Source organism: Mercenaria mercenaria, chromosome 19, assembly GCF_021730395.1.
Source record: "Mercenaria mercenaria strain notata chromosome 19, MADL_Memer_1, whole genome shotgun sequence".
Classification (NCBI taxonomy): domain Eukaryota; kingdom Metazoa; phylum Mollusca; class Bivalvia; order Venerida; family Veneridae; genus Mercenaria; species Mercenaria mercenaria.
Window position 1 is genome coordinate 11,051,547 of NC_069379.1, and position 134,377 is coordinate 11,185,923.

The window sequence follows — 134,377 nt, forward strand, 5'->3', positions numbered from 1 at the left end:
CTCTATGAAAAATAATTGTTTCTCTAAGAAAGAATCTGTATGTGTTTCCTCTTATTATTATTGTTGTTGTGCGTATCATTATTATTATTATTTAAATGTTTACTGTATTATTAATATGTTTTATTATAAATTTGTATTGAACTCCTAGCTGCCTAAAATGAAGAGACGAAAGCTTTAGACGAGCAAGAAAGTTAAATACAAGAGAATAATCTGAAATAACTTGACCACCTGTGCCAGCAGTCTAACTGTAAAATCGAAAGTCAGGTTAGACTGCTGATGTAGTCAGCTATTTTCTACATGTATATTTTTAAAAAGCGCTAAGTAATATATCGTCAATATGTTTCCACTCATGAATGTGCTCATGAATATAATTGTTATAATTGATAGTTTGAAATACAGTTTATCTTAATTGATCAGTTATCAATATAGTGAATTTCAGATAATTACGCAGTTATTTACAACTCGATGATGATAGTTTGACACACGCATGTCTTTCATTGCTGTTCTTACCCAGAATATGTTTTTTTTCCAAACCATATTTCATGAGTATATATAAATTAGGCTACCACCATCAACCTTACCGAAACGAAAAGTAAGACTGACAGAGAAAAGCGGAATACAAAGAAAACAATTCAGTCATTATAGATAAATTCACTGTATGAGTTAAACGAACTTCAACCGTTGGCTATCAACCTTACCGAAACGAACTGTAAGATTGATCACGGTTTCTAGTGTTATGTATATTTATGAATAAACATTCCTAAACAAACATTTCCATTCTACAAATATGAAACATTATATTAAGCTTTATATAAATGACAAAATGATAACGTAAAAGTATAAGGAAATGTGAAATCAGTCACTACTTATATATACGCATAGATAATTAAGTGTTATTTGTACCATGAACTCATTTTTTAAAGCAAAAGCATAGTAGGTTAATTAATCAAGATTTGTAATGTGACTTACATTATTACATTCAATTAATTGTTCCAAATTATAGTCATACATGATCAACAATTCGGTAAAATTTGCCGCCTTATCGGTAAAATTATCCCCCTTGAAATCACCTGGCTGGGTGATATCGATTTTTATCTGGTTGATATTTTCCAATAGAAACAAAGAAGGAAAAAAGTTTGAACAAATATTGTTTTTAATAGAATGAACACAAAATAGTTATTATCCTATTGAAGTGTTCGTCATTCTTTTCTCTTTACAAAGATATAAAAATTATATATCTAAAAAGAAGAATTAATGCTTCCCTTGGCGATTAAAAAACACCACTATCAGTCTCAGTTTACGGCATATAGTTACTGAATAAAATAAGCAAAAACCTGTGATACGTATCTTATTCTTTCCCCTGTAGCCACTTTATTCATAATTTGAAAATATTTATTATCCTATTGAAGTATTCTATAGACAATAAATTTTGTATATATGTTTTTATTTTGAAATTATTTTAATGTCTTCGGACGTTTAAAAGTTGGTGATTTTTGTACAATTTCTTTATTGCTCGTGTCCGTGGTATTTCCGAACGCGCGGAAACTCACGAACTCGACCGAAGTTAAGCAGTCTATGATACAGAGAGCTGATGGTTACAAAAGAGTATTATTATTGATAGGCGTTATATTTATTACATAGTCTGTAGTTACTGACATGTATCCTTGAAGAACGAAGGACATATTGTATTGTTATGTTGGTAATTCTTATTGCATGCATCAATATAAAAGCAAAAAGAAAGACAGGTAGATAGAGAGAAGAAAGGAATGTCATAACAATTTCATGAGTGAAATTTACACAATTAGGAGAGAAGCTAGAGTATATAAACGGTCTATATTTTACTGCTCGCTAAAAATTCATAAGACAATATGCACTTTGCAACTATATATATTTCTTTCTAAAAATGATATAGCCACTGTCTCGTATTTTAAAGATTCGCATAATTATATTTATACCCCTTAGTTTACGTTTTCGTTTCGTTTTTAAAGCACTTTTTGATAGTTGTTTATTACCAATTAACAGCTTTTTGCAAGTTTATTGCGTGTCAACACCTTTTTTATTAGGGGATTAGGGGTGATCCGGTCTTATTATTACACAGATAATAATCTTCTCGCTGACTGCGTCTATATTGAGAACATTTTGAAAATTGTAACATGTTTAATGAACGCCACCTAAATACACTATAAATATACATTTTTTTTTCATTTTCTAATCAACAACAAGTGATGAAAAATATATAGGATAATGTGACAGTGATTTAGTATTTACTTGTATTTGATTTACAAGTATTTTTTTTCCTGAATACAGGTTAATTGTTCGATACTAATGTATTGAAACATAGAGCACATATTAAAGGTTCGCCTTACAGTGAAAATATTATAAGTTTTCCGACAACATTGTGAAAAATTGCCGTTTATTGATATATTAATTTATTGTCTCTACTGAAAATTATTATGTATTCTTTGTGCTCCATATCATATAATGCTTTCACTTACTGTAAGTATTGCATTTATAAGCTTTATGCAATAAATCGAAATTGAATAGAATTAAATGTACGCACAGATAATCTCAAGCAGATATAGCACGCGCTAATTTTTAAGAAATGAAAAATATGTAATTCCTAGTTCATATAGTAATAATATACATGAATAACCTTTCTAATACATTAGTGACACATTATCTTAAATCTTTCTTAAAAGACTTTAAAAATCTGACATTTATTAAATCAGTCAGTCAGTAACCTGAGAAACTTTTGGAAGTCATAATTCGCACATACTTTAGTACGTAATGACTGGCTCGGGGGCAAATAGGTCCCACTTCCTATTAAACAGACCCTGGTGTAATAAATCGATACATTTTACATTGTAAAGTGTATTTGTTAGTTTGTTTTTCTGTTTGTTTTTTTTAACTAGTGTATGACAATCTGTTTTTCAAATGTTCATTACATAGCAAAATTAGAAATTAGTTTTGGCAAATTAAATATGATTAAATACAAATAATTTATTAATTAGTTAAATTTTCATTTCAATTAAAATTCCATTGAATGTAACAAAAAAAAAAAAAAACGTATTTCACATCTGTTTATTATAATTGAAAATGATTGATCATATTTTGATATATTCAAAATAAAAGAATAACGCAACGTAGTGTCTTCTATTTTTCCGTTCTGTAATTTACATTATAAATGAAAAACAGAACTAAACCAAATTGTTACTTCGTATTAACCTTTTAAATATAAATATGACTGTGTTCTTTGTTGTTGCTGTTTTACCGGTACTTCCAACGTTTTGACAGTAGATCACTAAAATCCTAGTTATTTATGATCGGCACCTCCCGTGATATGATAAGCGGAGATAGCCGAACCATAACGGTTTGCAACACTCGCTAAAAATATCTGATAGTGATCGATATTTAGCTAGACGATCTAAGGGAGGCAACAGTGTCACGCGTTGATCTCCATAAACAAGGAAAGATAATAGAATCGATTTTTACTCAATTCTTCAGTATGCTTATCTAATATCTCTTTACAATGAGCATTCAAGCATCTTCTAAAACATTACAGTTTAATTATACTAAAATGTCTCCAATACTTTTTATCTATGTACTTCTTTCTAATATCTTTATGCATTCAATCATCTTCTACAACATTACATGATGAACTTTTTCTATCATTTATTGGGGTGCTTACTGGTTTTAGCCCGCAAGCTTAGCTCAATAGGGATAGCGCAGATCTACGGTTCGCGGGGTCGTGAGTTCGATCCCCGGGCGCGGCATATGTTCTCCGTGACGATTTGATAAAAGACGTTGTGTCAGAAATCATTCGTCCTCCACCTCTTATTCATTCATGAGGGGATGTTGGCTCTTACTTGCGGGGAACAGGTTTGTACTGGTACAGAATCCAGGAACACTGGTTAGGTTAACTGTCAGCCATTACATAACAGCAATATTGTTGAAAAACGGCGTTAAACCCAACTTTATTTGCTTTGTCCATCGGCAAGATTCCATTAGAAACTTAATCTTGACAAAGCAATATTTGACATTTAAATAGTCTTGAACCTCAAATATACATATATTTCTATAAAACAGTGAATCTTCTAATCGACTATGCCAATTTTGACTTAAATTACCTATAAGTCTTTGTTTTAGAACAAAGAGAAAGGTATTTACATCAACATTATTTTGTTGTAACCATCCTTCATGAAAACCTAGTGAACATAGTAACACTTCCCAAATAAGTAAACTGATTGACAATTTCTATCTCGCTATTACTATGATAAAAAAAATTTCAGAAAAATCAAGCTCGACGAATGCTGTATTGTCACACATAGGTTCGGCTGTTGGTGGGATGATGTTCACTGCCAGTTTGGTTGGAGTTGTGCTGTTTCTGCAAAGGTATGATGATTTGTTATCTTCAGAAAGGCTATTGCACGTGATAAGATGCGAAATTGTTGTAATGTTTGTTTCTTTGGGATCATGAAGAACGAAGAACCATTTTTTTTGTAACAGAATTTCACATCAGGCGGCGGCTGGGGAGGGGGCTCGAGGGGTGAATCATATTTCACAACTCATGAACAGTCTTAATCAAACCCAGTCTGATATTATTTTTCTTATTCGCGTTATACTCTTCCTAAGGATCTTCTCACTTCCTTTGTCATTTTATATTAATTCTTAATTTTAAGAAACAACATTTGTTTTAAATACCATACATTGTAATTTAAATGCTTATCTGTAACGTGTCAGTAAAATAAAAATTGCGATAGCTGGACCATGTCTCCTACCAAAATACATTTTGATAAGAAGAGTCATATTTTGATTAACTGTCTCTTTACATCCAATGTAACTTGCATATTTTTTGATATTTTGATAATTTTGATACTCCCCTTTTTTGCCTGAATTTATACTCCCCTTTTTTGCATGACTTTCTACTCCCCTTTTTGCATGAATTTATACTCCCCTTTTTGCATGAATTGATGCTCCCCATTTTTGCATGAATTGATACTCCCCTTTTTTGCATAAATTGATACTCCCCTTTTTTGCATGAATTGATACACCCCTTTTTTGCATGAATTTATACTCCCCTTTTTTTGCATGAATTTATACTCCCCTTTTTTGCATGAATTTATACTCCCCTTTTTTGCATGAATTTATACTCCCCTTTTTTGCATGAATTTTACTCCCCTTTTATGCATGAATTGATACTCCCCTTTTTTTGCATGAATTTATACTCCCCTTTTTTGCATAAATTTCACCAGTTGTTTTGAAGGTTGTTTTCATTTTACATATTTTATAACATTCTTGCTTCACTAAAAGATACGTCTATTTTCAAATTTATGTCTTCGCAGATGGAAACAAAAGAAAAGTCAACGACCCCAGAAACTGGATGCAGCCGATGCAGTTTCCCAGAGGGCAAACCAATCAATAACACTTTCAGGTAATTTTGTTATTTCTATTTTTATTGTTATCATTATAAAAAGTTATAAACTGAACGTTCGATGTATTTCTTGTATTAACACAGTTTGGCAATAGATCTGCAGTTCGTTGTTACCTTTCAAACTAATATGTTATTTAGTTGCTTGGTTCTATAAAACAATCCATGACAATGTCGTTGTCACTTAATATCAAGATTTTTGTTTGATATAGAACGAACATTTTATGATCAGTTAACCTATATGCGTGCATGATATGGCATTGTTAAAAGATTTTACACCAAGGTCAGCAAAAGCAGCAGAAAGGGTAGAACAAATTCAAATTCCTTTAATAAGCCCCTTTATTTCTCATTACATTGTTTTGCTACAAAGCTAAAAAGTGTAATATTTAAACTCTTTTAAGTAAGCGTCTTCTCCATGGAAGCGTTTTATATGACACGTAAGTTGTCTTGTATGTTGGTACTCCCCGATTCTCTCATTTTTTCGACCCTGCCCAACATCCCCAGTTTACCATTATACCTTTCCCCTAATTTTTAATATTGTTTAAATATAATTTAAATGTATATTGTCGGACTCCATTTGTTGTATCTTTTCATAATAGTATCTGTTTACGGGATATGGCTAAAACTGGTTTTGTTCTGCTCAATGCTTCCTACCTTTTTTGGGTATATTGTTCTCTGACGAAAGTTCTTTTACGACAAAGGGTTGCTTAAAAATTTGATATTTCAAATTTATGTTTTATTTAAGATTTACATCACTACCAGTCATTGGATCCAAGTGGACGAGAGAACATGAAAGTTCACAGCATCTTAGATGTGACACAAAATGAATATGAGAACATAATGGAACCTTGAACTGAAATATCGAATATAGTAAGCAGAAATTGCGCACATATTGTTGATGTTTTGCATTTTGCCAACAAATATTTTGCCAACAAATGCTAAGGATAGGAAGATATATGTATTTAGGATTTAATAGATACAAATTGTAAAAACTATTTCGTGTTTAAGCATTTTTAGTTGCATCTGGAGTTTTTGAAGTGACACTAGAACATTATATATATATTCTATATGATATATTTGCTTCGCCTTTGCCAATTATATATTCTTGTGAATTTTGCTTCGCCTTTGCCAATTATGCTTCTCCCGACCAATTAACAATTAGCTTACTACATGCAGTAAACCAAGTAAGGCATTAGATAATAACCGATATTAATTTAGAGATTGCAGAAATAAATTGCACTCAGTCATTTCTTAGTTTTGTGAAGTGGTACGCAATGTTATGTACACCAAGCATATTTTACCTGCAACTTCTTTTACTATATATTTTACATCAGTTTTGTGATCATGTACGCTAAGAAAATACGCTAAGTTGTGACAATTTCAGTATATATTAGTGTATAGTTGTAATATCTTGTCATTTTGTCTGTTCAAAGCACTTTATATGCAACTACATTAGAAAACACCACGGGACATATAAACGTATAGTGAGGTTTGTCTCAGACTAGCCACTAGACTGATACTTAAAATTTGTCGCGAAATTTCATATTATTTTATTATATACCTATATAAATTCTGTGAAAAATGCAGCTTGCATTTCACAAGGAAAAACGAACAGGCTGAAAAAAAATCCCGTATTGTACCTTCCAAAATCCTGGATTTTACCTTCCATATTGTATGTTGCCGGGCTTACTTTCATTGGTATGTATCACCTGACTTAATTATATAATAGCGCACACAAAAACATCACTCATTTTATCTTAACATCAACAAAAATTTAAGATTTCGTTCGACTACAAATGATCAAATAAAAAGATGGAAATATGTAATAAAAGGGGCATTACAGCAGTAGCTAGATTTGGGATTTTGTATTCGGCTCTCGTGGATTTTGCAAGGACGGATCACACTCGGCGCATGCGCGGCTCGTGAGATCCGATCTTGCAAAGTCCACTCAAGCAGAATACAGCATCTCGGATCGTTTTTGAAAAAAATAAAATAAAGAAGTATACGTAATATAACTTTTCTCAAGTATGCATAATTTTATGAGAAAAACATAATTTTCATATTTTGCAGTATTCATACATGCAAGAACTACGTAACTGGTCAATAGCCGAAAAATTACTTACGGTAACTTATTGTTTTGACATTATATAAGATGTCTGCATATCTTTTAGGTCCTAATTTCATGTAAAATGTGTATTTGAAGATGATTGTATTGCTAGCGGCTTGTTAGCACATGTATAAATAGCTAGGATAAAATGTATAGATTTAGCTGGTCATTAAGTAAGTCAAATAGTTCATTGTCTACATTTAACTAATTATACAATTATGCCTATTAAATATAAATAATGAGCCGTGCCATGAGAAAACCAATATAGTGCGTTTACGACCAGCATGGATCCAGACCAGCCTGCGCATCCATGCAGTCTGTCTGGTCAGGATTCATGCTGTTCGCTTTCAAAACCTATTTTAATCAGAGAAGCTATTAGCGAACAGCATGGATCCTGGAATCTTGCCGATGGACAAAGCAAATAAAGTTGGGTTTAACGCCGTTTTTCAACAATATTGCTGTTATGTAATGGCTGCGCAGATGCGCAGGCTTGTTTGGATCCATGCTGGACGCAAAACCACTATGTTGGTTTTCTCATGGCGCGGCTCATATTTTTTATTTTATTTTATTTTCAATGTATATATGTTTAAATGACATTAAGGGTACGTACATCAAAAATGGCTTAGATGGAATAGATGTACAAGTGTTTAAAGTGTCCTGCTACTCTTATTTTTGCGATATTTCCATTTTTTCGAACTCATCTAATGAATTACGAGACAGTTTGGATTTATTAAATAATCATTGTAATACATGGAACATCCAAAACAAAGACTATGATTTTTTAAGAGAGGCGGTAGGGTTCCCGCAAACCTTAGTTTTTATCATAGTAATAGCGAGATAGAAACTGTCAATCAGTTTACTTATTTGGGAAGTGTTACTATGTTCACTAGGTTTTCATGAAGGATGGTTACAACAAAATAATGTTGATGTAAATACCTTTCTATTTGTTCTAAAACAAAGACTTATAGATAATTTAAGTCAAAATTTGCATAGTCGATTAGAAGATTCACTGTTTTATAGAAATATATGTATATTTGAGGTTCAAGACTATTTAAATGTCATATATTGATAAATATTCAAAGCTTTGTCAAGATTAAGTTTCAAATGGAATCTTGCCGATGGACAAAGCAAATAAAGTTGGGTTTAACGCCGTTTTTCAACAATATTGTTGTTATGTAATGGCTGACAGTTAACCTAACCAGTGTTCCTGGATTCTGTACCAGTACAAACCTGTTCCCCGCAAGTAAGAGCCAACATCCCCTCATGAATGAATAAGAGGTGGAGGACGAATGATTTCTGACACAACGTCTTTTATCAAATCGTCACGGAGAACATATGCCGCGCCCGGGGATTGAACTCACGACCCCGCGAACCGTAGATCTGCGCTATCCCTATTGAGCTAAGCTTGCGGGCTAAAACCAGTAAGCACCCCAATAAATGATAGAAAAAGTTCATCATGTAATGTTGTAGAAGATGCATGAATGTATAAAGATATTAGAATGAAGTACATAGATAAAAAGTATTGGAGACATCCTAGTATAATTAAACTGTAATGTTTTAGAAGATGCTTGAATGCTCATTGTATAGAGATATTAGATAAGTATGACTATAATTTGGAACAATTAATTGAATGTAATAATGTAAGTCACAAATCTTGATTAATTAACCTACTATTCTTTTGCTTTAAAAAAATGAGTTCATGGTAAAATAACACTTAATTATCTATGCGTATATATAAGTAGTGACTGATTTCACATTTCCTTATAATTTTACGTTATCATTTTGTCATTTATATAAAGTTTAATATAATGTTTCATATTTGTAGAATGGAAATGTTTGTTTGGGAATGTTTATTCATAAATATACATAACACTAGAAACCGTGATCAATCTTACAATTCGTTACGGTAAGGTTGATAGCCAACGGTTGAAGTTCGTTTAACTCATACAGTGAATTTATCTATAATGACTGAATTGTTTTCTTTGTATTCCGCTTTTCTCTGTCAGTCTTACTTTTCGTTTCGGTAAGGTTGATGGTAGTAGCCTAATTTATATATACTCATGAAATATGGTTTGGAAAAAAACATATTCTGGGTAAGAACAGCAATGAAAGACATGCGTGTGTCAAACTATCATCATCGAGTTGTAAACAACTGCGTAATTATCTGAATTTTACTATTTGATAACTGATCAATTAAGATAAACTATATTTCAAACTATCAATTATAACAATTATATTCATGAGCACATTCATGAGTGGAAAAATATTGACGATAAAATGCTCATTTGAGTGCGTGATTGTATGCAGTGTATTAGTTATATAAATATATTTGTCTCATGTTTCCGTATTTATTTACAAACTGAGAATGGAATAAAATAAAGTTTAAAACTAAAAAGTTGTTTGTGTTTGTTTACATAATAAATGCTTTAATAACTTTTAATTTCTTTATGAGTTTTAGACTCTTAGCTAGTCTTGGATCTTCAATTTAACACAAAGTTCAAAGAAATAGCCACATTCAATGAACGCATCCATCTCTATAGCACTTAACATGCAAAGAAGAGTTACACTATATAAGTTGGATTGAGCAGATGTATCCACAAGCACAGATATCGGACTTGGCACATGTATACATTAGTACAAATAAATATCAGATGAAGCACATGTATTCACAAACATAAGTCAATGCCAAAATAGAACCTGACATACATCTATATATATATTCTTTATTATAGTCTCATCTGTGTACAAACAATACATGCACATAAAATAATCAGAACATTAAAAACAACAGTACACAGTCATTCAAAACATTAGAATTATAAGAGACTTTGTTATATAACATTTACATATACATATAATTACGATAACGATAAAACCAAGATGTTGTTGCTAATCACTTCTAAAAAAAAAAAAAAAAAAAAAAAAATAGTAATAAAAGTATGACCTAAAATTGCAATGCAGCACAATACAACTTCCGATAAGACAGCACACTCGACTTCTCTACATAAAAAAGGAACACAGCAGGGCACCGCCTTGCAACAAACACAGCCGGACACCGCCTTGCAACAAACACAGCCGGGCACTGCCTTGCAACAGTTTGTGGCAAAACCCTGGGGCGTTTGAACTAGCATACTGGCACTCAATATTTTAACACCAACCTTTTCCAATATTACAAGATAGTGCAAATAAATTAAATCCCCGTCAGATGAATCCCGGAACAGTCATGATAGGAATATATATATATATATACTAGCGGAGAATAGAAACAGTGCATGGGTATAATATGCTATAACTTAGGAGGTATATACAAAATCGCAAAAAAAACAACAGGGTTTTATCTGACCTTTATTTAACACCAGCTCAGTTGATATGGTTATTGCATCAGCAAATGACCGAGAGGGATACACAGCTGTGTAAAGTTTCAAGCTTTAATTTATAAAATTGAACGATACATGAACAGTTTATACATGCACGGTTTCTTTTTTCCGCTAGTATATATGTTCATGTTAAAACATTTGAATTAAAACCCATGAATCCAGTACAAAGAGAGACACTTATAAGGGCACGATAACGCAGGACAGGACAGAACCAAACCCATCCCATTTAGGAAATCTAAGAGGTAATCCATCGGACAAGTAAAAGATGATCAACTGTTAAAGGGACTTAATACTTAACAAGCAATGTGCTTCTAAAAAATGGAAATCTTCCAGTATTCCGTTTGATAATTCAAAGAATAACGGTCGGAGTTGTCTTTGCCTTAGAATTATCCGAAGTTTGAAAGTAACATTTCTATAAAAATCAGCTACAATATAACTTGTCAGAAAAGTGTCTTTGGATTACGTTTAGATTTAATAATTGATTAGAACGACAGTTATAATATTTAGAAGATTTTTTGGAAATATTTTGAAGGATAAAGTCCTAAGCAAGGTTTCACGTAAATCGTTTTAGTTGTGAAATATATACTCTACAAGCCGTTGAAGGGGAACATCTCGATCAAGGTGTGGGACATATCAAAAATAAATAAATATCAAAATTAAAATTTTCTCTCTACTTAAGTCCCATTCTAATTATGAGGTATAAATGTTAAAAAGAAGCAATGGTATCCATATTGGTAAATGTTTAACTGAAGCTCTTTATTTTGAATATTAGCAACAATATGAGCCAAATACGAATAATCGACATTAGAATATATTGCCCAGACAGCGTAAAGTATTGTTAAAGGACATGGCCGCATCTGCCAGCGAGTAAGCTTAACTTAAAGCTGCTTTCAGAAACAACGACAAGTGACATGCAGTTTGACCAGATTAGTGATAGCCTGGCTTATTGATCGCGGCCGGGGAGGCCGCGATCATATTGAACAGGTGAAGTATATGCACGCTGGGGAAAATATTTCATGATGGACCTCTGAATTCTTTACTTATGGGTGAAACAGGTCTCATAAGCGTAAATACGACTAGCTTCTACTGATTATAAAACATACCGTACGATTTGTTGTGAATTAACTGTTGTTGTACTTTTAGTAGTTCAACCGCCACCCTTGTTTTAAGAGCAACATTTAAAAAACACGTTTTTTTTTTCATCCTCAAGTAATAAGTAAGTAGACTCGCCCAGTTTAATCAATAACCCACAATTGACCGACCCCTCTGGTACAGTATCTAGACGCATAATCTAACTCTATACATAGAGCGCCTACTTCACCCGATTTACATTCGGAACATTTTCACGCGTTTCGGGCTTTATCGTATGTTTAACATGGGATTTTTGAACCGTCCAAAGATGTTGGAAATGTTTGTCTCATTGTTTATTTTTTTTTAATAAAAAAGTTACTGCTTTCATTGTCTACCACTTTTTTCCACCCTTGCCTGAAAAAAACAGTAATGAGTTTGTACACTGTTCAGACAATTGTGCTCTGTTGAAATTTAACCAAACAAGTTTACCTGCATAAACAGAAAGCATGATATGTCACCATGCGCGGATCCAGAGGGGTGGGGGGGGGGGCGGGGGTCCGGACCCCCTCTGGAAAATCTTTAAAAAGGAAAGAAGACAAGAAGGAAAGAAAATGTTTTTCGAAAAAGGCAACATTAGGACTGCATGTAAAGTATATGCGGCTGCTGCTACATACGACCCCGACATAATTCATATTATTTATCTAAAAGAAACTAAAAATTTTACCTTCAAGAAAATTTGATTTTATCTTTTTCCCAAATTTAACAGGTTAGTGTATAAAACTGTCCCAGAATGCAAAAAATGAAGTGCTAAATTTCAAAATTTCCAGGGAGGAGGAGGGGGGGTGCAGGGGATCGGAACCCCTCTGAGAAAATTGGCTGTGTCCGTGCATGGTCACTATACCTGTCCAGTACTGGACATTATGGTAAACGCTTCTTTCCTGCACAAATGACAGTTTCGCAACTTCTGTCCGGTTTGTACAAATTTCTGGCCGCGATAAACCATTTGACTTGTGTTTCTAATGAACTTCGCTAATGCTTCAATGATGGTGCTTTATTTGAAGAAATATCAATGTGTTTATTTCAAAACCCTGCGCTTTAAAGAAATTGCAACGTTAGTAACATGATGAACAAATATACGCTTTCCATGAAATTTTACGGTTTAAATATTGTTTGCTATTTTCCTAACTCAGGTTTACATTTTTCGTCATAGCCTGTGTAAATGTAGATATTGGAAATAGTTCATTCTAACATGAATTACATGCCTCAATATTTGCATCAAAGTTTCAACTAAAGGCGTACGCTAGAATTCCCTGTATATGAGATGGGCGAAAATTTTCACTATAAGAGATTTTTTTCAAACTTTGGATATTGAACATTGTTGAAGGAGAATCATCTAAGAAACAAAAATATGCAATAAAATCATAGGTTTCCGGTACTAAAAAGGTTTATCTGCCTTTGAAAACGGCATTTTTGGGAAAGTTTGAACAAATATTATTGCTGGAATAAAATTCGCCCCGAATTCTAGCATACGCCTTTAAAAATAGCATCGTTAAACATCACTGTTAATCATTATTAGATAAAATTGTAAAGCAGTACTATAAGATAGCAAAATTAAGCAATTCTATTAAAGGACAACGTTAAGCAACATCTATTCGATAGCATCATGAAGCGATACTTGTAGAAAACATCTTTACATGTAAGCAATGCTATTAGATAACACATTGAAGCAAGCCTATTCGGTATTATTTTAAAGCAAGTTACTCAAAAGCATGTGCAGGTTGATCTTGGTCTGCACTGGTCGCAAAGGTAGAATAACTTGCCACCAGCAGGCTAAATGTTAAACCCAACAAAAATCTATTAGATAGCAATTCCATTAGGAATCATCCTAAATCATTACGACTTTTATTTCGCGGTCAAATATTTAATGTTTTACAGGCTTTGCAAATAAGTATACTTTTTATCATTTACTTACAATTACCTACACGTGAAATTACTTTTTTATGAGAAATGAATAGCTTTAATTTGAAGAGGTGCTCCTTTATGCGTTCTGCAGACTTTAGTAGTAACGTTGAAATAATACAAAAAACGCAGGTAATATATTTCATAAAATCGTATTTATGATTAAGCTTAGTTAAATGACATAAGTTTTGTTTAAAGACAACGAAAAGCTTGGCATTTTACTGTATTTAACAGTATCCGCAGTAGTGCTCACAATTGGCGTTCTGCGCATGCGTCTGGTCTTGGCATACTATACTGGACGCAAGTTTACACGTAGCTTCCGCTGTACTATCCACACAAGCAGCTGGAATGCAAAGAAAAAGAAAATATATGCAGGCCTATAGGAAGGCTACTCTCCATATGAGCCGTGCTATGGAAAAACCAACATAGTGGCTTTAGGACCAGCATCGATCCAAACCAGCATGCGCATCCAAGCAGTCTGGCCAGGATCCATGCTGTTCGCTAAAAAAAGTTCGGAAGTTTTGAAAATCCAGGGTTAAATCAAATTCTGCACAATTCTGTACAAAAACATTTTTAATCCGCACGAGCAGGGCTACCTAAAAATGTAAAAAAAAATTCTAAAAGTTTCCCAGAATGACTATTAACATTGTGACGCAATCTCTTTGCGCATGCATATAAATCTGGCAAAATTTGGTAAAAAATAAATAAATAAAAGTCGCGAAATAAAAAGAAATTTTTGTTCTATATAAAAAAGATCAAAACAGGTATATTTCACTCGTAAACACCAATGAATTTTGCATCTCAGGTTGACTTCTATAAAGATTTTCTTTTTATTTTACTTAAGAGGCAGTGAAACTGCTTTTTGAAATCTTACAAATGTATATACTTTGCATTGCTTAACCGGAACCACATGACTTCAGCATGCAAACACCGGAAATACAGTATCTGTCAGAGGACAGCATCGCTCGACTTTTCAACAACCTTGTTAAATGAATGAATATAAAAGTAAAAAGGGGGCATACTTTTGCCAAAATTCAAAACAGAGTTACGGAACAAGTACAGTGCTTGTCAGCTCTCAGCTCCCCACAGTGGACAGTTGTGTAAAGTCTCAATTCATACCCATCGGTGAGCTACTGTACGATGCATATCAGACAACCACAGTGTACAAGTGTGTGAAGTTTCAATCCATTCTCAGTAATGGGTACTGAGAAACTAGCTTATATACAAATAACCGAGAACCGATAGGTCGAAAAAATTAGGCGTAATTTTTGTAAAACAGCAAAAAAGAGTCCTACATTATGCGCATTGCATGTCAGATTATCATTACGAAGAAGAATGTGGATTATCTTTTTTCAATCAATTACCATATACGGGTACTGAGATACCAGATTACACACAAAAACGTAAACAAAATGCATAGTCAAGGAAAGGAGAGCAAAAAGAAAAAATAGAGTTATTGAACCTGTGCAATGTTATCGGTTTATCACAGAGAATAAGAGTTAATAGTTTTAATTCATTCATAAGTTTCTAGCTTACAAACAAAACTTTACCAAATCGGAACGCCGACGCAATTAAACTAAAACGAGTAGTGGAAGGAATATCATTCATGCAGGCACATACCTGTTGTGCCTGCCGTTGTAGGTGCAACACTAACACTTCCGGTAGCTGGCTTTTGTTGCAAGTCACATCGTGTATTACACAGGTCTCCTGAGCAGCAGTTAAAACAGGTTTTATCAGTAGGGTGAAAGTTGCTAGCCGTGAATACTGTGTCACACACCTATAATAATTTCAGTTAGTCAAATTTTAGTTTAGGTTATACTAGCTTTAAACTGAATTTTGTTCGATTATTCTTATCTGATTATCTCTCTAACTTGATTCTAGATCTAGTGGCATATGAGAATTGAGAATTGAGACCCATGCCCTCTGGGTTGAAAAGCCGGTCATCATCTAGATATTTTAGCATGCTATTACATTTCAAACATAACTTTTGTTGTACAGTCAGCCCTGCCCTAAAGACTACCCGTGAACAAATAAGACATGACAATTTATATTCTTTGTCTCCAAATTGTGTTTTTAGAGATTTCATCAATCATTGTCACAGCAATTTTTATATGCCGTGATAACGTCCTGTACCCGAGTTCAGTGTTGTTATATTGCCTTGTCCCTTTGTATCATGGGGTCCATTCAATAACTTTATGGTAGAACTCCGCTTAACCCTTACCCGGCTAAATTTATATAATGAACTTTTTCATCTTTCAGTTTGGATAGTACCATTAACCATTAACTGTTAAAAAGGTTGCTAACCAAAAGGATACTGACTTAATCGTCTCAAAGGAAGAACCAATAGAGTCCAGCATGATAAGGGATAAGCCACTAGGTCACACCGTATAACGGCGCCAGTGATGACAGATCAATGCCTGGATGACAGAGAACATATTTTGCAGACAATTAATACGTAGCTAAGTTATTTGTTTGTAATTATGATTTATTTAAAGAAAGGACATTTTCGTTCTCAGGAACCTGTTGTCTATTGACTGGAGACAACAGTAGGTACTTCTGGACTTGATTTTCCAATTACTGAAATAATGAAAATATTCAAACTTCACTCGTGGCTAAGTAACTCTTGAAATATTTTATTTTTATACCATTCAATGAAAATTAAAGCCACATCCAATGACGCCAAAAAAGGGTTAAAGTGATAAGCAGTTTTAGTAGCAATATAAATAGCATTTTACTTTCATTTATTTTTCAACTTTATTCAGTTGTTTTTTTAAAAGCGTAATTTAAAATTAATTATCTAAAATGCATAAAATCACCTGATTATCATATCAGAGAATATAAAGTTATAATACTTTAATTTTCTTACTTTATTCAATTGATCTTTAAAAGCGTAAATGATTATCCAGAATGCATAAAATCACCTGATTACCATATCAGAGAATATAAAGTTATAATACTTTAATTTTCTTACTTTATTCAACTGATATTTAAAAGCGTAATTGATTATCGAAAATGCATGAAATCACGTGATTATTACATCATGTTATATCAGGGAATATAAAGTTTCTAACACTATTCATGCAAACCAATATAACCAGCTACATAGCGGGTTATGCTTAATTCTTTTCATTTCTGCCTCTTGTAGTATCTATTCAGACTTACATGTTTTCCAAAGCAGCCAGTTTGCCTCAACAAGGTAAAGGATGGACTCTGCTTAAATGTTTCAACGCAGACCTAGATTAGAAAAATAACTTCTGAGCATCATATTACAGCTTTTTTCCATACAAAAAGGTTAATTTAAAGCTGTTTCGGGCACATGTTTTTTATTTTGCATAGCAATTCAGATCGCAAGGTTGTGAGTTCGATCCCAAGGGAACATATTTATTCCATGACGATTGGATCAAAGACATTTGGTTTGGAAATCAATGGTCCTCCATCTCTGATATATATGTGGAGAAGTTGACAGTTACTTTCGGAGAGCAGGCTAGTACTGGTTCTTAATCCGGGGACACTGGCGCTAACCCTCTACCCACCCCGCTTCCCAACCTCACTCCTATTCCTACCCTAACATACACAAAAGTTACATCAATGTCGATACATGTTGGAATATTGTACCAAAATAATTTTTCTTTTAACTGTGAGTGATACACTATCATTTGCATATCCCATCATCTGTATATGTTAATAGCGTTAGACTCTCACCCAAAATTTATTTATAAGTTAGGTAGTTTTGTTGGAGGAGTCAGGGACTGAGCTCACAATCTACTGTTTCGTAGTCAGACAGTGTTACCAATGGACCACTGCATCCGCTCTTGAGTATCGGAACATAAGGGCATCTGTTTTATATGAGGTGGTATAACCCCTCCCAATAGAATATATGTGTATATATTACTTGATTTGTTTCAGAGCCAAGCAATGAAGACTTCCTTGAAAGCATGAGAAAGTTGTGTGTTATAAATAGCGCGGTCTAAAACAAAACATACCGCTTTATTCTGAAACCCTTATTGTTATTTAGAACAGTCAAGTTAAGCCCATCCTTTTTCCTAACTATTTAGTAAATGGAATAGAAATGGTGTAAAATATTAATCAACTAATTAATTTTATTGAAAAAAAAAACACACAAAAAAACAAAGCATTTATGAAAAATGTCATGAGCTAAAAATTATGCTCACTCGTCTTGTTCCAATTTACTATAAAAGCAGAAATTTTCGCGGCGTGTAAATATCCGCCATTAGCATAATTCAAATTCAAGTATGATACCGTTTTCACAATTTCGCGAATATTAAACCTCATGGACATACTCAAAATTGTGCTTTTACAACAGGTCGCAAATTATATCGCTGGGACAGACAGTTATGTCCACCCTCTAATTTATCTTTGGAAAATATAAGATACTTAAATATTGGGAACAATTTTCGTACTGTTACAAACTTTGTGAAAAGTTTGTTCATTAACTGTTACGGCATTACATGATTAAATACTCTTCAAAAAAGTGTTTTGAACGTATATCAACGAACAAACACATATTTTACCTCGTCACGAGAGCATTCTTTTATTTTTGTGCAGTTCTCGTCCTTTAACTGGTCTTCACACTCATAACATATAGGTCCTCTATTCTGGGTGTAGTCTGAAAAGACAACAGGTTTACATCTGGTTGCTGTCACTTCCATTATCTTCCTTTGTATTTATGCGTACATGATTCAAAACGTCGTCATTTTATTAATGACAATCGGCAATTTCCGTGAGATATCGTATCCTCCGTATATAATTTCGGGATCCTTCGGCCACAACAGAAAATTATTTTTCTTAAGAACCGAAGAATGCCGAAATGGTATACGAAGTTTGCGTAAACGAACGGTAATTACCGATTGCCATTTTGGGTCCGTTCGGCAATTTCGATTACGTATTTTCCGGAAGCGATATCGGCATTTCACGGTTTGTAGGTCATGTCCTATTACATGAACACAGATAATATGTAATTGCACGTATATAGTACCACTTGTAGCTGGTAAGTTAAGGTACTAATAAACTTTGATAAATGTGGCAGTTGACCTCAATACAATCGACACTGTGTATTTTCCAATACAGGTAAATTCAATATTTGCTTTACAATAGATCTATGACGCATTATCTTTGAACACCCCTGGACTTATTGGACTCAACCGACACATTATCAAAGCTTATTAGTATTTTATGAATAAGGAGTGGCTGTAAGATTACCGCATAATAAACATAAAAAAAAAACAAAAAAAAACAAAAAAAAAACAAAAAACAAAAAACAAAGATGCCTCTCACGGAGTGAAACGACCGGGGTAACAGATCTCATCTAATCAAGTAAACTAATTTGTTAAGGATGTTACAGATTTACGTTACAAAGCTTTGAATAAATGATTCAAAATGTCATCTGTGGCCTAAGCTCAGCCTAGTGTTTACTAATTAAAAGATAATTTAAGCAAGGTACAGTAAATTTAAGTTGTCTTAATAAGTAAAATACTTGCCAAACAAGCCGGTAAATATTCAGAAAATAATAGTTCCGAGGTAGACTAGAACTAGGTCTAACAAACCACCAGTCGACTGGACATTTGTGCCAGGTATGTTTCTTACTCGAAGATCTGACGTACGTCACTTAAAATTTTAAAATACTGAGTCGGTATCTCGAGATACAGTTTAGAAATCACGAGATACTTCATCTAAATTTCGACATAGTATCTCCAAATTTCGAGTTGATAAATAAAAAACGCACCAAATACTCTACCGTGGGGAGTATATTTGCAAAAAAAACGGAAGCGGTCCCAAAGAACGCTCCGCAATCTCTGTGCAGTAACGTATTCATATTAGGTATTCTTCTGATGTAAATATAGCTCCGCGTGCCCCAGATGTCCGCAAAACCGGCGAATGCCGAACTTGCATACGGACTTTGCCGAATGCCTTTACATGTCTACTATCTATGCCAATGAAAAACTAGCATAGAAATATTGCATAGAAATATTTATTTTCAAGAATAAAAAAAAGTCACCTTTATCTTGACAAAGATTTGCCTGGCACCACAGAGAATCGCAACATCCATCACATACAGGGAGATCACCAGCTCGTCTGAAGGACGATCTTTTACCCACAATTCCACTGGAACATTGCTAAAATATGCAATAATATCTATAATCATTCACTAGGTACTATTAACAATATCGTTTTACTTATAAATTACTAATAAGTTTTAAAATACTTATTCTTTTTATAACGATTATTTCTATGATACATGATGACAGTTATGTCAGTTAACCTTTACCCTGCTAAATTTCTAAAATGGACTGGTCCATAATTCAATTTAGGCAACACTATTTTTCATTCGAAGGGGTGTTAGCTGAAAATTTACTGAGTGCAGACCATGATTAGCCTGTAAAGATCTTGGTTTCCACTGGTCTCAATGGCAGATAAAATGCAAATTTTACAAAGAGAAATTCCTGAATATTTTTTATTTGTTATTTAGTCCATATTTTGAAATGTATGATAGTTGTCAAAACTGATCTATATTTTGAATGTCATGTCAATTAAATGATCCTTTTTGATAATAGTTTATGCCTAGTTAGACCCTGGTTTATTGTTTTCAACAATTCTCCTTTATTTCGGAGCTATCTTAGGATTGAATAGAATATATAACATGGCCGGTATAAACCTTTGCAATAAATGGGTATTGTACAAAACAATTGCTAAATACCTGTAGTTGCCTGAAGATTTAATAAATACACGAGATGGTTGGTATAAACCTTTGCAATAAATGGTATTGTACTAAATAATTGATAATTGCATGAAAACAAATCGCACAAGGGCTGTTAATATACACCAATGCTGTATCTAAAAATAGGATTTTCCAGTAAATATTTGTTTTGTTTGTTTGTTTTGGGTTTAACGCCGTTTTTCAACAGTATTTCAGTCATGTAACGGCGGACAGTTAACCTAACGAGTGTTCCTGGATTCAGTACCAGTACAAATCTCTTCTCCACAAATAACTGCCAACTTCCCCATATGAATCAGAGGTGGACGACTAATGATTTCAGACACAATGTCGTTTATCAAATAGTCACGGAGAACATATGCCCCGCTCGAGGATCGAACTCACGATCCCGCGATCTGTAACCAACGCTCTTACTTACTGAGCTAAGCGGGCGGGCTAGTAAATATTTGTTGATCTTGAATCTTATCATACCAATTAAAATATCTCGTATAAGATGCATCCTTTCTTATATATATGTTAACACATGGTAAGTAAGATACGACAAATTGTGTCGTAACATTAAATTCTTGAAGTTTATACGCTGTATTGTCTGTTTATCAAAGAACAAACCATTTTATCCCTGCATCCCATCTCTCTATATATATGTCCAGAAGTTGATACAATTTGCGTAGAGTAACACACCTACAATTGCAATAGTATTCAAAGTTAAATTCTAACTCTTACCCTGCTAAATTTCTATAATGAACTTGTCCGTATTTCAATTTGAGCAGTACCATTAACTGTTAAAAGGAGTGCATACCAAAAAGATACTGACTGAATGGCGAACAATGCAGATCATGATCAGACTGCGCGGATGTGCATGCTGATCATAACCTACACTGGTCGTAAACGCACAATTAACCGTGTCCAGCATGATAAGGGCTAAGATGTCTTTAATGTGTTTGCCAGATGGACAAGGAGAAAAATTCAAGCGTTGTATGAGTGAGTGAGTTGTGTTTTACGGCGAATCGAAACAAAATGGTCAAATATCGCCGAAACAAGCGTTGTATATTCTACGATAAAGAATGATTAAAGTACAATGACCGGTGGAACAAAATTATGACGGCAATTTTACCGCGTGAAGCCCAGTTTTTATCAAAATATTTCTATGACAACGGGATGGGATTTTTAAACTTTTATTCAGCCTAACGCCCTGATTAAGTTCCCGTGCCTCTGAACATGGAGCCGTATAAAATATACCAAACGAAGAGAATCTGATGTAAAAAATACAAAAAATACAATATACCTAGTAAGACTTATTCAAACTATTCCACTTACAAAGTCAAAAGAGTAAAATAAAGATAAGAATATGCATGTTTCAATGTGAAATTCGAATTTTCACCACAGATGACCGACAGCATTTGGTTCAAATTTTAAAGAAGACAGCTTCCCGTGCATTGAAAATATAACACCAGTAGTGTTTTTTTCCCCTACCTTATGATCTGAAAACAATGCTGGGAAGGCCTGTCGACCACCCCATATTTCTCAAAGTTATCGTTTATGATAACCCAGTAGTAATACACTCAGATTATATAAAACAACTTCAATTGCAGTTTGATATAAAATTTGAACAAGACAAACCTCGTGAGACCCACATTCCTTTACTTGATCACAGTCACGTGCACTTGGTACGTCTGCGCATTCTAAACAGGTCAATCCGGAAGTGGCTGTAAACATAAATGACGTGCGGCCAAAAATCAAGGGACAAAAATCTATATTTAAGGGACTGTAATATCGAAGTCTGCAATAATCAAACGTTTGTCGGAGGTCCAAAAAGTTTTTATAATTGACTTTCATACCACTCAATAAATTGTATATTACATGTCTTTAAGAGTGTTCTTCTTGATGCTCTGTCTTCTGCAAAGGCATTGAGTGCATACGTAAAACAATCATTGTTTGTCGTTCAGATGCTCTTATGGTATAATTTTTTCGCACCTGAACTCCAAACAATGATTTTATTGTTTATTTACGACTCATCAGTGTACATACATATAATACAACATAAAACATCATAATTAAAATTAAAATATGAATCTATAAAACAGTATATGCCACTCTAAGCAGAGACAATAATTATTCTGATATCGTAGACATAATTCACTTACATTGAGCAACATAGGTAAGTGTTTTAAAATAAAAATATAAGGAAAACACCACCACTAATAAGTTATAAAGAGGAAATGTCTTAAAAACTGATAATAAAGTGAATTTATAAATGGGTGTTACTATGCTAGATAAAACAGGTATAAAACATTTTTTTCTGTATTATTCTTAATTAATCATATATTACTGATTATTAAAAATATTTTAAAAGTAATCAAGATAAGAAACAACCTAACACTGAAGATTTCTACTAAGATAAACTGGCTATATATTACAGGATTGTAAAAAGCCTTAAAATACAATGTTGGAATACACTTTTAAGAATGATTGAAGAACTGGTATTTGCCAAAAGCATGATAATTAAAGAGTAATAATGCCTAGGAAAAACCAATATGTAATAACCAGCCCATAAAAGTCATTGCAAATTAATCAATATTCTACAACAATGATTTTATTCAACAATATATATAGCTCTATTTCTTCTTTAGAAAACAACACAAAAACATACAAATAAAAGCATTAAAATGGTCTTGATTTTTGTAAATTACATCCTTCAAGTGTAATAATCTCTTCTTGGACCCCGGTTTATGCGCAGATGAGCTATAATGAGAGAAGTAGGACCTGTTTATAGGCACTGTTCCTCACTTTAACAGCTAGTTAGATCACAGGAGTCTGAAATTCTATCAATAAGACCATAAAAATCTGTCTTTACAAAGAATACCCCCTATATATATAAAATAAACACCAGGAATGAAACGTCAAAAACCCAGGGTCCCCTGAAAATACGCACGGAACACAGGGTGATCGCAATTTAACGAGCGTAGTTAAGAAATAAACACTAAAATACACCTACCACACCCGACAACATTTAAATCTGATACACTTTACAAGAGTAATCAGACATTTTCTGAGGTTTTTTGAGATTTTCAACTGTCGCCGAAGCCATTCGCTGACGTCACAACAACAACAACAATTACAGCGCCGAGATAAAGATAACATACTTTTTTTATCCTTTAAAATTTGTACATCGAGTAAATAAGTATTAGAATATTTATATGTTTACATCAGTCAATAATATCCACTAGATTTCTTTTGCAATAAAAAGATAATTTACAAAATTTGATTGGGAAAACCCGTAAAGGGAGGTTACTCTTGGGATAAGCCATTTACGATGCAGCGGAATATCTAAATTTCAGTAGGAAAATTTGATACTTGGTGTACAATGACTTTTTTATATGAATAAAGCAATATGAAAATGTTTGTTATGTAATTTGAAGGTAAGACAGTACGGGAATTGATACTTTCTAATTTTATCCCGGCGCTGTAATTGTTGTTATTGTTGTGACGTCAGCGAATGGCTTCGGCGACAGCTGAAAATCTCAGAAAACCTCAGAAAATGTCTGATTACTCTTGTAAAGTGTATCAGATTTGAATGCAGTCGAGTGTGGTTGGTGTATTTTAGTGTTATTTTTTAACTACGCTCGTTAAAGTGCGATCACCCTGTGTTCCGTGCGTATTTTCAGGGGACCCTGGGTTTTTGACGTTTCATTCCTGGTGTTTATTTTATATATATAGGGGGTATTCTTTGTAAAGATAGAATTTTATGGTCTTATTGATAGAATTTCAGACTCCTGTGGTTAGATGTAAATTGTTGAGAAAATTACTGCAATTTCGCAAAATTACCCTTTTTATTAATCAAAAATCAATAACTTTGAAATTTTTGAATTCATTCCCAATGTATCATCTGGTAAAAATAAGAATATACGATATATGCTAATACATACGCTACCTCAATTTTTTGCCGCTTAATAACTAACACTATTGAAAGAAAAACTAGCAAACTTGAAGCATATTCACTACACAAATTGCTTAGTAATACATACACATACCTTTTATATTGCAGAACAGAAACAAAACCAGGGTTACGACTGGGACCACCACTAAAGAAAAAGGAAAATATACAACTGTGAGAATTTCAGAGCATTAAAGACAAGACAATTAGACAAATAGCAATATATCGTGCTAAATAAATACATGTTTAACTGTGTTGTGAGAACGAAGCTAATGCCGGTTTGTCATCATCTTGAAAGTTCCCTAGATATCTGAGAAGTCGACTTCATTATACATATGCAACAATACTAAAATACTGTTGAAAACGGCGTTAAACATAAAACAAACAAACAAATATACACGTAGTATAGTGCATTTTAATCGCCCTTTTCTGGGTGGGGTTTAGCGACGGTCCACTGCGTTATTGTGCAGAATATGTAGTATATTCAGCATTCTGATATCTTATTCACTGGCCATCTACCTTACACTGTAACCGTTGTAGCTTGTCTTTTGATATTACCATTATCTGCAAAGCTAGAGATTAACTCTACACCGCCAAGTTGAATAAAACGCACAATACATAAAGTGTAGACCGTGACAGGTAGTCTATGTCTATGAAACAAGACTAAACAAAATGTGTCGTTTTCTTATCTGTGTCATCAGAAATAACAGGATACACTTTGACCTGATTCCTAATTAAAAAATCAGGATGTTTCCATTACTGTGAAATCATTTAAATTCGCTGGCATGAAATTTCGCGCAAATGTAAAAAAGGCCTGTTTCGCGCGGGCTTTAATTCGCGCATTTTCAATTTTAGAAATTAAAAATGAATTTAAAAAATAATAATAGCGCGGTCTTAAATTCGCGCATCGGTCTTAGCGTGAAATACGCGAAAATTCGTCCTACGCGAATAAAAATGACTTCACAGTAATTTAATGTTCTATGTATCTGTGAGGGTTATTTCAAATTTTAGTTTTCACTGCAAGTAGAATAAATTTATGTATTTCTTTAAAGCTTGACAAAGAATAGAAAAGCGTTATACATTCCGCGACAAACAATAAAAGGTAAGTATAGATTTTTACAAATGGACGAGTGAGAACATCTTGACGTCAATTATGACTCCAAATAGTCGCATGATACCCGGTTACTGCCTGGATGAATAAAATTCAGCACAAGTGTTATCACAATGATTTAATAAGCAATTTACAATGACAAGAATCAATACTTTACTGTGCTTTATCGTTTAATTTGTTTTGTTTGTTTGTTTTTTTTTTCACGTTTGACGCCGTTTTTCAACAATATTTTTCAGTTATGTAACGGCGGGCAGATAACCTTACTAGTGCTCCTGGATTCTTGACCAGTACAAACCTATTCTCCGCAAGTAACTGCCAAATTCCTCACAGGAATCAGAGGTGGATGACGACTGATTTAAGACACAATTGTCTTTTATCGAATCGTCACATAGGACATACGCCTCGTCCGGAGATCGAAATCACGACCCCGCGATCCGTAGATTTGCGCTCTGCCTATTTAGGTGCGTGGCCGGGCTTTATTGTCTTATATACAACTGTTAATCATCTAGATACTGAAATATTTAACAATTCAATTCGGGCTAATGCACTCGCATTTGAACTCTGAACCGTTATATATCAGACAATAAACAACATTTGATTATTCAATAACTCAACGAAACGTTTAATACATAAGTTATAAATAAAGTTCTAATGTTTTGTTGAGTAAGTTATTGTACATAAGTTGTACTTACTTCTTTTTAAATGTAAGAAAACCAAACGGAAGAAAAAACTGATTAAAGTTGTCAATAGAAAGAATTGTGTAAGAGACGTCTTATCTCTTCCTAATTTGAACTTCTTATCTATCGGGAGCTAAATTCACGCATAGACCAATAGAATGGCAGGATACGATGGCAGTACAAAAGTGACCTGGCTCTGATGGGTGAATTTTTATTTTGCTATCGAAACAATCGGATTTTGTGTATACATTAGTTCATGGAGTAGAAATAAGTACTGTCCTGATTAGAAGTATAGATCAAGAATGATAGTGGCGAATTTATCACAAGATAAAATGACAGTTAATATAGACAGTAAATGACAAAATGGGCAAAATATTCTCGTTTTTTTCTTTTTGTGTGTGTGTGTGTGTGTGTGTGTGTGTGTGTGTGTGTGTGTGTGTGTGTTGACATCTGCAGAAAACCGCGGGAATGTGTGTGTCCGAGACAGAAAGTCGAGATAACAAACATAGCCCAAGCGCTTCTGCTGACGTTAATATGTATACGAAACAAACGTGTATTGTCGCTATTCTTGCATATTGAAAACATAATGACCACGGCTAAATCTATCGTTTTCATATGTGATGAAGGTTTTTAAACGATTTTTTATCTCTCGTTATTAGAAACATGTCATTGCCAATAATTTTGCATATCACTTAAAAATAGGGTAAACAGGAGCACAATTTCAAGAAAAATAACTTTACATTCGAGTTATTTTTAAGTACAAACACACTTCGAGTACGGATGAATACGCACGTAGTGACAAGCTTTCAGACTTTTTATATAAATTCTTGAGTTTGGATTAAAACATGTATACCGACTGATACTTACCAAGATCAATAATATACTTACTAAAAAGAGAAGGAACAACAACAGGGTTATTAAAATAGTACCTTGATCTGTTGGGCCTGGATCCCATTAAGCGTTTGCGTCGAACGGCATCACTGAGGATCATGGTACTGCTTAAATAGCCCTATTGTTTAATAAATAAAGTTATTGATTTTTACTGAAGACAAATGGGTGAAACTTTGAACTCTCTGACGCACGGGATGTCGTAACGTCCTCATTACATCCATTCTGACGCCATATTTGACGTCAAAACTAAAACATTTTTTTTCGGTATCCGATGCGAGTTGTGTACAGTGTTTGATATTTATATAGATAAAGTAAAGCAAATACATGATTTAGCTGCACAAACAATCCTTTTGTATTAACCTCGGTGATCGTAGATTTGTTTTCCACGTCCTTGTACAAATATCGCGTTGTTTGATCTTATAGACCACGGGTCTAGACGGACAAACATGGAAATCAAACACTTACCAGTTATGACTATCTGGTACGGATATTACGTGGATATCTCCCGGATATGTAATGAAGAAGAAGAAGAAGAATAGTTTATTTCACAAATTAAGAATTTGGGCCATTATGGTTCCTCGTCCACAGATCTGTTACAACCTAATACAAGGTAAAACAACAACAACAACAACAACAAAACATATATACATAATATCATTTAATGTAATGTAAAATCTAAAGAAAACACATTTGATAGTTTATAAAGTTAATAGTTTACTTATATCTCAATCAATTAGTTTGTGTAATTAGTTAGAAAAGCGGTAAAAAATGCAATCATTGTGTGGTAAGGATGCCAGTTACGTTTCAGACATAATCGGTCATGATGAAAAGCGGAGTTTATCTTAATGACCGCAAAGTATAGCAAAAGTTCCTTCAAGGGCAGATCTATATAAATATATAACGATCATCTTAAAAAAAATGTTTGCAATGTCTGTTTTAAATATTGGTCATCAGTGTGTGCAATCCCAGGATCGAACACAGGGACAAGACTATTCTACCTTATTGACATTCCGTACCTCTCTGTTTAAGCGGTCCCGGGGGCGTTACATTTTGCACCAAGGATGACTGTAAAGATTTCTTTACAAAAAAAAAACTAAAATTTTGAAAAAGAACTGTTGTTTTCTACTGCCTAAAATGTCAAGTCCGCTATTTCCAAAGTATTTACGCTAACATTAGTTGTTACATCCACCAACAAAGCAAATCCATTACCACTATCAGTTGAGTACGACACGATGCGACAATGTCATTTCTTACCGGAAGAAGAAGAAGAGTAAATACAGCGATTAAGAAACACTGGCTATACACTGTAGTGTTACCATTCGATGCGTGAATTTGTTGCGCACAATTAGAGGATCACAAAGGGGTTTGTTTTCACATATTGACCATGCATTTGAAAGTAACGACGTATGTTAACCTTTTGTGACAAATAAGACTATTGGCATGTTTAAACAAAGTCACTTTTCAATCCTCGGTTTTAGTAATATGTAATCCACAGAGGGCGTTCAGCCAGAAAAACGCCTCAATTAGGAAAGAATAATTTTAACGTCAGGTTATTTCTAAGGTCATGGAGTTTGATTAGCCAGCCTATAATGACAACAGCTTTCAAGGTCAGTTGCTCAGCCAAGTGTGACTTACCAATTTAAAGTGTTCCTTCTCAAGAGAATGTAGTTTATGTATCTTTCTTACAAAAAGAAACCCGAATAGCCGTTTCTTTCAATCATTGAACTTACTTCTACCCATTATTTTAATTTCCAATGTACATAGTTATCATCATGCATCTGTATAATAAACCTACAGTGCATTGAGATAATACGCGCATGCGTGGTACTATTTTTGTATAACTGCACCTAAATTACATACAAATGTAAATGCGTCCTTCTAGGGTAAATATTTATGTGAAGAAATGCTACACATTTAAAAGTCTGCTCAACATGTGTATGCACTGTTACTGTCCTTATCAACCTGAAACGGCGGACCACGATCGGCTCGTGGGTGCTAAAAAGTCTTGTTTATTTCCGATATTCCAAGCACTTTAGTTGTGTTTTATGCAAGAATAGCGATAAAATAGAAACGAAGTGGAAACTCCTTAAGTTGCTCAACACAACCACACGCGCTTGTTTCGGGCTGTTGGTGCAATCACTTGGGATTCTGCAGATGTTGTGACATGAGGCATTTTTAGAATCAGTTACGAAAAACACTGTACCTAGATAAAATTTATATTTTTTTGTGTAAATTATGAATCACTCTTATCACAAACGCTACAAATGGTGGAATGAACAAAAGTTCAAATGATTATTATCATTATGATATTCGTAGTGACTTCCCCTGTTTTCAGCAATGAGACTGGGTTTTTTTGATATCCTATATACAAAAGGCTTTCAGTGTTACCAGAATAAAAACATTCCGCACCAACCTTAAAATCTTCTTTAGCAGCTGCTTGGTCATGGGTTCTGAGTCTTATCTTTTCTTGCTACGGATTTTGAACATTTCTCAGACTTTATTGTCTTATTGTCTTGAGTAGTGAACCCGTGAAGGCATTCGACAATTTCCGTACGATTACGTATCCTCCGTATGCAACTTCGGCATTCTCCGGCTGGTTGCTCGTATTGACCACATTAGCAACCGGAGAATTCCGAGAAAGCCTTACGAGAGTACGTAATTCAACGTGAATTTTCAGATGTCGTAACGCGTTCATTACTTAAAAATAGAATAAAATCTGAAATGTAGATCCCTCAGGAGCACCGAGAACAAGACAAACAGTGAAAATTGAAGATTCGGTTTGATTGAGTCTGATCATGAGCAGTAATGGAAAATACAATACACTCCCCCTAGCCTGAAAACACGGTTATTGTCCTTCGGATTGTTGGATCAATGTGATTAAAAACTATTCGGTTCCAAATATTTTTACACTTTCGATGGTGTATGCTATCTACGGCCATTTTTCCTTTTTAGCTGCACATATTTCCGCATGCATTTTATAGTTATTTGTATATAAAACACCCTTAGGTTGTATTTTAGGATCTACTTTCTGTCGAAACACGTTGACTTAATTTTCATATCTCTCTCGTGTGTTTTTTTTCTCGGCGGGGTCGCGGGGCAAAATGGCAGAAATCAACCACTGTAGATTTGGTCGTGGCAAAAGTGAAGTTTGGCACCAGAAAACTCCACGCAGCTCATGCTATATACTGAGCGTTGTAAGGAGGTGTCCTGCTGTCTTCATCTGCAATTATTTGTTTGTTACTTCTATACTACTATCACTATCATTGTAATCGTAACGTAACGTTTGCACAGACGCTGTGTACGTGTAAGTATTATTATTTATTTATATTTATATCTCTTGTATTATAGGATATGGTAGTTGTAAAAAAGTGAAGTTTAGCATCAAAAAACTATAAAAACTCTGCCTAATGATCATTGAAAAGCGGTGCCCTGCTGTTTGTGTCTTCAAGTATCAGCTATACTGCCTTTATTTTTAGCAATAGCATCAGAATTTTAATCGTAAGCCGGAGTGTATGTGTCCGATTTACATGTAATGAAGTGGCAGCTGTGTTCTTTGAATGTTGTTTTCTGTTGGGCTTTCATTCTCAAATTTGATTCAATTAATCGTAAAGTTTCAAATATTTCTCAAGTATTTCACTCAATGCCAGTTCTGTTCTTTTTCTGCACACGAAAAATGCATATGCTAATACGTTTTAATCAAAGACGACCCTCACAAAATGTAAACTTTTAAAAATCAGTTTCTGCTATGCTTAATGTTGCCTGAATTGTGCATATTATTTGTAAAGCAAAATAAGGTATGTCTTTATTATTTTAAAAGTTCTTGTTACCGAGAGAGAACTTTTTTTTATATAATCGGCATGTACAACCTCTTCAGAATGAATAAAAATAGACAGACTTAAATTTTTAAGCCAGCTGGATGGCTTACGGAAGGTCGGTGTTTCTGGCTTACGGAAGGTCGGTGGTTCTACCCAGGTGCCTGCTCGTGATTAAATAATGAACGGAGGGGCACCTGGGGTCTTCCTCCATCATTAAAAAAGCTGGAAAGTCGCAATACGACCTATCATGTGTCGGTGCGACGTTAAATCCAAAAAAAAAACGAAGTCTGACAATTTTTATTCATTCTGAAGAATTTGTTGTACATGTCGATTACATAAAATATTTCTCTCTCGGTAACAAGACCATTTAAGCTAATATCTTTGTTATATACAATATGGCGGATTTCCTGTCGATCTATTGAAACCGTAATTCACCTATGATTACACACACTCGATATGCAGTTCGGCTTTCTTCGAACGTAAAAACTGTATCTTAACATGCACTAAAATTTCCGTAAAATCTAGAGAACCGGAATCAAATTAGAGAAAACGTATTTGGCCAATTATTTCTTAAAATGCAAAATGAAATATCTGTCCTTAGAGAGGGGGATTTGTTCTTCGGGGGTAATGTTTCCAGAGGCTGTACTGTATATTGTACTTGTATTTTGTGTAACTTTTCGGTGTAATTATTTGGTGTTTACCATTTGGTGTTTCTCTTTTGTCTTATTTTTTAGTGAAGCCACTCGGGGTCATTGTTTGGTGTATCCATTTGGTGTCATTATTTGGTACGTGTTACTCTTTGGTGTTGATATTTTATAAAATCCTTTTTGCGTATCTCTTTTATGTAACTTCCTTTACACGTTTAGTGTAGCTATTTAATGTTACTTTTATTGCTCTTTTATGTAACATTTTGATAAAGCTTTTCGGTGTATCTATTTGCTATTTCTCTTTGGTGTAACTCTTTTGATAAAGTTTTTCGGTGTATCTATTTGCAGTATCTCTTTGGTGTAACTCTTTTGAAAAAGCTTTTCGGTGTATCTATTTGCAGTATCTCTTTGGTGTAACTCTTTTGAAATAGCTTTACAGTGTATCTATTTGCTGTATCTCTTTGGTGTAACTCTTTTGAAAAAGCTTTTCGGTGTATCTATTTGCTGTAACTCTTTTGATAAAGCTTTATGGTGTATCTATTTGCTGTATCTCTTTGGTGTAACTCTTTTGAAAAAGCTTTTCGGTGTATCTATTTGGTGTAACTCTTTTGATAAAGTTTTACGGTGTATCTATTTGCTGTATCTCTTTGGTGTAACATTTTGATAAAGCTTTTCGGTGTATCTATTTGCTGTATCTCTTTGGTGTAACATTTTGATCAGGCTTTTCGATGTACCTATTGCTGTATCTCTTTGTTGTAACTCTTTTGATAAAGCTTTTCGGTGTATCTATTTGCTGTATCTCTTTGGTGTAACATTTTGATAAAGCTTTTCGTATATCTATTGCTGTATCCCTTTGGTGTAACTCTTTCGAATAAGTTTTTCGGTGTATCTATTTGCTGTATCTCTTTGGTGTAACTCTTTTGAAAAAGCTTTTCGGTGTATCTATTTGCTGTATCTCTTTGGTGTAACATTTTGATAAAGCTTTTCGGTGTATCTATTTGCTGTATCTCTTTGGTGTAACATTTTGATAAAGCTTTTCGATGTATCTATTGCTGTATCCCTTTGGTGTAACTCTTTTGATAAAGCTTTATGGTGTATCTATTTGCTGTATCCCTTTGGTGTAACTCTTTTGATAAAGCTTTATGGTGTATCTATTTGCTGTATCCCTTTGGTGTAACTCTTTTGATAAAGCTTTATGGTGTATCTATTTGCTGTATCTCTCTGTTGTAACTCTTTTGATAAAGCTTTATGGTGTATCTATTTGCAGTATCTCTTTGGTGTAACTCTTTTGAAAAAGCTTTTCGGTGTATCTATTTGCTGTATCTCTTTGGTGTAACTCTTTTGGAAAAGCTTTCCGGTGTATCTATTTGCTGTAACTTTTTTGATAAAGCTTTACGGTGTATCTATTTGCTGTACCTCTTTGGTGTAACTCTTTTGAAATAGCTTTACAGTGTATCTATTTGCTGTATCTCTTTGGTGTAACTCTTTTGGAAAAGCTTTCCGGTGTATCTATTTGCTGTAACTTTTTTGATAAAGCTTTACGGTGTATCTATTTGCTGTATCTCTTTGGTGTAACTCTTTTGAAAAAGCTTTTCGGTGTATCTATTTGCTGTAACTCTTTTGATAAAGCTTTTCGGTGTATCTGTTTGCTGTATCTCTTTAGTGTAACTCTTTAGAAAGAGCTTTTCGGTGTATCTATTTGCAGTATCTCTTTGGTGTAACTCTTTTGATAAAGCTTTTCGATGTATCTATTGCTGTACCCCTTTGGTGTAACTCTTTTGATAAAGCTTTTCGGTGTATCTATTTGCAGCATCTCTTTGGTGTAACTCTTTTGAAAAAGCTTTTCGGTGTATCTATTTGCTGTAACTCTTTTGATAAAGCTTTACGGTGTATCTATTTGCTGTATTACTTTGGTGTAACTCTTTTGAAAAAGCTTTTCGGTGTATCTATTTGCTGTATCTCTTTGGTGTAACTTTTTGATAAAGCTTTTTTGTGTATCTATTTGTTGTATCTCTTTGGTGTAACATTTTGATAAAGCTTTTCGATGTATCTATTTGCTGTATCTCTTTGCTGTAACTCTTTTGATAAAGCTTTTCGGTGTATCTATTTGCAGTATCTCTTTGGTGTAACTCTTTTGATAAAGCTTTTCGGTGTATCTATTTGCTGTATCTCTTTGGTGTAACTCTTTGGTTGTTTTTCTCAGAAGTAAATCACAATATGATTCAGACTAAATCTTTAAACATGTCCATAGCTTTACAGTGTATCTATTTGCTGTATCTCTTTGGTGTAACTCTTTTGGAAAAGCTTTCCGGTGTATCTATTTGCTGTAACTTTTTTGATAAAGCTTTACGGTGTATCTATTTGCTGTACCTCTTTGTTGTAACTCTTTTGATAAAGCTTTTCGGTGTATCTATTTGCTGTATCTCTTTGGTGTAACTCTTTTGATAAAGCTTTTCGGTGTATCTATTTGCAATATCTCTTTGGTGTAACTCTTTTGATAAAGCTTTTCGGTGTATCTATTTGCAATATCTCTTTGGTGTAACTCTTTTGATAAAGCTTTTCGGTGTATCTATTTGCTGTATCTCTTTGGTGTAACTCTTTGGTTGTTTTTCTCAGAAGTAAATCACAATATGATTCAGACTAAATCTTTAAACATCTCCATTAAATAGTTCAGTCGTGAGATCACGATCTTATTCCATTTAGACCTACATTTATACACTGATTCCTGATAACAGAAGTTCATGACTTAGCCAGTCGCGTTTGTTTTCAACATGAAGGCCTTTCATGTTTTCGGTAAGTTAAATCTTCATTGCGGTTTTAAAAAAAATGAATCGAAGACGTAATAAATATGTTTGTTTATGCGTAAAGTTTGAAATTAGGTTGATCAGGTTTTCACCAGATGCACTATTTTTCCACGTACGACGTTGAAAAAAAAAAGAGTAAAGGATTGTGTACGTGCGAGGAAGTTCTTCTGTAACACTAAAACCTAGATTTTACCACGAACTTTACGTTTTTATTTGTCACTTTTGTTGTAAGGGCAAAATCATGGCCTTCGTTTTCCATTTTAAACAGAGGGCATGCAATGTTACGTTCTTTTAAGGAACAGAGTACCTAAGTTAATATGTTACAGTTGGTGATAATTGGTTAAATTAAATGCTATTTGAAAGACAGAACATGATCGGCACTAGCAAGTCATTGTTAATCTGTCGATTATATTCAGTCGGCTACTTCGCATTAACTCAGAATAATTGATTTCTTTTCTTTTAACCACATTATATTTTTCGACATTTGTTATCAAATTCTCTATAATAATTTGCACATATTTTGTTGTATTGACATTAAAATCTACTTCCCGATCATTTATTCGAAAGACAGAACAACTGTGACATCATTCATACTAATACGACCAAGTGATTACATTTCAGTGCTAATAAATCTGTTACATGCTGCAGAAGGAAAGATACCTATACCCCATGGGTGTTCTGTATTTAACATTGCATGTGAGTCCTTTGTTTTATAGTGTTTAACTGACTGTTATTAAAGATTACCAGTAGATTTTGTCTGTTTATTTTGGGTTTAACGTCGTTTTTAAACAGTATTTCAGTTATGTAACGGCGGACAGAATCAGAGGTGGAGGACGAACGATTTCAGACACAATGGTTTTTTATCAAATCGTCACGGAGACCATACGCCTCTTCACTTTAACCCATGGAACAATAGGCCGTAAATAGCAAAATCTTTGGACCGGCTATTATATCTTATGTAATAACATGCAATTTTTAATGTAAATAATCCAGTTCACCAATTTCTTGAACTAAGAAAATATGCGATCAGAACCAGTCAAGTCTGAGAAAAAAGAATATTTTTCGCGGCATATTCTTAGTCAATAAACTTCGAAATTCAAAAGTTTAGCTTTTCCGAATAAAATCACGAAATTTCGTTGAAAACATATTTTTAACCACAAAATTGAATTAATACGCCCGTGCACGTTTCTTTTTCAGTGAACGGATTTCATGGATTTCCTCTACCAACCATACATAGTCTTTATCCACTTTACACTAAGGGTTCCCCACTGATTGGAAAGCGTTTCATTATAAACAGTCCTATCCATCTGAACTACAGCGGATTATTCCCTTTAGGTGGTCTAAATATAGATATGAGCAAACTGTTCAACGTCTCTACGCAACTGGTACTAGATTCCATCAAACCGACGCTTCCGGGTAAGTTATGCACACAGTTTCATTTAATTCAAAGTAAGGAATTGTCCGGTATCCTTACAACACAACACAACACAACACAACACAATGCTAATACAATAGAATGCAATGCAATGCAATACAATAGAATACAATGCAAGGCAATGCAATGCAAAACAAGCATGGTTTTGTGAAATTTAGATATAAAGTTTTGATACATGTCTTTTCAAAAAATGTATAGATAAGAAGCAGTGTATCAAAACGATTGCTCTGTGACTGAGTAATGCATGTATTTTTTCCACAGCTGGTTCCAGTGAAGCAAATGCTACTTTGTTATTTACCATGTGTCAATACTATAAAGCTCCGTAACATACTTTGCATTAGGCAGCAAGTGACTTTGCCTTTGCACTGTTCGCGTTTCAGTCAGTAAATTTTCAGTGAACACCCCTTTCTATGATAAGTGACACTGTCCAAAAAGAATGATGGACCAGTCCATTTTAGAAACTCCACAGGATGAAGGAAGCAATATCGCATGTTTCATGCTTTGTTTTTATATTGTATTTCAGCTTCTAAAGAGATTTCACACACTTGCAGAATAGGTAAGACAGTAACAATTTTACAGAAATTTAAAAGAGAATATTGTTTTTTTCCGTTAGAATGTAGCAACGTTTGGTTAACCAACTGCCATCACTGACCGAAGCTACACGGCCGCCATAACTAAAGAAATCGAACAAAAATATGAAAAACAAGATAAAAAATGAAAAACAGGACAAAACAAAAAAATATTGCTGATATTAAAGAAAAAGGTAATTATTCTCAAACTAAGAAAGTTTGCTATCTGTAAAAATAGATTTTTAAAGTAGTTAGCGAGGTGGAATAGTATTTGATTTTAGTCACAATTATTTGAGTGGAAAATGTGTTAATCTCAGAGGCTATGGTGGTACTAGTAATATGTATAATCAACTTTTAATTTCTTTCTTTCTAGGACTGAAAACAACATCCCAAAACGAGATTGGTAGGTGTAATATAGTAGCTTTTATATGTGTATGCTAAGGTTACTGAACTCAAATGCCCCTCACCAATGTTGGGTTCGAGGGCCTCACTCGGGGCCTTGAATTCTTCATGTGAGGAAGCCCTTCAGCTGACTTTTGTAAAGTCGGTGGTTCTACCCTAGTGCTCGCCCGTGATGAAATGATGCAGGGTGGGTCACCTGGGACCTTGCTCTACGATCAAAGCTGAACAGTTTGCCATATGACCTATAGTTCTGTCGGTACGACGTAAAACCAGACAAAAGGTATGTGTGGCAGTACTGCTAAGAGGATTTTAGATTTATCTCTGCTTTCATTGACTGCTCTTATATTTCCTTCGCGACCTGGAAAAATAATCCTAGACTATCCAGCACTGTTTAGATGGAATAAGATCATCAAGCAGTATTGTCTTGCACATGTACAGATCCCCTTTGAGATAGATAACAAAGCACATGAACTTACTTCTTATTGCAGTTAGATATCAGGTTATTATTATATAATTATTATGTTTGCAATAGGGTTTCAAAACCGTGAAGAACACTGTTCTTTTTCGTGCAACCACCCCCACCTCACCCTGACACATTTAATTTTAGTGCGGGTGCACATAGATATGACTTTGTCCGAACGTCCATACACCCGTTTGAACTTGTGAATTCATATTTCAAAAAGTATTTTGACCTAGATTCATCAAAGCTCACCAGACTGTTATTCAGCATTTGAAGCTGTGCAGCTGGTGTTGGTTAGATTGAGATTTCACAAAACCAGAGTTATGGCCCTTGACATAGTCAAAAATATGGATACAATGACAGGACGAGGGGGCAGCAGCGTCCTATGGACACACATCAAGTTTCTATTGATTTAGAGAAAATGTAGGATAGCCAGCAAGGTATTCGGTGCATGTTTTCTTACTACTGATTGAATCATCCGGATATGATGTATGTTATAATAAACGTGTTAATGAATTGTTCCGAGTGATCTCTACTGGGGTATCTGATGTTTGCACGTGTTTATTTATGTATGTCACTAATGTATTCAATAGTCAGAGACGAGTAGAATCTGGGTTCTGCGTCCGGTGTAATTTAATCAATACTTGTCGACTTGACTTATCTGATTATATTTTATTATGTTGGAAGTATTAACGTTGTTTGTCTCATTCAAAACAGAAATCTTTTTGTATTTTTTTAATCGTTATAGTCTGCAGAATAATTAGAATATAATAAGTATTTCGCTCTGAAAATCAACAGCAATTTAATAAATATACGCAAGGTTCTGAAATAAAGTCCCTCTCTCCCATTATCTTACCTATTGTAGTTGCACAACCACGATTTTTATGAAAAATAAGTCCATTTTTTAACATGAAAGCAGTTTTTGCACATTAGATAAGAAGAAAGTTGAAAGGTTTCTGTAGCTAACAAAAGATAAATGACACAGAATACACAACGGTTTAAACATAATCACGGTTAAGGGAGATAATTAATATAATAAACTAACATATTTTATGGGAGCGACCATTATGATTTATGAAATATAATAATTACAATAAAGTGAAAAAGTCAAATTTTGCTAAAATGCGTTTTCACGGGCCTGACGCAATACCTAACACATATTAATTGGAATGAAATTTTATTGTACTCCATGCATAGATTACGTCCAGTTTTTGCAGATCTAATGATATTCTAGTATGTTTCAGATTTCGTCAAAGCAATGATGAAAATTTACAAAGTATGTGCTGTATGCGACAAGTTCGACACAAACACGACCACTTGTGAGACGGTCGGCTTTTGTCCAAAGAACTCTGTAAGAATCTCGTGTACTTAATTTTAAACTAATTTATTTTGGCTCGATTGTGATGAAAGCTTCAAGCTTTTTTGATCCAATCTCGAGTTCGTCTCCTGAAAGAAAAAAAAAAACAACTGAACTGGTGTCATACGAGTAAACGAGACCGTGACCCCAGTGTTGTTCGAACCCACATCCCCAGGGTTAAGCGGCCGACACCTTAACCACTAGGCCACTACAGTTCTTTACCATGTATTTGATAGTGTGGTTATACACTACGAACTAAGTTAATCTAGAACTAGTAAAAATAAAACACCAATATAAGTGTTAAGTCAGTCTATCTGACAATTGCAGCGCTTTTTTTTATATTAATTATACCAAAAACAAACTTTTTTTCAAAATCAGCTGAAGATGGTACGAAATATTCGGATGACACACAGAAAATCAATTTCATACGAGACTATCATTATAAAGTCTCGCACTCACTTATATCCAAAGTGCTGTCCCGTTAACACGTGCACAAAATATCATTCAAAGTCGAATTTCGATTATCTGGAAATTAAATGCTCGATCCCTTGGAACCCAAAAACCGAGTTTCAACTGCATTTGTCACTTGTAACCTAAAACTTGCTGTATCTGTATTTGTTTACCTTAAAGGTTTGTTACCAAGGATACACCGATGACCGGAAGTATTGGCCGAAATCAAATGTTTACAATATATTTGATGCTATGCATCCGAGGGCTGGATTCCATGGTTGCTGTCTACCGACCGATTCAAGATGCAGATATGTAAATAAATCGTTTAATATGCAAAATTTAATTGAAAACGCAGTTACAACTTCTATACGTGCCCGATTAATTAATTATCTTATTGTAATATAATATATTCAGAACATGACTAAAAGAAAATTGTTGCCATAATAGTCGATTTCTTGAGCGAAATTGGTACTATTATAATTATCAGCCATGAAAAAAAACCGCATCATCCTTGCGTGTCCATCTTGTGTACTATATAAAACCTAATGCATAATACTTTCAATACACATGCATTTCTTAACGTTTATTTGTTTGTTTGTTTTGGGTTTTACGCCGTTTTTCAACAGTATTTCAGTCATGTAACGGCGGGCAGTTAACCTAATCAGTATTCCTGGATTCTGTACCAGTTCTCCGCGAGTAACTGCCAACATCCCCACATGAATCAGAGGTGGAGGACTAATGATTTCAGACACAATGTCGTTTATTAAATAGTCACGGAGAACATACGCCCCGCCCAAGGATCGAACTCACGACAACGCGATCCGTAGACCAACGCTTTTACCTACTGAGCTAAGCGGGCGGGCTCATTTCTTAACGTAGTATCTAAAAAGATTATATTTGATCATTGTTTATATCTTCAGAAATGAAATTTGTTTTGAGTATACCTTCGATTCATATCGTAGTTCTTGTATTTTTTTTAAGTTTGTATAAATTACACAATTAATTTAACTGTTTATCCAAATGTTATTACGTGTTTGTAACTAACCGTCTCATTTTTAGCTCACCAGAGCCAAAGGCTCAGGGTGAGCTATTCTGATCACTCACCGTCCGGCGTCCGTCGTCCGTAAACTTTTACTTTAAACGACATCTCCTCCTAAACCGCTAGGCCAATTTCATCCAAACTTCACAGGAATGTTCCTTGGGTGAAGCTCTACAAAAGTAGTCAAAAAATTGAATTTCCATGCAGAACTCTGGTTGCCATGGCAACCGAAAGGAAAAAATTTAAAATTCTTCTTCTCAAAAACCAGAAGACCTAGAGCTTAGATATTTGGTGTGAAGCATTGCCTAGTGGACTTCTACCAAATTTGTTCAATTCATGACCCTGGGGTCAAAATTGACCCCGCCCCAGGGGTCACTTGATTTTACATAGGAAAATCTTTAAAAGTCTTCGTCTCAAAAACCAGAAGCCAAAGAGCTTAGATATTTGACATGTAGCATTGCCTAGTGGGCCTCTACTAAAGTTGTTCAAATCATGACCCCGGGGTCAAAATTGACCCCGCCCCATGGGGTCACTTGATTTTACATAGATTTCTATAGAAAACTTCAATTTTTTAAAAAAATATACCAGAAGGCCTAGAGCTTAGATATTTGACATGTAGCATTGCCTAGTGGACATCTACAAAATTTGTTCAAAAAATAACCCCCCGGGGTCAAAATAGACCCCGCCCCAGGGGGTCACTTGATTTTACATAGGAAAATCTTCAAAAATTTTCTTAAAATAAACCAGAATTTTTTAGGCCTAGAGCTTAGATATTTGATATGTAGCATTGCCTAATAGACCTCTACAAAATTTGTTCAAATATTGACCCTCCAGGGTCAAATTGACCCAGCCCCAGGGGTTACTTGATTGTACATATGGAAATCTTCATAAATTTGCTAAAAATAAACCAGAAGGCCTAGATCTTAGATATTTGATATGTGACATTGCCTATTAGATTTCTACAAATTTGTTCAAATCATGACCCACGGGGTAAAATTGGCCCCGCCCCAGGGGGTCACTTGATTTTACATACTAGGAAAATCTTCAAAATTTTTCTAAAAATAAACCAGAAGCCCTAGAGCTTAGATATTTCACGTGTAGCATTGTCTTTTGGACCTCTACAAAATTTATTCAAATCATGACCTCCGGGGTCAAATTGAATCCCGCCCCATGGGGTTACTTGATTGTACATAGAAAAATCTTCAAAATTTTCTAAAAATAAACCAGAAGGTCTAGAGCTTAGATATTTGACATGTAGCATTGCCTAGTAGACCTCTACAAAATGTGTTCAAATCATGATCCTCGGGGTCAAAATTGACCCCACCCCAGGGGTCACTTGATTTTGCATAGGAAAATCTTCAAAAAATGTCTGAAAATAAACCAGAAGGTCTAGATCTTAGATATTTGACGTGTAGCGTTGCCTAGTAGACTTCTACAAAATCTGTTCAAATCATGACCCCCGGGGTCAAATTGACCCCGCCCCATAGGGTTACTTGATTGTACATAGAAAAATCTTCATAAATTTGCTAAAAATAAACCAGAAGGTCTAGATCTTAGATATTTGATATGTTACATTGCCTAGTAGACTTCTACAAACTTTGTTCAAATCATGACCCCAGGGGTAAAATTGGCCCCGCCTCAGGAGTTACTTGATTGTACATCGGAAAATCTTTCAAAAAATTTCTAAAATTCATCAGTTTGACATTTGAAACATGTAGCTCATATAACTCAGGTGAGCGATCCAGGGTCATCATGACCCTCTTGTTTGACATTTGTTTTTTTTTTTTTTTTTGCTTTTCATTTGTAGCACAGATATATAGTTAAAAACAAGAATAACCACAATCTTAAGTCGGCAAACTACACAATACATACATGCTCCAGCAGCATAGCGTGTAACGGAAGTGAGTATTGTAATTTTTAAAGACACACCACGGAATAATTGTATTCTTTAAATAATTTATTTGTTCATAATGCATTATTTTTATTCATGTCTTTCAATTCACTGTATATATCAGGATGATATTTTACATTATTATGTTAGAGGACCATATGTTAGACGTTAGACTGGCTATAGCCAAATATGTTATCCTGTTTAAATAAAGTTATTATTATTATTATTATTATTATTTTCTTTTGTGTTTCCTTGATGGCAATTACACATCAGTTGAATACAGTTATACAATTTTCTGTTGTGCCATATATTAGGCTAAAACAATGCATTTAGTGTCTAAACATTTTAATGAATAAATGTAGCAGTATGCACAGTACTGTGTACTAACAGAGAGCTTTAGACCACACTTCTATAGTGTAAGTAACGTATCAATGTGTTTGAAACTGTACTTGAATAAGCCGCAGATGAAATGTGAAAACATACTACATGTAATTCAGGAAGGGCCTAACTTGTCCGCTCGTCATCATCAGAATTACTTTCACGATATTTAGGTTCTAAAGGGAGAAAGTAGTTCACTAGGTTGTGGTGTGTCTTTAAGCAACTAAAGCTGTGTCACTGAGATATTATAGTTTTTAAAAAGAATAAATACACTGTAAATCCGTTTAATATAGATTCGGGTTTTATTTTCACCTTTTTCGCGAATAATTCAGCCCACGTATTCAAAACCCACCAGCGTATTAAAATATATTAGTGAATTTTAATCTGCATCATGTCCTAAAATACAAACACTCATATAAGCACATTCTTAACACAACTCGACAAGACTGCTTACCATACCGTGAGATGGCTGTATAAAGCCTTTGCGAAAATTCTTTAGTCTTCAGTATATGCAGCGTCTTTGTTGAGAACATTTTTCAATCGTGACGGAACTTGGTACCAATTCTTTTTTTATTGTTGCATTTTTCGATGTATTGGTATACATAAATAAAGAATCTGACTGTACTCCCTTAAGATTCAAAAGTAAATGTAAAAACTCTTTAAGAATATTCATTGTGTTCAATATGGCGTATTTCACATTTGAATTGTTTAAAGATCACTTTTTATGTTGAAATTGTTAAAATCATTTTAGGACTTACTCATGTAATGTTGTTTTTTTTCTCGTAAATTTGCACTGTTTTGCAAACAAAATTTAAGAGATTTTATATGCTTTGTTATTGCCACAACCCAGTTATGTTTTATTTGTTTTGAAGATGACCGGCATGCAGTGAGCAGTTTTGTTAGTAAACTCAGTAAGTATGTCAGTACATAAATTTTGTTCCTTATTATCTAAATTGGAATTACATTAACACAATTAGAAACAATGCGGCCAGTTCTTTGGAAATTTAGTGTCATGGCGTGAGGGGTGTTGCACGTTTCATAACTCTTATGAACGCAGTGAGTTATTATTATTACGCTTGATTTAGTTTTATGCTTCGAAGGGATCTTCTTGCAGATTTTTTTCTACTTCTAACTTGTATAAATCATATGAGCCGTGCCATGACAAAACCATCATAGTTGGTGTGCGACCAGCATGGATCCAGACCAGCCTGCGCATCCGCACAGTCTGGTCAGGCTCCTTGCTGTTCGCTTTTAAAGCCTATTGAAATTGGAGAAACTTAGCGAACAGCATGGATCCTGACCAGACTGCGCGGATGCGCAGCCTGGTCTGGATCCATGCTGGTCGCAAAGCCACTATGTTGGTTTTCCCATGGCACGGCTCAATTATCAGTCTTCTGTATTAAAAGCTCAGTATATTGTTTAAACCTTAATTTTTACAAATCAACCTGAAAAATGAAATTCAGTCATAACATACAGATCATTCAAGCATTCACGGATCGTGCCACATTCTGTATGATCATCAAGTATTCAAAACGGCAACATACTCTATCATATCTGACCACAAAAATTACTCCCTAACGAAATTCAACTATTTTGTAGTATATAGTTTATTGTACATGTAATACTACTATCATTTGCGTCCTTGGTTGGCTGGTTGCTGTATGATATCTTTTATCAATTTTCATGCTTATTTTGTTTATTTCAGCTAAGGGTAAGTCACTCTGGCTGAGGTATGAGTCTTGTTTTGCCTTTTTTCTTGAATACATTCTGAGTATTATTCTTAACAATCATTTTTATATGAAGATATGTTTGAGATAAATGAATAAATAAACAAAACAAGATATCTAGTCTTTGTTTAGAAACAAATACAATTGAAACTTGAAAAATTGATCTTGCTTATCTCAAAATTCCGGCTATCTTGCAGACATATTCAAGTATCGTCATGAAAGACACGTGTACAAAATATTCTTATAAGTCGAATTAGGAAGTCGAACCGTCGATAGTCGAAAAATCTAGTTTCAACTGTATTTTATTCTTTTGTTTCATAAAATTTTGTTTTAAAGTACATGTACATTAATCAATACTTAAGGGCAGTTTTATCCTTTTTATTTTACAATGGATAAACAGCAGAATGATTCGACTAAAACAAAGAAATGCCGCGTGTAAGCCTGTTGTTGTTTTCAACTTCTTTTCTTCATTCATCAATTGATACAGAATAATTGTTTAAAAATATTACGAAACTATTCACGAACACTTACGGAAAGTAACGAAACACTACGATATTTATATAATAAGTATGTTTTGTTGGTCTTATGACTTAGACTTGATGTTATTCTAGTTGATGGACATTGGGCCCAGTGGGGTCATTGGAGCCACTGTTCACATACCTGCGGACGTTCGAGCAAGACAAGAACAAGGACGTGTTCCAATCCAAAACCCTCAGGCGGAGGAAAAAACTGTATCGGCTCATCTACCTCGATGATTCATTGCACGTACAAAGCTTGTCCAGGTTTGAATGATAAATTTTGTTATTTGCAATTTTCTGTAAAGTTTCCAATTGTCCGTATCCAGCCAATAGATGGGTTTAGTTTTAAAAAATGCGAATCCGGAATACCACTACTGTAGTATATACCGTGGCAGCTCTGATATGTGCACCAGTGTCATTTTCCAAGATTGGTAACTTCACAAATAAAAAGTAACTGTTAAAAAATGATTTATTTCTACAATGGTGATGCAATTAAACAGCGCTTATCATCTTTGTTGAAGAATAGCTCTAGATAGAAATTCGGTATGTCGTTAAGGATAATCTTTACGTATATATTTTCTTAAAGAAATTAAGAATTTTCAAGAATTTTCTGCGTTTATCCAGTAAATTCTGAACCTCTGAAACGTCAACAACGGTATTTAAATATTTATCTATTTACATACAGAGGGTTAACCGCAATACTGCAGAAATTCCTACTAGAAAAAGAAGGAAATACGGCAGTAATGCGGTCAATCCTCGATGTAACAATTTATCCTTGATCCTTGCATATTAATGCACCAGAAAAAAAGTGTTTTTTATACTTTCGGTGCATTTTTCTCTTGTATAAATTGATACTACATTTACCGGATTGAGACGTCGTGGCGTCCTTGTCATTCATCAACATGCTTTGTGAGACGGTCTCTGAGAGGAAAATGCATCATTTGAAACTTAATGGAATTGTTTAAAAGAGCTGGTAGATTGATTCCCGATTCCATTCATATGATTTCTTTTGATGTCCCAATGTCTCATAATATAAAACACAAGGATAAATATCAAACAGGGAAAGCCGCGGTCCAAAAACGCAGCCTCTCCACACAAGGAGCAAACAATTTAGAAACAAAATTAGTTTGTATAAAGACACTACGAACATATCAAACGCTAAAAATTCAACCTGCCTTTCTGTCATGTCTGATGATAGAACCAGTCGCCGTTGGATATTAGTTTAGATGTTATTTTGCAAAGATGAGACATTTTACACAAGAACGTTTATTCAAAACTAAAACAGACAGTTGCATGATTATACTTTGTCATTTACAGGTTTTAATACCTTAGGCTAGCGAATTAACATAAACAGCTGCCTAAAATTGAAATTCTTGTTGTCTAGGTTCTTGCAATTCCAGATTAAATTTTCTTTCCGAAATACTTTAATTTAATAGAAACAATGTAATAAAAAGAGAACGTTCCGTATATTTTCGCTTATAAGACACACTTGCTTATAAAGCGCACTCGAAGTACACGCATATACGATGCTCCCCTTCTCCCTGAACTGGAAATATGACTCCTATTGTTACGTCTTATAAGCAAAAATATACGGTAGAAACAAATAAGTATAATGTAAAATAAACTATCATAGCTTTTAAACTCATAGTTTTTTTTCCTTCATACCAACAGTCGATGGTCACTGGGCTTCATGGGGACCTTGGGAACATTGCTCTTCCACGTGTGGATATGGAGCAAAGAATCGCAACAGGACATGTAGCAATCCTCCACCGTCAGGTGGCGGGAAAACTTGTGCCGGAACGTCTACTGCGACAACAACGTGTAAACTTAAAACATGCCCCGGTGCGTAAAATGAATTGCCGCCATCCTTACGACAAATTTGAGAGATGAAATTATATAAACATGTTTTAAGTTTCAGCGACTGTACTTTTGATTCAGTGTTGTTCAAAGCCCAAAACAGTTTAATATGTTAAACATAGATGAACAGCATTCTAACATAGATGAACAGCATTCTAACATAGAAAAACACTACTCCACTTTTAACACTACATATTGATTTTATGCAGCAAGAGTTGTAAAGGGAAGTAATCAAAATCACTGGGTATTTTTTTTAAACTTACTACTATGTTGATCAGTATTGAAACATTTTATTTGACAAACAAATAGGAAACACGAACAGGAAATTTATATATTTTATGTTTATCGATCAAAACAAAGGCTTGATGGACCTTTATCCCTTAGCCTGCTAAATTTCTAAAATCATTCAATTTGGGCAAACCTATTTATTATTCGAAGGGTTGTTCGCTGACAATTCACTGACATGGTCAGCCGCCAGCAGGGTAAAGGTTAATGTCATGTACACATATATATGGAGTTAAATTCACACGAAACTTTTATAATGGCGGAAATATTTTGCATCGTATCACATCATTTTGAAAATCAAAAAATAGTTTAGCAAATACCAGGAGGTGGGTGATTAGTTCACTGTTGCTAGTTTTTGGTTTTCGAAAAGTTTGGTACTAAAGTTTATATCTCTACTGATAGTTGATGGGCATTGGACTTCGTGGGGTCAATGGGGACAGTGTTCGGTCACGTGTGGAGGAGGAACGAAACTTCGTCACAGAACATGTACTCATCCGGCACCCTCGGATGGAGGAAAGACATGCAGCGGATCGTCATCTTTAGCTGGAAGTTGTTCAACAACATCTTGTCCTGGTACGATTTAACTGTATTAAATCACAGATGCTTGAAGCGCAATAAAAATGTATATGCAGGTTAGATCTCTTGAAGAGACCATTTCCTGTTATAGATAGAGTTTATGAATTGAATTCTTCGTGAAGAAAAGAAACCGATAGGGAGTGACCGACCGAGGTTTCTTTTTCTCGAGGAATTCTCTTCATGGACTCTATCTGACATAGTGTGAAATCTACGTTTGACCAATTAGAATTGCAGAGTCAGTCGTGTCGGATTCTCCGCCTACCTTTGATTGACAAAAATGTGTCGGCCTCCTTTGAAATACGATGAAGGGGTGGTCATTGGTATGCGCATGCGCATTCAGTCGACGTTCTTCAGTGTGTAGAGCTTTTCTTCGAAAATTATTGCTACAGTCACATTGGTTTTAAGGAATAAGAAACCACATTTTTGAAAAATAACTCGCTCTGAATGGTCCAAAAAGTAGGATGTACACTATGGTGTAATAATTAAGTGGGTGAGATATGATTATGCATACATTTATTGTTAGAGCTTCAAGCACCCGTGGTTAAATACGAACATGCAATACCTTTTAAAGCTATTGCCTTAAAGGTCACGTTGAAGCAGAGTTTGACACTTGGTCACCAGTTTAAAAATAAAAATAAAAAAAGCATTGTTTTTTATTGATTATTTGTCTCATATTTTGGCAGACAGATGCATAGCCTTAAAATGGCTATTAGGGTTTGTAACGTCTTGTTCGATGAAACATTATGTATGTGTTATCGTAGATATAAAAGTCTATTATAAGATATTGTTTGTGGTTTTCATAGTTTTAGCTTAAGTTTAAATCAAAGGCCATTTTCTTCAGAAGTATATCGAGGCCTTGTCAACAGCTTTGTATATTTCATAAGATAACTACAGCCTTGGTGAATAAGTGACTTTATAAAAATCCATGAAAGAACTTCTTTAGAATTTCTTTTTAGCTAATGATTATACATGTATATATATTTTTTACCACGAAACATTTCCAGTCCTTTTCAACTTTTTTTTCAGTGACAAATGTAATAAAAATCTAAATTTCAAAACATGATGAAATAATTTTGTGAACCGTTTTACACATGTTAAGGTAATGTTTGGCGTATTTTGGCAGTTTTGCCTTCTAATAAATTCAGAATATTCAATTAACTTTGAACAAGCCCTAATACTTATACTTAATATATTTATTTAATTAGTTGACTGGGGTCTACAGAACTGATGAGCAATATTTTAGAAATAAATGAAGAAACAATTCCAGAATTCCAGAAAATGGAAACTGTAGAAGTCGTCAACTAGATTTCCGATATGCCTGGCTCTCTTTTTTCTTAAATATAGTTGATGGTCACTGGCACCATTGGCAGGCCTGGGGATCTTGTTCTGTCACGTGTGGTCATGGAACGAAAACACGTGTAAGAACATGTACAAGTATATTGTTTGGAGGAAAGCCGTGCACCGGAAGTAGCCACAATTCTACCACCTGTGGAAGCCCTTGCCCAAGTTAGTAACATACATTTTCTCTAAATATTTACAAAAAATATCTTTTATAAGTAGTGTAACAGTTGTACAAATATACTCTTGAGAGGTTTGATACACCCTTGAGAGGTTTGATACACCCGTGAGAGGTTTGGATACCGTTTATCACTTCTATAAACTATGTTTAAATCAAAAATGTTAATTAACTTTCTGTGCTATTCTGTTCTGTTATTTTTTTTCGAAAGTTTATGAAGTATGTTCGTAACACTATGTAACTACCTCCCCCTAAGCTATTGCTAATACTTTTATTGCCAAAAGTTAAAAGATAATTGTATTTAAACACACTCCACGACCTCTTAAAATGATTATTGAAACAGTCGTTCTGAAATATAGCGATTGAATATGCAATATGATATTAAACTGATATTAAATAAAGAAAAATACCAAATAATTTCAGTTGACGGTCATTGGGGTGGTTGGGGAGCTTGGGGAACGTGTTCTGTTACGTGCGGGAATGGAAAAGAATCGCGAGCACGCACGTGTTCAAATCCACAACCAGCCTACGGAGGAAAACAATGCGTTGGTGAAACTTCAGACGCCCGTTCTTGTGGCCAACCATGTAGAAGTAAGCGTTTTCAGTTTTTCCAGCATTGACTATCGCTGATCAGTCATGCACGAGGAAAATGCAATTTTCGGACTTTTTTCCACGACACATTCTCAAAATTTTGTTATTGTTCAATATTAAAGGGAATATTGTTTCACAGTGACTGGAGTCGAGAATAAAGACCTAACAAATACAAACTTAGAATTGATAGCCATTTATAATGTTCTTAAGAACATTCTAATATCCAAATCCAGGTCAAATCTAGTTTTAGAGTGCCCGATTCAGGTGCAGTAGGTCGTGTGTTCAATCTCTAGCCCTGGTCATCATAACGAAGACCAAAGATATAACTAGTGCTAGTAGCTTCCTTGCTTGGCTCCGAGTATTAAGAAGAGAGTTCTATCACTCATCAGGCTGGTTTCATTATAATGTGATTGGGTGGGGTATCAGGTCAATTGTTTACTGTGTTACCTTACAGTAAATCAGCACTACAATAAAATTGGACATTGTGCTAACTGATTCAAGTGTGAACATCGTCGTTTTTATCACTGAAAAATCGATGAAAAAAACAACAACACTTTTAATCCGAGGACACACCATTTACACATTTTGAATGTGTAAAATTATGTAAACATCTCCATGGTCTAAAATTTGACATCTTAAAGTTTCAACATGTATTAACTTATTGAAATAATACTACAATAAAAAAAAACAACATATATACTTGTTCAAATCACAGGTGGCAGTAACGTACCAAGGATACAGTATGGGTCCATGAGCCATGTGCACTTAAATTTTCTACAATTATAATGTTTTTTTTAGGGAAAAAAATGACAAAAAGCCATATTGAACAAAAATTTGCTCCTGTGACAATGAGCCACGAGAAAGGTAGATATGAACAGTTTGACATGTGCATTGCTTCCAGGTCCGTATTTTTTTCAAAACAATATTTCCTTATCAATGATTGGCCGCCTTTACGGCAAAAGATTAATCTTTCAGAAAAACCTTACTTCAAAACCCAGTTTCAAACCGTTTACGCATCATGAGCGAGCAACGGCATACGAAACGAAAGTGATTTCTCCACCCGAATAAATCCCACACATTTTTCGCACCGAAGCCTCCCCCCTAAAACAAATCAAGTACACCATGTCAGTTAAAAATAGCACTAGAAGCAGTCAGAATAGGCTAAATGTAAACTAACAAGACTAAAAATAAGGTTCAATTCTACTTAATTACTTACCAGTTGTTATTTATTTGAATTTGGTAAATAATCTTCGTGAGCCATCGCTGCTTCTTTGGATTTTATCGCTACGTTTGAAATACGTAAACTGTCTCCGCCAATGAAAACATTCTTTACAACCACCGTCTTGTCAACTGTAATCATGGCAGGCGAAGGTAATTTCCGAAAGCGAAAATGTTAAATAGCGAATTTGTAAGTAACAAAGTAGGAATGAACCTAGTTTTCGGTCTTGTTAGTTTGTGTTTAGTCTGTTATGAACGGTTTTAACGTTATTTTAAACTCGCACTGTGTGCTTGATCTGTTTTAGGGGGGAAACTTCGATGCGAAAAATGTATGGGATTTATTCGGGTGGAGAAATCACTATCGTTTCGTATGCCGTTGCTCGCTCGTGATGCGTAAACGGTTTGGAACTGGGTTTTGAAGTAAGATTTTTCTGAAAGATTGATCTTTTGCCGAAAAGGCGGCCAACAATTGATAAGGAAATATATTGTTTTGAAAAAAAAATACGGACCTGGAAGCAAACTGTTCTTGATCACCTTTATCATGGCTCATTGTCACAGGAGCAAATTATTTTTCAAAATGGCTTTTTGTCATTTTTTCCCTAAGAAAACATTATAATTGTAGTAAATTTAAGTGCATATGGCTCATGGACCCATACTGTATCTTAGGTACGTTACTGCCACCTGTGGTTCAAATATGAAATCTCAACATTTTTATATTCGAAAAAAATCCGAATAATAACTGAAATTTGATATAATGCTAGTTGATGGACATTGGTCACAGTGGGGTCGATGGGGTCACTGTTCAGTGACGTGCGGGACCGGAACCAAGAGTAGATCAAGGACATGTTCTCATCCGAAACCCTCAGGTGGCGGAAAAAGCTGTAGCGGCTCAGATACTTCCACAACACCTTGCACATCTACGGCTTGTCCAGGTTTGTATTATATTTGTTAGTGACAATCGTTTGTACTATTTCCGAATGTTCGTATTCAGCCGACAGAGGGATTCAAACCTTTCAGAACATATATCTGGAATACCCAAAGATATTGTACAATTACAGATTTTCGCTTCCGCATGTCAGATCTATGCCAGATACGTTTTCAGATTTATAACGTTACGTTATCTCTTCCTTCTTAAGTAATTAATAACGTCAGATAATAAAATGGAACTTTTGCAGTAAACTTTCAAAGAATTTTTTCCATTCCGCCAGTCGATGGTCATTGGGCCTCATGGGGTCATTGGGGCCATTGTTCTGTCACTTGTGGAGATGGAACAAAGGGTCGCAACAGAACGTGTACCAATCCTTCTCCGTCAGGTGGCGGGAAAACTTGTGCAGGATCGTCTGCTTCGACAACTGCGTGTAGTTCAAAAGCATGCCCTGGTGCGTATATGGCAATGACGTGAAGCTAAATGTCAAAGTTTGTTTCTAAGTTTCGATGGCTGTGTATCTTTCTTTCAATATTCTTTTTACAAAGTTCTCAATATTTAAGACATTTAACACACGTATGGGTTACTCAAAACTACATAACTACACTTATCCAGTTTTGTATATTCATCAGAGTTCAGTGAATGTACATATTCAGCAGTGTAAAACTTCAGTTATTGTTTATTAGGCTCAGACAGTTTCAGATCCAGTATTCTTACTAAACACTTTATAGAATAACTTTATAAAAGCTCACAATAAACTATCATAGTTTGTTTTCCTACTTACAGTCGATGGTCATTGGGCCTCATGGGGTCATTGGGGTCATTGTTCTGTCACTTGTGGAGATGGAACAAAGGCTCGCAACAGAACGTGTACCAATCCTTCTCCGTCAGGTGGCGGGAAAACTTGTGCAGGGTCGTCTGCCACTACAACTACGTGTAGTCCAAAAGCATGCCCAGGTGCGTAAAATTCAAAGATCACGGTTCTGTTGACAGAGGGTTGAAATAAAAAGCTTATTTTGGCATTACCTAAGCTACAATGAGTGTGTCTTTCAGTTGCAGTATCGTTTATTAAAACAAAAGAGAGAATGCATTTAATTTCAAATCTGTATAGGTTAGTTTGAATAAATTGGTATAGGTGTTCAATATGTTTAAATGAGCAATATTTCAGGGAAAAAATCAGTAGTGAATTTTATTGACATAGAAACTGTACAAATCTTTTAAATAATATTTTTGATAATGTGTCGGGCAACCGTTTAAAATTCAGTTGATGGTCACTGGAACCATTGGCAGGCATGGGGATCTTGTTCTGTCACGTGTGGGGCTGGAACGAAAACGCGTGTAAGATCATGTTCACGTGTATTGTATGGAGGAAAGCCGTGCTCCGGAAGTAGCAGCAAGTCTGCAAGCTGTGGATCCCCGTGTCCTAGTTAGTAACATACATTTTCGTTTTATATTAACCTGAAATTATTTAAGAACAGCCAAAGAAAAGGCTCGTGTGCATTTAATCACAATTGTTGAATTTTCGTAGGTTCATGAAATATGTTTGGGTACCTTACCTCAAGTTAATGTTTATATTATATTTCTAATGTCGAAAGTGCAATTATTATAAAAGAACAACAAAACAAAACTACTCGGCCTTTTAAATTGATTACAGTCGATTTGAAATGCTGCATTCTGATAAACAGACGACGTACAAACTAATTGAAATATTTAACAATTTAAGTTGATGGTCAGTGGGGTACCTGGGAGGCCTGGGGAACGTGTTCTGTTACGTGCGGGAGTGGCAAAGAAACACGAGCACGCACGTGCTCGGATCCGCAACCAGCTCGTGGAGGGAAACAATGCGTCGGTGAATCTTCGGAGTCCCGCCATTGTGGACAGCCATGTAAAGGTAAGCAATTTTAGCAATTTGGTAAGGTGTACAACTGTTCAATTCCGTAGGAAGAAAGTGCATATTTTCTTCACGCACTTTGAGATTAAGGAGTTATTTCCTTAATGTATTTATGGATCAACAGTATAGGGTATATATAGCGAATAACGTTAATATTAAAGGCTACAATTTTCAGCTTTAAATTTAATTGTTGACTTTTTATTTAGTCGATGGTCAGTGGGGAGCTTGGCAAGCATGGGGAACATGTTCCGTTACATGCGGGGACGGAAAAGAAAAACGAACACGCACCTGTTCAAATCCGCAACCTGCCTACGGAGGAAAACAATGTGCCGGCGATGCTACTCAGGCTCGCCATTGCGGCCAACCATGCAAAAGTAAGTGTTTAAATACTTTAGTTATCGCCTTCTTCTCTGTACATTATCTCATAATGCATATCGTTTAGACTCCTTTAAATTCTCAATCTATTTTGTTAAAGGCGTATGCTAGAATTCCCTGTATATGAGATGGGCGAAAATTTTCCCAATAACAGAATTTCTTTAAACTTTGGATATTGAAGGACAATCATCTAAGAAACAAAAATATGCAATAAAAATCATAGGTCACCGGTATCGAAAAAGAGTTGTCTGCCCTTGAAAACGTCATTTTTGGGGGAAATGGCGTTTTCAAGGGCAGATAACTCTTTTTCGATACCGGTGACCTATGATTTTTATTGCATTTTTTTGTTTCTTAGATGATTGTCCTTCAATATCCAAAGTTTGAAGAAATTCTGTTATTGGGAAAATTTTCGCACCAAATTCTAGCATACGTCCTTAAAAAACATCTTGTAGTACATTTTGAAATTCTTCAATCCCAATACTCTCGTATACTAGTATAGCATCATCATCATCATCATCATCATCATCATCATCATTATTATTATTATTATTATTATTATTATTATTATTATTATTATTATTATTTAAATAAACACGTAGATATTTTTGTGAGCGCATATAGGTATACAGTTGTTTCGATACGAACTCATAAACTTAGAATTTATTTTTTTTAGTTTCTTTGGTTTGTTCCTTATTATAATCAGTACGGTTACAATAATATTTTGTTTGCTAGTTTCGCATACCATACATAAATACACACACACACACACACACGCAGACTGAGAGAAAACAGAATAACTTTTATTTAGGCTTTTTAAAATAATATTTATATCTTTAGAACAAATTTTATGATTTAGTTGATGGTAACTGGAGTACTTGGAATGCATGGGGAACGTGCTCGGTTACATGCGGGGATGGTAAGGAAACACGGTCCCGCACGTGTTCAAATCCGCAGCCTGCTTACGGAGGAAAAACCTGCACCGGTGACGCATCTCAGGACCGCCACTGTGGTAAACCTTGCATAAGTAAGTGATTTTATTATGTATGCCACGCACATTTATAGACAATCACATGTGGTACTTGATTTAGAAGCTTGTCATCTTATTACCTATTTTTCTACTAAAGATCGTGAATCGGTAATAATGATCGCCAATTTCCGTGTGATTTCATGTTCCCTTCTGTCATTTCGTCATTTCCGGTTCGTGACATACGGAGAATGCCGAAATCGCATACGGAGAAAACATAATTGAATTGAAATCAACGAGTGCCACTTCGGATCCGCTACCCTAATTGAAGGTGAATTACTCATGAACATTGGATTACAAAAATATGTCTAGCGAGAATGTAACGAATGTTGAAATTTGCACAATTCAGTTAAATACACGGAAATAGCCAATTTACCAGTATTATTCATTCTATTTATTAAAAAATATTCTCGCTTCACATGGCAATGAAAGGTCCATATATATAAACTTATCACGTAAACCTGTTCATATCTTAGTTGACGGACAGTGGACGACATGGCAAGAGTGGACAAAGTGCTCAAAGAGTTGTGCGTCTGGTACAAGGTCACGTGCTCGAACATGCACAAATCCAGCACCTGCAAATGGGGGCACTGACTGCACGGGAGATAAATCTGTCACTGAGAGCTGCAACACTGATTCATGCCCACGTAATATTTCTCTATTCGATAACCTTTTGAAAATGTTAATGTGATACCAGTCATCTCTGCTGTATCCCTCCAACTTATTTCTAGTTTTTATCTCCGTTTGTTTACAAAATTAATACCCTTAAATGAAAAAGGAGAGGACAACCGTAATCCATCATAGCTTCCTGTCCAATTGCTTAACTAATGTTTTGTAATTGTTTCATGAATTTCTAAATAAAATATTTTTAAACTAAACTAAACTTAACGAAACAGAACCAGATATTAGCTACTGTTTACAAAAAATAAAAAGGAATTTAAAACCGCAACAGGGTTTGTTTGTTTGGGGTTTAACGCCGTTTTTCAACAGTTTTTCAGTCATCTAACAGCGGGCAGTTAACCTTACCAGTGTTCCTGGATTCAGTACCAGTACAAACCTGTTCTCCGCAAGTAGCTGCCAACTTCCCCACATGAATCAGAATGGAGGACGAATGATTGCAGACACAATGTTTTTTACCAAATCGTCACGGAGAACATACGTCCCGCCCGGGGATCAAACTCACGACCCAGCGATCCGTAGATCAACGATCTTTCTGTTGAGCTATGAACTATAAACAAAACTCGGGTCTTTCATTTCTTTCTGTAGAGCTACGAACTATAAACAAAACTCGGGTCTTTCATTAAACCATTAAAGAAAGATGAACACAACAATGCCTTTAACTGTTTTTAACATTGTATTTAATTTTAATGTCGATTTTATACGAGCAAATACGCTTCATTATTTCAATTTCCTCGTATTTATTGCTATTTTTAAATCTGATAAATAACTGTTAATTTTAAAGAATGGTCTCGTTGGTTCCACGACGCATGCTCAGTGAGTTGCGGAAATGGTACAACAATGAGATTGAGGCACTGTAGTTCCGGGAAAGATGCCGACTGTGGAAGCGGAAAAGCGTTTGAAAACGTTGCATGTAGTGAAAAGCCTTGTCCAGGTACGAAATAACTTATTTCAACGCTATATACATCTCCCTAATTCGTTAATATTTGTCCCTTTTAAACCTTGTATTCAAGCCTGTATACGCAAATTTGAATACTTAGTGAGTATTGAGTCTGGGTTATTTTCAGGTAGGCGTTATTAAGCGATTTCGTATTTAGTAACCTCAAAAACAGTATTAAGAATTAGCGAAACGTGAGTGTTGGTGTATTTTTTCCCCCATAAAACCTCGAGGAGATTTGTCTTTAAGAATGTAATTTTTACACAGACAGTTTGGAGATGAAAGGTTTCTGAGTCAGGTAAACGATGCACAGATACCTGATTGTGTCCAATTGGAAGCGAAAATGATTTTGTTATTCTCTCAAGGAAACTTAACAAGGACACATAAGATGTGTCCAGATATTAAGGAAGCTACTCCAAACCAGTCCTATAGTATAATCCAAAATTTATCTCCATCCGACTCATCTAATCACCTACTTAAAGTGCACATGATTTTGTTCAGTTGATGGTTCATGGGGTACATGGAACATTTGGAGCCAATGTACAGCGACTTGTGGAGAAGGCCAACACTCACGCACAAGGTTATGCAACAACCCATCTCCACAAAATGGCGGAGCTGACTGCAGCGGTTCTTCAGACGAGACTGCCGTGTGTAACACACACGAATGTCCCCGTGAGTAGCTCCTGATATTTCAATTATTAAAGTGGCATTATGCGCATCTTACTGCACATGGTGTGTTTTTGTGAATACTTTAAAAAACAAATTATTAAAATAATTTTCGGTTGCTGTGTATTTAAATGTGTCAAATTAACGATAGTGACGAATAATTACCTGAAGTTTATGCTTTAGAACTAAAGAAATCAGACTAATGAAATAATAGTTCCTTTCTTCAGTCTTCTACGCAATGATCTCCCTTACTTATAGGAAGAGATTTCTGAAGCTGAAGGGAAGCAACTCCTTTGTGCAGTTTGAGTTTTCTTAAAAAAGACTGCCCCAGTCAAAATGAGAAAAGTCGTATTTGGAAAGTAATTATTTTGTACTGGTAACAGGAAAAGTTTGCTGTAGTGGGTTAAACTATATTCCTCCGCCTTTTTTACACACATATCTATTCCAGCTGGACTTTTACTTAAAAATGCTCTTAATTCCACTTCAAATATGAATATTTGAAAATAGATATATTTTCAGTCTGTTTGCTAGACACAAGCATTAAATATACCTCCCTGTCCTGGTTAGCTCAACGTGTTTAAAACAAACCTTTTAATCGAACTATCGCGAGTTCGATATCCGCGTGTGGTTTAGTCCATGACGATTTAAAAAAAAAAGATGCGTCTTTCACCTCTCAAAGATGGCAGTTTATAGTGCGGAACAAATTAGTATTGATACAGAATCCACGAACGGTTACATAATTAGCTCGTCAAAGTAACAAATGAACACACCAAGCTTAACTGAGTTTGGAGGCATCTCACAGAAGGCAACATTGCTATTGGTCAAACTGAATAGTGTTCTCAGAAACGAGCAAGTAAATTACTTAGTTGTCCGAAAGTTCACTTATATTTCTATTATATTTCGAATAATTTTTCACTCATAAGGATTTAAATTAACAGGGAGGCATTGAACAAAAACATATTTGTTAGGTGATATACATAGACTTCGGTTTAGTCAAACTCGTATTAAATAATTATCCAAATGTGCAACTCAATTTAAATGCCATAATTTGTTGTAAAATGTATAAAACATATAACTTTGCCTTGGCTGGTAAGATAAAAATAGCAGTTTTGCTGAAAGCAAAATAGAATCGAAACCGTCTGCTAAGCGTTAAAGATATGACTTTCTACATTGTTTTAATAGCAATAAGTACACTGATAAGTACAAATCCTGTACAAATCCTGATAAGCAAACTAGTGCATTCGTACTTAAAGTAGTTGTTCATGCTAATTCTGAACGTGAATTTGCATGACTAAATGACATGCATTCAAGTGAACATCACACTATCAATTCTAAAAACAGAGTTACTTTACTTTATAACATATCGAATATCATAAATGATTTACATATAAGTTGATATTAAATGTACATGGCATAGAAAAGAAAAAACTTCTTAACTTCGTTTTTATTGTGTGACTGACTGACATAGACGACATTTTTTTCTACATATCTATTCAGAGTATACAACAGTTCATGCTTTTTGTCTACATAAATTCTGCCTTTTGAGCTTGGTTCACTTTCTTAATACAATCACCAAAAGTCTCATTAAGGTAGTTCTACACGTTTTGTACAAGAAGTCACGGCATAACGTCATTTATCCAGATAACATAGAAAAAGGCCGGTGCCGTGCATATGGAAAGTTCGTCCCACATGTACATTTATAAAAATGGCAACATTACTTTCTAAAGAAAATAAATAATGTCAACAAATATGTTGACACTTAAAATAGTCCCACTTTAAGTAATGCCTTCAATTTTACAACAAGAGTCAAGATAATTTTCTGTTCCTGAAAATGTCATTAAACTGGTGATTATCCGATATACTTTAAATATGAAAACTTGCGGGCCACCAGAGAGAGAGCGTCGATCTACGGATCGCGGGGACGTGAGTTCGATCCACGGACTAGTTGTATGTTATCCGTGACCATTTGATAAAGTGCATTGTGTCTAAAATCATTCGTCTTCCACATGTGGTTCATGTGGGGAAGTTGGCTGTTACGCACGGAGAACAGGTGTGTACTGGTACAGAATCCAGGAACACTGGTTATGGTTTGCTGCCCGCCGTTACATGGCTCAAATACGTTTTAAAAAAATGCGTGTAACCCAAAACAAAACATACGAAAAAAACTTGTGTGGTACGCTTTTTTCCAAATCAGTCACGCAACAATCAAGCATACGACCCCGTTTTTTTCTTCTTTTACCGATTTATTTAGTATCTGTTGATGTTTTAAAAATTCGGGATTAAATCAGGTTTTACTGACCAGATTGTGCATTCTACCTTAAGACACAAACCAAGCCTTGAATTTATGAATCAGTCATGTACCAAATATTAAGGACAAATATCGAAATAAGATAAGATTTAAGTACATATGGACTGGAACGGAACGTTGCGTTATATTTTTTTTAAAGTTTTTTCTGTTTGAGTAGATTCAAAATAAATCTCATAAAATGCTATTTAAACCTTTGCGTGTTCTTTTATTCTGACTCTAAGATGAGCCTAGAGAGAAAAATGCTTTGATGAACAGAAAATTTCAACGTCATTAAAAACGTACACTTTAGTGAGCATGGCTTGATCTTATCATACTTTGTACATTTGAGCCACGCGCTGAGAAAACCAACATAGTGCATTTGCGACCATCATAGATCCAGACCAGCCTGCGCATCCACGCAGTCTGATCAGGACCCATGCTGTTCGCTTTCAAAGCCTATTGCAATGAGAAAAACCATTAGCGAACAGCATGGATCCTGACCAGACTCCGCGGATGCGCAGACTGGTCTGGATCTATGCTGATCGCAAACGCACTATGTTGGTTTTCTCATGGCGCGGCTCATTTATCTGAATCACAACGAATCTTAAAATTAGCTTTAAGGTAACGTCAGGGCAGTTCCCATCAGATTGTTATACAGAAGTAAGTAACAGAAAATAGTTCCTACTAATTAAATAGTCCATGTTTTACTTTGTGTTGCCGAAACGGTTTTCAAACCGATAAAAAAAAGACAATGATTTTTCAGGTGCGTCCTTTTTATTCTATTATGTTTTCAAACAGTTGGTTAGTGAATGCATGGCCGATACTGCACCATTGCTAGCTACTTAATATGTAGAAAAAATAAAATCGAAATACATAAATTTCTAATTCCGATTTATTGTCTTTTCAGACTGGCTGCCGTTCCAAGAATTGAGCTCATGCAGTGTCACATGCGGTAAAGGTTTCATACAGTTGAAACGAACCTGCAGTACAGGGATAGAGTCTGACTGTACCGGAAGTGCATACAATGAGAAAACATGTATTTTAGACGAATGCATTTAAATGCAAATATTGTTACCGTCTCAAGAAATAAACTACGATGCATTATTACAATCTTTTCTTGTTGTCTTTAATTTTCGACGCTAAATACAATTAACCTGAATATAGTAATCAAAGTCTTAAATCGAGGGTTCAACGCAATAAGGGCGTATCTACATATGATTATTATATGTAGATACGCCCTTATTGCGTTGAACCCTCGAAATGTGATCCTAAATATCTCAAATCAGTTTCAGTATGCAAACATCTTGCGAAGTGGTTAAGTGCATGTAACCGATTTTCAGTACTAAATAGAAAACATCTACCCCTATGATACAGCTGCTTTTGCCTTGAATTACGAAAAGTAATTTTACAATAATAAAGCAGCGCGTTTTACCGTCATGTACATTATTTGAGAGGTACAGTATTCCCGAGGATATGTTTTGACCGGGAATGTACGGTTGTTTTTGCACAGAATTTTAATCCAACCAGCCCTCTCATACGTCTGCGGTCAAGGGCCAATATGTCATTCTTCAGATCTAGTACACTGTTAGTACTAAATGTACATGTAAATGGGCAAATCATGTTGAAACATAATACATAGAAACAGTGTCCGTAGAAACCTAAACAATCCTTCATGGATCACATTAACTATCGGACATATACCGATTTTGATTTTTACAAATATTTATTTCAAACATACAGAACAAAAGTACAAACGTGTAATCTAAATAGGGATTTTCTAAACAAACTTTTGCCGAAAACAAATACTCAAAGATTATGTAAACACACACCAGACCATGCTTTCAAAATGGCAGCCAAAAGCTTGACATTCACGGAGCAATACTGTGTAGTAAAAAGTTGTGTTACTGGTTATCCCACTTAGTACATTGCACAAGTTGATTCAAATATACCCAAGAAAGAGACCGGTTCGAGATCAAAGCGATAAAATTCTCCGCAATATACAGGCAAACTTGTCCGTAAAAGCCACCACCGAGAGTGTTAAAATGTGGTATTTATCTACAGGTGGCCGTTACTCTCAGTTTTAAATACATAGAATTATGATCGCAAATGAAATTCTTTGAATACAGGTTGTCATTGTTTAACGACGGTCCTTAGCATAGTATTGACTGCACCATCGGGTTGTACGTGCAAATGCTATTACAAGTGTTGACCATATTTGGACTAGAGATAGACGGACAATTACAACTGGTTTAGACCAGTTGTCAGTAGTGTAAGCGGACAATTTATTTCTTTTTGAATTGCATTTCGAGGGAAATCGAAAGTGTTCCTCCAAATTGCCCCGTCCTCGCAGGTACATAAATAAAACGTGAGCAACGCATGTCATTTTTGTTCTTTATTTAAATTTATACACATGATGAACAAAGTTTCCGAGTACAGTACAACCCAACTTTTATCATTCTTAACCATGATTTCTCATGTATAAATGCGATCTCACTAAGTCATATAAACTCGAGTAACTTGAAATAACTTGCCGAGCTGGGCTAGCCATGATCACATTAGGTCTTATCTTGCTTTCCGTGTCTGTATTTAGCAACTTGGCAGATAGGATCTTTCGAGCGGAATGGCCTTGTTCGAAGGTATATGTAAGTACAATTTCAAATATTATTAAATATTTGTAAAATAAATGTTTCTTAATCGTTTGTATTGATTGTAACATCAAGAAGAAGAACAAGAAAAAGTTTTTGCTTTTTTTTCAGTAAAATGTTGTAAGACTTCAATACTTAGAATCCGACTCTTATAAAGTATTTCTTTTCCTGTCTTAACTGATCTATACTCACTTATTTAAATGAGTTCAAATGACTGTTGATTTATCGTTTCCGTGAGAGCCTTTCGTCAATATTTTGCTTTCAATATAACAATTTTGATGTGAGAACTCCGAGGTTGGTCATAGGACCTTTGTTTGTTTTTCAAGTAACTCCAGTGGTTTCAATTTATAGTTAAAACGATTCTTATGGGGTATTTTCAGAAATTGACCAAACTGCAATTTTAATCCATGCATGCTCTTTATGTTCTTAAACGCTGTTTATTTAAGGTCTAGCCATTTTGATTCACATTGGAGGTGTGGTAGAGGCAGCACATACAGGTAAGTATATTACTTAGATCATAATAAAACATACGTGCAACTAACGCCAAAACAGTACAAGAGAAAAAAATACCATTTTTAAAAATTTGTACAAAAGTGTATGGATAAAATAACGTTTTAGATTAATACTAACGTCAGTAGATGCCAGGGGACTTGTTGAATGATGAAGCCCGAGGCGACCAGGTCAGTAACACTGGATTTGTGGCCTCTGCAAATATTGATACAAGCAAAAAACGTCATTTCGTTTTTTTTTTATAGATTTGTTTTAGACAAGTACAATTGTGTAATATATAATAGAAGGTTGAGAAATTGTTAAAACTTACTTAAGATGAACTATGTAACTGTGCAAATCGTATACATGTTAACGTATTTGCAGAAAGTCGGCTATTAAGTGACAGAATCTTGCGGAGGTATTGCGAGGTGATTTTTTCTCGAATGGTTACTTTAACAGTTCATAGGCTTATAAAGCTTCCTGTCCAATCCTTTATTGTATATTTGTAATCATGTTGTAAATATTGCAAAACAAAATATGTTTAAACCAACAGTTCATAGGCAGAAAGTTCGAAAGAATTATGTACTTGCAAGAAGAATCGTATGAATACAAATAAATTTGTTGTTAGCATTAGTGAAAAGTCCTGATATATATAAAGAGTAATAATAAATTCATCACTTTGTTTTAAATCCGTCATATTTGTTTATTGCATGCGCCTATTGAATATTCGATTTTTTTCTGAACTAAAATCAAAAGTGGATGGAAACTGGGGCGCATGGACGAATTACAGTGACTGCTCTCACACGTGCGGATTTGGTACACAGTCTAGATGGCGCTATTGTAACAACCCTAGACCCAGTCACCATGGCCATTATTGTCAGGGAGAACATCACGAGACTCGACCATGTCACATAAAACCATGTCCAAGTGAGTTATCTTTTCATTTTTTTTAAATTAAGTTTTATGTTTTTTACAAAATCTAACGAAAAAATTATGATTTTATGCCACCAGTCTTAAATTAAACATATGAAACTGTCTGAACGCAATCGTCTGGCATAAATGTAGCCTATAAGGGGCATGCTGCACTTTGTATTTCTTCATTAATTTTAGTGCATTCGAACGCCACACTTTGGGAAGTTTTGGACAGCTGGATATAGTTAATATCTCTAAAGTACTTTTTGCATTTTATGTTAAGTGGAACGCAGTAAGTTCCGCTAATCTTTGTCAATCATGACTGTAAGGATATTTGTTTGCAAGAGAACTTTCAAATTGTATAGAATAATATGGGATCTCCGTGGCCGTGTTAGTAAGATTGCTCACTTCGAAATTTCGAATCACTTACCCCTCACTATTGTAAAACGCACTCGGGGAGAAGACTTTATCCAGGTAAGGGAGCAATCCAGCTTGCTTATTGAATGGCGATGGAACAACCCATGCTTGTCAGTGCCTGAAATAATTAATAAAAGGAGCAATACACTCCGTTCCAAAAGAAAGTGTGCACTTAGTTTTCTGTTATTTTTTCTCGGTTATTTTCATGAAAACGTATAATGTTTGGTACCAAAATTTAAATCAGTTCGTAAACAAATTGGTGTGCATTTTAGATTTTGAGTTATACCTGAGAGTTAGTGTATGAAAAAAAATGAAACAAAAACGTCGGGGAATTTTTTGAAATATTTAAACTTAAAAAAGTGCAAACTTTCTTTTGGAACTGAGTATATTTCATTCAATATCTGTTTCAGTCAATGGTGTTTGGGGGCATTGGACAGCCTATCAGGCGTGTTCAGTAACATGCGGAACTGGTACGAAATCTAGATATAGGTAAGTCGCAAAAGCTTCGAACATCTAATTTGTTGCTATTTAGAACAATTTTGTAATTGACCAATCGGTAGGTGGTATTCTAAGACAAATTCAGTACTATTGTTTAAACTTTAGGCGAGAATGAAAACGTGATAGGTAATTTACAATTAGTGCATGGATTTGTTTCATTGTGTTATATTTTGAATAAATGCACTTTTTCATAGTATTATTGTTACATAACATTAGGACCAGGCAAAATATATACTGTACTGTGTCTCTGACTTCTATACCACTACCGACGTATTTTCAAACCCGAGTAAAGTTGTAAACCACAGATCGGAGACTAAGAACAGGGAATCATAGGACCTCAGACTTACTATCTTTAGGTATTGGACAGTTAATGTCACTCGGATATTTCCGTGAGATTACGTATTCTCGCTAGTCAATTCGGTATTTTCCGTACGATATATAACTCAACGCGCACGTAACTTCCATAAAGCCTGGAAAATGACGAATTCGCGTCCGAAAAAAAAAACCGTTTATACGTTAATTGCCCATTATCATCACGGTTCAATTATCGGAAATCTTATTGTCACATTCGTTTTGCTTAGGGAGCAAACTTGTGACATCTCGATTGCTTTTGTATTGTAAATATTGAGCTATCCCAGACAGTGTTACGCGCACCTATTGATGAAGTACTTCACGTACTCCAGCGCCTCGACCAGTCGGCCTTGTGGAATGAAAACAAAGCCTCGAGGTTAGAGTTGCTAACTAATTAAAAGTGTTTTTGGAATTTAAATTTTGTAAAATGTAAATTTTCAGGTATTGTAATTCGCCACATCCGGCTTACGGTGGTCTCGATTGTAAAGGTGACAGCTTTCAAACGCTATCATGTTCCACGAACTCGTGTCCAGGTCAAGTTGGCGTTGGTAAGTAATTACTGAGTAAAAACCTGTACACGCTCACTTACATCTTGATTAATATGCATGAAAGTGTCCATAAGGCTTTTAGAAACCAGTGGAACTGGTTATCAAACTATTTATTAACCGCCCCGATAGCCTAGAGGTAGAGCGTCCGTTTCGAGTGCAGGAGGTCGTGGGTTCAATCCCTGGCCGCGTCATACCAAAGACGTGAAAAATGGTAGTTTATTTGTTTGTTTTGGGCTTAACACTGTTTTTCAACAGTATTTGGTTACACGGCGAGCAGTTAACCTAACCAGTGTTTCTGGATTCTGCACCATACAGTACAAACCCGTTCTCCGCAAGTTACTGCCAACTTCCCAACATGCATCAGGATAGGAGGATTAATGATTTCAAAGTCAATTTCTTTTATCAAATTGTCACGAAGAACATACGCCTCGCCCGAGGATCGAACTCGCGACCCCGCGATCCGTAGATCAGCGCTCTTCCTATTGAGCAAAGCGGACGGGCAATAGTCTTTTTTTTTTTTTGAAAAGCAACCCACTATCTAAATAAATTCTCAAACTATGAAGGCAAACATATACCCTTACATTTTATATCATGTTTTAGTTAACGGTGGTTGGGGAGAATGGTCAGCACTGTCTACATGCACTCATTCTTGTGGCGGAGGAACACAAACAAGCTACAGGTATTTCCTTCTCTGTTTTTGTAAAACAATATTTTTAAGTGTGATGTAATGTGACACTATTTCTTAATGATACGATGACAATAAAAACGGTCAATGGCAAAAATGCATCAAAATATAACACTGAACTATTTCTTCAATAATTTTGCGTAGGTATTTTTGTGACAGTATGAATTCAAGATGAGTCATATGACAGTTTAGATGAGATAAAATAATGTAAATCAACCCACTTTAAAACGTGAAGTATGAATTTTGTTAAAAATTGATCTGTATTCAGACCCTATGTTTTCTTCCTATAAGATAACACTCGGGGCTATTCAAACTTTGTATAATTATGCCCCTTCCCTTCTTAAAACATAAGTCATCTGAGCTAAGAGGAATGTTGCTGAAATAGTAAAAGCGTGAAAGCAGAAATTTAGAAAAATATTGCGAAAGATTTATTAAAGAGATTATGCAGTCGGTAGTCATAAGTATAGAATACTCACTTGGTATTTCACTATCGAGCATGATCAAATGTAGATGACTATAAACGCATCAAACTTTAGCTAAGTATACCAAATTTTACACAAAATCACACTCCGTTTTAGATTTCGGACGTGTAGCTTCCGGTTAAATTGTACATATTAGAAACAGACCGTGATCGAGTGACGTAAGTTCCATTTATACTTTAATTCCTTCTTCACTGTTACCATGGTTACCACATCGGTCATTTGTTGCCGTGAATGTATTAATAGCTTGATCTGGTTTAAGTTTAATTATGATGCAGAGATACAGAAATCAAAAGAGAAAAAGAACAATAGTTACAATATATATGAAAATGTTTTACATTTAGGTGGTGTGATAAACCGAGGCCATCTGGCGGCGGCCATGACTGTCCCGGAAGTGACGTTACGACACAAATATGCAATACGCAGCAATGTCCTTGCCATGGATCTTCATGTCCAGGTATAAGTCAACATTGATATTTGTTCTAAAGAATACGGCTTATTTCATTAATTTACATGGAGTACAAGATACTCTAGTTACCTCCCGTCACGTGATGTCATGATGTTGTTTTTTTTTACAATTTACAGTGGATGGTGACTGGGGACAATGGACCGGGTACCAGGCGTGTTCTAGGACATGTGGAACTGGGACCCAGACACGATATCGATACTGTAACTCTCCACATCCGGCTCACGGTGGTAAAGACTGTGTGGGGAACTCTTATGACACACAGAACTGTTATTTGATGGCCTGTCCCGGATCTACAGGTACCAAATTCATTATGTATATGTTTATGAGCTTATTTATGGTTGACACCGGTAACCATTCGGGCGACGTCTACTGAAGACTGTTAGTAATTTTTTATTTAGAGGGTTGTCAAAAAAAAAACACTTCAGTGCCTGAAGCCTGACTTTTTTGGCGTGCCAGATATTATATAGCTTCCAGTATTAGTTATTTTAGCTGAAGGAGTAGGGGATCAAACTATAACCCCTGTTTTCTCAGTCAGACAGTGTTACTAGTTGACAGCAGTTAAAGTTGACCAGTCTAAAACCTCAGACATATCATTAATTGTTTCGGAGTGCAAATTTGAATTTGACCAATAAAAAAGCTCCATTATGAAACTTAGAAATTCCTGAATCTTCAGTTTTATGTTTTTGGATATTGCTTTCATGCATCTTTATGGACAAAAATAAAATAAAACTTCACAACACATTTGCCGCCATTTTGGATTATTCCGACCGCTATCAACCTCTGTTTTCTTGTTAACCAGACGCGTTTCCAACGACTTTAACTAAGCTGGCAAAAGCCATTTGGCAAACAATCAAATACCTTCAATGGTTCCTCTATGATCCTTATAGTATATCTCTCGATTGAACTGGTATTTTACTAAAGATAAGTAACGTTGAACTATAAATGACAAAATTATACAGGAACTTTGTTGTTGTGCATCTTTGAAACGTCATAACTCCATTCTGTTTATGGGCGTTAATTTTCGGAGCTTTGTTCAAACACGCGACTATAAGTAAGAGAGCTACAAGAAATTCGTTTTGTTTTTTATTGTGTAATTTGTAAAATATCTAATAATATGATTACCAGTTGGTTATAGATGCTGTTCGAAACATACGTCTGTCTAACAACTGTATAGGCGGTTACTCATCAGAGCCTCGTTACCGCCAAAACGGTTACCTTCGAACCGGATATTATATTTGCATCTCCAACCACTAGTAGATTATAATATTTTAGCATCTAAGATATCCACACATCATATTTTTTAGAAAGTTGCAACATAATATTAAAACCTTCCGTCAGAGATCAGTGTGCCACAATGTGTGCGGGGCGAAGTTTACAAACGCACCTCGTGTATATGATTCTATTGTTGCAAGTTGTTTCACAACCCATTTGCTGTTGTTACTCTTTACGAAATAAAATATTTATCAACAAATCTTAAAAGGCTAATATATATATTTTATCATCTTCCAAGTTGTGAATGGAGGATGGAGTCTATGGAGTACATATGGGACTTGTTCTAAATCATGTGGAACTGGTTCCCAATCAAGGTACCGTGTTTGCGACAACCCGAAACCAAGTCAAGACGGAAGTCCATGTGTAGGTGTATCCCAGCAAACAATCGCATGCCACACGGAAGCGTGTTCTTGCTCGGGAGCCAGCTGCCCAGGTAAATGCTAAGTTACTGGCAATATGTGAGTTCCATTTGAACTATTATTCTGGAAAATTATGTATGCTCTTGTTCACAAGTTGTAATCAATTGACGTTCATTAATCTTAACTCTAGTTTAACATTGCAAATAGATATTAGCTTAGCTTTTAATGTAATTGACTGTTAATAACACTCGGCAATGTCCGTATGATTACGTTTTGTTTCCGGAAGGCAATTCGGCGTTCTTCGGACGTAAGCGTAGCTCAAAGCGCTCATTGCCTTCCATAAAATCTAGAGACTGCCGGAATTGTATAGGGTGAACACAAAATCACTACCTTAAGTCTTGGAATTTAATCTAAAGGATGTTGTATACCTTGTCATCAAGTTTAATTGTAGCAATTCGTTGTACATTGTGTTCATAAATATTCAAGCTGTTTGTTTCTGTCCCTTCAAGTAAATTTTTTGTCCAGGTTTAAAGAAAATGACCTTCAAAGGGATTTTTATATTTCACAGGAAAAAAATATGGATATTTAGAGCTTTTAGGTGGTTTCGGTTTTCTTATAAGTAAAACCACTGGCACAAGATCAGAAAGAAAATGCCTCCGTACGTGTTATACCCTACCCCTAGGTATTCTATAAGAACCATGGTCGTGAACGGGAAAATATACTAACCCATTTCAATCGCGTATTTCATACCTAAAACACGCAGTTCAGTAAATGTGTACTATTGATATTAAACAAGCGGTAATTTATCTTCCGTTGTGTACCGGTCACATTTCTTCAATACTTCTTATCTTAGAAAAACAACGTGTAGTTTACAGTTTTTTCAAAGGTACACAAAAAACTTGCTTGAACTTCCCTGGTGAAGTTCCGCTCTAGATTACAGACACACTCTGATTGGCTGATGTGGAAATGAATGTCAGTCGTCATTTTACTACACGTGAACGCTAAAATGTTTATATGCAGCATAAATGTGCAAAATGAATTAAATAAACAGAATAGATGTATACCAATGTATGATCTCAAATTCAAAATCATATACAAGATGAATTTCATTCATCATTTCGAGTCTTATCGTAAAACTGTGAATATATTGCATTCTGTTTTTGTTTGTTTACATTTCGTTTAACATGTGCACACTGCTGTGACCTCTAGACCGGATGTTCATTAGGGGAGTTCACGCAAGTTTTTTCTGTAAAGTTGACTTATGCATAAAATATATGGAGCATCTCTGCAATATGGAGTATTGAGACAATGTGACTAGTGCACGATGGAAGATAAATTATCGCTTGTTAGTCCCCTACTGGTTGAAAACCAGTTTCGGGGACTATAGGAATGCACTTTTCCGTCATTCCGTCTGTCCGTCCGTCCGTCTGTCCGTCCGTCCGTCCGTCCGCAATGTCGTGTCCGGTCCATAACTCTGTCATCCATGAAGGGATTTTAATATTACTTGGCACACATGTTCCCCATGATGAGACGACGTGTCATGCGCAAAACCCGGACCCCTAGCTCAAAGGTCAAGGTCACAATTGGAGGTCAAAGGTCAACAGGGTTTTTTTCCTGTCCGGTCCACAACTCTCCCATCCTTGAAGGGATTTTAGTATTACTTGGCACAAATGTTCCCCATGATGAGATGATGTGTCATGCGCAAATCCCGGACCCCTAGCTCAAAGGTCAAGGTCACAATTGGAGGTCAAAGGTCAACAGGGCTTTTTTCCTGTCCGGTCCATAACTCTCCCATCCATGAAGAGATTTTAATATTACTTGGCACAAATGTTCCCCATGAGGAGACGACGTGTCATGCGCAAAACCTGGACCCCTAGCTTAAAGGTCAAGGTCACAATTGGAGGTCAAAGGTGAACAAGGCTTTTTTCCTGTCCGGTCCATAACTCTCCCATCTATGAAGGGATTTTAATATTACTTGGCAGAAATGTACCTCATAATAAGACGATGTGTCATGCACAATTTTCAGACCCCTAGCTCAAAGGTCAAGGTCACACTAAACAGTCAAATGTTAACATAGCATGAACAGGGTCTGTTTCGTGTCCGGTCCATAACTCTGACATTCATTAAGGGATTTTAATATCACTTAGCACAAGTGTTCCCCATGATGAGACGACGTGTCATGCGCAAATCCCGGACCCCTAGCTCAAAGGTCAAGGTCACAATTGGGGGTCAAAGGTCAACAGAGTTTTTTTCCTGTCCCGTCCATAACTGTGCCATCCATGAAGGGATTTTAATATTACTTGGCACAAATGTTTCCCATGATGAGACGACGTGTCATGCGCAACACCCAGTACCCTAGCTTAAAGGTCAAGGTCACACTTTGAGATCAAAGGTCAAGAGGATTTTTTTCCTGTCCGGTCTATAACTTTGTCATGCAAAGCAGGATTTAGATATCAGTTGGCACAAATATTCCCTGGATGAGACAACATGTCATGCGCAAGAACCAGGTCCCTAGGTCTAAGGTCAAGGTCATATTTAGAGGTCAAAGGTCAAATTCAAGAATGACTTTGTACGGAACATTTCTTCTTCATGCATGGAGGGATTTTGATGTAACTTGGAACAAATGTTCACCACCATGAGGCACCCTTGTTTTTAGAATTACGTCCCTTTGTTTTTACTATAAATAGATTTTATTGTAACTTTTTTATTACTGGCGGTAGAGAAAAATCGAGACCACTTTTCTGTGGTACAGCATGCATGTTACATCCAACTTTTAGGTGTATTTTGACCTATCTCTACCTGGTAAAGGGTTTCTTGTGGACTTATATTATATAGATTTTTTTTTTTTTTTTTTTAAAGATTAATTTCCCTTTGTTGTTACTATAAATAACTTACATGATAACATTTTTATAATCAGCCAAAAAAATTCAATATGAAAACAACTGTGGGTTTTTATATATGCACATTTTAATCCAAGTGTGTTGTTATAACATATTGTATATGTAGTACAATATTGTTTATACATCATTGACAGATATCAGTTCATTATGTTATACTGCAGTAGAGAAAATTAGGTGCCTTCCAGTAGGGGACTTTGTATTGCATGGCAATACTTCATTCACTTGTTTAATATCAATAGTACACATTTACTGAACTGCGTGTTTTAGGTATGAAATACGCGATTGAAATGGGTTAGTATATTTTCCCGTTCACGACCATGGTTCTTATAGAATACCTAGGGGTAGGGTATAATACGTACGGAGGCATTTTCTTTCTGATCTGGTGCTAGTGAGTAAAACTCTTTATGGTTGATAATTTTATTAGCATTTTACAAGAAGTTCGAGGAATGATGGTTAACATTTTGTAAATCTTGTTTCTGTTATTATTGAAGTAAATGGTGGATGGGGACACTGGTTGCCGTTTTCATCTTGTTCCCACACGTGCGGAACTGGTACAAAATCAAGATGGCGCTACTGCAACAACCCGAGACCAAGTCATGGTGGGCAGCCGTGCCATGGCACCCAGACAGATACACAATCTTGTCATCTTGCCGATTGTGTTGGTCCATCTCCAGGTATCTTCGCTATACATACGACTTATATAAAACAGTTTTTTTTGTCTAGGAACCAACAGTCTATAAAACAAACGAATGAACTATAGTTAAAAATACAAACATGTTTTACTACATTATATAGATATCAAATCAGACTGAAGAATCTTGGGATTCTTGACAAAGATCGCGACGATTTTATGAATTTGCGATCAAGTTCCCGTCTATCCAATAAATCGCTTTTAAAACTATCAACGTTGCTTACTTATTTTCAGTTATCAAAGTTGCTAGTGGTCCCTTCAAAAAGACACGAGTTTATAAATTACATACGTTTTAATTGTTTTGAACATCCTCTTATTCTCTTGTTCCGTTCCGCTATGTATTCCCTGTGCCATCGTCTGTATTTTTATTGAACGTTTTTCGCCCAGTAACAATTATCTATAGCCTGTTTACTTCCGGTTTATGTATTCTTATAATGGTTTTTATGCCCCCGAAGGGAGGCATATTAGTTTTCAACTGTCCGTCCGTTCGTTCTTAAGTTAGTTCGTCACAACGGTAACTTTTTGCATGAAGGCACTTAACTCGCAAACCACTGCACCCAGGACCTTCAAACTTCACATGCTGATAGTAGTTATTGAGTACACGACCCCTACTGACTTTGGGGTCACCAGGTCAAAGGTCAAGGTCACCAGATCAGAGGTCAGGGTGCTACGGGGGCATTTGTTACCATTAGTGACAGCTCTTGTTTTTTTGCATTTACTTAAAATACATTTTATTGTGTATCTACTCCAATTAAGAATGTTTCTTATCCCATCTATGATTTTAGTTGATGGAGGCTGGACCTCTTGGACCTCCTGGGACAAGTGCACACAGACCTGCGGCTCAGCAACGCACTCCAGGCACCGTAGCTGCACGAACCCGCCACCTGCCCATGGTGGAGACAGCTGTTCTGGTGCTTCAACACAAACGCAAAGCTGTCACCTCCAGGATTGTCCTGCAAGTAAGTTTTTGGACAGTTTGTAAAAAATTGGTAAGTGTAAAATGGAGCTTTTCGAAAACCTTTTTCCGATTGTCTGTCTTTATCGTGTGTTTCAAACATAGTTAAGTTTTAAGTGAATTGATTATTTCAAGGTCCATTAATAACATTTATAAAGAAGATTAAATTCATGGTAACACATTCAACGCTTATAAAAATCATTATTACAAAACTCCATTTATAAATCGCAATGCTGGTCAATAGTCAAAACTATTGACTCAATGTCCGAATGACAGAGGGCAGTTGTTTTGACTATTACATGTAGCTGACAAGCCATCAAATAAGTATATGATGTGAAAATGTCATAAGACTAAGTCATTCCTTAAAATTCTAGATGCATGCGGAACATCACTTGTATCTAGCACGTCCACTAAGATTGTTGGGGGAAAACAAGCACAACATGGTCAGTTTCCGTGGCAGGTAAGAATTACTTCCTTCTGCTTCTACTGTTGAGCAATGTTATAATGAGTGTAGTGTTTGGATATGTTATGAACAAAACGATATTTCTATGGCAATTATTTTTATTGATATGTTTCTGTGCAGATAGAGTATTTGTTTTCAATATGCTATTCACGTTTACGCCGGGTATCTCTGAATATTTCGTTTTGTTGTATTTCTTTCATTCAAGCAGGAATGCAGTGTTTTATTCCATACCTCATAACTTCATTTCAACGCCATATAACATGTACAGTATTAGTGCGTCGTAAAACCCAAATCTAGCGTTGCAAATCCTTTTTTTTTCTGTTATACATCATTATAGACCATTAGTTTTGAATTATAATCCAGTTGCAATGACAAATATCAAAATAAATTCATCAGTGCACGTCATCTTATAAAAAGGACAACAGGAAAGGAAAAAAAAGTCAGCAAAATTAAATGTTTAAACTGTAATTGTCATACCATACAGATATCCCTACGTTACTATGGTGAACATATATGTGGCGGGACATTGATCAGTGACCAGTGGGTTCTAACCGCAGCACACTGCTTTGAAGAGTACGTATGAACCCATTTGCTTTGCCTTTTATAACTAATATATCTACACTAAATTGGATAACATTCGCCATTTGTGTCCGCGATTACCTACCACTAGTTCGATTCACGAAATATAGACGTGACTCTAAGATAGTATTATATCCAATATATTTTATCATTATCTTTCATGAATCCAGGTCCATTGTTTGTGCTCAGTTTTCGGACTTTGGGCAACAGTTTTGACTATTGACCGAAAGTCCAATCAAAAATGGTATACTGTTACATAACTCATTGTAGAAATCGCCGGTCAATAGTTTGTGCAATGTTTCTAGACCTCTGGCGATAGTTTCGACTATTTACCCACAATCCCAGGCCCATTTCACGAAAGTTCATAAGTTTAATCTTAATTGAGCCGCGCCATGAGAAAACCAACAAAGTGGCTTTGCGACCAGCATGGATCCAGACCAGCCTGCGCATCCGCACAGTCTGGTCAGGATCCATGCTGTTCGCTTTCAAAGCCTATTACAATTAGAGAAACCGTTAGTGAACAGCATGGATCCTCACCAGACTGTGCGGATGCGCAGGCTGGTCTGGATATATGCTGGTCACAAAGCCACTATGTTGGTTTTCTCACGGCACGGCTCATTTATTTTCTAAGTATGAAATTTCAAAACACATTTGTTTCATGATATAACTTGTATCCTTTTAACAAAGTGTAATTAATTCATTATAGGACAATTCTATCTTATTTTTGTTTGGCTCAGAATAGCAGAATAATTAAGGTGAATCTCATTGAAAGATGCATGTTTCTTTGTTCTAATTTTGTCCTAAGTAGGCCGTTTATTATTACATGAGTCATTATATAAAACGTTGGTACATACTCCTCATAAAATAAACAAACGTGTTTGTAAGCATGATCGGTTCCAAACTGAAGGGGATCCATGCTCCAAAATAATGACAAAATACAATACAAATCGCATATCCGTAGCCCTGACCAACCTATAAACCGGGCCAGTCTATTTTATAAGTACAACAACAATGTTGACCCATTTAAACGAGGAGACTGTAATTTTTGCTATGTTTTTGGACCTCGGGCAATAGTTTTGACTATTGACTGGCAAGCCATTGAATGAGAGTAAATCATTACATGAGTAATTATATAAATCGCCGGTCGATAGCGTTTTCAGACATCGCTTGATTCCTTATATGTGTCGCTGTTACATGCTTATTTGGCTAAAATGTCAAAACACTAACTAAAGAGGTTAATGGCAACCAAACTGACATAGACAGAGTTGAAATATTTTTGTGAAGTTCCAACAGAAGAGTAGTTAAGAGTTATTGTGAGTGTTATTTTAATTTGTTGACTACCTTAAAACAAAGATAAGCCCAATTTTCTTGTGTTTATTCGATGTTAAATCTCTTATTTTACTGTTAAAACAAATTTTAGTGGAGCAGTGATCTGGTGATTTAAGGTGTCGGCGGCTCAACCCGTGGCTCTTGGGTTCAAAACCCACGACCACGCCTTTTCATATAACACAAGTACTGATTTTTCCAGAAAGCAGACCATGTTTCAGATGAGCTTGAAGTTTTCTTGACAGGCGAGCTAAAATAAATTTAGTGTTAACTAAACTAAATTTTAACAAATTGAGATTTCAGTATGTGTATTGTGTATTCCAAAAAATTCATTTATCTGTTAAATATTTACAATTAGCCTTGGAACAACAGCAAGCCAGTGGTCAGTGGGCGTTGGTCTGCAAGATCAGAACCACGTGTACGGAAGTAATGTTGTGCACGTAAGTCACGTGTATGTCAATGAGCAGCACAATTCGAAACTTGAAAAGAACGACATCGCCCTGTTAAAATTGAGCAAGAAGTTAGACATAACCGGAAAGTACGTGCATTAGAATATTACCAATTGTTAATCCGAAAAAAAAGATCATCTATTATTTCACATGTTTACAAACGAGTACAGGTTTTCCTAGTTCTAGAGCAGTACACGCCCAATATGCCAGGTGCGTATATTGTTAGATATCTAAAGTTAAATATATCCGATATTTGCGCCAATAGTATATAAAGAAGAAAATATATATATTTTGATAAAACAGATCTACATTTTGTACAATGAAAACTGCGTGGTAGTGAAAAATGCGACACAAAAAAGTTGCATATATTTTTATAGATAAAGTTTAAGCGAAATTAGCGAATTATTGATTGCATTTAGTAGGGCTTTATAAACATATAACTGAAATGAAGCTTATCACTTGCCACATACTAATATGAATATTTTAGGCATGTTGCCTTGTTTATTTTGTATTTTAGACATGTTCACATTTTCTTTTTGCATTTTAGACGGTTTTCCCCTTTTTCTGTATATATTTTAGGCATGTTCGCCTTATCTGTTTATATTTTAGGCATTTTCACCTTTGCTTTTTATATATTAGATATGTTCGACCTGCTTGTTTACCTCAGTCTCAGGATGCGTTCGATTCGGACACTTGTGTGGCTTCAGGATGGGGAGCAACATACTATGGTGAGCAAATAATGATTTTATGTACTTATTGTTAAACGTTTTGACAGTTTGAAAGAAAAAAAGAATGTTTTGCCATAATGATTACGCATTGATGACGACACTGGAACTCATTTAGATTTTTTCCTGTTCCTTTAAGTAGACTATTGCATGAACGATTTGTTATAGATAATCTTACAGAAAGCTGAACAAATCAGGGTTATATCACAGAATTCCATCTCATCATTGATAACTTGTCCTGGTATACCTACCAGGTTGGGTTTAAAAAGAAGCTGGACGTGAGAGGGCAGATGTCTAGTGCTATGAACCACAGTTCAACAACGCAAGCCAATGCAAGAAACAATCTAATGTCTGAATTGATGTATAAGAAGACGACGAAGAAGAAGTAAATGTGTTTATTAAAGAGACTGTGATATATACAGTATAGCAAAACATATAAATAACAAAACTATAATCATCCGGTCCCATGGACCTATAAGTCACTATCAAAATACAATAGTAATAATACAGTAATAATATAATAGTAAATAACATATACACAAAATTACACGGACAAAATGTAGACAAAAAGGACGTAACAAACAGATGAAGGAATACAATGGGGCACCGCCTTGGAATACTTGATGGCAAAAATATCACCAGAGGGTTTGAAGTGCATTATTGTGATCAAATCCTCGCTCTCTATCACCATAATGTGCCAAAATGTCAGGAAGGTGTCGATAAAAATAATACCCTAAATATAAATTCTTAACAAGTGTAACACAAAATTTCTCTTTTAAATAATTATAAAAACGCATGTTGCCTTTGTATAGGACTGCTGAAAAGAGTTATAAAACTTGACGAAATAAACCAGATCTGATAATAGCCATTTTACTTTGAGAACAACACGACAGTAATGATGTCTACCGCTTATTTAATTATATACAGCCGCAGCTTTCTGAAGAGCTGAGCACCATACATGCAATGGATCTTAAAATAGCCTTTTTCAAAACGTGTTTTGAAACGTTTAACTATTTCATAAATTGTAATTTGAAAATAATATTGCTGTGAGTGATAAGGTATCGACTACTTAAATAGTTATACGATACAAAGGTTGTTTAAAAGGTCTGATAAGGAGTGTTATCTAATACATCAACGCCAGACATGAGATTCTCTCATAGAAAAGACAAAAATCAAAGATAGGTAGCAACTCACATAGAGTGCAGTTCCGGACATTGTATATAAATGTATCAATTTTGCGTATTTATGCGCCAAAAACATATAACGAGCATTGGAGACAAAGCACTGAGCAGACGTTACAAAAACACAGTCGGTCACATCATTGGGATGGTCGGTGATGAAAGTTTAAAACGGTTAAATATCCCTAAATTAATTCCTCATTATACTAAAAGCGTTATGAAATATATCATTATATTGAATGTATATAGATGAAGATGGTAACGCGCCTGGAACCAGATACCTGATGTATGTCAACCTGGACACAATAACTAACTACCGATGCAAGACCCTGATGGGATGGAACAGTGTCTACGACACAAATCTGTGTGCCGGGGCAGTACGAGGGGGAGGAAAGGACACATGCCAGGTAATTGTGAATATACTCTTATATACAAGGAAATTTTCATTAACACAGTTTTATGCCCTGGCATTGCTCTCTTAATTTAATGTTCATTGATAGATACTTCTGATATCAAACGAAAACTTGTTAACGCAGTAACTTTAATTTCAATAGCGACATGTTTTAAATGTCGATCTTATTGCACATTTTGTTACTGAATATAGCATGTTTTCTAAAGTCACTGTCATCACACACATGAAGGGGTGTTTGTGTCACAGTATAGAACTTGAACATTTAAACGGGGAGAAGGTATGTAGGCGTCGGGTTACTCATTCAGTCGAGCATCCATCTAATCGGGGAGAAGGTGTGTAGACGGTCGGGTAGCTCAGTCAGTCGAGCATCGAAACGGAATTCTGTGGCCTCGAGTTCGAGCCCGGTCTGGCTGCCACAGGGTGAGAATAATTTGCCATCAGACTGGGACTCGAACCCGGGACCTCGGAATACTGTTCCGATTCTCTACCGAATGAGCTACCCGACCGCCTACACACTCGCTCTCCATTTAGATATTCAGGTTCTATACCGTGACATTTGTCTTCTTAGGACCTAATGTTTAAAACAGACCAGTGCCAGAGCTACGACTGATTATTTGTTAATAAATGAAACAGTGTTATTGGTAGTACGGATTATCTTTCCCTGTATTGGCATTTTCATCACATATGAGCCGCGCCGTGGGAAAACCAACATAGTGGCTTTGCGACCGCGCAGTCTGGTCAGGATCCATGCTGTTCGCTTTCAAAGCCTATTTCAATTAGAGAAACCGTGAGTGAACAGCGCGGTTGTCCATGCTGGTCGCAAACCTACTATGTTGATTTTCTCATGGCGCGGCTCATATCATTTACATAAATCAACGGTTTATCTGTTATACCCCAGTCACACATACGGCGCGGATAGCTACCCGCGCCGTATGTGTGACTGGGATATTAACCAGTTAAGCGGTTAATCGCTCGAATGTCCAATTATCGATTAGTAAATTCTGTAACCGATTTATCATGTTTTTCCGTAGGAAAGAAAACAAAACATAATGACCTTTTTTTGCAATTTTCTGAATAACCGGTCATAATTTCAAATCATAATTGTGACAAAAACGAAGCAACCATTCTACTTATTAGTAATAGTTATCAATCATAACGGACATCGGACATTATGCTATGAATTTTGCCCAAATTTCAGTGCCATTTCATGGCTTCAATAGCTGATAATTTTATATAATGGCTTCAAATACGCGTAAATGAGTTATATACCTATCAAACTGTCACAAAAATAATTCTATTTCATATTCGTTGTCTTGAAATTTGAGCAGTTTGTGACTGAGGGTCATATTTTTTGAAAAATGTAAAGTGTGTATCTTTAGTGAAATAAGCATTTAAGGTATGTCTATTATAAAGTGTTTTAAAACAGAAAATAAATTTTTACTATGCAAATTATCAGTTTTATTAACATATTTAGAAATAAATGAAAAGCAAAAAACAAAAGTGGAACAAAATTCTTGGCCACACATCTGTACTTCAGTTTTTTCCACCTGAGTGCTCATGATAACTGATGCATTGATCATAGCCTATTGTTTGTTTTCTATACATCTATTGCTATACTGTATATTGACCGGGCATTATAGGCAGGGTTATATATTGCATACATGAAGTGTTTTACATACATTGGCGTAGCTGACCTTTTAAGTTATAGCGGAGGGGTGTAGGAGACTGCCTGGGTCACTGTGGATTCAGGTGTGCCTGGGTTTTAAGCATTTTATGACACATTTGGACATATTCTAGATGCATCGTTTTCTCTTCTCAAGGTCCCTTAGTATTGCATTTTTAGTGTGGTTGTTTTTTTAGTTTCCGAAATTATCTGTAAGCACAGTCCTATTGTGCTTAAATAATGGCGGTTATGCCACAGAGTCATGCACATTTAGCCTATATTTTTAATGCCTAGCAATTATTTAAATGTTTTCTGTAACTCTAATGCAAAAAAATATAAAACAACATAATAATACAATGTAGTAATGAAATACCGCCTGATCCAATATATCAATGGAACAGAACTTCACTAGCTAGTATCAACATTAATGTCGATATTCCTTTAGGGTCGTTACTAATACTTCGGTCGGCTTCGGAATAAGTTTCAGTTCAGACGTGTGGGTGAATTTGTGTTAATTCTAGGGGTGTCAGTGTTAGTTCTGGAGGCGTCAGTGTTAGTTCTTGGGGCGTCAGTGTTAGTTCTAAAGGCGTTAGTGTTAGTTCTGGGGTGTCAGTGTTAGTTCTGAAAGCGTCAGAGTTAGTTCTGGTGGCGTCAGTGTTAGTTCTGAAGGCACCCGGGTCAGTTCAGGAGTCGGTGTCTGGTGTAGTTCTGTTAGAGTTGAGGATGCTGGATTCAGTGCTTCTTTGGTTAATTAAATCAAAGGTTGTTCTTAAAATGCATTCTAGGTGTGCCATAATTGGGTAAAAAGGCATTTGCATCACAGTGGCACTGTTTCCATAGAAGTTCGTCTATATCTCCTTTTCATGTTTAGGTTGAAGACATATACATCTAGTTATATATGTCTAAGAAACTTGCTTGGTTCATTTTTTGCTACAGACGCAGTTGCCTAAATCCTCATGACACTCAGTTGACGGACTTCGATTGTCAGGAGACAGCAGACCTGATTGAAAAATTCATAAGATGTACATATCAGGATCAGTCTGCTTTCAAGCTTCACGTTCTATGTCCCCTTTTTATTTATTATTGTGTTTTCTATGCTTGAAATATTTACCAAAACGAATAAGGCTGTAGATATATAAGATTTAGGAAACACATGCAATAAGTGTCAAAATATTTTACGTAAAATTCATTTGCTGACACCCTGTATGTATTTTTTTTCAATTTTTAACATCCCTCCCCCCCTGTGACCAAGTACCATTTTTGAAACATACATACATGATAATCATTTACAAAGGCGTGTGAAATATTTTGTTGCGTCACTGGGGGGAAAGATGTTTAAAACATGCAAATGATTAATGTTCATATTTCAATGAAATGAAAATGAGAAATGTCTACAAAAATCATCTTTTTTGTTAACAAACTTGTAAAATTCATTAGAATATATCAAGAAATGGTCTTTAACTATCTTTATTATGCTATTTCAGAAGTCTATAGCCCTAGGTCAGTTTTTACTTAATTTGGTAGGCAATCTGAATGGGATAATGTCCGAGGCCCTTTTAAAGCTCCCCGAGGTGCGAAAGTTTTCAGTTTACAATAGTCAGTGTAAAAGAGAGTCAGCCATCAATAAAGAGAAAAAATGCACTGTGGGAATCAAATGATCAGAATAATCTCTAAACCAAAGTTATATTTTGAAAAACATGAAAAAATCCTACCATGATAAGACATTAAATTTAAACATAGCCTAAAATATGACTAATGAAAATTGTTAAATTAGTATATAATTGACAATAATCATATATATCCTGTAATTACAAACACTAAAGAAAATAACAAGTCTTAGTTTCTTGACGTGTTCCAGATAATCACAAGGTGATTGTGATTGAAATCTAAGTAGTTCTAGGATACATCTGTTTCGTTATATGATAGGCTATATTTTAGATTTACAGCGAAAATTGCTTCAATATTATCCCCATATTATTCATAAATTTATTTTGATATTTTTAGATATTATTATGATTATGTCATTCCCCACAGTGAAATGTAGCATATTCTTTCTGTAACTGGCTAATCGTTCGAAAGTTGTAACGGTTTACTGGTTATGATGACGTCACTAGTTAAAAATAGTTTCATCACTTCCTCAGTAATCACGTGACTGGAGAGTTTCCCATTTAAGTGCCTGGCCAAATGTAATAGTTCTTCTACACTATTACACTAATTGACATTACATGTTTTGTAGGGTGACTCTGGCGGTCCGCTAGTGTGCCAGAAGCATGGGGTATGGGAAATTGCCGGTGTGACAAGTTGGGGAGACGAGTGCGGCAAAAGTATGAGTCCCGGGGTGTACACCAGGGTGTCCTCATACCTAACATGGATACAGCAAAAGATGAATAATGGCTAAAATAGATTGTCTCTAATCAGCTGAGTGATTTTGATGTCCAATGTAAGGCAACTATGAAAATAAATAGCACAAGAAAACATGAGTTCTTTACTTCTTATAATGTTCATTTCTCCTTATACATTAAAATTATTTTTAGGAAAATGATAACTCTTTCTATCCTGTATGATAGTTAGCCAAACCGATTAGGTCGGCTGGAAGCGAATATGGTTCAATATTAAAAGGCGGCGGATTCGAGTTCCTGGCGGAGCGAATGTACCTCATAACGCCCTGTCTCCACCTTTTGATATTGTCGAGTTTCCATTTACGAAGAATGAATTCTCGTACTACTGATTAATTTCTTATGTTTTGGTTTTTAGACATGTGTAGCATTTTGTAAGTACATATTCAAATTGAATGGTATGCAATGGTATTGAAATTTGCACCTTAGTTTGCAAATGTTGTATCATACATAAAACACAGAAATACAGAAAATAAACCTGATAGATATGTAACTCATGTAACTTAAGAAAACTTTCAAGTCAAGTTTTCACAGATTTTTCCTTTCCGCACCTAAATATCGAAAAGCATTTTTTTTTTAAATGTCCCGGTCAAAATAGGAAATAATTTCACCGAAACTCATTGATTTATTTTATTAGAAACAATATACTTATTGCCATTTTCCGCATTTACAACCATCTATCCCTTTGTCATAAAATGACCATTATTTTGATTCAAATTTACTTGTGGTTACTATGAATACAACGATTCTTACAGTTTTATTCTAATAGATTTTAATTGGTTTTGTTAAAGAAAGTAGTAAGTTCTACTAGCTTGCAGTGTATGTTTTTTTTCTGAACACATAGGTCGTAAATATACTTCAGATAAAATGGGTTGTCCAGTATTGTATTTGTAGCAAGCGAACCCAACAGCAATACTTTTTTTATTTACGCAAATAAATACAATGAAGCCTACACAGCCGCGTTTTTTTTCCACTGTTTTGTTTGTCAATAATGTTCATATAAAAGTGCTTGCAATTATGGAGTTACAGTTTTAAAATATCCTTGTTCCTTTTTTTCATCTTGGCGTTTGAATTAATGTCAAGCTGTTTTCACAGTTTGGATTAAGTATTTGATAATTATCTTTACACTGAGTTTGATACATGTATTCAGAAAATAACAGGCTGCTTCCTTTACTTTTTTTTCAGACAGTAGATATGAAAATAAATAATTTCATAAAAAGATCCTATGGAAGCATAGAACGCAACCAAGCAAAATATTAAGAGACTTGGTGTGACCGAACTTTGTCACGAGAGGTAATGGAAATGTGCAATACCCCTTACGCCCCATAGCTCCAGCTTAAGCGACTGAAGTGATGAAGTAGCTAAAGTAATGTGGCGACGCCCAAAGAACCATCGATTATATTTTGGATCTTTTTTATAGGATTAAACAGGTAACAGATCCCAATTAATACACACTTCTCAACTGCACATATGTAACACTTACAACTACATTGTATCTTTCAATAGCAATCAAACACAATTAAATTTAAATAAAACCCTAAAAATGTTGCAATTACGTTAACATTTTCCAAACTTTTTCCGCCATTTTGAAACTAGAGAAACAAGGCTTACCAGCTAGTTGAACTACTCTTTAACAAAAAAATACGTCATATCCGTCAACTAGAGGCAATTCGATTTAACTTTAGTTTAACTACAGTTACAATAGTAAGTGCTCAAACTAGGCCATATATATACCGTATATCTTCGCTTATAAGACGCATTATTAGGAGTTATATTTCCGGTTCAGAGAGTGTGGAGCATTTTAGAAGTGTGTACTACAGGGAAATTAAAAGAAACCCCAGATTGCATGTCCGACGTCGTATTTATAAGCGAGTGCGTCTTATAAGCGAACATATACGGTAGAAAGCAGCTGAATGCCGATGTAATAGATAAACATTGTGTATCGTTTTAGTCACATATAAGTCTGAGATTATTTAATTTTACAAAAGAAAATGATACAAGAAATAGAGTTAAAGTAGCTGACAAAGACATAAATAATAAGACAAAGCTATTACACCACGCAAGCTGGTTTAAGACATTAACGTTGTCACAGCATATTTAAACAAAAAAATAAAGTTCGTCAAAGTCGCCAACTTCTAGCAATCTAGCAACAATATTCCTTACATTCTATGCATCGAAAACATTTGTAAATCTAATGCACTATTATTAACGTATTTCAAGATTTATAGCTTATGTACAAAAAGTGCGTAAAGTCACTGTTTATTTACGTCGCCGAAACATAATCTTTGACGACTTCAGTGAATCGGTTCCTTTAAATGCATAATAAATAAATCCTCCAAATCCGATATCGTACTGGGATTTGGACCCAGGAGGGATCATGTACTCCCCATTGAGGTTCGCCTGGGCGCAGTCCCAATACCACCACCCTCCTCGGTACAACTCTGCGCAGTGTCGAACCCCAGACTTGTCAACATCACGGTCATACGTGCTAAACTTGCACCCTCTACTCAGCGAAAAGCCAAATTCATTATCTGAAATTATACAAAGGAACAAAATTCAGATATGTTATCCAAAAGTATACAATGGAACAAAAGCCAGTTTTCTATTCAAAGGTATATAAAGAATCAAAAGCTAATTTACTATTCATTAGTAAACCATAGAGCAAAAGTTAACTTTTTTCCGGAAGCATAAAAAGGATCAAAAGCCAAATTTGTTATCCGAATGGAACAAAAGCCAATATACTATCTGAAAGTATACCATGAAACGAAAGCATTTTTTTAGTATAGATCGGAACACGTTTTTAATACGTTTTCTGAAAGTTTGCAATTGAACAAACGAAGATTTGTTATCCGAAAGTATAGAAGGGAACAAAAGCCAATTTAATATCCGAAAGCATGCAATTGAACAAAAGCAAAGTTTATTTTCTGCAATTATTTCTGATAATATATATACAGTTGAAGAAAACATTATATAGTTTACGTATAGCCTGTTTTTTTTTCTAACGACATACGATTTGTTCCTTTTCTTAGGAAAATGCAAGTTCTGTTCTCAAACAATACCAATGTAACGTTACCAACAAGTGTTACGAGCAGATCTGATTTTTTCACTTTATTATTTCTTTATCACATCATGACCTATACATGATTAAACTCAAATTGAATATTTTGTTAACAATTATTATCGCTCGCGCTCAGGGTAAACACTGTCATCAAGATAAACTAAATGAAAATAATAGGGAAGAAAATTATAAATTTTCAGACCGTTATCCACAGACTAGTACGTTCTCTAGAAATAAAAACCGCGGAACAGCAATTATACTACCTTATCCTTCATTTTGTAAAAGAAGTTGACACATTTAAGTAGGTGATAATACCTTGAAAGTTCATTTATTATATCGATAAGAAAGTGTATACCTGACAGAGGTTTAACCGTCTGTTTGCCTATCTTAAGATAATAATCAGGTGCTTCTGAAAGTTTGAAATTCCTGAAAACTTCATGAACATGTTCGCCGTCAACAGCAGTTACATCAAGCCGCAGGTATGTTTTGCCCTGTTCCGCCATCTCTTGTATGTAACGAAGACCTATTAAATTCAAAATGAAACTTGTACTTATAATATATAGTATACACTAAGTAAGTCTTATGATACGGTTAAAACTAAGAATATATGTGAATGTGTTCTAAGTAAAATGTTGTACTTATTTCATATAATTTTAATAGTCTTATCTGTTCTGTTTAGTCGAAAGTGTACATGAGTTTTCGTTTGTTTCTTGTATAAAAATGTAATATAGATGATTGTGAATGAAAGGAAGACAAAAGCCTTGTAAAGTTCCGTCAACATTTCATATAAATCAGTCCAATTCAAACCGAACTATTTTAACAGAATTGACATCATTTCAACTTTGTTCATCATCTGCAATCAACTTTAATTATGAAAGAGAAAAATCGGAATCCTATAAAAGGAAAATAACGTACCGAGATATATAAAATACAGTTTCTTTAGATGTTCACCTAGAACAATTAAAGATATCTCGAACTTGAGATATAAGAAGCTTGGAATAATTAACTTCAATAATTTCTCTACAAATCTACTCAAAAATTATGTTTGTTAGACTCTCAAAATATTTTACTAAATAACCATCCACACGATACATTACCTAGCCAAAATTCTCCGTTTAGAGTTCCAAACCCTTCTTCATACTCGGTAGAATTACGATAGAAATCTACAGATCCATCAAATCGGTTTTGAAACACCTGTATGAGATAAAATTCTACTGAAGCTTGAAATGAAACAAACAGAAAATATTTGATCTCTTAGTGGTACAAGATGACTCTCTTCTTATTAATAATAAAATTATTGTCTCTTAAGAATTTTACAATATTTGAATGTCAACTGAGAGCAGAAGGCCTCCGTGGGCGAGTGTTTAACGTCACTGACTTCGATTACAGGCCTCTCATCGATGTGGGCTCGAGCCTCGCTTGGGGCGTTGAATTATTAATGGAGACGAAGCCATCCTGCTGTTTTACGGGTGTTCGGTGGTTCTGCTCACGTCTTCGCTCTTGATGGAACAATGCATGGTTAGGAACCGGGGTCTCCCTCCACCTTCAAAAGCTAGAAAGTCGCCACATGACCTACAGTTGCGTCTGTGTGACGTTAAACCCAACAAAAATGAAATATTGCGAATAGCTACATTTACTAACACACTTTGTATTTATTTTTCCATGCAAAACTTTGCAATGCTGTTTCTATCATGTCTTTCATGAATATTTTGTGTTGTTCAAAAGTAACAGACGAGTAAATATTATACCACATTTATAAAACGCATTTTTCTCATGAATATACCTCGTTCAAAAGTGTAAATTGATAATTTAAACAAGTTATATTCGAACAGATTATTGTTCATTGAAGCCAGCCATATACTTGCAAGTATTTTTGTCAAAATAAGTTTATTTAAATTTAGAAATAATCGAATATACATGATGCACTAAGTCACTATTACCGTCCAGCCTCCTTTGTCGGTCTCCATATCACAATAGACATCTATAATTTGTTTGGATTTCCATAACATCACACTATATACCCCGCTTGTTGTTCCTATTTTCTTCTTACGCACATCAAAGCAATCAGTCGCTATCCTGTCTAAGAAAGTTATAATACACTAAGTAAATACAGAAGTTGCTTTCACTTTCTTCTTTTCAAATTACATGTCATTACTTCGTGCATTTATTTACAAATTAGTTCTTGTTATTTTGAAGTTTCTTATGAAACATAGTCTGCAACGAGTTGAACTACTAACAGACTTAGTTTGACTGTTTTTGTTCATGAGAGGTAATGTAAAATGCTCCCTAGCACTATTACATAAGTTGTAGTTATATTAATAATCTAACCATCAGTAAGTATGGCTTTTTTAAATTAGCTAAAACTAGAGTTTTGCAATATATAATGCATATGGAGCTACCAAATCTATTATTGATTCAATTTCTCTAATATTAACAGTCCCCAAAATAAATCTAACATAGATGAAAAACAATTTAAGGCAATGAAATACTACCTTTCATTAGAGTGGTCTGCGCAGAGTCATCCAGACAGTTACATGTACATGTATGGTTAACTTTGTTAAAAATACAGTTGCCATGGACACACGTGCTAGAGTGACACGTGTTTGGTTCTAGAAAATATATGAAACAAAGATAAATGCTCACAAACTACCATAAGAAGTTACAGTTCAAAATCATATCTTAGAATATGATCTAAATCTAGATACGACTGAATAAATGTTGAATTTGTGGCCGAGTGTTAAGGTTGATTATGGGAAACCGCCATGTAAGTGAAGTTGTTTTGGAGCTATTACTTAACACCTGTGGTAGTAACTACTATTAATGTAACAGTAAAAATCGGAAAAATAGCTTTAGGCTTTTTTTACTTATTTCTTTTTTTTTACAAACCGACTTTAAAATAGTTTCTTGTTATTTGTGCCTTGTAAGTTTTACAACAAAATTATTTTCAGTTTTCAAAATGCGAAAGCAAAATGTAGGGCCTATATAATAACTTAAAAAGTCCCTTAAATATTTGACAACCATATAAAAGAACTAACTGATATTGCACGGGCTGCTTTCGTGTCTGTTGTCGCATAAACAAAGCCTGTTGTCTGGGTTACATGCTCCTTGTAGACAACAACTGATGTATCCTAGGCATAAAACAAATCATGGTAGTATTTTGATTACGTATATGTTTTATTCTTTTACTTGTTTTTCAATAATTACGAGCTTTTATTTCAACTTTAGATAAAATTTACTACGATTTATGATGAAAACCTGTATATTTCATAAATAGTTTCAATTTAGAAGCTGCAGGGTGTTGTTGATATATGAAGTATATTCTCAGTTCATAAATTGAGCTTTACTTTCAAAGTTTCGTGAACATCACGGAGGTAATTGGAATCCGTGAAAAGCTAGTTAATCCAGTTTCTTGATAATTTCGACACTAACTATTGTTTCGTATAAATACGGCGCAAATGAACAGGGGTAAACTCTTACACTTGTCTCGTAGTAAAATGGCGTGCATGAGCAGTGGCAAACTTAGCATTTTGAATCTTAAAAATACTTCGTTGTAAATTAACGCTCAGAAACAGAGGCAAGTATACTGATTTATGCTTCAACGTACTTTCTTGATTACACCCCCGAAATGAATAAATGTGATCAGCAAATCTAAATTTTAACACAACTTCTTTTACAGAAAGGATCTAGCATACTGACTTAAAGCAAATTTGAAATGCTTACCAAAATTAAGCAGGACTGCTACCGTTGTGAAAGCCAGCTTTTGTGATCTCATTCTTCCGTTAATGTAAACAAATACACAAATATCTGTGAATGCATAATATATTTACAGAATATTATACAGTTTATACTCGGTATCTCGGAACTTCGAGATATGCGAGTTCGACAAATATGTACCATTTCAGCTGCGGAGATATTCCGCGACGGAACTGGTTAATACTTGTCATTACGAAGTTAATAATCGTATAGAAACATTTGCATTTATTCTGATAAAATGCAGTAAAACACATTCCATGTAACCCCCCCCCCTCCCCACCACACCCACACCCCAATAAACATTGATTATATCGGCGTTAATGAACATTTTAAGCGGCTACCCTTAGAAAGACAACCACGTTCAACATAAAATTTACTCTCCAACAAAATATTTACTGACCTATAAATGGAATTTCAAATAGGTGTGTAATTTACTGGTACAAGTTTACTCCGCCAGGTTAAACAAACCAAACTATTTAATCTTGTCGTGATAGTCACTCTATGACTTTAATATCTTTTGAAGTTACAAAAGCATGTGTCATAGAATCTTGAAATGAGGCTTATATGATCCTACTTTGACAATTCTGAAAATGAGTTACATTAAAAAAAAAGAAGTACAGCGAATATGACATTTCACAGCAAATTTGCAGGTATTTTCATAACACGACAAACAAAACCGTAGATCAGGTTAAAACTTTGTCTTATCATGAAAGTTATAAATCCATTTTGTGAAAGTAAAAACTAACTTTTTCTGTTAATTATTGAAACTTTCCTCGTCAGTAAACTATGTTTTTAAATTAAGAATGTTAGAAATATGGCTCCTTCGACGGAAAATAAGGGAGTCAATATGTTCAACATCTGTATCTCTTTAAGATTCCATTGTTTCTTAATGGAGTTTAGAAACAAGTATGCTGTAAAGCCATTTACCGCTGAAAATTTAAGTATTCATACTCGTATTACAGAAACACGTTTTCGACACATCTAAAATATGTAAAGAAAACCCCCTAATGATCATTTTAACATTACAAAAAAAAAAAAATCAGACAATAACCTTAAAAAGTAATGTCATACCTGAAACGTATACGTCTTTCAGATCTTTCACATTTGATCGCAGTTAACATCAACACTGAGATAAGGTGCATGACTTAAAATTAAGGTCATAAAGCGCTGAGTGGATATGATAACGTCGGCGATCTTTAGTACTATGTTGTATTGTTTCGTGATTATACATTACAATTACATATACAATTAATAGGACTTTGGCATATTATATACTAGCATTTTTGTGCATTTCAGTTAAAGGAAAATGCCTGGTAATTGCCTATAATTTAGAAATAATAAGTTCCCAAGTGTGGTTTATCGTAGAATAACCCGTGTTTTGAGTTCTTATGCGTAAGAATATATCACGAAGGCCGTAGGCCTAGTGATATATTGTTTCGCATAAGAACGAAAACCTGGGGTTATTCTACTATAAATCACACTTGGGAACCTTTTATTTCAATTCTAACACAACACACTAGTATCAACAGTGTTAAAAAATGGTAACTACTTTTACGACCGTGCTACGCACCTGGATCGGATGACGTCATTGCACGCGCGTGGGTTATTGCAGAATAACCCGAGATAGATTTTGCTCTACATGTATGTAGGTTATTTTCTGGTCGTGTTAGAATAACATTTAATCAGCATTTTATACCCACCTAATTTCAAACCAGTCACTAATACACTATGCAGTAAATGTTTGTGTAATATTATATTATTTATGATACAGTACTTTTTTACGTATATTGTTCAATAAGAATTTCAATCCTTTATTGTCATTTTGATTTTCATCTTCTTTTAAAGCTGGGCAAATTTGTTCAATTCGTGTTATCTTAAGAAAAAGAAAGAAATTTACGGATCAAACATATAGCTGGATGGCATTTTTATTATCCTGTCGTTTTTGCATTTTAATGCCAGTCATCTTCCTTGGATGTTCGCTCAAAGCCGAAAACTGATAGGATTAAGGAGGTAAGCTACCTTGTCACAATGGTAAATTCAAATTAATTGAACCGTCGCAAGCTATTTTATTTCTTGTAATTCAGTGTTTTATCTGCGTCAGACACAGGTTTGTTTATCATTTACTCTTCAAGTACAATTTTTATCTCGGTTTGAAGTACCTGACCCTCCAAAGTTATTTTATATTGAAAGAAGGACAATACGGTTATTTGACACTTTTATTGCATTTCGTTCCGACAGTTATCCGTAGAAGTCTGTGTAGTGGATAATTTTATTAGAATGCGCGCTGGCTTCCTAATACAACCTTACAATGTATATGTCGCGGGGCTCGTGTTTACATGGTAACGTATTTTCTCTCGTTTTTTAAACAAATATATATGATAACCGGTCTTTCGACGGCTTCAGTGCCCATTCTCTTTACGACCAGAATGGAATATAGGAGAATTTTACTAGCAGGATAGCTAACACTTTACATGATGTCCTATTCATCTTAACTTTTATAGTAACCATGGCAACAGAGATGTTTAAAAATATGTTATATCTTGCTTTTGATCGTAATTTCGTAGAGGAATATATGATAAAGTTATCATTTTCTTTTAATGTAGCTTCAAGACATTTCATTTTCAAAGTAAGTAGTATGTTCGTTTCATTTGCACCTATTTAAACAAACATCAAAGCTTGAAATACTTACACCACTACTCCTTATCTTACTGTCTTATGGTAAAGTCATTGAGCTTGCAATTATTATTCTCATGGATAGTGTTGAAATACAGATAAAAAGCTGAAACTGTGTATCTTTCATAGACGAGTGTGAACGCCTTTTATTTCACTTATATATATAGGTCGCAGGGTTCGTTTCCAGAGAAACATTAATTTAGTTAAAGACATCACTATTGTCTGCTGAAATTAGAACAGTTTTAGTATATAAGAACCCAGTTATCAATGGAAACGGAAACAAAATGGCACAACAAATCAATCTGGCAATTTTTTATTCGAAAATGACCGGAATAAGTAACTTTGCGCCCAACAATGTTCCACTTAACATCATTAACCGTCAACCATTTTCTTACATTTTGCTATGAATACATAAAATGAACACATAATACATTCAACATATTGTTTATTTTAAAAATGGCAGGACAGTCAAGTCAATATAAGAACAGTTCTATTCTTGAAGAAGATTGAAGGTGGAGTCCTTTGGACACCTTACAAGCTTGGCGGTACCGATTCTGAAAAAAAAAAATGAAAATTTGAAATAACCAATTTGTGTATATGAGGTTATGCAGTAGAAGGGACTAATAACTTTTATTTTAACACAGTTTGCATAAACATGTCTATTCTTAGATTTGAAATTAGACGATTAAATTGTACGGGTAGTGACGATGAACTAGAAAATTGCATGATAACTAATTATGATGAATATAAATTTGAAAAGAAAAATATACCACTGAACTATTTTACACCTCCACCTACTAGTATACGTGTTATGTTAATGAATTCATGCTTTGACTCTTTATAAGCGAAAGCATTACTTGGGGTTAAATATGCTGTAATAAAGAAAAAAACTATAACGGATGTTTGATTGAACACTCATCACAAATGGAACATGGCTGTTGGCTGACTTAAACAGTCAAGCTGATGTTGATCTTATGTCTTTCAAATATATTTTAAAATATAACGATATGTTGCTGTTTATTATCTTTTTTACATCACTTTTTTAAATAATAATAAAGTCACACGTTATATTATCTATAACTAATGCGAAGACAAATAAGATCAGATAACCTGCCAATAAACGAGTAACACTTGTCAGCCGGAATTTATAAGAGAACTAACTGTTTAACTCACGATATTTTCTTCAACTCGATAACAATACCATCAATTTAACTGAATAAAAACATTGATGGGTGTCAATACATAGTTTAAGAAAATAGCCCAGGTAGCTCAGTAAGAACCTTAACGCTGTCTTGGAGTTCGAGCCCTACTAGGGTCAGGACCATGAGTTCTCATATGCCACCAGTACTGTTTTTTTCCAGGAAGTGGAGTGGTTCCAATAAGCTTGAAGCTTTTATCACAATCGAGCTAAAACAAATTAGTATAAACTAAACAGAGCCTGCAACATTTTCGTTTATGTCGTGTTGGGCGACCTGTGGTTTTCACTTTTAGATTTTATAATCACAGCAGCGTTGTTTGTGCCGTGTGGCGGCGGTAAAAAGTCTCCCTGTACCTTCAATCAAAGCTGTTATATTTTGATCTCTTCAGATCGTTCATCACGGCCTTTTGAATGGAATTTGAATGTCCATTGTAATGAAAGTTATTGATTCTGTATACGAGCTGAAATTCTAGTATATAATTATTTTACCAATGATGATAATACGTGCCATGAGCTGGAATTGTGGACCTTATCTACAAAAACTGGTTTTATTATAGTTTTGTTTCAGATCTCTTCATTGCTTGTTCTAAAACAGTGTATATCAAAGTATTCGACTTATCCAATCCTTTTCTCCTAACTTATTAGAGCATACTTTATACTGAAACCCAATACAAACGATGCAACTTGTTAAGACTTTAGTACATCTTCAGTCTCGTCCAAAACCTGTCACTTGCCGTACCGATTTGGCATTTTTCGTCATCCAATCAATGACGCTCTTACCAATAAAAACAACATAAAACATTAAGTATGGCAAAAAATAATCGCTTCAGAAAAATTAAACATGTCATGAACTGGCACAAAAACGTATGCACAAAATGTACGAACAACTGGGGTATCACGAACTATATCATACACTAATTGTATCTACAGACCTGAATAAAAATGCTGAAGGAATAAGAAACTGACTAACTGGGTGTTTGAATTATAGATAGTGGATAGCGAAGGGGCAAGAAACTGACTATTTGATTCTTTCCCCCCCGCCCCCCACTGCCAGTTTATATATCTCCCTACCTGAATAATAATACTCGTAGAAGGGGTAGATATTGACTACATGTAATTGGTTCCCCGCCTAGAATGTTTATATCTATATACCTGAATGATAATAGACTGTGAAGAATAATGAACTGCTTGCTTGCTCGCTTGTTTTGGGTTTAACGCCGTTTTTCAACAATATTTCAGTCATGTAACGGCGGGCAGTTAACCTAACCAGTGTTCCTGGAGTCTGTACCAGTACAAACCTGTTCTCCGCAAGTAACTGCCAACTTCCCCAAATTAATGATCAGAGTCGGAGGACGAATGAATTCAGACACAATGTCTTTTATCAAATCGTCTCGGAGAACATACGCCCTGCCCGGGTCGAATCGCGACCCCGCTATCCGTAGACCAACGCTCTCCCTACTGAGCTAAAAAGAAGGGATTGAAAATTAAAATCTCAAAATAAAGGCAAGTCAACGTCAAAGCGGAGGATTTTTGAGCGCCATTTCTTGTGTTTGTTGGGTAAAACAGTATTACCAGTTATAACAAGAGTTGCTCAATAAATATTGGCTTCACTGGATGTGAAGTGGTTAAGTAAGTACTGTGGTTTATAAACTACTTTGGCAGGGAATTGAGCAAAATTATAAATAACAACCTTTAGCAGCATATCTAACACTTTCAGCAAACCATTTTTTAAGCTTGGTAATAAAACAGCAAATGTCAAACTGCCACAAAAGCAAAACCAACAAGAGGACCTTGATATCCCTATATCGCTCACCTGAGTTTAGTTGCTTGCTTTAACAAATTCAAAAACAAAAACCTGGATGAGTACGTCAAGGTAAATATTATTCATAATAACTAGTGAAATTTGTTAAAATGTTATACATGTTGTCCAAATCTCTTTGTTATAGCTTCAAAAAGCAGAATGTAGGTCAGTAGGTCAGTGTTACGAATATTAAAGATGAGTATTGAAATCTTTATCAAAAGATAAACACGTGGTCCAAATTTCTATGCTGTACCTTTAAAAGCAATAAAGTAGGTTAGTAGGTCAAGAATCAGACTATTCAAGATAAGTATTGAAATCTGTATCAAACATAATACATGTGGTCTAAATGTTTTTTGCCGTAACTTTAAAATCATGAAAGTAGGTCAGTATAGGTCTGGATATAGACTATTCAAGATGAGTATTGGAATCTGTATCCAACATTCTGCCGGTGGTCCAAATCTTTTTGCTGTAGTTTTAAAAAACAAGAAAGTAGGTCAATAGGTCAGGATTAGAGTATTGAAATCAAAAGTCATAAACGTGTTTCAAATTTCTATGCTGTACCTTCAAAAACAAACATAAGAAACTAAAACTACACTGTTGAAAAGAAAGATATGGATTACAATCTACCACCTAGGTAACGATAAATGACTCGAATATATACATTATCTGATACTTTTTCGTGTTGGCCGAATTATACACTATTCTAACACGACCAGCAAATAACCTACATACATGTAGAACAAAATCTATCTCGGGTTATTCTGCAATAAACCAATCGCGTGCAATGACGTCATCTGATCCAGGTGCGTAGCACGGTCGTAAAAAGTAGTTACCATTTTTCTAGCACTGTTGATACTACTATGTCGTGTTAGAATCGAAATAATAAGTTCCCAAGTGTGATTTATCGAAGAATAGTAAACCACGTTTTGAAACTTATTATTTTTTAAACACTGTGACCTTTTGTCGGATTATCATATGATAAGAAAATAAACAGAACATCTTCAAAGAGTCACTTACGAGTAGCACATGTAATACCAGTGTACGAATGGTCACAAAAACATATAAATCCTTTTGCGGTATTCTCGCAAAGACCATGCAGACATGGATTTGGAGAACAGTGGTCTGAAGACAAAGATATACAATTAATATATGCATAGATTACAAAGTATCTATCATACAATAGTTCCACATAGATGCCTTTTCAACATCCAGAAGGTTCTAGACTAAGTGTACTGTCAAATGGGAAATTTATGTATGTTTTATCAGCTAACGGGCTTCATTAACCTAACCTTGGACAGATTTCCTGACATATGTTCGCTATAATACACGTGTATTAGATGACACAAGTATGTATTATTGTACTACCGAGTTACAGAAATGTGTCATCTTATGCAATAAAATCAAACTCTGTTTGACTTAATCTGTGCGGGGAGGGAGGTTTTTTCTACGGCCGCCACACGGCTATTAAAGATTGCTGTTGTGATAATCAATAACATTTACGAGATGATTCTTTAGAGAAATAGAAGGCAACTAAGCAATTCTTTAGAAAAATAGAAGGCAACTAAGCAATTCTTTAAAAAAATAGAAGGCAACTAAGCAATTCTTTAGAAAAATAGAAGGCAACTAAGCATGTTTTTTTAGAAAAATAGAAGTCAATTAAGCTATTTTATTAGAAAAATAGAAGGCAACTAAGCAATTCTTTAGAAAAATAGAAGGCAAGTAAGCCAAATAATAGCAAAATAAGTTATTAACGCACCTAAGACAAGCGCAGTTCCGTTGCAACCTTTATTGCATAGGTCAGTATCACAGCAACCATTGCACAGATGTTCTGTCAAAGAGCGTCGGAAGTGCACAAGATCTCGGCCGACTATAGCTACACCTTGGTTGTGATTGATTCTGCATTCCTTTGATTAACAAATTAAGTATTATATTATGTGTGTTGATCAAATCACTGTATAAGAAAAATACAATTTTTGACAATAATAGTTGCATGAAAATAAGAAAGATGTGGTCGTGTGCTTGATTTCTTGCTAGACTGATCTGAAAAGTGTGGACCTCGTGTTAGTTTTCATAAAGGGAGTCTACGAAAAAAATCTCAATTTTGATGACATTATTTTGTAACAAAAAATAAATAAATCTATAATGTATATGCTACACAGTCTTCTTTCAGTTGTAAGGACAAGTGTTGTCTATAACAAGTTGAAATAAAACGTATAGGTCTGTGTGCTTGTTTAAGTGTAGAATCCGCGTATTTCAAGCTGATTTAAGACGTTATTTAAAATTATGTAACGTGACAACATTTGTAATATCGTATCTTATCTTTATAAAAATAGTTACGTTGTCGTTTTCATATCTTTACTCACGGGTTGTCAATAATAATATTCGTATCCAGGCTTTATGTTACGTTATCCGGACAAATGACGTTAGGTTTCAGTTTATCAAACATGCAGAAGTGCCTTAAATGCGAAGACCACATACACGTAATGTTTCGTTTTTATTGGACAGACGAACAACAAAAATCTATTGCTTCTGTCAACAAACGTCCGCTACCTATGACATCAACTTCTTCGAATTCTGAATTATGTTAGTATCTCCTCTGTAACAGTCGGATGTGCTTTGTCTTTATGTCAATACAGATAGGATTTCTGGTACAAGACTAAAGAAATAGTTTTATAGACTTTTATCACATGTTTGACGTCGCGGGAGTGTAATAAAGCCATTAAATTAAAATGATAATACACTAGTGTAATAAAGCTTTGACGTCGACGTGTTTTATAGTACATGAGACGTTGGTCAAATTGACTTGTTTATGTAGTAAAAGAAAGTAGAATTTTTAATGTTTCGACAGGAAAGGCAAGCATGTGATAAAAAGAATATTACATTTGTGACTTTGCACATCGAATTTATTAAATTCGTTGAATAAAATTGATAAAATGCAAGGCAGAGCCTCGCATTTTATTATTTTATTCAACTCGTTAATAAATTCAATATGAAAAGACACACATATAATATACTCTATATAACTGAAACTTGATATCTCGAACTCGCTTATCTAAATATTCCGGCTATCTAGACGACATTTTCAAGGTCCACACCGAAAACCCGTGCACAAAAAAAAGTACAATTTTAAGTCGAATCAGGTTTATCTCGAAAGAAAATGTTCAATTTCTTGGAACTCGATATACCAAGTTTCAATTGTATAAAAACACATGAAAATGGACATATTTACATGTGAGCTGGCACATTCACTAGTATGTACTGTATCTCCAAACTCTTTGAAGACAACATATTTGCATACCTAAAATAGAACGTTCCTTTACAATCATATAAAGAATGTCCAACAACATTTTTTTTTTACGCAATTTACAATAATAAAATATAATTTTGTACTGAAATAACTCATGGATGTGAATTAATTAAATGCAAACTCTTCTACAAAGCTGAAGTCGAAGTCTTTTTCATAAATATGATGTAGTTCGAAGCTTGACGTTGACAAAATTATTAATCATATGAGATAAAATTTGTTAAATGATCCTCCGAAAAATAACAGCATCGATTTGACTGAGTCTGTTCATGAGAGAGTACAGCACCCCTCACGCCCACTAACACCTAAAACCCATACTTACATCGCCCTGTTCACAGAAGGCAATGTCGCTGCATGTATTTAAGTTTGTATGCAAAGGGCAATTGAAGCAAATTGGGCCTCTGTGTTCTGGATATCCTGTGTAGAAAATCACATTTTGTAATATCATAATTTTTTTATCATAAACATTTAAAATAACGTATTAAGACGAAATCATCCCAAGACAAAGAAGTATAAATCAGCAATGTGACATCACCAGATCAACAATATTACTGGTTCATTCACATGATATACATTGATCCAAGAAAACAAAACGTAGTAAAAATGAAAAACAAAACACTACTTATTCAAGTATGGCCTGATTTGTTTTCCAATAAAACAAAGAAGACTGAAGGTTATAATTTTTATATAATTATTTTTTGTACGTCACAATTATTACATCATAGCGTCAAAATTATAGTGCAGCGCTGGAAACGAAACCCACTCAAAAAAAAAGGAATAATTTGGTGGATACTGCAAAAATTATGTGTAATGTGCTCTCAATATGCAGATTGTCCAAATAAAATGAGATCACTTATTTGCAGCTGCAAAGAGGCATAACTTAGTATTGATTAGGTTGAGCGTCCACAGTTTTAACTGTTTAAACTTCATGGACTGTATTTACCCTGATAGGCAAAGATGTATCAAGCCATTGCACGTGAAAACCGAGCTTTTGTATTTCATCCTCTAGACGAAATTCTATTTACTATTGACACAAACACTTTTAAAATCAAAAAATGTGGCCTGCTCATAAGCTTAATTGCCAAAAAATGCACAATTCCTAAATTAAAATTATCAACAGAAATGTATAAGCTATTGTGGAAAGCACTTTGTTGGTTGTTTGTGACTGTTTAGTAAACGATGCAGAAATAAAGTATTGTGTGTTGAAACACCCGTGTATCTACCAGGTTCTCCGCATCCTTCAGCATTGCAGAGATCAGACTGACAACACTGACGGCATCCTACATTTCCTGATCGTTGATTTCTTTTTGACCTGCTTTGACATTTCTAAAATGGCGTGAAAACAGATATGCATGATACCAAACAACAATGAAAACAGTCATTTATGATTCAAATACTCTTGAGATTCTATTTACAATTAGTATTGAAGTAATGAATAAGTTAATATGTTGGAAAGATTTGCTTATTTTGTTCCTTTTCAAAGTAAATATCTTTTACAACAGGTAAACGTTTAATTCAAGTAGTTTATCATTAAATAGCACATTTTCAATTGTATCACTATCATTTATACTGAACATGCTTTAATATGCATCTATTTGTACAAACTAGTAGTTAGATTATTTTATTTTTCTACGAAGAAGCGCAATGGATAGATGAACAATTTCATTAAAAATATTACAACGGTCGAATTAATCTGATAAATTAAAATATAGACTAATTAACATCTAATTTTGATCTGTCGAATGAAATGTGTACAATAATTTTGTCAAATTGTAAACACTAATAAGTATGTGTAATACTATCAATTAGGTGTTGTTTTTAATATAGTTGACATCTTACCGATTCTGGTAAGCAACCTACATCGAAGACAGTATGCCCGAGTGAGTTGGTTACCTTTTCAACACCACACACCTGACGAATTGTATTGTAAGACATAGAGTTCATTTCCAGTAAGATTACAGTTTTGCATGTTTTTGCTTACAATTAACGTTGGTATCACCTTAAATGTGCACACTAATATGTAGAGGTTTCAACCCCATTATCATATGAAAAGTTACATGTAGTCCAGACCTTAAAGTCTTTCCTTAAAATAAATGGATTTTGTTTATACACAAAGTTTGATACAAAAAGAATAGCGAGCATTCATGAATAACAAATGGAATGTTACCTCCCCTTTGCAGATTATTGTTTGTTTTAATCATTTTACATACCTAAGCCGTTACTCAATATGCAGTTACTAAATACTTGAAAAGAATACATTACTGAAAATCTCACATTCTATTGTTCATAATCAAATCCAGAATTTCATTACTAATTTTAAACGTAAAATGAAATAAAGCCTGTCATCGGATCATTCGCCGTTATACGTAATTAGGCATAATATATGTCCAAATTATTTTACATAATCTAACACGACTTCGGTGCAGTAACTGCTGTTTCATTTCAAAATAGTTCATTAATTGAGTTTTACAATTTGTATAAATTTGATTATAGCCCAAACAAAGTAAATAATTCTATTTGATAAATTTGGTTTCATGAATGTTTCTTCTCTGAATACATGCACTCTACTTCAAAGTAAAATTGTAATTGAAAGTTGTACACGTGTTTCTTTAGTGCAAACAATTGCTTAATGTTAAAGATACACACTGCAATAAAAAAATTACATAAACATTATATAGTAGTTACCTCTCCGGGGAAGCATTCATCTACGATAGTGCAATGCCGAGGCTGAGAGATACTTTTGCATTGTTAACAGGTAAGAGCCAGAACTGTATAACAAATATATCATATCCACAATTATCTATATCAACTGATAATACAGATTTACCATTGCTTTCGTGCAAATAATTATCTATCAGAATATTCAGTATAACATTTATTTCACTAGTAACCTGTTCAACTTTATTGGTTGTTTCTTTGCTCTGTGTGGTTCATATTTGTATTCATAAATACTCGCCCTGAGTCAAAGAAACAAATACAAAATTTAATAAGTTACGGTAACTTAAGATTTTCTTTGTATGCGAATTCATTTAGACACGTCCGAAGAAGGGGAGTCAGCTGAAATTGCAATTGACATGTTTAATGATCTATCAGTTAGAATCATTTCTGTAGTAAAACTTGATTGTTCTTACCTTCGTGTACAAAGGGAAGTGAAAGCATGAATATTCTATATTCCATTTTATTTTCGCAGGAAGGTGTTGTACCTATTAAAATGTACGCAGAGTTGAAGAAATACGAATCGTAGCAAACATATATAATGAAGAGCACAGATGGCTGAACTCAAAGCATTTGCGCATTTCTATCGTGTGTTCAAGCCATGGATACGGTCAGATATTTAAAGCACGGAAGTAAGAAAATGATTTACGGAAAGTTACAAATAAAACCAGAAGCTGTTTGGTGGTAATTTTGAATTACATTTAATTTTTCATAACCCTGAAAAGTTTAATATTAAATTTTGTAGTTCTAGTAAACAGGGTATTGTAACATGAAAAGATTGTTCTTTTTTAAAATTTTGTATTAGTCAATTAACTCACCTAAAAGGCTTTTATTCTGCGACTTGTCAAAGAAAAGACTGACAAATAGCTTGACCTAATATCCAAACTTAGATAATAGGTAGGAACATGCAAATTTAGAATGCAAATGTCGTTAACGTGACTTATTTTATAGATAAAGTAATAAAGTAGGCTAGGAAATGTTACCATATATGTGGTTTGTCACGCTTAAAACGACCAACTTATAGAATATTTTAAATTTTCTGTTTTGTTTCTGCACTTTGTAATTTATGTCTTCTTGTTTACAAAATATAATCAAGAAATAAAGTTTAGTGATTTTCATTTGCGCATGGAATGCATAAATGTTTTAAACTTGCGTGGATACCAAACACAACCATGTATTACAATAAAAAATCTGTTTCTTCTGTTTGCAGTTCTCATTTTGTTAGAATGTAGTTACTGACCGACGCGCATTGCACGCTTTTTTAGGCATTGTCCAGTAGTGTTAAAGAAAGAAAGACATTAAACAAAGTCTAGAAATTGATTTCTACGTCCTTCAAATACCACAAAGTGATTTCACAAAATTTTATTAATGTGATGACATTTATGAAAGTTTATATCAATAACTGAAAAGATATTTAATATTGAAATCAAAGCTGTGACTAGACAGAGTGACAACTCTTGCCTTAGGCAAGAACTTTCAGGCAGATATACCTATACGTTTACTCCCCTTTCAGTATCAATTGAGGGCTTAAGACACAGCATTATAATTCTGTTAACAACATAGTCAATTAGAATATTTTCACGTGTGTTTGATTTTCCAAAAAAAAAAAAAAAAAAAAAAAAAAAAAAAAAATAAATAAATAAATAAACAAAACGAAACAAAAAAACTGCTTTGAATATCTTTATTAACTTGTATTAACACTAAACATGCGGATATTAAAATGAAATATCACTTCCCTTTTAAAAGGAAGATAATGCAGTTTTGCTTTTATTAAAATGTCATATGCATGAACAGGTGTTGTAATACCTGACAAGAAGGATGGGTAAAGGTGCAATTATATTCAGCTGTATCTCCTATGCCTATATGAGTATTTGTATAACTGAACTCCTCTCGGAGACCATATTTTAACTGGAGGGACCACTTAAGTACTAGAATTTTGTTCAAATATAACTTGAATGCCTCCCGGTGACCATTTTTTAAGTCCTGTGAATACAGGACTATTTTTATTTTATTCAAATATAACTTGAAAGCCTCTTGAGGACCATATTTCAAGTCGAGTGACTACATGAGTATTTGTATTTTGTTCAAATATAACTAAAACGTGTCTTGTGGGCCATATTACATTTCAAGTCGAGTGGATACGAGAGTGGTTGTATTTTGTCCAAAAATAACTTGAACGCCTCTTGGAGACCATAATTTAAGTTCAGTGACTACGTGAGTATTTGTATTTTGTTCACATATAACTTTAACGCCTCTTGTGGGCCATATTATAGAGCAAGTGTCTACATGAGTACTTGTTTTTCTTTCAAATATATCTTGAATGCCTCTTCAGGACCATATTGTAAGTTGAAAGAGTACGTGGGTATATGCATTTTCTTCAAATATAACTTAAAAGCATCTCGGAAGCATTCAAAAACATACCAGTAGCCAACATTATCAGATGACAGTAACAAATGTATATGTCAGTTGAGATACTTTTATTACACCCATTGTACAATGTTATAATTTTGCAGTAAGACAATAATATTATTTAGATATAAATCATCAACAATTTACGCAGGAAAATCATAATCAAAGAAGATTTTTAACGACTCTTTACTTGTATCCTCTTGAACATCAACACTGGAGCAATAAGTCTTTCTGTGTTGGCGGGGCGAAAACACGACAACCCGAAGACGCGAAAACTCGACAAAAGCCTGATTTGTCCAGTTTTCGTGTTGTCGTGCCGGCGGGGCGAAAACACGAAAACACGATAAAATTTACGCGAAAACTCGACGTTTAAAAAGCGCCGACACGACAGATTTATCTGTCGAGTTTTCGTGTTGGTGGGTATAAATATGTCGTGTCGGCTCCCTTTATTTGTCGTATTTTCGCCCCGCCGACAAGACAACATGAAAACTCGACAAATTAGGTATTTGTTGAGTTTTAGTGTCGTCGTGTTTTCACCCCGTCGACACGGCAACACGAAAACAGGACAAATTCTTTTCACACATCTCTTATAAAATGTAGAATTATTCTGAAGCCAGTGGCAAAGGGTTTGAGAATAATTTTTCTTTCTATTCGGACAAACCGCCAATTCAAAATTTATTTATATTCATTAAAGCTGCTTTAGGAGATTTGATATTATAAAACAGTACAATAATATGTCAGATGTCAGTTACCGTTTTAAGAATACGAAGTGCATGTATTACTGACCTGGTTCCAGAAATATTTTATTGGGGTGCGGAGAACGGCAACAGTTGAGCCGAGTTGGGTTAGGTACGGAAGGTGGTAACCCCTCATGTTAGGTGGGTCAGGGCGTGTCTGCCTTTAAATGTTCGAAATGTTCTAAAATTTGAGATACGTTAAGGGGTCATGCCCTCCTATTCAGGGGGTCAGAGGGTACTCTCACGGACATTTTTGAAATATAGGAATGAAATGATGGCCTCTGTTGCATTTTGGGCTCTAAATTGTGAAAAAAAAAATTATTCTTTTGCCAAAATAGTTTGCTTAGGTGCAACTATGATGAGTACAGGTCACTTTTGGGACTGGGGTTGGTGGGGGGATGGATAGCACGACCAGGACCCGAGCCTGTACAAATAGAAAAAAAAATACGTATGCGTGGGCCTCAATGAAGATTAACTTATTCACACGAAATACCCAACCCCGTACCTCAAAATTTGTGCTTAAAAATGCTGCATAGGCCACCATTTTATACATACATTTAAAGGCAGAAACACCCTGACCCACCTAACATGAGTGGTTACCCCCTTCCGTACATATGAAACATTTCTGGAACCGGGTCAGTTATACATACACTTCGTATTACTCTACATTTTATAAGATATGTCTGAAAAGAATTTTTCGTGTTTTCCTGTTTTCGCCCCGCCGACACGAAAACACGACAACACGAAAACTCGACAAATAATGTATTTGTCGTGTTTTCGTGTCGGCGGGGCGAAAATACGACAACACGAAAACACGGCAAATACCTAATTTGTCCAGTTTTCGTGTTGTCGTGCTTTCGCCCAGCCAAACGAAAACACGAAATACGACCGATAAAGGGCGCCGACAAGACATATTTATACCCGCCAATTCGAAAATTCGACAGATAAATCTTTGCACATTAAACTTAAACGAAGTTAATACTTATTCTGGAAATAGGAGCATAATTTTTTCTCAGCCATTCATAGATATGCTGTTAAATAAAAAGGATTCAAAATCTGAGTTTACGAAAAACGATGATTCAATTTCAGCCGCTTATTCAGAAAACAGTTTCCAAGGTTACACATTTAGATCTGTCTGACATATCACATAACCTATTATTATTACCAGATGATGTATTTGTTCCATTTCTATGGTTATTTAGGAACGTAAAGTTGCTGAATATCACAAGATTGTTTCCTTCGTTTTGAAGAGGAGATCGGTTTTGTTTTACTAATATTCACTGTACTGACTGTACAGAACTACACAGCTTGTATGCATTTAACCTTTTTCGCCGTTGAAAACATGTATGATGCGAATAACGTGCTTGCAGATACTGGGTTTCCTGTTGAAATAATTTATTCAACGTTTAACCTGACATGCAGAATGAATTTAAAAGTATTTCAGTTTAGAGGAAATAACGTTCGTCGAATACAAGTAACAACATTCCAGATCAAAACTTTCTGCGTTACCTTGATGTTACAGGTAATAAAATAAGCTTTTTGTCTTCAAACGTGACTAGAGGACTTAAAACTCTTAAAACATTTCTGCTAGGTGAAAACCGGCTATCTGATTTCTTGTTCTTCAGACACCTAAATTCATTGATCTGTTTGCAAACTGTTTAAATCTAGAGAAACTTGTGTTGGACAAAAATGGATTATCTCATCTACCGGGGTCTACCGGTATCTTCCTTCAGAACAAAATGCACACTTATCCTAGCCTTAAAGGAAACCTTCTTAGAAAAGTTACTTTTAATACAAAACATCTAAAATATCCACAATATCTAGATTTATCTGATAATTTGATTCGTATTTTAGATGAACAATCAATGAATTATCTGAACGAGGTTATTCATTTCCAAGCAAATTCAAGCATTAATCTTGAAGGAAATCCAATAGAATGTTCATGTAAAAGTGCACCTTTCGTAGAATGGATACAGAAACATTCACTATATGTGTCAGGCCGTGGCATAATGCTTAATTGCACATTAGAAGGCCGGGTAGTTGACATCCATGACAAAACTATGGCTAAGACGCAATTTATGTGTTTAAGGACACTGGTGCACATATCTATTTCCTTAGCAGTAGTCCTTGCAATAGCTGTAAGTACAATTGTGTTTATAGCCGTCTCAAAATTTATCAAAAGACGTAGAAAGAATGACCAGGTCCGGAGATTTCTCACAAAAATATGAATGACACATTAAAAGAGATTGCAGGCCTTGAATCAGACTCAGTTTGCATCGACGGACGACATTTTCGTGCTGGAGCAGAAATCGTGGCGGAAATAATGTGGTATCAGGATTTTTTGTAGTGGTGTCCGTCGTTTCCCAATCATTTTGTCAAAGCAACTGGCGTTGCTTCAAGATAAAAGAAGCATATGAATAACAGAAACCGATAGTGTTTATTTTCTGTAAAGAAGAAGATGAAAGCGAAATGCCTGCTCATCTTAAACAAATGTTTCAACGAAACACTCGTGCAAAACTCGTGAAACAGGATGAAGAGGTCAGTGTTCAGCCTGGGGGCCAGGAACGGCTGTATGACTCTATCATACATGTCGACAGTCGGCAGTGTGCAGAAGAATTAAAATGACATCTATAAAGTGAAAACAAAAACAAATAAAATAAAATCCATGATATTTTTCATCACATGCAATTTTTTTCACTAACGGTCGCATGTTGATATCATGTATAATGTCAAGTTCACTCAGTTATCGACCAATATTCCTTAAAAATTTAAAGTGTGGGGTTAAGTATCGTACAGTGAAACCAAAGTAAATAGCTCAATAACATTGTAGCAGATCAAAAGACCCCTCTCTTAATAACTCTCTTATCAGATATAGTCCGCAAAAATGACTTCTTTCCCCCCACTTTACGCCTACATGCTCTAAAATGGTAAAGCTTGTGTTTCTTTATTGCGAACGTGATTTTTGTTTTTTACTGTCAAGGTCGGAAGGATATCTTATCAGTTTTTAAAAGTGAATGAAATAACCAGGAAGAAAATTCTTTGTTCATGTACTCTAAACACTTCGGATGACTTGCATTTTACCTTTTATTTGGTAAGCTATATTAATGCCAAGTCAGAAAACTTTAGTTGTTAAAGGTACATCGGAATAATACTTATTTAATAAATAGAGTTGCTAAAAAAATTATTTTCCATTAACGTTATTTCTTGTCCTTTTTAAGTGAAGAGAGCCTGTTATTGTTATACTTCAACAGATACAGTTGGTGTGGGAAAATGAATACCATTGATTATACGTTTAGGGAAAGTGACAAAATTAATGAAAAACAGTAAACTGTTATTAAATATTTATCAAAATCGGAAACGATTTAACTTCGTTCCCTGACGTTTAGTCATCATTTTATTGTGACCGCTTTTAATCCATATATTTTTTACGAATCTCCACTTTGGTACGGAAAATATATGTCTATATATGTCGCTTTATATGTCAAATATGAATTATGTGTATATTAAATACGTTGAAATTGATATGATGTTTGTTGCAACTCTTATATTTCAGTTTGTCTTGTATGCCTATATATAGTGTGTGCATACCATTACTTACAGAATGCACAGTAATAGTATGTATGTACTTTATTTACTGTGTTATATACACGTTTGTTTTGTGTATTAATGTCTGCAGAAGCCCGCGGGATATGTTTGTGACCGAGACCGATACACGTTTGTTTTGTGTCTTGGTCACAAAAAATCCCGCGGGCTTCTGCAGACGTTGATACACAGGAAACGTGTATTACCCCTACATTAATACCAACTTGACTTTCAGACATGAATGGAAAGTTTAAGCCATAAAATTATTTAAATTGTATAATAATGTTGCATTAAGCTTCCGTGTGCGTCTATCTATGTTGTAAATTTATTTTTTGTTCCTGTTCTTCTTCTTTAGATTTTATGTCGTACCAACAAAACCAAAATCATATCAGCTTTTAATAGCGGTGAAGTATGCCAGACAATGTTTCAGGCTTAGGAAGGTACCCGACAAGACCCACCGTCCGACAGTAAGCCATATGGACGACTTTATTCTGCATTCCTGGCGCTGTTTTGTTTTGAACCAACAAAGCTGAGGGATATGTGATTTTAGCCACTCAGTCGTTGATGCCCACTAATAATTTTTAGTCGAGACATGTGTTGCATATATTTTGCTGTGTTATCGTAAGTTACTCTCATATATCCATGCACCAACCTATCTGATTAAGCAGAACATACTAAGTGTTAAACATGCGCCACATAGCCTCAAGATATATCAGCTTTTACAATCCTTTTCATAATTTTATCATGTCCAAAGTATTGCTGAAATGCACAACTTTGGATAGAGTTTACACTATTTTATTTATCATGACTTTAAGAAGCCAATGTTAAGGCACTATAACAGATATCTGTTAGTAACATTCCATTTGAAATTTATATTCAAAGATTTCAAGCGATGATAACACTAAGTTAGTGTGTAGATTCTTACAGCAACTCCCTGGTCCATCAGAGTTTCTAGTTCCATGATACAATTATAAATATAACATGTACTATGATACCCTATCCGATCACCTACACCTTTATGCTAAGCAATGGCCAGTGCATTTTACGAAGAATACGACAAAAGCCGATGTTTCATTGGTCATATAAGACTGTATGAATAATCTTATGTTTTTGTCGTATTTCTTTTTATTTTCAGGAAATAACATTTAGTAATATCAATAGTCAGTTTATATGCAATTAGTTTTAAAATGGCCGAGCATTGTTTCTGCTGTCGGCATGGAAACCACATTGTACTGCAGATTTTGCAGATACAGATATATGTAACTTATACAAATTCTTCGCTTCTTCGCATCAAAGACTAGTTTAGATCAAATTATCCTTTAAATTCGTTTTCTTCGAAACAATATAATTTATTAGATTACTTAAGCATTTAGCTTTAACTCTAAATGTGAAAACAATTAAGAACATTAACCGGGAAAACACTGATAATGTTTTCTTATTGCCATTATTTGACAAGCTTGGAAGTGTTGTTTGATTATCAATTTAGTTCTATAACACCTTTTATTCATTAAGCGTTAAGTGTATAAAAATTCAACCCACTTTATTGCAAGGAGCATTTAGTGTATCATTTTCCAGTATGCATTTCACATATTTTCCTCCATGTAACTAGATGCAATTTCATTAAATCTTCCTGATTCGTATTACATAAAGAATCACTATTTTTCGTATATTTTGCACAAGTGCTCAAACTGTATGAAGGGATATCTTCTTTAATAGTATCCGAGTTGTTTCATATACGTTTAAAGGAAAACGTTAACGGAACGATACAACAGGTAATTCAAAAGTTACATATTACGTTTTGTACCATATTTGTGATAACCCTTATTTTTTCCGATAGAGATATTTCTTTAAATCAAAATGTATTTTATCCAAGTCATTTGTCGGTTAAATTAATTCAACTCAGTGTCATGAATTTTATGTACTAGTATAAATCTGCTTTCTTTTAGATGGAATACTAATCTAAGACTAAAAAGAATAAAATTTCATAGATAAAAATATGATCTAAGATTATATATAGGTTATGTAAACAAAAAAACACCAAGATTATGTGTATCAACAATACTATACATTAGGTTAAAACATTTCTAGCTGCATACATATATGGTTAATAGACTAAAATACTGTTTTAACTGTTACTGTAAAAATGTTTACTTTCACTAAACAATAGAAGTGTTCTTAACAAGTAATAGAAAGAGCATTGAAACTCGAGGGTAAACGATTTGTACGAGGGGCATAGCCCCCGAGTATAATTCGTTTATCCGAGAGTTTTAATGTTCTTTCTGTTTTGTATCATAGCCATTCATATATGGTAGTTGTAGGCGTTCCACAATGCCGTTTACAGCAGTTCAGTGAGTACTTAACATCCTTGCTTTACAAATGTGTAAAGCCCAGGTAAAATAAACCAATGCTAGAGCAGAAAATCAATAAAATACACTTCGCTGTCTACTGTTCCAGACACACTGGCATACTTACAGTGCGGTAACTAGCGTGCGGGTATTAAATACCTGCACACTTTTAGTTACCGCACCCTGTACTCAGAGTATACGAATTACCTGCACCAAATTTGTTAAGAAAAACACCGAGCTATGATACAATAATCTGTTACTGCATGCAATTTGATTATGAATGTAGCTCTATAAACACAATTTTTATATCTACATACAGTTAAGTTAAATTTATCTAATGAGGATTTCCTTCGTTTGAAGTAAACACCTTAAATGAAATATTTTGGTGAAATATCTATTTGATATCTTTACAAAAGAATACCTCTTTTAGATGAATCATTTCAATTGTACGTTTATAGATTAAAATCAGGGTTTCGAAGCCATGGAGAATATGCATATCATAACATTCCTGGTGGTTATGTCGACCGCTTTCATCTTGTTGGTATGTGGTTCCAAGGCAGATGTTGTTTGTGAAACTACAGACAAACGAATGACTTGCCAATATGATATCCCGAAAAAAATACCTCCTGGGGTGACAGAGGTCTACGTTGAAAATCACAGAGATATGAACCTCAGGAGGAACAGTTTCAGTGATCCACGTTGGAAACATATTTTGATTCTTCAGATATACCAAAATAAGGCAAAAACTCATTCCATTCAAGTTCATGACTCTGCTTTTCGTGAATTGGATTCTTTGAGTGTATTTGGTATCCACACACGTGGATTCAGTATTGGTGATAGACATAGAAGTAATATTTTTCGCGGACTAGAAAACATTACTGAACTTGATTTTTCCGGATGTGTCAATCTTAACAGCAGCTTTGTTGCGTTATCACTAATGCAGGATGGAGAATTTACAAAACTTCGCACATTAAACTTAAACGAAGTTAATACTAATACTGGAAGTAGGAATATAAATTTTTCTCAACTATTCATAGATATGCTGGTAAATAAAAGAATTAAAAATCTGAGTTTACGAAAAACGATGATTCATTTTCAGCCGTTTATTCAGAAATCAGTTTCTGAGGTTACACGTTTCGATCTATCTGATACGTCATATAGCCTGTCATACAGGTTTTCATCACCAGACGATGTGTTTGTTCCGTATCTAAGGCTATTTGGGAACTCAAAATTGCTGAATATCACAAATTTTAAAATGTTTGATACGTTTTGGAGAGGAGATCGGTTACGTTTTACTAATCTTCACTGTACTGATTGTACAGAACTATGTGGGGTGTATATATTTAACCTTTTATTTGTTGAATATATTTACGCAAATAATATGCTTGTAGATACTGGATTTCCTATTGAAATAATTAATTCAACGTTTAACTTTACATGCAGAATGCATTTAAAGGTAGTAGAGTTAAGGGAAAATAACGTTCGTCGAATACAAGGAACAACATTCCATTGGCCAGATCAAAATTTTCTGCGTTACCTTGATTTGACAGGTAATAAAATGAGTTTTTTGTCTTCAAGCGTAACCAGAGGACTTACAAAGCTCAAAACATTTGTGCTAGGTGAAAACCGGCTGTCTGATATGTCTTCTTCTCCTGAACTTATAAACCTGTTTGCAAACTGTTTAAATTTAGAGAAACTTGTGTTGGACAGAAATGGATTATCCTATCTACCGGAGTCAATATTTCTTCGGAATAAAATGCTTACTTACCTTAGCCTTAAGGGAAACCTTCTTAGAAAAGTTACTTTTAACACAAAACATCTCAAGTATCTACAACATCTAGATTTATCTGACAATTTGATTCATATCTTAGATGAACAATCAATGAATAATCTGAACGATGTGATTCATTTCCAAACATATTCAAACATCAATCTGGAAGGAAATCCAATAGAATGTTCATGTAAAAGTGCACCTTTCGTAGAGTGGATACAGAAACATTCAGTATATATGCCACACCGTGGCATAATGCTTAATTGCACAATAGAAGGCCGGATAGTTGGCATTGATGACAAAACTGTAGCTAAGACGCAATTTATGTGTATAAGGATATTGGTGTACGTATCTATCGCCTTAGCAGTAGTTTTTGCAATAGCTGCAAGTACAGTTGTATCTATAGCCGTTCCTAAATTGATCAAAAGACGTAGAAAGAATGACCAGGTCCGGAGATTTCTACAAAAATATCAAAATAACCAGATTAAAGAAAACTTTCTGTGCTTACTGTCCTATTTCAACACGGATAGTACTGTTGCCATTGAACATATCTACAAAAATATGAATGAAACATTAAAAGAAATTACTGGCCCTGAATCAGACTCAGTTTGCATCGTTGAACGACATTTTCGTGCTGGAGCAGAAATCGTGGCCGAAATAATGAGATTCGTATCAGAATCTTGTGTAATTGTCTTCGTCGTGTCCAAGTCATTTTGTCAAAACAACTGGTGTTGCTTAGAAATAAAAGAAGCCTATGAACAACAGAAACCAATAGTGTTAATTGTCTGTGAAGAAGTAGATGAAAACGAAATGCCTGCTCATCTTAAACAAACGTTTCAACGATGCACTCGTGCAAAACTCGTGAAACAGGATGAAGAGTTCACTGTCCAGCCTGGGGGCTGGGAAGGGCTGTGTGACTCTATCATACATCTCGCAAGTCGGCAATGTGCAGAAGAATTAGAATGACGTGTAGAAAGTGAAAACAAAAACATATAAAGTAAAATTCATGATATTTGATATTTTTCATCACATGCAAACTGTTTGTCATTTATTTTCGGTCGCATGTTGTAGAGATAGACCCTAAAATTTTCAATTATAGGATTACATTAAATGAAGTCTAGTTATTAATTTCCAAGTCCTTGAAATAACCAAAAATGATTTCACAAAGGTGAAGTTTATGATAGTTTTGTTAATATCAATAACAGAAGTTTTAATTTTTAATTTAAAGTTGTGATCCACAAAGAATGACAACTCTTGCCTTGGGCTAGTACTTATAAGTAGAGATCTATTAGTTTACTTCCCTTGCAATTACACATTTGAGTGGAAACTGAAAACTGTTTCAGACACAATATTATACTTTTTACACAACAAAATCATTAAGGATTTATTCATTTGTGTTTGATTTACCCCTCAAGACATGGTTCCTATGATTCTGTCAACTTATATATGGTAAAAAATTAACTTTTAACAAGCCAATAATAAAATGAAGTACCAGTAGGTAAATAATAGTGCAGATAATACAGTTTTGCTTGTATCAAAATGTCACAATAGATCCACTTTTGTAATACAGAACACCTGGTAGGATTAGTAAAGGTGCAATTATATTGATCTCTATTTCCTATGCCTACATGTTGATACCATGTATAATGTCAAATTCACTCAGTTATCGACCAACATTCTATGAAAACATAAAGTGTGGTGTTGAGTATCGTGCAGTGAAACCTAAGTATATACCCCAATAACATTGTAGCAAATTAAAAGATCCCTCTCTTAAAAATCTCTTATTCGATATAGTCTGAGAATCTCATTTTTAAATGAAATAATTACTTCTTTCCCTCACTTTACATGCTCTAAAAATGGAAAAGCTTGTGTTTCTTTACTGTGGACGTTTTGTTTTCTATCAAGGTCGGAAGCATATCTTATCAGTTTTTATAAGTGAAAGAATATTTCGCAATAATTAACCAGGAAGAGAAATTATTGTCTATGTACTCAAAAACACTTTTCGCTTGACTTGCACTATACCTGTTTGTTGGTAAGCTATATTAATGCTCTGCGAAAAAGTTAAGTTGCATAATAGTTCAAGTTAAAACGGAATGATACTTATTTAATGAAAAGTGTTGCTAAAATATTGTAGTTTTTCAGTAACGTTGTTCTTTGTCCTTCTATTCAAAGAGACCGTCTAATTATTATACCTCTGGAGATACAGTTGGTGTTGGGAAATCAATATTGAAGAAAAGTGACAAAATTAATCAAATGTATTTTTTTTTCAAGATCGAAAACGATTTAACTTCGTACCTGAACGTGCTGTCGTCACTTTATGTGAGAATCTGACTACTTTTAATCAATGTATTGTTTACGAATTAACACTTTATAATGGAAAATATATGTGTCTACAACGTTTACTGTATATGTCCAATCTGATTTATGTGTATATAAAATACATTAAACTTGATATTATATGTTTGCTGCTACTCTATATTTCAGTAATTTTTGTATTCCTATATATAGTGTGTGCATACCATATTTTAAATTACATGATACATATTAGTAATAATTAGTGACTGTACTGTTTTTACTATATTATACAATGTACAGTATGTACATACAGAATATATATTATATCAGTAGATGCAATATATATATCAATAGAATGCCTATACTTTCTTTACCATTTTGTAATGTGAGTGTGTGTACATACTATTTTTGTGCAGAATATCTATTATAAGATTGCCATTACTTTCTTTATCATATTGTTGGAGCCTCCGTGGCCGAATGGTTGAGGAAGCGAACTTCAAATTACATGCCGTTCATCGATGTACGTCGAGCAGCCTCACTCGGGGCATTAAATTCGTCATGCGAGGTAGCCATCCAGTTGGCTTACGAAAGGTCGGTGGTTCTACCTAGGTACCTGCTCGTGATGAAATAATGCACGGAGGGCACTTTGGGTTTTTTCTCCACCATCAAACTGGAAAGTCGCCATATGACCTATAGGAATAAGGTCAGTAATTCTGTCTAAAATGTATTTCCGTGGTGTAGTCGAAAGAAGTCCATAACAAATAGATCCTAAATTTCCCTTTTTGCATTAATTCGTGTAGAACGAGTGCTTTAATCACACTTTTTGCTAATAGAATACTTTCGGCATGAAATGAGACGGGTTTCATGTTCATACACTCCACATGGCAAGTTTTGCAGATCGAAACCGGAAGTGTTTACTGCGCGGACGAGAGCAAATATGCGCCATTTTAGGGTAGCTGACCACAACTGACTGGTATTTCATTAGGAACTACTCAACCCTATATTTTCTTTTCATTTTTCCGTTACTTTGTAACTTTCATTAAACATAAATGTAGAAAAAAGTAATGTTCTCTAAAGAACGGTAAAGACGACTTGAAGTTGTCGTTTATTATATGAAACAAGGATTTGAATTACTGACCTTTAACCTATAATTGTGTCGATGCGACATTACACCCAAAAGCCAAACATTTTTTTTTTTTATTTACCATGTTATATTGTATTCACATACTATTTTTGTACAGACTACATATTAATATTATGACTATACTTTCTTTTTCATTTTATACAACGTGTACTTCCTATTTTTGTACAGAATACATATTACGATTATGCCTATAATTTCTTTACCATGTTATATAATGTGTACTTCCTATTTTTGTACAGTCGTAAAGGCTAATCCAATTGGCGTCAGCAGGCTAATGTTTTAAAGACATTGGTAAAGGTCTACTGAAAGTGTGCTGTTACAACCTTATGCTTTCCTCATTTTCTCATATTTGGAGATTGATACACTACCTATATAAGAATGTTTCTCATTGCAGAGTTGGTGCAGCCGTTCTGCGCATGCGCGAAATTATTATCCATTGGAGCGCCAGCAAAATTACTCATTTTTTGCATGTCCGCACGCATTTAGTGTATAAAATGCACAATAAACTGACTAAAGGTTAGGGTTAGTATCACCAAAATACAAAATATATACATTTAAGATATTTTCGTTCAAATTTAGTTAATCCGGCATATACCGGAGTCTGTAATATATCACAGGTGCACCAATTCTGTATTTAGTCACAGTCCTTATATAATAGTCTGACGTTTTGACAGAAATAAACTACCTATAATGATTCTTGAGACAATACATCATAAAACTTTATATCACTGATTTTATTCAAGTTATAGATATTGTTTTAGAAGTGTCCCCAACCTAACTCAAGAGAAAGTTTGCCTATCTGTTAAGATTGGCACTTTGTATTTTTTTTAACTGACAAAATCATTAGAGAAAAAAATCAATGTAGATCGGGCTTCAGCTTTTAGCAAAAGGAAATTGGAAAAGGCAGGTGTGATGTTTTCTTTATTTAATATGAGATTAATAAATGGAACAGGGGCATGCTAATAATCGTTAATATGATGTCCACTAAAGAGGACGACACCGACGTCGAGTAATAGCAAAAGCTATAAAATTTGTTACATTTTGGGACCTAAATTATTTTACTTTTGATAAGTTTCGTGATTCACATTAAACTTTTGGAAGTATATATTATAATATGAATTTCACAATTGTTTGCTTTTTTACTTATGTGAGGCCACTTCTGTCAAAAGGCATTGACCATTTTGCCATGGACGAAAATGTGTACCTAGGCAGAGATAATTCAATTTGATACAAAACAAAATAGTCATTTAAAAAAAAGATCAGCTAATTCATAGAGGCTAGTTTCCACATATTTCCATCATAGGATGAAGATACTTTGGAGAGAGAGTTTATTAAAGATATCAAACGGCTATCTTTCACTATAATATCTTTCGTAATTTTATAAGCTTGTGAGGTTTTTCCACTTTATGCAATAAACGACAGTTTTTATCAATTCGAACTTATTCCTTATTTTACGCACTCTAGAAAAGGTCTTTTAATGTAAAAAGGACTGCTTTTCAATATAGATATGTGCATAAACGTACGAAGCTAAGCCTGTGTTTGTTTTCAAACGTTTGCAGTAATATTCAATCTTTTTCAATATGAGCTAGTTCGTAAATTTAGGAACAAGTAACAACTTCGTTAATTTACGAACTGTGTCAGATCATTTGTTAATTTTTCACTTTTTCATCTTGGTCGTAAATTTACGAACTATGTCATATTTATATTTTAATCATGTGCGTATTATACCCTTTATTCAGTTTATTCGTACTGAACGCACTAAATTTATGTCTTTTTTTTCTACATTATATTTTACACTGTTGTTTTTAACAGAAACGATGAAATAAAGAGCGTAAACTTAGTGAATTTACTTTAAATTAGGAAATTCTGACTCAGAATTCCTTTGAAATAAAATTACGTTACATGCTATAACTAATGTCTGTTATCTATATAGAAAAGATAAGGCATTTAGTCACATTATATACCTTACCTTATTATCTTAATCATACTATCTGTGACGATGTTGAAAGAGAATTTCAGAAGGAGTTAGATGTTCTATAGAGTGAAACAAAATTACGTTAAACTTTCTAGTGTTTCAGTAGTGTTATTTAGGGGGTCTTTAGTAGGTTATCGTAATGACAAGATGGAGAGACGAGTGTGTTTAAAGTATGAGTCCCGTGGTGTACACAAGAGTATCGTTTTAACTTACCTGGATACAGCAGAAAATGAGAAAGCAACTCGATAGATTATCTAACTTAATTCCAAGATATACTTCTGATTCACATACTTAGACATTAATAACCAGTAAATGAAGTATTGCCATGCAATACAAAGTCCCCTACTTAAGGGAAGCTAATTTTACTGCAGTATAACATTGTGATATGATATCTGATCTGTCATTTATATATAAACAATATTTATATTTGCACATACAAAAATCTGCAGCTGTTGATTACTTATAACATCTTTAAATACAAAAAAAGTATTTAATTTTGATTTTTCATTACAAAATTGTAGGGAAAATATGAGAAAAAAATGTAAGAAATCATATTTATGGGAAAGTAATCCTAAAGAAAATACACCGGCATTTTTTAATTGGGTCTATATGATACATGAGCTTATATTGAAATATTTTACAGACTGATCAGGAAGAGATCAAGAATTTTGACCTTTACATATGACCGTTACTTTTAAGATAGGACTGGGCATTGCGCATAACAGATTGACTGATTATTGAAAAGATTTTTTTTTCAAGTAAAATTGATGATAAGAAGTCACTTCATGGATGATAGAGATTTGAACCAGAATAGAAGAAGACCAATCGACCTTCGACTACAACTGCGACGGTAGCCTTTAAGATAGGGATATGATTGTTGTGCAAGATACGTTTTAGTATAATGGGGAACATTTGTGACAATTATAATTAAAGTCCCTTCATGGTTGGCAGAGCTATGGGCCGGCAGGAGCAAAACCTTCTGATTTTTGACCTGTAAGTGTGAACTTGACCATTAAGGTAGGGGTCTGAGTGTTGCGCAAGAAACATAATCTTATTATAGGGAATATTTTTGCCAAGTAATATTCAAAATCCCTTTATGGATTGTTAAGTTACAGAACGGAGAGCAAACAAAACCCTTTTGACCTTCTAGTAAGACTTTAAAGTAAGACTTTGGCCTTAGAGCTAGTGGTCCAGGTTTTGTGCATGAATCGTTGTAAATATTTGTGCCAACTAATATTTAAATCTTGTTTTGTTTCAACAAGTTATGGACTGGAAAGTAAAAAAAAATACATTGACTTTTGATCTCCTAGTGTGACCTTGAACTTTGAGCTACCGGTTCTGGGTTTTGCTTGACATGCTGTTGGACTATGGGAACATTTATGTCAATTTATATTGTAATCCCTTGATAAATAACAAAGATTTGGACTTGAAACTGATCATACCCTGTTCATGCCTTGTTATTTGAAAGCCAAGCAAGACCTTGACCTTTTAATTAGGGGCTGAAAATTCTGCAAGACACATCTTCTTATTACGAGGTACATTATTGCTAAGTATAAATAAAATCCCTTCATCGATTATTGAGTTACAGACCTGGTAGGAGTAAACCTCTGTTGACCATTGTCCACCAAGTGTGACATTGACTTTCGTACCAGGAGTCCGGGTTTTGCGTTTGACACGCAAGTTGTCTCGTGGGAAACATTTGTGCCAAGTAATATTAAAATCTCTAGACAAATGACAGAGTTATGGACCAGAGACGAAGTGTCGGACAGACTAACGGAAGGACAGAATAACGTTCGGTATAGCCCAATCCTGTTGTCCCTGAAACTGATTTTCAACCAGATATTGTTTCTTTTTATATTAGAACAACGTTGCAAGAAATTATATAATAATAAGACACAGCTTCTGGTCAGGTCAGCTGGCCCGCATTACTCAATCGATAGAACACAAGAGTGTCAATCGAGAGGTTGTGGGTTCAATGCCCTGTTAGCTGCGATAATTTTCGTTCCGCCACTCATTGATTAAGGTATAAACATATCATCTATGTTAATTATACACCGTTTTTGCCTAAACCAGTGTTTAAATGCCCGTTTACAGTATTTAACACTTCGGTTTGGGCAGAAAGGAAACACATACGTAAAAGGCTAGAAATTGTAACACTTGTTCGTCCTTACAATACACTTACTTGGTACTTAAAATAATATGATGATGGAAGATCTATTATTATGTGTATGGAAATATTGTTTCGCATAATCACAACTTTGTCAACTCGGCATTTCATTGAGTCAGCTTTCGTTGTGACAGAATGTATTTATGCAGAATCCAGGAAAGAAAATCCCTTGAAAAGCACTACATGACATCCAAAAACGGAATGCCCACAGTAGTATGACATATAGCTCGACATATAGCCAGTAAATTCTACTAAGCATCCAGCTGGACACATTTTCATTGGTGCAAGTTATTTTGTTATGACCAACTGAGCGAGAACAAAAACATTTCCAAGGAAAACCTCTTTCTATCGTTAATGTCATTTATTTCTTTCACGAAAATCGTTCGCTTCAGTATGACAACCATATAAATAATAAGAACGTCATAATTTAGTCAGAGATTTGGTGATAAAATAACACCTATGGTTCCAAAATTGAGCGGAGGCAGTGGCCACTTAGCAGTACTTTTGTGTTAATAAACATATTTGATACTGATTAATATTTATGAGAAAAGATAAAAACTGACCTGTTTTAATCTAGTCTAAAAATTATTCAGTATTTTCTCAAACAGTATTTTTAAAACATTTTATGCATATCTAAACATGGAAATATAGCTTATTATTAGAGTACTAAATGACTTGATAGTAATTTTGTATCCAAATATTCCCTAGAAAGAGATCAAATGAAACAAGTTTATTGAAATGGAAACGTAGCATTGGACTGGAAACATGTCTGGTTATAGATGTTACAGTTTTCATATTTTCCTTTGTAAAGTTCTTTTGAAAACACTTATTCATTAACAAATCAATCTAAAATCAAAAACAAGTTTTGGAGGGCTATCTTTATTTTTGGTTCACATGACATAAACAAACGCTCGAAAGCTGCTTCCTGCTACGCAAAGTTTGGTTAGAAGGACCCAATATTTGCTTTTGCGTTGGCGAAATTATGTATAGGGTGCAAACCTTACGCATTGGATAAGCGTTTTAAAATAAATACAAGGGAGGTGATACTACATCGTGCATAATTCTTAAATTTCTTCAGTCCTTCTGGATTGATATTAGGTGTGCATGGAAAATCATGAAATGCGAATGTGTGATTTTCAGTCAACTGATGTATGAATTCAGCTTAAAATAAATAAAAATACTACTTGCATGTAGTATTTTCAAGAAATAATATTATTGTCCTGATTATAAGAAAATTTACAAAGAGTTGACTGAATTATGTCTCTCTAGATGTGCATCATTGAAACTTTAACTGTCTATCAATTAAAGCGTTTTCGTATAAAACTATTTTCTGGACAAAATGTACATAGGGATGCATTTAGGTTTGATGATAAACTTAAAAAGCACGTTTGGAAACTTTAAAATAAACGCATCATTATATCATTCTTTATATCATTCCTCACCCTCGGGTACCTGTACATTTTTTTACCCTTAAGTAGCTACCTTGCAGTTAGTATTAAATTACTGATTGATACAAACTGGAACATATGAGGCGAAAAATAAAGTATGCAGTTTGAATTTCATTACGTGGTATTCAAAAATGCTCCCTTAAACGTTTATGTTTATCGATGTTACTTGTTTAATATCAAGAAGTTACATTTATACCATCACAGGCCATTTCAAAATACACAATTTTAAGTCTGCTTTCTAAACATCATTTGTGAAGATTTGAGTGTTGCTAATCCTTTCCATGGATAATAGATGAAACCTGCCCATCCGTGGTAGTGAATTGATGTTCCCCCTGGTGGTGTTAGGTACTCGCCATTCAGGTTAACCCGAGAACAGTCAACATACCACCATCCACCACGTTGCAGTTGCCCACAGTTACGACGAGCATTATTTGCATCATGATCAAATGTGCTGAAGTCAGAACCGTTGCCATGAGAAAATCCATATGAATCATCTGAAAGATGTAAATCATATAAATTAAGATTGTTGAAATACAGCACAACAAGAGACTTCGATGATCAGAAAAGTTTGAAATAAATTACAACGAATAGTTTTTTCGAGCATTTACTTCGGGATAACAGAATTTCGTCTTAAAATGATGTTTTGTTGTTGTGTTTTCGGACGGTACATGAAGAAGATGTGTTCGAGTTATTCGGAACATTGTGATAAGCTGGTTCGAGATAACAAGTTTGAAATGTAAATTGTAATTTAAATTTCCTTCAGTATTCAAATATACTCATATTAGTGTGCCCCAGACAAAGCATGACAGATCATTCTTTAAATTATTTTACAAGAAAAACGGCTTTATGTTAGTTACTATCGTCCTTTTTAAATACCAGTCCTTTAATATATACCAGGATGTACGAAACACAATTTCATTGTAACGGTATAAATTTCAACAACGGCAAAGACGGTCCTGAAGTGGCTATCACCACCACTAAAACTATATGTGCACAAGAACGTATGAGTGCTTATAACTAAGTATAGCACGTCATTGCCATCAAATGAGTTGTTAATAATTTGAATAACTCAGTATTTTGTTTGTTTGATTTTTTTTGTTTAGTTTTGGGTTTAACGTATTTTTTAATAGTATTTCAGTCATGTAATGGCGGGCAGTAAACCTAACCAGTGTTCCTGGATTCTATACCAGTACAGACCTGTTCTCCGAAAGTAACTGCCAACTTCCCCACATAAATCAGAGGTGGAGTACAAATAATTTCAGACACACTGTCTTTTATCAAATCGTCACGGAGAACATACATCCCGCCCGAGGATCGAACTCAAGACCCTGCGATCCGTAGACCGACGCTCTACCTATTGAGATAAGCTGGCGGGTTAACTCAATATCCATTCTTTGTGTGTTTGAATCAGTATATCAGATAAAATAATAACGTTTAATAATAACTTTATTCTGCTTTAAGTACGTTTGAGTTTCCTGGAACTATCTGTTTTCACAAGGGTAATGTTTTATGGTACACGTTTTTATTAAAAATAAATATACACTTTTAATAAAAAGGAAGTGACTCTAGGGCGTCAGTATCAAGATAGACACATACTAAACAGGTCAAATATGTGATAAACTGACTGTACTTAAAACAACACAGTGCCACGCATATGTATCTAACTACAAAAATAAGAAGACAAAAGTGGACATGCATGAAAGTTGACCAGTTATCGTCAGTCACAACATTTACCGTGTACGTTGAATTACATTGACGGCGGTAACTATGAAGCTGTAGGCTGTTTCTTGTAAAAGTATTGCAATCAATTTTCACTTTCAAATACCCAACATTTAGATGTATATGTACAACTTTTGAACACGATTTGGACTAATACTAGTCTCTCTGATAATATTACGAAATGTTGGCTTTTAAAACAGACTTGTTAAATATTTACATATAGCCCGTTTAACGCTTTAAATGAATGTGTCCACTTTATCTGTGTAAAACTTTGTCAAACTAACTTGATATTTGTTGAACTGTCTGAGCTCCTAGATGGAGGGTGTACTTTGGATATTTCGATAAGCTGAAGTTTTGAAAGACCTCATACACATGTGAGTCATCAGCAGCTGTCACACCTAGTCTGAATTCACTATTATATTGTGATGTCATTTCCTCAATAGCACGAAGACCTGTATAAATAAGAGTAATTATCTATATAGTTTCAGTTGTCTTCTAACCGTCAAGGATAGTGGACAGGTTAAGATAAGGAATGCACCATCGAAAATGCCACTTGTGCATATCAATTTCAGTTTCAAAACAAAGTGCAGTTTGGTTTTCGCTCTTTACTTTGGTATGACCAGATGTACAAACGATACGAGAGGTAAATACAGCAATAGTTTTGAGCCGTTAATTTTATGCAGGCGTGTACATGTTGTAATGAGAAATGTACATTGCGTTATATCCATGGCATATCGCAAGCATGCCGATCTGGTTACTAGTCAATTAAACGAAACTTTCTACTTAGGTTTCTTTAAAAGTTTGTCATGTACTGATGTGTCATATTTCAACTCTATGTTGGAGCTTAAATGTACAACCTGCTGAAAAAAATTTGGATAATGTGACATCTCTTCAGCTTTGCATTTGTTGCAAAATACTTCATTTTGTACTCACCAAGCCACAATTCGCCTTGAAGATTTCCAAACCCGTTTGTGTATTCCGAGAAGTTACGGTAAAAGTCCACAGAACCATTAAATCGTTTCTGAAATACCTGGAAAAAGACACATATATGGACCGGGATAAGTAATTTTTCCTTCATAACTGAGTTCTTGAAATATTTATTTCATAGCATTCGTAAACTATTTCTAATAATTTATTTCCTGATCAAATATAATATTGAATGGACGTCTTCATGAGTGTAAACTGAAATGAAATAACGCGTAAAGACCCGCAGCGATGTAGATGCGAAACATAACAGTTATATGGCAATATATACATTTCAAATGTATACAACAAAAACAAACAGTTCTAACTGAAGACACACACATATGTAGTATATGTCTTCAGTTATTACATTATTGCTGTTATATTAAGTGTATAAGCTTGGCAAGACTCCCCCATCATTAATTTTTCGATTCAATACAGATAATCGTTCATATGTTTTCAAACATTTTGGTTAGTTTCATAATTAGTTTGTGTCATGTTCTACAAGAAATACGATAAAATATGTGATACAATATAAATAGCATCTAAGAAGACAATGTTGTTGATCTGTATTTATACTATTGAACAGAATACATTATGAATGTTACAGTCTTCTGTAATGCAGTCATCTATATCAAGAATATTTCTCTGTTATTTGATAAATATCTTGTGATAATTATAGGTTATTATCTTTGTATCAGGAAATATGCACGAGTTCTTCAGGGGAAATATTGCGCGACTTTAGGAGCGCAATATTTTTTCGCTGAAGAACTGGTGCATATTTCCCGATGCAAAGATAATAACATTTTTATTACATACGCATCTACACATATAAATATTATGTAGATATCATAAATATGTTCAATAGCCTGAATAGGATTGACAATACTGAACTAAATCGAAAAAAATAGTGCAACAACACACACTGAATTACGTCACGCACCCGATATGAAATTCAGGCGTCAGTGTATGGAAACATATTGACGTTTTCGGTACCTGTGTAACTTAACGGGGAATAGAAACGAGCATGTAATAACACTTAAGATCGCACAAGTAATTTTTTTAAGGTTTTCAGGACATTTATTTTGAAAAACATTTGTTTGATTTTTAAAAACGTCAACTGTACATAAACCATATGGACCCTACAATAAATGTCACTCACCGTCCATCCATAAGGATACGTATCCATGTCGCAATATACATCTATGACTTCTTTTGATTTCCACAACGTAACACTGTAAATACCACTTTTGTTTCCGGTATCATTCTTGTAGATATCATAGCAATCTGTAGCTATATAAATATAAAGTGCTACAAAAATCAGCAACATAATAATTATGTTTTTTTTTTTTTTTTTCATTTTTGCTTGAATTTTAAACATTGAATATCATTTTGAAAAAGAAACTTAAATTCAAATGATATTCAATGTTATTGGACACTCCGGTCGTTATAATGTTGTCATGTGTTTGTCTAAATAGGCGTATTCACGTCTTACCACGAATTAATAATTCTTCACCATGCAACTTTGTTGTTCTTTACACTTTTGTGTTTGTGAAATTGATATGATATCTAATTTCTGTACTTTTTTTCCAGGAAGCTACTTGACATTTCCGAATACAGAAAGTATAGACGAAGTAAATTTTAATTTAATTTGACTATTATAGTAAGTTGGCACTAAATGCACGGATCTTGGGGTCGTGAGTTCGATCCTATGGCGGGGCGTATGTTCTCTGTAAATGTCAAGATTTTCGTTACGGAAAGCTGTTTATTTTTATATGAAATTAGTTATGTCTGGTGCTATTTTCTTTATCTTATTTTTGTTTAAAAAATGTTTTAAAAGCATGAGTACATGAAGTATTTATTAGATGACTTTGTCTCTTTTGAGTAAAAAAATGTAAGGAATAGTTGTGTCTGAATATAACAATAGATTAGTCATTTAAAAATATTATCCCAAAACTGCTGTGAAGCTTCCACTTTTCTCCATTATATATATACAGTTCCGGAACAAGTGCTCCATATTTAAAACTTCAATTTGATAAAAGTCATACATATTCGATTCTGTTATACTGCATTAAAAAAGGGAATAAGACTGCTGCAATATTTCTGTAAAGAAAATTAAAATAAAATTTTATTAGCTTTACCTTTACAACAAGTAAAAGTCTTCTGGGAATACATCTTTCCAAAAAAACAAGAAAAAAGAAAACAAAACGATTTTCCGGAAAGAATAATTTCCCATTCTGTTTACTATTTTGTTTCATTTTCTTTTTATTTGAATCTTAAATATTAAGTGTTTATTCAAGTAACAGGATTTTATCGTTTTCTAATAACATAAAGTGGATTTCATCTAGTCATACGTTTGAATATCAACTGTTTCTTAGTTCGTTTTACATTCTTTTGGAATTGATGAAAACAATCAAATTGAATGATAGTTTAAAAATTATTATGTTGCGTGCAGTAAACCTCACTTATAAGGAACTCGGATATAAGGAACACTCGGTTATAAGGAACAGTTTTCAATTCCCCGATCTAATTCCTTCTTTATTCAATGTAAACTTCCTCGGTTATAGTGAACTCGGTTATAAGGAACACTCGGTTAAAAGGAACACTTTTTCCTGTCCCAAAGTACGAAATTCAATGGAAAACCCCTCGGTTATAGCGAACAGGCATAAATAATAAAAAATATTGAAAACCAGAAATAAACAGGAGATCGCTGATGACATCAGAGTATCGTCGGCACTTTCACGCGCTTTCATGCACATGAATAAACACAACTTATTTCATTTCTATGATATTCACGGATACGATAAAAAGAAAATATATAATATCATTAACATTTACCAAATACAAGACGATAGTAGACTTATCCGTTTTTTGGTCAAATGGTGGGTACTATTTATCATAGGGAGCTTCAGTTAATTAAAACTAACAATACGGATACTGATGCTTCATTTTTAGATTTACATCTCTCTATTTATGACAATATTATACATACCAAAATTTATGACAAGAGGGATGATTTTAATTTTAGTATTATAAATTTTCCCCATTTGGATGGGGATGTACCTCAGGCTACATCTTATGGGGTATATATTTCTCAATTAATTCGGTTTGCCAGACTGTGTAGTCATGTCAAGCATTTCAATGAACGTAATCAATATATTACAAGTAAACTTCTTCAGCAAGGCTACCGTTATTACAAATTGCGTAAATATTTTGCTAAATTTTACTATCGTAATTCTGATTTAGTTTTAAAATTCAATAGTAATTTAAAGACACTTCTGCGAGAAGGTATTTCTAAACCCGTTTTTTATGGGGATGTGGTTTACAAACTTCGTAAGATCTTGGGTCATGGTAATTTTCCAAATGTGTTTGGTAAAATTATAAAACGTTTTATTAAAAGAGGTTACGACCCAACTGTTTTGAGACATACCGCATGTTTAGTGTTCAACCCGTTTACAGTTGGACACTACGCTTCCCTCTTTGATTGTGTCTGACGGAAGAGGGGGAGTCCTCTATGATAAGCAGTTTTTGAATCCTACCAGGACTGAACTGTTTTGATATCTGTCTTCTGGCCTAATTCGTCGGGCCCTTAAGGGAGTTTCTCTTGTTGCTCTGTCTTCTGAAAAGGCATCGAGTACATACGTTTCTGGTTCTAAATGTTTGCTTTTTATATATTTATACACGAGCATTTTTGTGTTTTACATGCCATGCCTTTTTGTTTCCATAACGTGTGTTAGAGATTCACCTGTAGGGGATTACTTTTATTTACACTGTCCCGTGTCTTTGGAACATGGTGGGGGTAAGAGTGAGGTTGGGTGCGCACCATAAACCGGTTTAAGCTCCCCAGTGGTGTTTTTGCCACTGACCGTTCCAAGGTGGTGTCCCACTGTGTTCCTTTGTTTGTTCGTTTTGTCCTCATGTGTTGGCTTTGTGTGTTTGCGCGTGTATGTGAGTGTGTATGTGTGTGTGTTTTGGTGTGCACGTCTGCGTGCTGTGGGTTTCGTTTTGGGGAGGCTGCGTTTTTGGTACGTGGCATTCCCTGTTTGATATGTGTCTTTGTTTTTTATATTTACTCAAGATTACGTTCGAGAGCAAACTCTACATGTATTAGATTTCATGTTGACAATAGTGAACGAAAATCAATTACGGCCAAGGTCATATTGTCATAAATAAATGTGTTAATTACGCGTCATTAACAATTGCAAACAGTCCAGTTTATCAAATTTCAAATTGTAAAAATTAAAGCAGGTTCTAAAATGGACTATTGCAAAACTATAGGTATAATTTACACTTTAATCCGTATGTACGGCGCTGTTGTCTAGTCGTAATGCACTGTATGTCATAAACACTATACTTTTGAATTTTAATGGGTAGTCTAATTTAACATTTTTGTAATAACAATTTGAACACTTTTTTGTATTAGTATTGATGCCTATTCACATAACATGCAGTCGAGGAAGGTCTCACATAAAGATTCATATCGGCCCGGAGTGTGAACACATAGCCCTTTTCAAACGTCCGACAAATAGCGTTCGTTACACAAATTGTGTTCGTTATACAAACCTCGGTTATAAGGAACTAGTTCGCTATACAGATATAAGGAACTTCGGTTATAAGGAACAATTTTTAGAGGTCCCAAGCTGTTCCTTATAAGCGAGGTTTACTGTATATAATATTCCGTTTTATTTGATATTTTGTAAAATTTCCATATCGTAGAATGACTTTACAGTACTTTGACCACTATTTACTGGAACCATAGTGTGACAAGTCATTAGGTGCCAACTGAACTGATGTTGACAGGAATTGCTTAGCCAATATCTATGACTTTAAGAAGAAAACAGTAGAGAATGTCTTATAAATGTAGGAACAACAATTATTTCCCGAACACTTCTTATGCAATTCATATTAAATATGTAAAAGAGTCAAAATGTAATATGAAGGCAATCTCTTTTTAATGCAAAGATACAAGAAAAATAAATCATACTTGATGAATGATTTAAAGAAAAACGACATACTTTCGAAAGAAACAGTTAGATATTTTAATAAATCTCTCTCTCACAATGAGTATTGTTTCGTGTTACTATGCAGTAGGGAAGTAACATAGAAAAAGTGGAAACTTCACAGGTCGCTCAACACGACAAAAACGAAAATGTTGCAGGCTCGGTTTGATTGAGCCTGTTCATGGACGGTAGTGGAAATGCATGCTACCGTCCACCCCCTCTAGCCCCGGGTTGAGCTGAACTCAATATTTACACATGCTTAAAGCACAAAAAGCAATTTAGAGACATCCGCAGATGTATTCAAACGGCGGTGAACATGGAACATTAAATGATAAACGGGTTGTGGCGTGTAATTCCATGAAAAGCGGCGTTTGGTCCGCAGATAAAATAATGGGTTTGCCCCAAACGAGAAAACAATGGGCAGAACTAAACAAACTGGAATTTAGAAAGGGGATCTGAGGTAATGGAGCCAGCATATCACAGGAACTGTCAAAAATTAAACAGCAGGCACCATATTCAAGGGGTGATCATACCATACCCAAGACTATGAAAGCGGGAGTATTGGAACCACCCTGGCCGAAATGGTCATGTTAAGAAACGAAACAGTACCATTTACACGACATAAAAATCGTGCTGAACGATCTGAGAAGATCGAAATATAACAGCCCTGATTGAATGTACGGGAAGACTTTTTACGGCCGCCACACGGCACAACCAACGCTGCTGTGATAATAAAATATAAAAAAGTGGAAACTTCACAGGTCGCTCAACACGACAAAAACATGGAACTAACAACGCTAGAAATTTCCTGTTGACTTTTTAGGTTTATTTTTGTCAAATATATACACACCTACCTGATGGTTTGCATGTTGGTAAAGCTGTCCACTTTCCACTACTCGTGCACCAGATAACAGGATTCCCGTGCAAAAGATAGCCTTCATCACACTTCATAGACGTGTTCGACTGGAATGTTGTTCCTGTTAGGTTTGTTATACTTGCGTGCGCAGGCAAATTGGGTATTCCACAAGACACAATTTCACAAACAGGCAAGGCATCCCATTGTCCATGTTTATCACATGTAACTGTTTTAGAGCCAGTTAATGAATATCCACGTATGCACTCGACAGTAAATGAGTTATTATATGTTGTTTTCACAATGTCTAGTTGCCTAGAGTTAGTTACATTCTTTGGAGGCCCACAATCCACAGGTTTGCATGTAGCTGTTTCAGACCACATTTCATTTGTCTGGCAAATGATGGATTTATTCCCGGACAAAATAAAGCCTTCTATACACGACAAAGATATCATCGATCCCACAGTGGTTCTATTTATACCTGATTTTGCTTTCATATTTTGTTTTAATGGAAATCGCCCGCAGTCTTTAGAAACACAGTCTATGATGGCGCTCCACATTCCAGAGGACAAACATATCACTGGGCCCGATCCGTTTAGTTTACTGTTGTTGTCACATTTAATTTCGAGGATGTCGCCCTGTCTTGATCCGGTCGTTCTTATAATTTGGCCATTGCTGATGTTGGTATGGATATGACAACTGACGCCTTAAAACATATTCTAAACTTTAAAATATGTTCTAATTTTCAAAAGTGGCTTGAAATATAAGTTTACCGTTTTAAGGTTTAGCAGTATATCACGAAAATAAAGAATGGTTTAGTAAATGAACAAAATCTTTACAAACAACCTGTCTGTCCTACACATTTTTCATTGTTCTGTCGCGTCGAATTGGATACTTAAAATACTCTGAAAGAGCTGCTCCCTTTTATGAAGAAATAAAAGTAAACAAATGTCAAAAAATACGATATTTAACCTAGTTAAGTAAAGTTTAATCTCTAAGACATTGTTGCAAATGCATCAAAACGAAGACATGTGACAGTTTTTTTTTTTAAAAAACGGTGAGCTTTTAAAGGCGTTTTGTAGAATGATATAAATGCATTATAATAAATTATGCTGTTTAATTTTCATTTATCACATGTTTGACGTCGCGGGAGTGTAATAAATCTAAACTACGCTAGTGTAATAAAGCTTTGACGTCGACGTCATTTACAGTGCAGGCGACATCAGTCAAATTGACTTGTTTATTAAGTAAAAGAACGTTGCACGTTTTATGTTTTGACAAGCTAGCATGTGATAAAAAGAAAAAGAATATTACATTTGTGACTTAATTGACTTTCCACATTGAATTTATTAAACTCGTTGAATAAAATTCATAATATGCTCGGCAGAGGCTCGCATTTTATTATTTTATTCAACTCGTTTAATAAATTCAATATGAAAAGACACTCATGTAATATCCTCTATGTAAAACAATTCTTTCTTTATACGATTTGGTGATGTTCGAACATTTTTCTCCGAAACATGGATCTAGGTCTTATCAAGTGTTTTCTCCGAAACATGGACCTAGGACTTATCAAGTGTTATTAGTACTAGAATTAATCCTATATGGTAGTGAGCATTTTGTCTGGTGTGTAAAATAAGACGATTTTAAGCATGGCAAAAAAAAATGATAGTATAACATAACGTAACATTTTCTATGTGACGACATGGAAAGGAACATCGATTAACATTTATAGTATAATGCTACACTTCAAAAGGTTTTCAAGATGTAAAAGTAAATGTATTTATCTGTAACAATCTAATGGTAATATGTACAATTTATTACATATAATGTGGTTTATATAGAAGAAGGAGCCATCCATCTAAACAATGTTGCAAAATATAATTTTGATTAAGGACAATTGATTTTAATTTTTGACTTCTGTATGCAAAATAGAAATGTATCCCCGCAAAGTGATGAATATTTGTAGTTACTATAGTATATGCAGTATCATAAGGACGGTCACTGTATGCCAATCAGACTTTGACACAAAAGCCTAACCGAATGAGAGCAGAACACCGTGCAAAGTTTGAAAAGTGCCGTATGAACTATGAATGAAAATAACTGCAGTTACAAGAATTTAGCTCTGACCAACTGACCACAAAATTTATAGGGCCAACATAAATCAAAGTTTATGATTCTTGAACCTGAGTATGCTTCATGTGTCAACTGAAACCCTGCGGCTAAAAATTACCATATTCTTAACATTTGACCAAAATCAATGAGGATCAATTGCCGGTCATAACCAGTTTGTCTATGAAGTTTGAGAGCCCTGAGCTGAATCGTTCTTGAGATATCGATCAGAAGCTCAAGTTGATAGCGACTTTGACCAAGCCATCAACCTTAAAGTCGGCATGGGTCATCTTTCGGTCACTACCAATCAGTCAATTTAGTTTAAGGTTCCACAGATGAAATGTTAATGAGTTACCTATTGACAACGAATTCTCAGCACAAGCTCACCACGATACTTACTATTAGGCTACTAACCCCAAAATCGATAGAGGTCATTTGCCGGTCTCGACCACAACCTTGACCTTTAAGGAACTGATCTCAAAATCAAAAGGGGTCATTTGACGGCCTTCACCTGTGTACCGAGTTTGAGGATCCTGTGAGCGTTCAGATATCTTTCAGCAATTTATATTTCAGCTTAAGTTTACTGCAACCTTGACCTTTATGCAAGGTCTCTAAAAATCGATAGGAATCATGTGCCATACGCGAACAACCTATATGCAAAATATGACTTTAATGCACTTGGACGTTTTGTTTTTAAATTATCAGTTGGAAGTTGGGGGTAAAAACAGACAAACGGACTTTCCGATTATTATATGCCATTCTTCGTGGCATATTAAAAGAGTAATATGTATATGTTTAATTGAATTACTTAATATATGGCTTTTCTTTATTTGAGTAATTAATTCCTAGGTTTCTAACTGGCACTTCCATTAAAATTTAAACTCGACCCACCTTGTGCTTTAGAGGACAGGAAAACATATGCCATAACAACCAGTGTTACCACGAGTAATGTAATGACCGCAACAACTTTGACAATACACACTAATTTCTTCCTCCTTCCGTCTATCTTACTCATTGTATTTCCATCATGTTGTACGTTTTCTTGATTAGTATGCGGTTGCATTTCTGTGTTATCATACGTATTGAAATGTTGAGTTCCAAAAGTTTTATACTCCGTACGCTTTAAGCCAACATTATCTAAAAAACGTGTGACAGCTCCAACGTAAAATATCACTTACTGATATCACACAAAAGTATGTCCACTGAACACAAATCATATAACAATAAAACACTAATTCATGATATATCTCATACAGGATGCTGTAAACTAATATAAAGCGAATAGGATAAAGATATTTACAGTCAAGTAGTTATCACAGTACAAACTTAAACAGCGGAAAAAACAAATAAGTTTTGAACTTCCTTTTGCAATTTCTATATCAATATTTACGCAACAAATTACGCATTAAAAGTAAAGAGAATATTCATATTATGACTAAAAATTTACAGTTAAAGCGTAACTTCACCGCTTAAATAAAAATAACTTACTATAAAGTACCAATCCATTAAATATGTTATAACTACTTACTGGAAAGACTTATTCTTACATCAAAACTGCTGTTCTGGTCATTTTCGGGGGTGTTTTATCAGGAGCGAAAACGTGTATTAACAGAGAGGTTCCTGCGCTCATGTGCCGTTAAAACAATTTTTTATATATGCGCGTTCCGTGGCAAAGCGTAAACACATTACAGCCCCAAAACGGATAATTAAATAAGGACATAACGTCATCGTGATTAAAACGCAGAAATTATAGCCTGTTTCATGGCAATTTAATGACGTTGTCGGATAATTTATTCGATTATAACCTTTTTATGCGTTTAATGCTAGAATTATTCGATTTTCTAACACGATCCGCAGCAGTTGCTATATAAACATATAGCGAAATCGCCTATACATGAATCTACGATAAAATATAGCTGTTCCATTCCGCCCTACGATTGTAACATGACTGTGAAATTCTACTCTGTTTCCGTTTTATGCAGACTAAATACTCTACTTTTTCAGTGCTAAGTAGTAGTAATAAAAAGTACATTAAATTTTCTGAAATAATTTCTATGTGATGAATTTATTTGTTTATAAATATTTTTACCGTAAGAAAATGTTTCAGCCCGGTAAGTTTCAACTTCAGCATCAGTGCATCTAGATCTATATCTGGCCGTGTGCGTAGTTTACAATTTCTGCGTTGTAGGCACCACAACTGTCAACTAGATTCTACTTTGACAGTAAATAAATTATAATTCATGTTCCAATCTTCCAGACTCGAGTGTTTACGTGTATATATGCCGCAATGTTCTGGCGTGTATGTTTCAGTGCCATCATGTAGGTGACGTGTACTATTTTTAGAAACTGCATATATAAATTTTGAATGAAGTATTTACTTCTGATTTCTATATTCGACCTTAAATGTTATTGAAAATAACATTTTCACAGCAGTAACTATTTAATACTTTAATTAAATTTTTCTGAATATCGGAAAATTCCGTTTTGCGCAAGTCGCTTTCCATTCGTGGGGAGGTTTTTATAATAGCATATGACCAGCCGAATGACGTATCGCGCTAAAATGTAGTGCTTTAAAATGCGAAGAGTTTGCGGGGTTAGAATCGAAATAATAAATATGTTCCAATAATTTTATCAGTTAATAAAATATGGGCAATCGTTCGGATGCGAATATTAAATCACTCGTGCTACGCACTCGTGCTTTAATTATTACGTATCCGAACTCCTGCCCATATTTTATTAACTGATAAAATATAGGGACATATTTATTATTTCTTAAATAACCTTTTTATGCGTTTAATGCTAGAATTATTCGATTATAACCTTTTTATGCGTTTAATGCTAGAATAGCGTTTAACGCATTTTCATTTCGTGTTATAAAACCTACTGGG

General features: G+C 34.6%; 7 protein-coding genes across 11 annotated transcripts; 4 read left to right on the top strand and 3 right to left on the bottom strand.

Annotated features, from left to right (window-relative positions):
- Window positions 1–14,078: 14,078 nt before the first annotated feature.
- Window positions 14,079–25,171, bottom strand: LOC123542422 (uncharacterized). Its single transcript, XM_045328288.2, has 9 exons — window positions 25,134–25,171; window positions 24,707–24,757; window positions 22,296–22,381; window positions 21,285–21,356; window positions 19,959–20,076; window positions 18,475–18,569; window positions 17,105–17,176; window positions 15,563–15,719; window positions 14,079–14,285 (listed from the first exon to the last, which is right to left on the bottom strand). Exons 1-9 carry the CDS (start codon window positions 25,168–25,170, stop codon window positions 14,170–14,172), a joined length of 804 nt encoding a protein of 267 aa, XP_045184223.2. The 5' UTR covers window position 25,171; the 3' UTR covers window positions 14,079–14,169.
- A 9,304-nt stretch (window positions 25,172–34,475) lies between these two features.
- Window positions 34,476–43,466, top strand: LOC128550959 (uncharacterized). Its single transcript, XM_053531157.1, has 9 exons — window positions 34,476–34,543; window positions 35,176–35,250; window positions 35,752–35,970; window positions 36,513–36,545; window positions 36,932–36,961; window positions 38,665–38,771; window positions 39,408–39,539; window positions 42,074–42,167; window positions 43,408–43,466. Exons 1-9 carry the CDS (start codon window positions 34,522–34,524, stop codon window positions 43,464–43,466), a joined length of 771 nt encoding a protein of 256 aa, XP_053387132.1. The 5' UTR covers window positions 34,476–34,521.
- Window positions 43,467–44,856: 1,390 nt separating this feature from the next.
- On the top strand, window positions 44,857–60,716 carry LOC123542414 (A disintegrin and metalloproteinase with thrombospondin motifs adt-1-like). Of its 4 annotated transcripts, XM_045328274.2 has the most exons (16): window positions 44,857–45,044; window positions 46,452–46,622; window positions 47,325–47,495; window positions 48,843–49,004; window positions 49,438–49,605; window positions 51,585–51,755; window positions 52,032–52,202; window positions 52,535–52,705; window positions 53,013–53,174; window positions 53,472–53,639; window positions 53,846–54,013; window positions 54,871–55,038; window positions 55,515–55,685; window positions 56,501–56,650; window positions 57,155–57,325; window positions 60,514–60,716. In XM_045328274.2, exons 1-16 carry the CDS (start codon window positions 45,014–45,016, stop codon window positions 60,663–60,665), a joined length of 2,526 nt encoding a protein of 841 aa, XP_045184209.2. In that variant the 5' UTR covers window positions 44,857–45,013; the 3' UTR covers window positions 60,666–60,716. The 4 variants fall into 4 exon arrangements, with proteins under 4 accessions (XP_045184209.2, XP_053388061.1, XP_045184210.2 ...); XM_053532086.1 differs by lacking the exon at window positions 54,871–55,038; XM_045328275.2 differs by lacking the exon at window positions 52,535–52,705.
- A 1,406-nt stretch (window positions 60,717–62,122) lies between these two features.
- LOC123542416 (coadhesin-like) lies at window positions 62,123–82,546 on the top strand. Its single transcript, XM_045328276.2, has 17 exons — window positions 62,123–62,248; window positions 62,698–62,748; window positions 63,497–63,667; window positions 64,480–64,558; window positions 65,360–65,466; window positions 66,067–66,145; window positions 66,975–67,087; window positions 67,216–67,395; window positions 68,610–68,804; window positions 72,122–72,304; window positions 73,107–73,280; window positions 73,651–73,736; window positions 74,224–74,312; window positions 76,003–76,182; window positions 76,733–76,821; window positions 78,246–78,403; window positions 82,308–82,546. Exons 1-17 carry the CDS (start codon window positions 62,227–62,229, stop codon window positions 82,467–82,469), a joined length of 2,118 nt encoding a protein of 705 aa, XP_045184211.2. The 5' UTR covers window positions 62,123–62,226; the 3' UTR covers window positions 82,470–82,546.
- A 1,204-nt stretch (window positions 82,547–83,750) lies between these two features.
- Window positions 83,751–90,416, bottom strand: LOC123542776 (fibrinogen-like protein A). Of its 2 annotated transcripts, XM_053532092.1 has the most exons (8): window positions 90,350–90,416; window positions 89,246–89,329; window positions 88,561–88,653; window positions 88,018–88,134; window positions 87,466–87,605; window positions 86,623–86,719; window positions 85,881–86,048; window positions 83,751–84,998 (listed from the first exon to the last, which is right to left on the bottom strand). In XM_053532092.1, exons 2-8 carry the CDS (start codon window positions 89,295–89,297, stop codon window positions 84,727–84,729), a joined length of 939 nt encoding a protein of 312 aa, XP_053388067.1. In that variant the 5' UTR covers window positions 89,298–89,329; window positions 90,350–90,416; the 3' UTR covers window positions 83,751–84,726. The 2 variants fall into 2 exon arrangements, with proteins under 2 accessions (XP_053388067.1, XP_053388068.1); XM_053532093.1 differs by lacking the exon at window positions 90,350–90,416 and having other exon boundaries at window positions 89,246–89,521.
- Window positions 90,417–107,750: 17,334 nt separating this feature from the next.
- Window positions 107,751–112,873, top strand: LOC123542816 (toll-like receptor 8). Its single transcript, XM_045328823.2, has 2 exons — window positions 107,751–109,469; window positions 110,501–112,873. The coding sequence occupies exon 2, from the start codon at window positions 110,524–110,526 to the stop codon at window positions 112,777–112,779; it is 2,256 nt and encodes a 751-aa protein (XP_045184758.2). The 5' UTR covers window positions 107,751–109,469; window positions 110,501–110,523; the 3' UTR covers window positions 112,780–112,873.
- Window positions 112,874–119,946: 7,073 nt separating this feature from the next.
- LOC123542550 (E-selectin-like) lies at window positions 119,947–132,660 on the bottom strand. Its single transcript, XM_045328452.2, has 6 exons — window positions 132,381–132,660; window positions 129,379–130,083; window positions 124,687–124,817; window positions 123,495–123,591; window positions 122,846–123,013; window positions 119,947–121,336 (listed from the first exon to the last, which is right to left on the bottom strand). Exons 1-6 carry the CDS (start codon window positions 132,550–132,552, stop codon window positions 121,068–121,070), a joined length of 1,542 nt encoding a protein of 513 aa, XP_045184387.2. The 5' UTR covers window positions 132,553–132,660; the 3' UTR covers window positions 119,947–121,067.
- Window positions 132,661–134,377: the final 1,717 nt, after the last annotated feature.

Coding starts and splice junctions, on each gene's coding strand:
- LOC128550959 (XM_053531157.1), top strand. CDS start 34,522: ATGAAGGCCTTTCATGTTTTCG. Junction 35,971..36,512: donor CATCAAACCGACGCTTCCGG/GTAAGTTATGCA, acceptor ATTGTATTTCAG/CTTCTAAAGAGATTTCACAC. Junction 36,546..36,931: donor TTCACACACTTGCAGAATAG/GTAAGACAGTAA, acceptor CTTTCTTTCTAG/GACTGAAAACAACATCCCAA.
- LOC123542776 (XM_053532092.1), bottom strand. CDS start 89,297: ATGAGATCACAAAAGCTGGCTTTCACAACGGTAGCAGTCCTGCTTAAT. Junction 88,135..88,560: donor AAGCAGCCCGTGCAATATCA/GTTAGTTCTTTT, acceptor TATATTTTCTAG/AACCAAACACGTGTCACTCT. Junction 84,999..85,880: donor GACGGTTAAACCTCTGTCAG/GTATACACTTTC, acceptor GTATAATTTCAG/ATAATGAATTTGGCTTTTCG.
- LOC123542550 (XM_045328452.2), bottom strand. CDS start 132,552: ATGCAACCGCATACTAATCAAGAAAACGTACAACATGATGGAAATACA. Junction 130,084..132,380: donor CCTGTCCTCTAAAGCACAAG/GTGGGTCGAGTT, acceptor ATATGTTTTAAG/GCGTCAGTTGTCATATCCAT. Junction 123,592..124,686: donor CGTATCCTTATGGATGGACG/GTGAGTGACATT, acceptor GTCTTTTTCCAG/GTATTTCAGAAACGATTTAA.
- LOC123542816 (XM_045328823.2), top strand. CDS start 110,524: ATGGAGAATATGCATATCATAACATTCCTGGTGGTTATGTCGACCGCT.
- LOC123542422 (XM_045328288.2), bottom strand. CDS start 25,170: ATGGTAATATCAAAAGACAAGCTACAACGGTTACAGT. Junction 17,177..18,474: donor AAGAATGCTCTCGTGACGAG/GTAAAATATGTG, acceptor TTTCTAATCTAG/GTCTGCGTTGAAACATTTAA. Junction 14,286..15,562: donor TACAACGGCAGGCACAACAG/GTATGTGCCTGC, acceptor TTTGCATTCCAG/CTGCTTGTGTGGATAGTACA.
- LOC123542416 (XM_045328276.2), top strand. CDS start 62,227: ATGGCCTTGTTCGAAGGTATAT. Junction 68,805..72,121: donor CTCGGGAGCCAGCTGCCCAG/GTAAATGCTAAG, acceptor TTATTATTGAAG/TAAATGGTGGATGGGGACAC. Junction 74,313..76,002: donor GCAGCACACTGCTTTGAAGA/GTACGTATGAAC, acceptor ATTTACAATTAG/CCTTGGAACAACAGCAAGCC.
- LOC123542414 (XM_045328274.2), top strand. CDS start 45,014: ATGATTCATTGCACGTACAAAGCTTGTCCAG. Junction 46,623..47,324: donor TAAACTTAAAACATGCCCCG/GTGCGTAAAATG, acceptor CTCTACTGATAG/TTGATGGGCATTGGACTTCG. Junction 52,203..52,534: donor TAGTTCAAAAGCATGCCCTG/GTGCGTATATGG, acceptor TCCTACTTACAG/TCGATGGTCATTGGGCCTCA.